This window comes from Liolophura sinensis, chromosome 3 (genome assembly GCF_032854445.1).
Source record: "Liolophura sinensis isolate JHLJ2023 chromosome 3, CUHK_Ljap_v2, whole genome shotgun sequence".
In the NCBI taxonomy this organism is placed as follows: Eukaryota; Metazoa; Mollusca; class Polyplacophora; order Chitonida; family Chitonidae; genus Liolophura; species Liolophura sinensis.
Genome location: NC_088297.1, coordinates 23,751,130 through 23,895,308, shown reverse-complemented (window position 1 = coordinate 23,895,308; position 144,179 = coordinate 23,751,130). Strand labels below are relative to the sequence as shown.

At 40.4% G+C, this 144,179-nt stretch overlaps 3 protein-coding genes across 6 annotated transcripts; 2 read left to right on the top strand and 1 right to left on the bottom strand.

The window, feature by feature from the left end:
- Nucleotides 1-83,151: 83,151 nt before the first annotated feature.
- Nucleotides 83,152-92,001, bottom strand: LOC135463760 (protein FAM8A1-like). Of its 2 annotated transcripts, none has more exons than XM_064741185.1 (5): nucleotides 91,520-92,001; nucleotides 90,124-90,244; nucleotides 87,749-87,893; nucleotides 87,019-87,170; nucleotides 83,152-85,856 (listed from the first exon to the last, which is right to left on the bottom strand). In XM_064741185.1, the coding sequence occupies exons 1-5, from the start codon at nucleotides 91,863-91,865 to the stop codon at nucleotides 85,703-85,705; spliced, it is 918 nt and encodes a 305-aa protein (XP_064597255.1). In that variant the 5' UTR covers nucleotides 91,866-92,001; the 3' UTR covers nucleotides 83,152-85,702. The 2 variants fall into 2 exon arrangements, with proteins under 2 accessions (XP_064597255.1, XP_064597256.1); XM_064741186.1 differs by having other exon boundaries at nucleotides 91,559-92,001.
- Nucleotides 92,002-92,317: 316 nt separating this feature from the next.
- Nucleotides 92,318-133,203, top strand: LOC135463606 (uncharacterized). Of its 3 annotated transcripts, none has more exons than XM_064740938.1 (9): nucleotides 92,318-92,590; nucleotides 118,975-119,071; nucleotides 119,692-119,880; nucleotides 120,047-120,122; nucleotides 121,232-121,344; nucleotides 122,439-123,382; nucleotides 125,583-125,749; nucleotides 128,034-128,145; nucleotides 129,438-133,203. In XM_064740938.1, exons 3-9 carry the CDS (start codon nucleotides 119,714-119,716, stop codon nucleotides 130,097-130,099), a joined length of 2,241 nt encoding a protein of 746 aa, XP_064597008.1. In that variant the 5' UTR covers nucleotides 92,318-92,590; nucleotides 118,975-119,071; nucleotides 119,692-119,713; the 3' UTR covers nucleotides 130,100-133,203. The 3 variants fall into 3 exon arrangements, with proteins under 3 accessions (XP_064597008.1, XP_064597006.1, XP_064597007.1); XM_064740936.1 differs by having other exon boundaries at nucleotides 120,044-120,122; XM_064740937.1 differs by lacking the exon at nucleotides 92,318-92,590 and adding an exon at nucleotides 107,692-107,713 and having other exon boundaries at nucleotides 120,044-120,122.
- On the top strand, nucleotides 113,483-115,746 carry LOC135463485 (mucin-2-like). The gene is made up of 7 exons (XM_064740743.1): nucleotides 113,483-113,507; nucleotides 113,738-113,893; nucleotides 114,074-114,154; nucleotides 114,410-114,507; nucleotides 114,631-115,281; nucleotides 115,404-115,613; nucleotides 115,741-115,746. Exons 1-7 carry the CDS (start codon nucleotides 113,483-113,485, stop codon nucleotides 115,744-115,746), a joined length of 1,227 nt encoding a protein of 408 aa, XP_064596813.1.
- Nucleotides 133,204-144,179: the final 10,976 nt, after the last annotated feature.

The window sequence follows — 144,179 nt, the reverse complement described above, 5'->3', positions numbered from 1 at the left end:
AATACAGCTTCTTCTCAGTTTACCTCCGTTTGGGCTTTAGTTAAACTGTTTATATAAATGAAATAGAAAATTATAAGACAGGTCTACTTTCAAAATAGTATATTTAACACCGACATTGTGGGGGTAACGTATCACCTTCAACAGAGTAAATGTTTTTATCTAACAAACAAGCTATATATACACAATAGTACCTACTTTATTGGTTCCTGTCTGAATAAGTTTTTATGCATACAGCGTGACACCAATTCAGTAAGACAATATAAGGCTAACATAGAGATTTGTGGAACAACTCACGGCCAAAAAAACTTAATTTAAAATGAAATAGAACACACAAAGCTTGTCAGGAGGTTGGGCTTAGTTGTACAAGGAACACTCTTTGTGCGTTAGAGGAGACATTTGTGCGAGACCATTTTAAAGGACAAGACAGCAACTTGCTAAAACATATTTCAATCGAAAGCAGGACGCCCGAGCTTTCTAAAAAGTATCATACTTTATTACTTTAATGGGATTTCACCGAATAACATGTAGAACAAAATCGCAATACTGTATAAATGGCTTGTGTGAGTTGAGGCAGCCGTCTTGAGAATTTTATCCAATCAAACACGTTGCTATCAGATTGTTCGGCCTAGACTGTGACGTAGCCTTTACCCATTCACTCCATGAAGTGGCATCAATATGATAACTCAGAACTACTGCATAAGAGATCATTTTGAGATCGTTTGCAACGATTTAATTGCATGTAAGCAAAGGGCCGTTTCCCAAATTGTTGTGGGACAAGTCTGTAGCATCCGCACCACAGACGTAAAATCAGTTGATTTACAAGCCGTGTAATATTCAACGACGGTATCACAAATTATGCCAGACAGGTGCATACCGTCCCGGCACAAACCGCATTCATGTCCCCAGATACATTTTTTGTCGTTTTTTCGTCTGTTGTCAGCAGTTTCTAAATAACAAACATGAGTTAGTGCAAAATTCATCAGTGAGACCGAATGTTTAGGAGAAGACGACATTTAACCGCACAACGTTTAAAATTAACTAAATCTTATGATCTTATGAATATAGTACAGTTGAGGATTTAAGTTTTTCTCCTTTGTCTTTCTCACATACTACGGATGTCTTTTAAACTGTTTTTCTTTCATAAAATACAGTAAAATCATTAAAACGCCGGGTTCAAGTCGAAGTGCTTTCGCTGACGTCCGCGATAACTAGGTCAGCACGGCTTTCAGTTTAGAAGCCAGCACTACAAAACTGAAGCATGAAATCCTGCGACAGTCGAATGCCTTGATCAGTCTCAGTAGTTCTTTATTTTATTTTCATTTGTTTCAGAATTGAGCATAGTTGTACAACAATCCTGTTGTAATTTTACAAACATTTAAAAGCGGTCACAATAACCAGCACAACTGCTCCGGAGGCTACGAAATGAATCAGGAATACCATTGCTCGCCATCTGTGGCAAGCCTTTTTAACATGAAACTCGATGGAGGTGCTTGTAAATGATATAGTAGACGTACTGTATCAGTTGTTTAAGCAGTGGAAGAAATATTCTTCCAATTTCTGAGAAAACCATATTAATCACTTGCACCTTCATCGCCGAAGTCCACAACTTTTATCTGCCATAGGCAACTGCTTAAACTCTTATACGGAAAATACCGTCGTCGTTAGAGAGCTAGCGTAAACGTGACGTCAACCTGCTCTCGATAATGGAGACGTGTTGAAGTTGTATCAACACGAAGTTTCACTAAACTTTTACCGGGTTAAAACAATTTTTAAAAAAATATTTTATGCCGGTTTAAGATACTTTAAATGGTAGCCTTTCAGTGGACATAAACTTTAGTAAGGTGCTGTCTTCCGCTTTAACTGAAGGGAAATGGAGGAAAGTCGACAAGGCGGTGCTGCCGAAAATAGACATGTATATGTCAATATCTTACCCGCTTGAGTGTTCTAACAGACAAAAATGGTTCCATGTATACTCTGGAATGTTCAAACAAACAGAAATCGTCACGTATGTAAACAATTCTGTGTTATAAGAGACAGAAATAGTCAAATATGTATACACCTGTGTGCTTTAGCAAACAGAAATCATCACTTGTATACACACACGTTTGCTTTAGAAAAGAGAAATCTTTGCTTTAGCAAACAGAAATTGTCATATATGTAAACACATGTGTGCTTTAGCAAACAGAAATCGTCACATATGTAAATACATGTGTGCTTTAGCAAACAGAAATCGTCACATCTGTAATTTCTTGTGTCCTTTAACAAACAGAAATCGTGACATACGCACACATTTGTGTGCTTTAGCAAACAGAAGTCGCCCCATATGCAAACACCTGTGTCCTTTAGCAAACAGAATTCGTCACATATCTAAACATCTGTGTGCTTTAGCAAGCAGAAATCGTCCCATATGTAGACATTTGTGCCCTTTAGCAAACAGAAATCGTCAAATATGCACACAACTGTGTGCTTTAGCAAGCAGAAATCGTCACATATGCACACACCAGTGTGCTTTAGCAAACAGGAATCGGCACATATGTACATATATGTGCTTTAGCAGACAGAAATCGTCACATCTGTAATTTTTTGTGTGCTTTAGCAAACAGAAATCGTCACATATGTACACACATGTTTACTTTGGCAAAAGATATCGTCACACAAGTATGAATTTAGATATGTAAAAAATTGTGTGGTATAACAGACAGAAGTTTGCTGACATGTACACACTTGTGTGCTTTAACAGAGAAATATTGTTACAGATGTACACACTGATATCTTCTAACAGACGGAAGTCTTTTCATATGTGCACATTGATGTGTTCTAACAGACGGAAGTATTTTATGTACACATTGGTGTGTTTCAACAAACAGAGCTCTTTTCATACATACACTGAGGTGTTCTAATAGAGACATATGATTACATCTGCCCCATGATACATGCACTGTGTGTATGTTACAGTTTGTACGGCTGTCGTTATTCAGGTGATCTCTGTATTAAATAGCGTTGTACAGCGCGTTTTTCAGTCGTACTGAATTAGACTGCCCTTGATCCCAAAGTATCCTCGACATTCTCATATTCACCAGTACGCCTTAACTCAGAGGTATCCCCCATCTCCTCGTAGACACCATTCTGCTCGGCACCTGTAGGGTTTACCTGAGAAAATCAAAAGTATTACTAGAGCTAATGCTTACACAGTGTAGTTTTTACATTTAAACAACGGATTACTTTCATAAGAAAACAGATACATCTGTGAGGCTCATATGTTTTAATGAGATAAAGCAAAATGCATTTCACTTAAACCTACATCCAGTAGGGCAAATGTAATATAATGACTTCGTCTCGTTCTGCCCTCTGCTTCATGCTGAGTGACTGGCTAAAGTAAAACAAGGTAGGCCCATGTTAGAAGATATATAATGTGACCTAGTAATATTTGACTGACAGACAGACAGACAGACCGAAAGACAGACAGGCAGAAAGACCGACACACAGACAGACAGACCGACAGACAGACAGACCGACAGACAGACAGACCGACAGACAGACAGGCCTACAGATAGACAGACAGACAGAAAGAGCGTCTTATATAGCTACTTAGTAGCAGTGACAGTAGTGTAATTGACAGGATATTGCAGAGTACAGGATGAATACCATAAATACGAGTGAGAGATGAGAATGCCAGTCCACGTGACGCTTAACGTCGAATTATCACTTTTATCAGTGAACGAAATCCTGACATCCTGACAAGTGTTCCGAGGTAAGCCTGACCAAGGTTTCTTTTCGGTGACACTGATAAAACTTTTTTTGCATTCAGCATAATGAAGACAATTTTGCTTAAAATTAACCCTAACCGATAACCAAACAAGTGCAGCTGAAAAATCAACTAAAACTATCTCCTGACTGATCACGTGTGTAAAAAGAAATATATGTTAGATTATGATAATGCTGTTCTCACAGTTTTTACCACGTCCTTCTGACAGTGCAAACTGGTGAATTACTGGTTGATTTTGGAACGGGGAAAATCTGCGTGGTTAGACGCTTGCCTGTTGTAATCCATTTTTGCAGCAGTTCATTTCCAAGATGTTCCGTTGGTCCCCGAGATTTTGGTGGCAAGAACCGATTGACAGTGCTCCCAGTGTGATCTTACATATCAGACCGCACATCTTCCACTGTTGGTCTGATATATGTATCAGAATGTACAGGCTTTCTTTACAGCAATGCACCAACAAAAACCTGACGTTGCAGAAGGACGTACAGTTCAAAGGGGTACAAGGAAACTAACAGTAAATTGTACAGGCCACGAATATATATAAAAGTTTTGCTAATTGCGTCCAGTCGATTATACACAATGTCTGTGTAAGAGAGTACACCTCTACTCGCCAAAGCAGCCATATGAAGTGATGTCCACCAGGTGTAAAAGAAATTAGCTAGGCCTAGTCCGAATATGAATGCACAGTAAAATATCTGTGTGGAATAACTCTGAAAAAGTACTGACTGCTTTTAGCGATCATGAAAAGAAAATAACAAAGAAACAAATAATAAAATTTGCAACAACAACAACAAAAAAAATAACCTTGTATGTGACGTATCGAGCTTGTATCTCTTCTCTGAGTCGACTGCGAAGCCTTTTCCATTTCAGGGTAGACACTATGGAGTACACCAGGAAAATCACACAGAGAATTGACAGGACAATGACAGCGGCCAGAAGTCCCGCTGAGCCACCGGAGGAGACAGGTAATCCAACCCCTGAAAATGCGAGCATTCGAAAAAGATAATGAAATAGTGCAGTGCACAGATCCGGAAATTGCAATCAGAGCCATATCTAGAACCATTTTAGTTCCGGAAAAGGTTGGGGAGCCCAAACTAATCAAGATGTATTGGAACTAACAAGAAAATTGAACAGAAATACGGTGGTCTACGTATAGATAGTTAAGTTTTTATAAGATTTCTTTCATTCACATTTATTCAAAATTTTTTAAAAAGCATCATTTTGAGCTGCGTTGTCACAATGTAACGTTTAAAATTTGGGATCAGAGCTTTTAATTTGGCTACTAGATTTGACCCTGGCAAAGAAGTAGACAAACGGTTTAAATCATGGACGTCTTATGTTTCGTTCAAAATACTCTATGATTGACATGGGAAAGAAATTCCATTCCCTTTACACACTGTGTTGTCTCGTGATACATAGAAATCCTGTAACGATCTATCAAACGTTCTGCATACAACAACAACATAAACATGACATCTCTGAACTTTGACTGGTTCGCATTTCAAATGGCTGGTGTTTGTGTGTATTGTCTGCTTTCGGGTGTAGACAAAATATCGCGTGGAAAAAATCTATCCACTCTGATTCACTTATGTCATTCATTTAAGCCAATTGTCTTTGGAGTATTCGACAGTTCCGTCACCTGACTCTCCCCTAGACGTTAGCTAAAGCTTTTGTTGTATCCTAAATTCGTACCCAATATGATGTTTTATTGTATCATGAGACTGATTTTCATTTGCCTTACAGAGTTATGGCCCCTGAGCTAAATAGCCGCTAGAGGTACACGATAGCTGAAGTTACATCATACGATAACTGCAGTCTTTTAAACTCAATGTCATCTGGTTGCCATTTGTCAATATCTCGTCTATCTCCAATACAGCTGCCATCTTACTGCCTTTGTTGAGATGGCGACTCTAACATGTCACGTGACTATCTGTTTTATTTTTCTTAATAGTAAAACACCATAATCACTGTAATCGTGATTTTGAGTCGTGATATTATGTAATTCCTTGATAACGTCTTGACGTAAGGACAGATTACCCAATGAAATGAGCAATACAGCTGTGCAGGCAAGTTCAAACTTTCCACCAGATCTCTGCAACATTAGGAATGCTTTGACACGCACCAGAAAGGCGCAAAAAGTGGCACACTTGACAATTATTCAACGTTAAAAACAAGTTTTTATAAAAGTAATTATTTGCCCTAAATCACGTACAATTATATTGCAAGCACATCTACATTACATTCACTCTAAGGATTCCCTCGTCGTCATATGATTGACAAAATGTTAAGTACGACGTTAAATCCCAAGCACCATACATATAGGAATGTCATATGACTGACAAATTGTTAAGTACGACGTTAAACCGCAAGCACTGACTCACTCAGTATGTTAGATAGACAGCAAGTATTTTTAATTAATGTTGAAGAGGTTGTACTGCAGACAACGTTGATGAATACTCTGTCAGACAACAAGACAATCAAGCAGTGTCTTCCTGTTGACAATGAAGTTATACGAGAATATAGTACATACACACATCAGCTTTGACTTGAGTCAACCGGAAATTTTAAGACATTTGAAATTAAAAACATAAAGAACATACATCTGTCACACCTGTCATTCAGAGAAATTCAAAATACAATTTCTCTCCACTGGTAAAATCCCGTGAGTCTCGTGACATTTCTGTGGAGCTTCGATCTATCCTCCTTATAATATAAACTCTGTCAAAAAAGAAACTCAACCCCCGTATTTTAGAGATTTTAATATTTAGTTTTAGGACGGCACAACTTTTTTCTTATTGAAGACAGAAGTCAGAAATTTGGCAGAATAATAATCAAGATGGTCATGTTTAAAACTGTCTTTTCAAAAGTCATCTCACAGACACCAGCTGCTCACCAGGGGGCGTCTTCCTCAGTATCTCGCATGACCACCACGAGCTGCAATCACTGCACGGCATCTCCTAGGACAAGAACGGATAAGACGCCGGATTCTCTCCTGGGGAATGGCCCTCCACTCCTCCTGTAACGCAACGGCGAGCTGTTGAAGCGTCTGTGGCGGTGGCTTACGTTGACGCACGTGTCGATCCAGAGTATCCCACAGGTGTTCAATAGGGTTGAGGTCTGGTGATTTAAAGGGCCACGGCAAGACATTGACGTTGGAATCCTGCAGAACGTTCATTGTTGCACGTGCAGTATGAGGCCTGGCGTTGTCTTGTTGAAAAAGCTGTGTCTGTCGGTCAATAGTCGGGAGAAGGTGAGGCTGTAACACGTGGTTGATGTAACGTTGGACTGTCAGGTTCCCTGGAACGATCACCAAGTTTGATTTCTGGTTGTACGAGATGGCTCCCCAAACCATAACACTGCTTCCGCCAAATCTGTCCACCTGCCGGACACAGATGGGCGCAAAGCGTTCATGACGTCTCCTATACACACGCTGTCTTCCGTCGTGACGTGTCAAAAGAAAACGGGATTCATCAGAAAACCAGATGCGCCTCCAGTTTTGTAAAGTCCATATCCTTACGTTGTTGCACCATCTGAGTCGTAGGCGTCGATGTAAGGGGCGTAGTACAGGTCCAACAACTGGTCTACAGGCACGTAAACCCGCTTCTTTCAGACGGTTACTAATCGTTTGAGCCGACACTCTCCTCAAACCTGGTATTTGTGTGGCAGTCACGGTTGGTAGGGCATGCCGATTACGCAGGTGAAGGACCCGGATGTACCGATCTTGAAATGGGGTCGTGATTCTTGGTCTTTCAATAAAGTTGTTGTAACGGCTCCAAAGTCGGGAAATCGTTGTTTTGTGAACATTTAGGTGTCGTGCAATAGTACCAAAACTTTCTCCGACTTGAAGACGTACAATGGCGATATTTCGGTCGGCAGCACTCAGTCGCAGCATTTCATCGACTGCCTTTCGTCGACGAATGAATGAATAAAATACGAAAACAAATGGGCTTTTAGACACCCCCACACTATAACTGCCATTGACATGATTTGCATGTGAATGGTTCTGTGTGCGACGTCAACAGGGTCAGTCCATGCGTTGTGACGTCATAAGCAATAAAATACACTTAGGAGAGAAAAGGCAGTTGTTTGGATGGTAATCTTCATTAAAAACGTGTATAATTTCATTACATTTGGCTAAAATTAAGTTTGGAAGCAATAACTTCATTCGAACGAATTTTTGATATCCGAGGACAGGGGTTGCGTTTCCTTTTTGTTTCCAAATTAATGCTTACTTCAATTCTAATGTTACTTTCACTTTAAATTTAAATCTCTTGGGGTTTTTTGTGGAATATAAATGCTGTATATAACTGGTGAAATACAGCCTTTTGACATTTTATCTTTAATTTGTATGACTCTCCATGGAAAAGTTAAAGAAGCATAAATAACTAGGAATAAGATGTAATTTAGTGGCGAAATTTTATTGTGGGGTTTAAAAGTCAGTCTGATAATATTGGACACTGAAATTAAGAGCTTACTTGCTTTGCGCCGTGTGTATTACACCGTGTTCCACGAGATTTAAATTGGCCCCGCTCAAAGAAAAAAAAAATCATTTCCCACTATCGTTTTTATTTTGATGAATATCTTTTGTCTTTAAACGATGAAACTACTTTGAATTTGAGGAAGAATTCACTTTCGGAGCAATTTGACAGTAAATCAAGTATTCACCCACACGACATATAGAGGTTACCGATGACATTGCTGTTCTTCTTTGGCCAGCAAGACTACGCCTCTATGGTGCAGTGTTATGGTAATCTTCATTAAAAACGTGTATAATTTCATTACATTTGGCTAAAATTTAGTTTGGAAGCAATAACTTTATTCGAACGAATTTTTGATATCCAAGGACAGGGGTTGCGTTTCTTTTTTGACAGAGTTTCTTATACCTATCACAGACATCCTCCTTGTATCATGTGATACCCGTCATAAATAGCGCACTGGTCATAAATGTAAAACTTCGGTTAAGTACTGGTAGTGCTGAGTAAATGGTAGATTATTATATGTTCGTAAGAGATTGAACAGTGATTTGTCTAATCATAATGACTGATGACATAGACGGTTAACGGCGATGTTCAGAATACATGTTTTACGTGATTCAGACTAAGATGAGCGATTGGTACAGTATATGTGCATAGCATTGTTTTGCCTCAATAGCCTTGACGCAAAATCTTGTTTGACCCATTGGTTGCGCAGTGAACATCATTCTTTGTATTTAATTACTGCATTAATGTTATTGTTCGAACCGAAACTTCTCTTTCTCTCTTCGTTGTATTTATTCTTTTGTGAGTTACATATAAAACAATTTCTCTGCACACAACTGTAGGCAAAACATGAAAGCGCGTTGTATTCTATTGTTAGCACGTACACCTGATACAGAATATTATGTTATGCACCTAACAAGGTTATAACAACTGGTAATGCCATAGACAACAAACTAAAGTTACTTGTCCATTAGGAAATACCATATTTACGTTATTAGAAACTGGCAGTAATTTTTTATTTGTGTCATGTCGCATAAATCTGTGAACACGCATATCTGTATGAGTCAAGTGTATAACAGTGTTGTTCTTATTAAGACAATTAGTTATTCAGACTATTCAGATATTTTCAGCAGAAAATGCGAACACCAGATCCTTGACGTGTCTTTATTTTTTACACTTCCAGAGTATGGACCATGGCACGGTCGTAATGACATCAGTCAGAGAGATAAATAAATACTAAGGTATTTCTTAGTGTCTCAAACTACCCAGGCCAAACAGGACCATAAATGTGTCTCTTTTTTATTGTGACGTTCGTTGTTATATGATGTCATGTTGAATGTCACAGAACACAATTATATTCAGACATTACAAGATATTCTCCAGATTGACCTATAAGGCATGATAACGAAATTTTTCCTCTCAAAAACATACATCAGATGTCATAAAATGAGGCACCAGTAAATCAAAGTTATTTTTTTTTACCTCTTGTTAGCTGACGGTCCTGTCCAGTATAACCGCAGTTACACTGTCCTGTACATGCCCCAGTCGTCTTGTCACAGATGGCTGACCGTCTGTTCTGACAGTTACATGTGTTCTGACATGTAGATCCGTATCTCCCAACAGGACACTCTCCAGGTTGACAGTCAGGTCCTGTATAGCCGGGTATACACTGTCCTGTACACTCCCCAGTCGTTTTGACACAGGTAGCTGATTGTCTGTTCGGACAGTCACAGGTGCTCTGACACGTGGGTCCGTATTTACCATCCGGACACGGTCCTGGGAGATCATTAAAATTAAAAACTGCATCTCACATTTCACAACTAGGGAACTTCCATACTTTAAATTTTTGCACTAAGCGTGAACTCACAATCTAATCTTTTAGTGTGAAATAAGTTCTCTCTTTCCTCCTATCATCACAGCCAAACAGGCTAATATTTAACAGGTCCAACAGGTTTTCTTTTCCCACCCGTCATCACAACCAAACAACTTTACATTTAGGTGTCAAACAGGTTCTTTCTTCCCACCCGTCATCACAGCTTCCCAATCTTATCTTTACGTGTCTTATATATTTTCGTCCTCCACAGGTCATCACAGCTACTCAAATTGCCAGTAAATCTTACCTCTAAGTGTGTGACAGATTTTCCCCTCTCATCCGTAATCACAGATTCCCAATCTTACTTGTAGGCATCAGACAAGGTCTCGTCTCCCATCCCTCATCACAGATTCCCAATCTTACGTTTATATGTCTGACAGGTTCTCGTCTTTCATCCGTCATCACGTCTTTCCAACCTCACCTGTAGGTGTTTGACAGGTTCTCGCCTTCCATCCGTCATAACATCTTTCCAACCTCACCTGTAGGTGTCTGACAAGTTCTTCCCTCCCAAACGCTATCAGAGTTTGCAATCTTAGGTGTAGGTGTCCATCAGGCTCTGCACTCCCACCCGTCATCACAGTTTCTCATCCTTACTTAAAGGTGTCTGACATGTTCTTCCCTGTATCCCGTCATCACAGATTCCCAATCTCACCTATAAGTGTCTGAAAGGTCCTCTCCCCGCATTCGTCATCAGTGCTTTCCAATCTTACCTGATGTCTGACAGGTTCTCTTCTCCCACCCGCCATCCCAGATTCCCAATCTTACCTGTAGGTATCTGACAGGTTTTCTCCTTCCATCCGACATAACAGCCTCCCATCTTACCTGTAGGTGTCTAAAAGATTCTCGCCTCCCAGCCGTCATCACAGCTTCCCAATCTTACCTGTACGTCTCTGACGGGTTCTCGTCTGCCATTCGTCATCACACTTTCCCAATTTTACCTATAGGTATTTGACAGGTTATCCCCTCCCATCCCTCAGCACAGCACTCTAATCATAGGTGTAGGTATGTGGCAAGTTCTTTTCTCCAACCCGGCATCACAACTTTCCAGTCTTACCTGTAGGTGTCTGGCAGGTTCTCTCCTGCCATCAATCATTACACTTTCTCGTTCTTACTTAAAGGTGTCTGACAGGTTCTCCCATCCATCCCATCATTACACCTGCCCAATCTCACCTGTTGGTGTCTTAAAGATTCTCTTCTCTATCCGTCATCACAGCTTCCCAAACTTACCTGATGTCTAACAGATTCCCATTCCCACATATAGGTGTCTGACAAGCTCTCCTCTCCCACGCGTAATCACAACTTTTCTATCTTATCTGTATTGTCGGACGGTTTCTCTCCCCTACCACCCGTCCTCACAGCTTTCCAATCTTACCTGTAGGTATCGGCCAGGTCGTCTTCTTCTATCCGTCATCACAGCTCCCCAATCATACCTGTAGGAGTATGACAAGCTCTCTGCTCACAGCGGTCATCACATCTTACTTGAAGGTGTCTAATATGGTTTTCCCTCACACCTGTCATCAAGGTTTCCCAATCCTACATGTAGGTATCTGACAGGTTCTCCCCACCCATCTGTCATCACCCTCCATGGCTCAGTCGTTTAGCGCGCTAGCGCAGCGTAGTGACTCAGAAACCTCTCACCATTGCGCTTGCTGTGAGTTCAAGACCAGCTTATGCTGGCTTCCTCTCCGGCCGTACGTGGGAAGGTCTTCCAGCAACCTGTGGATGGTCGTGGGTTTCCCTCCCGGGCTCTGCCCGGTTTCCTACAGCCATAATGCTGGCTGCCGTCGTATAAGTGAAATATTCTTGAGTACGGCGTAAAACACAAATCAAAAAAAAAAATAATAATAAATCAATAAAATCTGTCATCACATTCTCACAATATTACTTGTAGGTGACAGACAGATTCGCCGATAGCACGCGTCATCCAAACTTCCCAATCTTACCACTGTGTATCTGACAGGTTCTCCCCACCTAACCCTTATCACAGTATCACAATCTGACATTAAATGCCAGACGCGCTCTCCCCTCCCTTTTTGACACAGGGCTGATTTTTATTTACATGACTTAATGAAGGATATTTTACACAGTACAATGTGATCGTCCATGTATATGACTTACACATTATTTGATCTTACGATTGGTTCAACTCTACCATGTGATTGGTCCGCCCACAGTGACAGCAGTCTTGTGCAGGATGTTCAGCCTATATATTGCAATTAAGTTTAAAACATGTGACGTATCTCAGCCGAATGTTACAACTCCATAAAACTAAGATAAAAATCTGATTTTAGAAATCCTAAAATGTGTTACAGTAACTTGGCACACACCTACATATACAGGTACTGGCGCCATGTCGAGACTTTTTTGATAAGTAGCCACACACACACACAAAATAAAATAATCTTTAATTAGCTAGCGTACCATATCGATATGCTAGTAGTGTAACGCCGAACGGTCATTTCCATCACAATCCGCCGATTCCTCCACGCATGCGCTCGCCATTGCTTACACTTGAGGTCAAACGTTTGCGTGGGCAGACCATTCGTTGTGGGCATGGTCATAGGCTCGATTGGGACACCTTTGGTTCCTTCAATCACGATAAAATTACTACTCTAACAGACAGAATGTCTATCGCTCAGCCAATTTTGAGGAGTTTCAAGTTCCAGGATACATTGGCCCAGAAAGCAAGGAATCACTTTAAATTTGGATCACAGATGTGCCTTTCAGTGTTTTCTTCGAGTCTAACAGACTCTATCATGACGCCATGACCGTGTGCAGTGGGTTTCAGCAGAGAGATGATACGATGCTGCCTTACCGTAGAGGCACAAGTGATTCGGGCTGTGGATTGCCAGATGGGACAACAATGTCAGTAAAGAAAGAACAACCCACAGACCGATTGTTCGGGATATGTAACAGTATTGTTCAGAGTAGAACAATGATTATATTTTGAACGCCGACATAAACAATACTATATTACACCAAAAGCACATCGAACAGTGTTGTGGATATCAATGTCATTTGCTATCAAATGAATCCGACGTCACTAAAAAGTGTACAGGAAATTTGACATCTTCAATATCCGTAGCTGTTGATCAACACATTAGGCGTGATCAACTGAAAACAGTTCGCAAGAGCTAAAGTTCCATCAACAATCGCAGCAAATTGTTTATAAGGAGACGGACGTAAACTGACAATGCCTTTTATTTACCTTTTGTTTGACAATCTTGGGCCAGTATAGCCGGATTACACTGTCCTGTGCATGTCCCAGTTGCCTTCTCACAAATGGCTGATTGTCTGTTCGCACAGCTACAGGTGTTCTGACATCTGTCTCCGTATTTACCACCCGTACACGGTCCTGTAACAGCTAAAAAAAAACCTACATATAAAAGCAATACATACTGAATTCTACAAATGTAAATTTTCCATGACCGAAATTATAGCATTCAGTATGAACGGTAGTATTAATTCTTGCATGTCTTTTTCATTCAAAGTCAATGAAATCAGAAGACTAAACCTAATTATCATTTTTTTTTTAATCACGAGACTCAAGAGAACGAAACCACGTGTGAGCCGAGCGTTACTCCAGAATGAGACGGGAACATACTGACGCTGCTCCTTTTTAGGTTTACCAATAATATTTTTTTAGAATTTAATCTGGCCTTAATTAGAATACTTTGTTAGCATATTGATAACAATGGGTAACGACTTCAAGGCGTGGGTCAACAAAAAGAAAAACTGTACCCTGGAAATGTCACTTGAGCCAAAACAACGTAAGCTGGAGTTCATCAACTTAATTAATATCTAATTAATAGTTTTTTGCAAAATACAAATTAGGTATGTAGAGGTCAATGTGGGGAACCATAATCATCCAGGATAGTGATAACAAAGGTATCTGAGGCAGATTAAAAAAAAAAACCCTCTTCCTCACTGAAGTAAGCAATCTATAATTTTGTAAAAATCAATGTTAACAGCTTTGACTGTCAAAGAAATGTGTCAACATAAAGTATGTGAGTCGCGAACACCTTTGTATCTAGTTTCCAAAGGTTACAGTCAAATGATCTCTTTCCTCTATTCTTTCTTTCAATGCTTACTTCAATTCCAATGGTGCTTTCACTTTAAATTATTTTTTTCCTGAATCCAAATGTTGTATCATTAAGTAATAAGGAGAATTAAGCCAAGAGTTACTCCAGACTGAGACGGGAACATACTGACGCTGCTCCTTTTTAGGTTTACCAATAATATTTTTTTAGGAATTTAATCTGGCCTTCATTAGAATACTTTGTTAGCATAATGATAACAGTGGGTGAGGAATTCAAGATGTGCGGTCAATCAAAAAGAACAGTTATACCCTGGAAATGTCACCAGAGCCAAAACTACCTAAGCTGGATTTCATCTACTTAATTAATATTTTACACAAAATACAAATTAGGTATGTAAGGGTCAACGTGGAGAACCATATCACCCACGATAATTGATACAAAGGTATCTGACAAAATCTTTTTCTCACTGAAGTAAGCAATCTATAAATTTTGTACAGATCAATATTAACAGCTTTGACTCTCACAGAAATGTATCAACATGGAGTTTGTTACACGCGAATACTTTTAACTTCTACTCCCCGAAAATTGCAGTCAAATGATCTCTCTATTTTTTTCTGTTTATGCTTACTTCAATTCTTTTGTTCCTTTCACTTAAAATTTAAGTCTGTTGGCTTTTTTTTTACTCAATTCAAATGTTGTATATAACTGGTGAAGTACAACTTTTTGACATTTTATCTTCAGTCTGTATGATTTTCCCTAACAAAGTTAAAGAAAATATAAAGAATAAATCAGCGTAATTTTATTTATATATATTTTTAATTTCTTATACTGAATAAAATGCACTTTAGTGGAAAAATGTTCCGGTGGGGTTTAAAGATCATTTTCATAATGATGCTGTTGTGCTCTGCTGCTACAACCCCTGGCCGAGAAAAAATATGTCTCTGTCTTTTTTACAACTCTGGCTGAGTAAGACTACATATACGCCCTCCTGCTGTAGGAAGTCTGGCCGATTAAAACCACACCCTTGACTAAAGTGACGCTGTTGTTACTAGTCTGGCCTTAGTACGACTGCACCTTTTCTGAAATGTTTGAACACTGGTCAAAACAAAACTACGTAGCCCTTGTTTCGACTCAGTAAGACTATGCCTCTCTCTGCTACGACGGTGTTATGACGAACATGGTGGCAGTCACAAGGTGGCGAGAACACGCATAGGACGGGGCAAATTTAAAACTTAACCATTACTTAGACTGCATAAATGCTGTTACCTGTAGGTTTCTGACAAGTTCTCCCCTTCCCACCCAGGAGCACAGCCGCTCGCCAAACAGAGATCAAAGCCACAAGACATAGTATTATTACAATGACAATCTTCTCCACATTTTGTAGGACTCGATACTTCACACTCTGAAACATAAAGATACGAGACTGTAACTGTGGTAATGGGTCATAGGAAAACATACCATAAAGCTATACAATACTTACAGCATAAAATATGCATTTATGAAGAGTGCAATGTTTTCAGTTTTTGGTTTATTCTTTTTGTTTTTTCTCTCTTTTCTCTCTCTCACTCTCTTTTAATTTTTTTTTTTTTTTTGATTTTCAATTTTTTTCTGGATATTTATCATCAACGGACGTACTCTATTATCTGATAAACCACCTGAGGCAAAGCCTAGATGAAACCACGGAACACGGAACATAAATTTTTATGTGCCATACCTCCTGACACACAATTTAGAGGAAAATAAGAGGATCATCCATTGCCCATGTCTGACAAATACCTCATACAAACCTTAATATAACCAAGGGGCGACACTATCTTAAATCCCCCGATTTAAAGGTAAGATCAGTTAAATTCCAAATATTTAATTCAAGATATTGTAGTCTGTATTCGGCGACATTAGATCCATCACCAGGAAAAAAAAGTGCTGGTTTATGGGTGGGGCAAAACGGAATGTAAGGAGTAAAGTGTTATCTCGTATCTATACGTTATTAGAGCTTTACTAGGCCTTTTGTTTGATATTTCACGTCTGTTTTTTAATCATATCACTCAATAACACTAATGAAAATATATTGCATGTACTGCAACTAATATTAGTCAGATTTAGTCAGTTTTATGGGGTTTTTCTTTTAATTGGTCAGTAATGTAGTCTGTACTTTGGCGATTTTAGATCCATCATCAGGAATAAACGTGCAGGTTTATGGGTGGAGCAAAACGGAGTTTAAGAAGTAAACCATTCACCTTCGCCAGGTACACCTGCCAAGAACTATTGACTTAACATCGCGGTGGAAATGGCGAGAGTTGCATTCAATCACACCACTTCATTGGTCAAGCGCTGCGGGCCCGCGGATCATGGCTAATGATTCGGATGCAAGCTTGTATCCTTTGTAGGGCTGTACAAGCCAACAGATTCTGGTAACACTGGAATATCACTGGAATAACACTACATATTAAATATTGTATGAGTATGAAGACAAATGTTTTCTATATCAGAAAGATCTGAGTGGTGAAGATAATGGCTCTATCCTCTAACTGAATCTATAAAGAATATTCACATATATGTGTCTTTACTGAAACGCATTAAAAACGCACCAAAGGTAAAGTGCAAATGGCGCTAAACCAATTCTTATTTGGTGTTGGCTGTGTATTACATTCACACTCAGATAAGTCAGTTACGCATTAGCAATGACAAGTGTCACTGGAAAGTACACAATTTTAATGTAGAGGAAATGGAACACACAAGAGGTCCAAAGACAAAATCAGTACCGGGTATGACCATCCAAGTTTAAAATGCATGCCATACAACGCCTTCTGATGAAAACTGCCAGGCCCCGGATAACAGCTTGTCGTATCTTACGCCACTCACATTGCAAGACTAGGGCAAGATCTCTAACGTTGGTGATTTCGGGTGTTGACGTGCAATGTGCCGTCCCAGGTAATCCGGCAAGGTGCTCGATGGGGCGATCGGGAAATAAGGTAGGCCATGGCATAACAGGTACATTTGTCTGTGTCAGCAAACCCATAGAAGCACGTCCTCTGGCGTTGTCCTGTTGGAAAAGTATACATCTCTTGGTGTGGACGGAAACAGGGGACAACGCAACGCCTTAAAATGGCGTCCCTGCATTAATACGACAAGTGCATTCATAGAGATGTTTTCTGTGTGGAAAAGTGATACTGCCGCAAAACATGACATTTCCCGCCACCACATCGATTAGTCTGCACAACACAATCATCAAGATAACGTTCCTCATCGCGTATACGTTCGTCGGTGTTCACTGAGGTGAAATTCGTCAGGAAAGAGAAAGCCATGCCAGCGTCGAAGTAGCCATTGTCTGTTCAGGCTTGTGTTGGTATTGTGGTGACATCCAAACCTTGCTGCTATGGCCCCTTTAGTCAGCCAAATCAATGGCGTGCTCCCGTTCCTCCAGTGTCAATCGCGACACTGCCTCTTCAGTGCTATTTCGCCGTAACAGCGATCGTGCGGAGAGCCATTGAATGCCTGCCCTTCTAACCCCATTTCTGCACCCAAAATTAAAGACTCTTGATTTTTTTCTGTGCTTTTCAGGTGTAAAACCGAGTTTTTCTGTCCTGTATCTTGGTGCGTTTTGGTGACGACCCATACAAAGGCTATCAAACCCGGCATCATCTTTCAATCTTCTTACTCCCAACCATGGATATTTCCGTTGTTATTCTCAGACTATCACCATATTTTCATGGACCCACATTCTTATTTCAATGAGAAAATGTCATTTTGATCGATAATACCTTTTTGTTGGGTGATGCAATTATTTCTTCTATGGCCATAAAAAATTTGTTAATTTATTAATTTATTTCGTTACATTAATGATTCTTTGATTATTTTTCTGCTTTTCAGGTGTAAAAAGGTATTTTTCTGCCCCTGTACCTTGTTGCGTTTTGGTGAGGACCCACACAAGGGCTATCAGACCTAACATCATCTTTGGAGATTACTTACTCCCAACCATGGATATTTCGATTGTTATTCTCAAACTATCACCATATTTTGACGGATTCATGTTGGTGCGTTTTTAAAGACCCACGTTCTTATTTCAATCAGAAAATATAATTTTGATCGATAATGCCTTTTTATGGGTGATTAATATGCAATCATTTTTTCTATGGCCATAAAAATTTTGTCATTGCTGCCAGCGAAATATATACCTCGGATATGTAAATGAGCTGTGCTCGGATCTGAACTTTGCTTTTTCTTATCGCACTGCTTTGAACCCAACCTCTTTATCAATAGGGGGCCCCGTGGCTCAGTCGGTTTAAAGCGCTAGCGCAGCGTAATGACCCAGGAGTCTCTCACCAATGCGGTGGCTGTGAGTTCAAGTCCAGCTCATGCTGGCTTCCTCTCCGGCCGTACGTGAGAAGGTCTGTCAGCAACCTGCGGATGGTCGTGGGTTTTCCCCCGGGCTGTGCCCGGTTTCCACCCACCATAATGCTGGCCGCCGTCGTATACGTGAAATATTCTTGAGTACCGCGTAAAACACCAATCAAAAAAAAAAAAAAATCTTTATCAATAATCTGATATATCAACATAACTTTCTTTTCCAAGAAGAGGTCACCAACCAGTTGTATGCCAAATCTCCTGACGTAAAGCCCGCGGAAGCATGTACAAGACTTCCCCACTTACCTGGAACAATCTCCTCACAGCAAATGCCACATGGCCATTGTAAACACTGGTTAGAGAACGTCGGCAGAACAGCGAGAGTTAAGTCATCAGTAAATAAAGGCATGTGTACATGCATGAACAGGTGGGTGTGTAGTGTAACTATACAGGACTTTGCTATGGAAGAGTACTCTGATTTGTCAAAAGATATCAACGTGTTCTGAAAGTAAAACAAAATAATTGTTACAGTTCTGTGACTGTTAAAATCAATATCTGAACTTACCTTCCTGACAGTCACTTCTTGTCCATCCGTCCTGACAGCCTCCCACACATAACCCTCCTCCACACCTCGTCCTGTCCACACAGTGACACTCATCTCCACATTTAGTGAGTGATGTCGAGATACAGACTAAAACATAAGTGAGTCCACAACTTAAGCGACCTTTTCTGTGAGAAGTTTTAGCACCTGCAGATGGTCGTGGGTTTCCAATGGCCTCTGCACGGTTTCCTCTCATCACTGTGCCGGGCGTCGTAGTATAAGTGAAATATTCTTGAGTATGGCGTAAAGTACCAATAAAACAAATAAAGAATGTACTTTTCGAGCATGGTTAACTTGCGTGAGGAAATATATATAATATGAAAAAAAGTTTCCTTCCATCAACTCTAACAACATCAACCCTGTGCAACATCAACTCTGTGCAACATCAACTTGATGTTGGGTCTGACAAAAAAGCTCGTTTCCAGGCTGCAAATCACACTGATCATTCTTGCTCCAAACCACAGTGCATACCATAGTGCAATCTACACGTCGTTCAGTGGCCCGATGGGGTAGACTCTACAAGCTGTATATTTTTCTTTCAGTGTGTCATGAAAGACGTCAATATTTATAAGGCAAAGCTACCACTAAGACGTTCCGGCTAAGAAGTGTGGCATTCGGGTCATTTATATACTTGTTGTGGTGAGCATTGTATACATAGTAAGACCTTTGACTGGCTACAGGGACAGCATACAATGTACTCTACACGCACTATTACAAACTGGCTACAGGGACAGCATACAATGTATTCTACACGCATTATTACAAATTGGACAGGGACAGCATACAATGTATTCTACACACATTATTACAAACAGGCTACAGGGACAGCATGCAATGTATTCTACACGTATTATTACAAACTGGCTACAAGGACAGCATACAATGTACTCTACACGCACTATTACAAACTGGCTACAGGGACAGCATACAATGTATTCTACACGTATTATTACAAACTGGCCACAGGGACAGCATACAATGTATTCTACACGCATTATTAAAAACTGGCTACAGGGACAGCATACAATGTATTCTACATTATTACAAACAGACAAAAGATGCTTACGAATGAGCATGTACAAGTTCCCTAAACTTACATCGTTATAAACTCAAAGGAATAACAGAGGAAAACCTTTTACGCAAGCAGTGCTTCAAATGAATGAACAAACTTACAAGAATGTAGGAAAGGCATGTAGTTTTATGTATCAATAAACGTATTGTACAGTGTATACATTTATGATGCCTTGGCATATTGGCCTTTGGAAACTCGTACATGTGCTGCGACATTGGCCTGTGGAAATTCGTACATGTACTGCCACATTGGCCTGTGGAAATTCGCACATGTACTGCCACACTGGCCTGTGGAAATTCGTACATGTACTGCCACATTGGCCAGAAGGAAATGCGCACATGTAATGTAACAATGGCCTGGAGTGTTGGACCAATCAGGTTCGGCATACACGAGGGGTCTTTTCCGCTAACTAATGTGTTCAGCCTGAATTTTGATTATACTTATATTATCATTATGTTCACAAATATTATCACAATTCAGATTAAAAGCTGATGTTTGAATATAAACAACAAAGCTACATTCAAAGAATATATGAGACCGTCCAGTAGAAGACATTAATTCTCAATAGAGGCCATATATCGGTGTTATGTAAACGGCGTGTTAATTGTTGAACTTTCAGTTTACTGTACAGCATTTGTCTGAGGATTTCAGACATGTATAACTGAATAAAGGTACAACTTAGGATACACTAAAACCTACTTGTACTGAGTTCTACTTGCAATCAACAAATACACTCTTAATATACTCTAAATTCTTCGGCTTTAAATTTTAGACGATAATTCTCAGAAAATGGCTGATGTGAAACGGCTACCAATGTAACATATGGTACAGATTACGACGCTTAATACATAATCTGTCATCTTGATTTGACATGAAGAATTTCGGAGATGCAATATATTATTACTATGACTGTGATGGACTAACATTGTCGTCGCTGCTCTGGTTTAACTCTCTATGCTGTACGTCTATAACAATGCCGTCGCTGATCTGGTTTTACTCTCTATGCTGTACGTCTATCACAACTGTCGTCGCTGCTCTGGTTTTACTCTCTATGCTGCACGTCTATCACACTGTCGTCGCTGTTCTGGTATTACTCTCTATGCTCTACGTCTATCACATTGTCGTCGCTGCTCTGGTTTTACTGTCTATGCTGTACGTCTATCACACTGTCATCCCTGCTCTGGTTTTACTCTCCATGCTGTACGTCTATCACACTGTCGTCACTGCTCTGGTTTTACTCTCTATGCTCTACGTCTATCACATTGTCATTGCTGCTATAGTTTTACTCTCTATGCTCTATGTCTATCACATTGTCGTCGCTGCTCTGGTTTACTCTCTATGCTCTACGTCTATCACATTGTCGTTGCTGCTCTGGTTTTACTCTCTATGCTGTACGCCTATCACAATGTCGTCGCTGCTCTGGTTTTACTCTCTATGCTGCACGTCCATCATTGTCGCTGCTCTGGTTTTACTCTCTATGCTGTACGTCATTGATTATGTCCATACACAACACCATACAATAAAGCTTATCAAACTATATTCTATTTGTTTTAGAGAGTCGCCTATATTAAGTTGTCTGTAAAATCAGTCACACTCACTACCAAAATTTGCCTTTAGTAAGTGACATTTAACAACCCAAGCTCTACACATTGACATGTTGAACGTCCATATTATTACAAGGAAAATGCTGATAGAATATTTTTTGTAATTCATAATGTGTTTAATAAGTTTCGGCACTAAGATCGCATTGCCTCGGGTGACGTCATAATTATTTAAAAGCACGTTGCATGCTGGACAGTTGGCGTGGACAATTTTTTCCACATATGTAAGACACATTGTAAACAGTGTGAAGGCGTTCTAGAATACAGTATATTGTGACGTCATTTTAGACTTTATGTTTATCTAAATTTTCTTTCTATAATCGCTTTAAAGGTTCTAATTGTATTGTGATGTGATAATGTGGTTACGCAGAACAGTGGTCTTCGATATTTTCTTTGATTTTTCTTTTAAAATGAAAAACACACATGGAAATAGTTTTTCTACGGTGAGTATTTGGGACCACCACTTGGTATATATTGTCTTTGTGTAATAATGTTATCAATGACAATGTAACACATATTTAATAAACATACTTTAGAATTTGGCCTTTTCAGTTAACAAATGTGTTCTGCCTGGATTTTGATCATATTTATATTTTTAATGTATCCATAAATATTATAATAATTCAGATTAAATGCATGTTTTTGGATACGAACGACAAATTTACATCTAAATAAATTTATTAAACATGTATCACACGTACCAAATAGTGGTTCCAAATACCCACAATACAAAAATATTTGCAAATAAGATTTCAGGATCTTTCATCTGATTTTGGCGTCATTTTTATGTTTCTGCTCCTTTAAATAAATAAATATGAATGCCCACATATAACAAATAGGAAGTTTATTCACTGTTGGCCGCTACATTATCGGGATTATAACGTGATAAGTGATGGGGTGATGGGGTGATGGGAGCACAATCAGCACCCACGCATCCGATTCATTGAGGAGTCTGTATATACCTATCACTGCCTGTAGCTAGGTATGCACATGGTGGACAGGTGGGACTAGACTGACACTAGCAGCTATATATCTTACAATGAAAGTCCCTTGAAAGTATCTTGGAAGTCTTAAAATCTTCCCAGAGACTTTAAAATGGTACTTGCTGCTGCCTCGCTTAGAGCTCAGTACTGAGAGGCTACAGCAAACAAACACACAGCAAACAAGTTGACCCAGTAACAGTGTGATGTGAATGAGTACGTGCACGAGTGAAAAATTACAACGTAAAAGGCCAAACTTACATGCATTTAAAACATATATACAGTCTTTCAATTTAAACACAGGGTGCAACAACACAAGGTAATCCTATAAAGAAGCTCCTATAAAAAGTATAATCGGTATACTGTCTGTACCCTCATTGCCACGGTCAGCACCATGCGTACCACAGTCAGCACCACCTGTGCCACGTTCAGCTACATCCGCGCCACAGCCTGTACCATAAAATTTTCTTAGCCAGTAAGGCTTAATTTTAAAATTATTTTTTTCTGTTAAAAGTACTGCGTCGATTAAATCTGTATGTTGCTGTGTGTTACATTACTTATAATGTATATATATGGTAAGGGCTCTGTCGAAAAGACGGCCTCTACGGCAGACGAAATTCAGGGTCAGGGGGAATACAGTCACAAGTTGGTTGTACTTACCTTGCCCGTGGCGGACCGGAATTGACGTCAGAACTACCAGGGTCAGCAGGAGTGACGCGAGAGTGGTCATCGTGTTCGGAAAGTCCTGCGGTACCGTCGTTTGACACATGCAGGAAGTGAACACCGAGCGAGCTGCGCAGTCTTCAGCGTGATCATACCTTCCCAAAAGTTATTTGAGCAGAAAGTAAAAATATATTCTTCACAAATATTGGTCTTTTGATGAGATAGCCGCCCAGGCGCATGCTGTGCTGCTTTTTGTTCCGCATAAAGAGAGATGTAGACCTGTATGGGCTCTATTCACGGGAAAACACGATGGTGGTACAAAAGATTTATGCACATGACGGTCAAGTACTAAACAGGCGTTCATGCGTGCAGGTGTATACACTATGTTGCTCACGTGTTTTTTTTTTTATTTATTTTTTTAATTTTTTATAAAACCTCAACATAAGATTGTGGCACGGCTTTATACACACGGGAGAATAAGTCTGATTTACCTTAGAGTCAATCTCACAGAGGGCTGTTTACATAGTGCTCTTGTATTGAGTTACATAAGCAAAACCATGTATGGAAGGCACAAATGTATATTGCCGTCTTGAATACCGATGGCTATATGGAGGAGGTATTTGTGTTCCTAATGTGTTCAAACTTCAGCAAATATAATGAGACATTTGATTGCCCTTTAAAGTATGTCAAGGGTAAAAGACACAATATTTATGTGTCACTACCATACATTTTCGTACAGCGCTATAATTTAGCCTGGGCCGATTAAAATCTATATACTGCGACACTTTTATAGATATCTTTGAGGGAGAGAGGGCGGGGGGGGGGGGAGCTCTTGGTTGATGAGGGTGTGTGTCTCTTGGGTGATGGGGGCTAAAGGGGGTGGGGGTGGGGGTGGTTGTAGCTGTGTAAAGCGCACAGTAAAAGTGCCACATTTACCGCTTCAAATCCAGCTCTTTGTATCAACCCTAATTATAGTTCATAATTACATCACTGTTTTTACAAACAACGCCGCTTGATATCTGCTTTGCATTGTATCTCTGGTTTTCTAGCGCTGCTTGTGTTTGGCTATGAACATGCTACATGTTAACTGGTGTGTACCGGCACTGGAAATATCAGTCTCCACAATGTCCAAGAAGATTCTGTATGTTTTGAGGGGGGGGGGGAGGGGGGTTCAATCCTTCAAGAACAGATATTAGCTGTAAGACTGAGTGCTGAAAATACAATGATTTAATAATCACAGGTAACAGTAAGATTGCATATGCATATTGTTTCATTTTGTTGATTTATTTTCGTGCAATGTTTTGGCAATATGACCATAAGGTTTGGAAGTAAATAAACATTCAGACATCCGCCTCAATCATTTAGTATACATTAGTTATCAGTACAAAGATTGGCGGAAAAGAAACTTATATGTGAATTTTCACATGATCAATCTGCTTTTCATGAAAGCTGACAGTTTAAACCATGTTTCACAGTTAGAATGTCAGAACGTCTTATTCTTGAAATAGATCACACGTGGTACAGCAACCTGCGCATGGTCGTGGGTTTCCCAGGGGTTCTGATTGATTTCCTCCCACCAGAATGCTGCATGGCCGCCGTCGCATAAGAGAAATATTCTTCAGTGCGGCAGAAAGCTCCAATCAAATAAATATATGAATTTGAAGAGTGTGGTTTTATAGAAAATGACTGAGGAATATGCCAGATAACTAGAATTTTTTTGTTTAGGCTTATATTATATTTCTGAATAATCCTCGGAAATGACGTCATTTGAAGTTATCACAGGTATCACCGTTGACTTCACCACAGCGGGCTACTTAATTTCAGGACCGACTGCTGGGGCCTGAGAAAAACTGTAGACTACAGTCAGAAAAACATGAGATGTTTTGTATTTTTACATGTCAGGCCACATCATGTATTACATATTAAGAAATAAAAACCAAGCGTTTAATGTATCCTGAAACCCTTAACGTTGGTGGACAGGCCTGATAATGGTCAACCACAAAGTGGAGTCACATGTCGGCCTCATTTCAGTGAGGCAGCATGTCGTACCTAGGAGACATCGTCTTTTGTAATAAGGAACGTTTCCGGCCTAAAGTCATTCGGGTCCAAGCCGTGTATTCTGAAGCTCATTCACGTTCATTCATTACAAGAGGACAATGTCTACTCCAGCTTGGACCTGAGTTGCCATTACGTGGGAACACGCATCCCATTGGTGACCAGAAGAAGGTTGAAGGCGATGACATCGCAAGAAACAAGGAAACAAAGATGTCATTGATCGCTTCGGTACTTGTTGGTGCCTCGATTGACCTCAATTGATGCTGAGCACTGAACACTGGTTGACCCTGTGTCAGTATAATGTGACTGGGTGGGGAGTCTTCATACTACTGAAAAATTGTTAATTATGACGATAAACCCAAAGCGTTTAACTCACTCACTCACTCACTCACTCATTTATAAACTCAACAATAAGGCCATCTTTTTATATTACTTCAGGAGTTTAAACAAACAGATCCCCAGATCCCGGGTTACTTTTGTGATAACACAGTTTGTCTTCTCCCGCTAATTGGCTGGGGCCTCCGTGGCTCAGTTGGTTACCGCGTGACCCAGGAGCCTCTCACCAATGCGGTCGCTGAATCTTCAAGGCCAGCTCAAACTGTCTTCCTCTCCGAACGTACGTGGGAAGGTTTTTCCAGCAACCTGCGGATGGCCGTGGGTTTCCCCTGGGCGCTGCCCGGTTTCCAACCACCATAATGCTGGCCGCTGTCGTATAAGTGAAATATTCTTGAGATCGGCTTAAAAAAGCAATCAAATACTAGTAAACAAATAAATCTAATTACCTTACTGTACCTAATGTACATATCCAGTTGTATTAATCTCGACCAGGAAATGTCTGACCTAACTCCCAAACTGGTTAACCCCTGTTTTGAACAGGTTAGCACATTTTTCTCTGCACACACACGGATCTGTTCCAATGCAACAAGCTTTCGCCGTAAGTCTTGACAATGGACCGTTTTTCAAGTTTTCTTTAACACATAAATATAAAGATTTTAAGTAAGAGGGCCATTGACCTAAGACACCATTTCAAATTAGACCATGGTAAATATGTAGTGATGAATGAACTTGTGTGGGTTTAGGTACACTTTCAACAGTTAAGTCACATGTTGACAACGTGATTGGGTATTGGGCTTCTACAAAAACTGCTTCACTGAGACACCTTACCGAAGGCAAGTAAGACACACACACACCTCCCCGCCCGAGCCGTTATACTGATACGAGTCAACTATTGCTGAACATCGAGTTAGAACTTACTCTTTTGAAATCGTAGGTGTGACCCGACCCATGACTGACCCCGGATCTACCTCCTCCATGCGGACGCTCTAGTAACTGAGCCTTCGGGGCCAGTCAAACTATTACTTTTTTTCAGGAAATAGGGTATTTAAAAATATTTTTGTATGGTGGATACATTGGACCACCTTTTGATATTTATCGTCGTTTTATAATAATTTCCTAAAAAGATGTAACGTATCTCTAATAATTATATCTGAAAGTAATTTTGTTGTTCTATCCAAAGACTGGTATTTAATCTGAATTATAAAATTATTAATGAATATATTAAAAATATCAATATGATCAAAATCCAGGTTTAACATATTTGTTAGGTGAAGAGATCAAATTCTAGTGCAAATGTATCATTGGTCATATGTCAAATCATCATTTATGACATTATTACACAAAGACTATATGTACCAAAGACTATATGTACCAAAGACTATATGTACCAAATACCCACCATGGTGGTCGCAAATACCCACCATACCAAAACTATTGTCACGTGTCTTTAGAGACATACACAGAGACATACACAGGGCCACACACACATAGAGACGGAAATACACACAGACGGACATATACACAGACATACATACACACGGACAGGCAGACACACAGACAGACACATAGACAGACAGACAGACAGACATTTCTGGTTCTGTATACTCAGGTGATATTTGTTTTGAAGCTATGCTCAAGAATTTCTCATTCATGCCACCGCTAGCTGATCTGTGTGGAGAAAATCAGTGCCTGATTAAAACTATCGATCCACGGCACGATACCGACGAGCTTTCCACGTGTACACATACGTGTTATGTCAACAAAATCGTTAAAATAATCATAAGGCTGAGGGCGCGAAGCAAAAAAGACTGTCGCCATTGGTACCAGAGGGCTTCTAGAGCGAAGTATAGCAGAGGGCTGCAATCGGTGTCAGGAGGCTGCTAGTTTGGTAGTTTCGTTTGGGAGGACAGATTTTTATGCCGGCACCGTTTGTGTACCACAGTAGTACTGATGTCTGGTTTATGTGAATTTCTGCGGAAGTCACGTTTATTGGTGTTCGGATCTTTATTATGATTATACAGTGTTGACTGTGTAATTTGTTAAAGTGGATTGTACCTCCATGCCTGGATTTACCCTGTGTTGTGCTCTGCGGGTGTGACGTCATTCAAAGGCTTGACTGTTCCAGTTCTGTGTAACCTGTGTACTGTGTTCGTGTTCGCTAACCTGGCGAAGTACCTGTCTAGGACAATTTGTGACTTGTGTGAATTGTGTGTTTATCCCATGGTCTTTACGTTGGATCTCCTGGAACACGTTCCTTGGGATGCAAAGGTGAACTGGAAACTTTTAAAGACCGGTAATACTGATGTGTATGTTGTTGTTGTTGTTGAACTGTCTGTAAAACTGTACGTCTCATTTTATATATAAAGCATTGTTTACATTGTAATATTGAGTCACTGAGTCTGTTTTCTGTTGCTGCTTTCAATACCGTAACAGAAGCAAAACAGGCCGTTACCATTGGTGTCAGAAGATTGCTACAGGGAAATAAGAAAGACGATTATCATTGGTATCAGGAGGCAACAAGGTTTTTTGCTTTCTTGACCAGGCGATCACAGTCCAGAGATTATTGCATGAGTTGGAAAATGCCTGTATAGTGAGTTCCTAAATTTAAAAAAAAACATGAAATATTGGTGGGAATGACATGGCAAAGCACACTGCAGACCTGAACTGATTCGCAAGTGACACCTGCAGGAAAGGTTGGTGACGACAGGGCAAAGCACACTGCAGGCCTGAACTGATTCGTATGTGACACCTGCAGAGAAGGTTGGTGATGACATGGCAAAGCACTCTACATACCTGCACTGATTCGCAAGTGACACCTGCTGGAAAGGTTGGTGATGGCATAGCAAAGCACTCTGCAGGCCTGAAATGATTCGCAAGTGACACCTGCAGAGAAGGTTGTTGGTGACATGGCAAAGCACTCTGCATGCCTAAACTGATTCGTATGTGACACCTGCAGAAAAGGTTGGCGATGACATTGCAAAGCGTGTAGGCCTGCACTGATCCGGGTTTGATCCCTGGTCTCCCGACTTTGAAGCGGATGCTCTAACGACGTTATATAAACACAAATTTACTAAATGAATAACAAAATAAATAAGGAATGGCACTGAAAAACGGAAAAGAAAAAAACAAAGATCCAGAAATATATAACATATGGTGACGAAAAACTTATGGATAACCTTTAATTCACATCAAATTGACTGGTGTTACCAGAAAGTAATCTGGTTGTTTCAAGTTCCATTGGAAGCGTAATTGTGATTACTTGACTGGACTGAGTATTTCACATGAAATAGATGACTTGTATAAGAGAAGATCATTGGGCCAACGGCAACACGAAAATGGCGAAAAGGTTTGGAGTTGTTAAAAATCCACAGGCAGTTGACACCTGATTTTTTTGTTATGGCACAACAATACTTATTCCAAAATGACTTTACTTCTTGTAACGCTCTCGTAAGTGGATGGACAAGAGTTTGGTGGTACAACTTCTTGAATCCGCAATAAATCGAGCCTTGTATGTGGATTTATGCATTTTAGGAATCCAGTTAAGTTGTATTATTTCTGTATGACGAGTGGGTATATTTATGCGCCTTTCTTTGAGAATGGTTTTATGTTTATTTAATAGTTCCTCCAGAGTACATGTAATAACAGAATACGTGGATGTTTTTGTAGATGTACATAGCTCTTGAACAAGAATTTTATAATAATAATTCTTGCAAATAAAGATGACATTATTAGGAGCCTTGTCTGCTACAGAGATGACAAAGTTAGCCCTGTCAACAAGCCGCCAGAGTTATTCCCCCTGAAACTCTCTCCCGCACATGGTACTGCTGATTCTGAAGAAACATTTGATGATTTGAATGTATATATCTTCGGATCTTCTATTATGCTGCTTTTGCTGATTCCCTGAAATAAGTTGTAAGACTTGAGTTTTCCTCCAAGAGTTAAACTGGAGCAATACAGACGGGGAGTGTATTTGGTGTATGAAACAGAGTAACAACACTGAATTAATGATTGGAGTACGGAGAGAAAATCCACACTTCTGTAATGATGTCTCCAAATACTCGGGGTAAATATCGGTCCCATACGCTACCAAAAATATAAGACTTTTTACCTCGGAGTCAATAAAGATTCACTGGTGATAAACAGAGAGCAGACAAAAGCCTGTATTCTTAAACAATGAAGGTCATTAGCCTGGGATTTTAAAGAAACATCCGGTACAATATAGATCGGACCTGTGATAGTTCGTCTCATTACCGTCGCTGAGAAGAGTTTGAAATGGTCAGCTTCTTTACTAACCGTTAACAGACATGAAATTGACCTCATTTTAACTGAACAGCGGAAATGTATATTGATCTGCCCGTGGGAAAGCCTGGTGGGAGAGGCGTGAAAAAACGATAAAGATGTGACGAGAGTTGTGTTTTCAAAAAAAAATGTAGCTGAATTGGTAAGTTAAGTGAAGGTAAATCATGACAATGGTGGTGGTTGCGGGTGGCGGCAGGGGGAGAATAAAAGTCTGTAAAACTCTCAAAGCTTTTTCCTGTGGGGGCTGGTTTATGACAATATCGCACAGCAGTTATCATCGCAGCGGCATTAAGATAGTGTATTCAGTTTTTCTAATAATAACGGCTATTACAGTTCACAAAAACAGTTATATGTCCTTATGATGTGGATGAATCAATCAGAATGAAGAAAAACCCATGATGAAATGCACACATTGTCTCAATGTGTAGGATCAATGTAAGTTGATTCTAGGCTGCTTTCTGTGATCCAGTCTGGCAATCATACAAGATGGCACGACTAAGGAGGCCTTAGCGTGTAGACCACCATACTGAACTGTTGAAACAAAAAGTTGGGGATATTCTATTTCCTGCTGAAATTTCTAGCAAATATATTTGTAAAATTGAAAAGAAAACACGCTTGGTCTGGGCAACGTGTCAGGACACGTTGACAATTGTCATGATGCGTTGACAATTGTCATGACACGTTGACGATTGTCATGACATCATCACTGGGTCAGTGCGTTGCCTTAGTACACCAACTACTAGGCCATGGAGGCCCTTGATCGACATGGAAGGAAAAATTTTAGATTATTGATCCAAGGACGCCCATAATTATTTGTGATTTTATGTCTCTAATTTAAACGCCAGATGAAAAATATTGATTATGACTTCCCTTCGTTATGGTAAGAATAGCTCTTTACAGGTCGATAGGACAACCTTTAAATCTGGACAAAATTAACTTTTTGGGGTATTTGTTTTTGGATTGTTTATTTCAAAAGTTGCCTTAAACTTGGTTTATTTATACGTTTACAATAGTAATATGCACATAAAAGGTTAAAATAAGATTTAGAACAAAACAAAAACAATTTTTCACTGGACGCATAAATTATTTTGAAAATCTATCTGAACAGAATAAAAGGAAATAAATTATTTGAGCTCTCCTCTGAACTGTATGGATCATGTTGTCGTGTTAGTCACGGATGACGTCATTAGACGATATTCTATTTTGCTCTAAACTGTGTATTATAAACATCAAATTATGCATAATTGCAAATTACAACAATGCAAATTACAATAGCTGTGTGTGACAGCTGCTGACACGCCCGAAAGAGCACTTCTTTTTTCATTTCTGTTTTACTCTTCTGTTCCTGTTGTATAAGAAAGAGGCATGCGAGTTATGCAACTCCAAACACACACTAAAGTGCTGTATAGGTCATGAAATCGAAAAGTGGTAGCCTGCTACAGTCACACTGAAATATTTTTTTCCATTTGACACTTTAGAGTGGGGAAAATCGTTGCACCACAAGTGTAACGTGTAAAATTCTTGATCACGTAATGATGCACTGGTCAATCAAATAAATATGTAACAAATGTAATGTTCAGCCTTATGATTCGCTATTGTAACCAAATGATACGCTTACCTCAACTTGACATTTATCCATTCTAATATATGATAACACTTATTTAATGCAAGGCGGCCGATATCCTTACTCACACAAAAGTATGTTTCCAAAGACGAGAAAGAACCATAAAAAATTCGAACTCTTCCTCGAGGTGCTACATATTTTCCCTAGTGAAGTCTTCAGTTGACTGTACTATGAAGGATGCCTGGCAGACTATGGCAAAAATGCGGATTTTAAACTTCTCAAAAAACTGGCATTTTGTGTGCCAGTTATTACATTTGTTAAGCAACCATCTTTTCCATAACAAACTAATTTCTGAAGGCTTCGACCAAGTTTTGTACCTCTGATTGGGGAATTCACATAATTGCACCGGAATGTTTAAATTTGCACTTTCTTATCTTATTGGCCTCTCTGGACCCGATTATCCGACTTACCGTACCAGGTCCTTGCAAAATTTAATGTGGTTGTCTCACATGTTTGATAACCACAAACAGTAATTGTTTTGTTTTTTTTTTTAATGTAAACACACTGTCTGTCATGTTATGTTTGCATTTGCGTATATTTTAAGAGACGGTAATATAATGACCCTTTGGTCTAACAGGTGTCGACAAAAAACCACAACCGAACGATTCTTATAGATTTTCTCTCTCCAGATGTGTATAAAATATCAAGATTGGAGCAATATTTACCTTGATATCACAATCACAGGGTGCAGTGGACAAACGTTTTTGAGTTTGATACATATTACCGCTTTGCTGGAACATCCAGGTAAGATTTCAGACTGGTCCACTCTCACACTTTGTCAGGTATTTCGTTTTTTTTTCAGCTAGCTTTGGAACCTCTTCCACGTCTTCTGCGTTTGTTGAAAGTCGCCTGACATTGACCCTGGTAATCAAATATAGTGGCCACAAATATAGTTTATATGTGGCCATTTAATTTTATGATTTTCAGGGCATCATAACAGCAGCGATATTGAATGACATTTCTGCTCATGATTGCAGATTTGGTATACCACGTGGTCACTTCTCAACGTCCCGACCATGTTATCCATGTTCTGGGTGCTACTCCTGCTCTGTAATTGGACGGATCCTGGATCAGCCAGAACGATGTCCAAGCGGCAGTGTAAGACATTTAGAAACTTAAAGTAATAGGCCTCTAGAAATCGAGTTAGGCATCACTAAATACAGCACTTAAAGCTGTGCATAGTTACGTTTTCGTTTATTTATTTATTTTTTTTTTTAGATTTTTGTGAAAAGAGTTAAAGGCGTTCAAATATTTGACTTCTAAGTTGGGCTTTATGGACCATGCTATCATTGTTTAGGAATTTTGACGTCACAGAAAGTGTTTTCAACTCTAGTCACGACACTGAGTGTTGGAATGTTTTTACCCATAAATAAAAGATTACTGCAATAATGTTCCCCCAAATTCCTTCCTTCTGGTGAACATCAGGAAAAAAAAAAGCGATGTGACGCCAGATTTCCTAGATACTCTCAGCATGGCTCTTAAAGCCCACCACAGTGTTCAAATATTTGAATGCCTTTCAACACACTTCAAAAAAATATTAAAAAATGAAAATATTTTTACACATAGTTTTCAGTTCTCTGTATGATTAACCTTAAAGCATATTTTGGCTTTCTTTTAGTGTAATACACGCCTAGTACTGTATCAAACCGCCAGTAAGTTTACAAATTCTATGGCAAGCAATATGTCGAGGCAGCAATTAAGTCTTATTGACCTGCCCTTACAGTCAATTTCTATCAACATGTCGCCTATTTTCAACTCTCTGTAAAATCACTCTGACTCACTACCGAAATTGTTTTTAGCCAGTGACACTTAACACCACAAATTCTACACACTGATATACTGGACGTCCATATTATTGCATAAGAAATGTAGTTAAAATAATTTTTGCTAATTGATAATGTTAAACTACATGGTATGTGTCTTTAGTCGAATCAGATGGTCAATAATCACTTGTCTTTTAATGCATAACACACCATCCTGACATCAAGTTCAACTTCCAAGTATTAGACTTCCCAGCAGGCCCGACACATCACAATACGCATGAGCAAGTTGATATTACATGCACATATAAACTCGTACCTTGCCCGCTCATTCATATGACATTAAAGCTTATATTAGAGGCAAAAGAGCTTATTTTCTTCATTACCTCCTTTGATGTTATCGTGAAGTTGTGTGATTACGAATATGGCTTACACGTATGCCTTAGTTTACAGATAGGCGAATATAGCTGACACGTTGAAAGAAACAGATGGCACTATGCTGTATCCAACCGTCAGTAAATTTTGCTAATCTATGCTTAGCATTGTATCCAATCGCCACACCAAAATACAATGCCCACCTGTCGCTAAGGTTTGTAATTTGACACCTAAAACAAAAGCCAAGCGTAAAAGAAAGCGTTGTAACTCTTCGCCTCATACAATGCCCACTTGCCAGTTACGTGTATAAGGCCTCGCCTACTTCTGTAGTCAAGTCTAAAAGTTTTACGCCTAGAACTGTATCCAAGCGCCAGTAAGGTTTGTTATTCTACCTAAAATACACTAGTCTGGGAGCTGGGCGAGGTTTAATTAACATGGAAGGTACAAAAGGTTTGAGGTGAAGATAGTGTAGTACAACCCAGCCAGAACACAGAACAGTCATTCTTACGTTCGGTAGCCGGTGGGTGTGATAGGGGGTTCCACCCGAAAAACCCCCAAATTGGATTTAATTAACATGAAAGGTACAAATTTCATTTCTATACCAAATGATTATGGGCACCACACTTAATCCAAATCTGCAGGGTAAGAATGGAATTTCAGGTGGAAAGATCACTTAAGAACGACGTTAATTATCACCACTTCAGGTTTTAATTAAAATGAAAGTTACAAGTGTGGAACTAAATCAGGAATGTATAGGGTGGTTGCCTGGTTGAGAATCACTTAAGTAAGAATGACAATTGTGGTGAAAAGGTCATGTAAGAACAGGTCAAAGGTCACTAATTAAGATAGGAACTACTTAAAAGTGGCATATCTCTTGAACTAAATTATACACCAAGTTGAAATCGGTCTCTAAATGAAGAAGGACCACTGGGATGTCAAAACTTTTAAGAATGTTACTCCTAACTGGGTCAAATTTAGGAAAAAACACCTAAAAATGTACCTACCTGACCCGCAGGGTAATTACCATGTTGATTAACATGAAAGGTACAAGTACGAAACCACTGTGGATTTGTAGATGGTGGTCATCTGAATATAAATCACCAACTTAAGAACGGAAATTGATGGGGGAAGAACACTTAAGAATAGGTCAAAGGTAAAAAGACGTCTGTATGGGGAAAGAGATAACTCAACTATTCTATAAAATTCCCTCGTTAGAGTAGGCCTCTATTCCGGGCCCCAACTAGATATTATGTGGCATGCCCTGTAGCATGAGCACTTGTTGCATGAGGAGCCAGCTGGGTGCCATAATCCATACTATGCCAGGAGACAGAGTCGACATAGTTTTTGACGCGTACCCTATTCCGTCTATCAAGGAGAGTGAACGGGCTAGAAGATGTCTTGGTGAGATGGAGAAGCGGGAGTATGTTATATCTGGTGCCGAGCAAAAGTGCCCAAAGAACATTGGTGACTGCCTAAAGTCCAGATCATTGAAGGACTAGGTCAACATCCAAGCCCTTTTAAATCTTTCGTGCTAAAACATTTGTGATCATTTCTTCCTGGTTTAAGGTTCTTCAAGAGGTAGCACTTGAGTCAGTTTATTGGGCTATTGTGCAATGGTTAACATTAACAACAGATACGATATATCCAAGCCCTTTTAAATCTTTAGTGCTAAAACATTTGTGACACTATTGGCAACAATATCCATGTTGTTTTAAACGTGTACCTTCCATGTTAATTAAAATGTTAAGTAGAGGTCATTGGGCGTGGTATGACCTTTGACCTATTCTTAAGTGACGTTCCAGGGGCCTCCGTGGCTTAGTCGGTTAGCGCGCTAGCGCAGCGTAATGACCCAGGAGCCTCTCACCAATGCGGTCGCTGTGAGTTCAAGTCCAGCTCATGCTGGCTTCCTCTCCGGCCGTAAGTGGGAAGGTCTGCAAGCAACCTGCGGATGGTCGTGGGTTTCCCCCGGGCTCTGCCCGGTTTCCACCCACCATAATGCTGGCCGCTGTAGTATAAGTGAAATATTCTTGAGTACGGCGTAAAACACCAATGAAATAAATAAATAAATAAATTAAGTGACGTTCCCACCTCAACTTCCGTTCTTCAATTGGTGATTTATATTCAGATGACCACCATCTACAAATCCACAGTGGTTTCGTACTTGTACCTTTCATGTTAATTAACATGGTAATTACCCTGCGGGTCAGGTAGGTACATTTTTAGGTGTTTTTTCCTAAATTTGACCCAATTGGGAGTAACATTCTTAAAAGTTTTGACATCCCAGTGGTGCTTCTTTACTCCTTCTTCATTTAGAGACCGATTTCAACTTGGTGTATAATTTAGTTCAAGAGATATGCCACTTTTAAGTAGTTCCTGGCTTAACTATTGACCTTTGACCTATTCTTACGTTACTTTTCCAACACAATTGTCATTCTTACTTTAGTGATTCTCAACCAGGCAACCACCCTGTACATTCCTGATTTAGCTCCACACTTGTAACTTTCATTTTAATTAAAACCTGAAGTAGTGATAATTAACGTCGTTCTTAAGTGATCTTTCCACCTGAAATTCCATTCTTACCTTGCAGATTTGGATTAAGTGTGGTGCCCATAATCATTTGTATAGAAATGAAATTTGTACCTTTCATGTTAATTAAATCCAATTTGGGGGTTTTCGGGTGACGTCCCCTATCACACCCACCCGCTACCGAACGTAAGAATGACTGTTCTGTGTTAAGGCTGGGTAGTAGTACACCCCCTTCACCTTAACCTTTTGTACCTTCCATGTTAATTAAACCTCGTCCAGCTCCCAGACTGCAAAGCCCGCTGGCCAGTAATATTCGCCAGTATTTACGAGCTTCTCTTTCACTATCGTCAAGACTTGACTGAAACTTTGCCTACTTCACATGAAACCATAGTCATCCATTTGTTTTTATCCAGCGTCATTATTTCACACGGCTGTAAACGTTGGCGCCGTAAAATCCTCCAGCGTCACGGAGGCGTCCGGACTGGCGGCCAGCAGGCGCCACCCTGGCATCCTCTACACTCACAACGATTCCGGCGGCCAGTCCCGCCTCTTCGCCATTGACGCTAACACCGGCAAGAGGATTGCCACGCTGACCATACGACAGGCGGACAATGAGGACTGGGAGGATATTGCCGTGGGACCGTGCGGCAACTACGCGTCCTGTATCTACATCGGGGACATTGGGGACCACGGAGGGCGTGGAGCAGAAAACAAAGTTTACAGATTGAAAGAACCGCTTATTATGGAGGACGCAAGTCTTGACGTAGACTCCACGCTTCTCTTCAGGTATATATAAAACACATTTTCTCTGCAAGGAAAAAGTACAAAACTTTAATACATGCGAACGTCTGGACAGCGACAAGCTGAATTAGGAAACTATGTATCATTTCAATGATTGATGTGTAATCAAAGAGTGTTTTAAAGTGATTGAATGAAAACTAATTAATTACCTGAACACGATGTTTTGTTTTATGATGCAGCTGGGACGAGCCGGATGCCGAAACCGTCATGGTGGACCCGGCTGGTGAGGTATACATTATTTCTAAGGTGCGTGGTAGCCGGGGTAAAGTAGCCCAGCTACCTTCGTCTGCATGGGGGTCGGGGTCAAGGGTGGCTGTCACCCCCTTTGTCACACTCCCACTCACCTCCGACTACCGCGACCCGGTAGGGGGCGACATATCCCCTGACGGCAGAGAAGTCCTGATCAAAGGCAGACAACGCGTGTATTACTGGCAACTCGGACAGAACGAATCGTATGCCACAGCCTTAGCCCGTCAGCCCACAGACGTGCCCTACACATCCGAGCCACAGGGAGAGACAGTGAGCTGGTCAGCGACTGGCAGCAGTTACTACACCCTTGGCGAGGGAGAAGATCAACCGCTTTACAACTATGTCCGTAAATACATATAAAAATCTCATCTCGCGCGGTTTAATGGTTTCCAATTAACACTGCAGCTTAAAGCAAACAATGGAGTTCTTAGTTTTGTAATAATTAGTTCGCAATAAAATACGCAAAGCTAGATTAGCAGTCCAGATTGGCAGTTTTAAGGAAAACAGTCTGACCTTTGACCTTAAGTAAAATTATGACTTAATAACATGTGATGATGATCACGCATCACGGGTCATCTTTAATTAATAAGACTATGGACTCGTATTTATAACAATTCTTTAAAATTTCTTAACGCTAACAAATTCTTGGTTGTTGTTTTTTTTTATTCTTTGCTGTGGAACAACTCTCAGCTGCAAAGAAATAATTCCCTTCTTTCCTAGAGATCTCCACCGACAAGTTCATATTCCAAGAAAACCTTTTCAACTTGTCGCTTATAATGAAGTCTGTGTAAAATCAGTCATACTCGGTACCAAAATAGCAATTCGCCAGTGACACCTAACACCACGATCTGGGTCTAGATTAATTGCATAAGAAAAATAGACGGAGAATTTTTTTAGGAAATAACATAATAATCTACAATAGGCAGATGTCCTGTACAAATGATCGATTGATCGGTTGATTTACTGACAACAGATGTATTCCTGCGTGAAGCCGTAGATGAAAAGAATTGGCTTCCTCTAATTTACAGTAGTCGTATTCATATGAAAAAGTGGGAAGAATTAAGCCTTCGATGGCATTTCCTTGAGAAGTTTATCAAACACTTGTGATGTAAACTGAATTCATCACATACAAGGAATGTGGCCGGCGCGATTTTTTCTTCCAAAGAATAGGGTGCGGCTTGTAAGTGACTATAAGTGTCTTGGAGGAGCTTGTGAAGATCAGCGGTTTTCTCCAACCACCATGGGTTTTCTCCAACCACCAGTGGTTTTCTCCAAACCCCCAGCGGCTTTCTTCAACCACCAGCAGTTTTCTCCAACAACCAGGGCCAACCACCAGTATACAGAGCCTTCCATATATATCTCACAGACAAGTAAACAAACTGGCATCTTAAAAAGTTCCAACCATATTTAAAATTTGATTAACATTCACCGTCCCTTATGACAACCGGAAGTTAGGTTCCCTAACTGAATTCCTCAGAATCATGTAGTAGACAGTACCCAATGATTGAAAAGGCGTGCAATGCGAGGATATCTTAGGTTACCGTATATTGTTCATCTGGATCCGGTTGTTCAATGCTAAGATATTACGTTACCATATATTGTTCATCTGGATCTGGTTGTTCAATGCTAGGATATTACGTTACCGTATATTGTTCATCTGGGTCCGGTTGTTCAAAAGTGTAATAAAAGTTAAGCCAGACTTAAGTCTTAACACCAGTCCTGGCAAAACTAATGGAACTTTAGTCCAAACTAAATTTAATGCCGGATTTATATGTGTATACATTTTTGAACACCTGGGCACTGCATCCGTGCTAGTCCGATGTAAATGACTCAGGAGCCTCTCACCAATATGGTTGCTTTGCGTTCAAGTAAAATACAAAACGAATAACCTACATTAATACAAAAATACAAACAGTGTACGTTTTTATTTATTTACTTAATTTGTATTTTGCGCCGTATTCAAGAAAATGCCATTTACACACGGTGACCAGCATCATACTGATATCAATGTCTTTCCATATAATATCAGTGTCATTCCTTGTGATATCAATGTCATTCCATATGATATCAGAGCCATTCCCTATGATATCAATGTCATTCCATGTGATATCAGTGCCATTCCATGTGATATCAGTGCCATTCCATGTGATATCAATGCCAATCCATGTGATATCTGTGCCATTCTATATCCCTAGCGTAGCATCATGGTGGGATAAAACCGAGCAAAACAACAGTGTGTATTTACAGTTGGGGTTCAACGTCGTGGCGGCATGAACTCGCTCTGCCACAGGAAGACATAGTATATATACAAATACCCAATCAACGCTTGATTTGAGATAGATAAGAAAAAGGTTGTGTCTACAGTCCACCATATGAATACTAAAGCTCATGCAAACAATTCCTGAAGGAGTCTGAAAAGTACTTGATGACCTTCAGAGAAAATGCGTTATTGTTCATGTGGTAAAAGCTCCTAATAATGTCACATTCGTCTACAAGAGTTATTACTATCGCGTCCCTGTGGAGGAGCATAATATCACTACAACAACTGCCGCAACATGAACGTGTTCTAGATAGACCAATACCCTGAAGGAACTATTGAAAACATCTGTGCTTCCTCACACAGAGGAGTATATCATTACCTTCCCATAACACCGACAATCAACAACTTTGGTGGATTCCAAAACATGCTCAAATCCCCATATAAAGCTCATTTCATTGCCGGATCGAGGAACTCCACCGACAAACTTGTATCTACTCTCTTAACGAAGGCTCTACTAGACGTACAGTCATTTTGGTATGCAGTGTTGTGCAACTGCAAAATATTCAGGCGTCAACTATATGTGGATTCATAAAAACTCCAAACAACTCATTGAAGAACTAGACGATTAAATACACTTACCGTATACGACATACATAATTGGAATTTCTTTACTCTCTATCCTACCATTAATTAGAATAAGATAGATAGAATTCCATCACTAACTTCATCGGTATTTAATAAAAATGATCATTGCTAAATTAAGGTCAAAGCCTGTATTTGTACAAAGACCAAAACGGTTTCCTGCCTCGCAGATTTTACGACCAGAGGGATAGTTTCAATTTTGACAATGCACATTATCCTTACTTGGACAGCAATATATCGATAGGTCCTGTATACGGCGTGTAAGTATCTCACCTTGTGACATTTGTTAGTTATCATTGCCAAAACCAGTCTGTCAAAGAGGTTCCATCAAAGGGCTTCACTCAAAGTTTCTTGCGTTTTTCAGTGGCTATATTTTACTTGTAAGTAGATATAGAGAAACCGTCCAGAATCTCTCGAACTCTGCTTCACAATTCTATTTACTACCGCTTAACCCTGGCTTAGGGGCTGTAAATAGCCATTGTTGACCCCAAGCGTCCATTTTGGTTGACAGCTGGTATACGAATGTCTGTTTCGACGCCTGTATTTAGTATCTCTAAATCTATGACAGTTGGAGAAATCCCACTCTGTTGTAACAATGCTGAACAAATGGCTTTGCGATTTTTGACAGGTCACGTGTTTTCGCGGCCAACTCGATTTTTATAGAAAAAAATGGTCTGCTCAAAGTCAATCGACAGTTATTACATGGGTAGGCACACTGGCATCGTAGAAAATTTTAAAAGCCGTAAGTCAGTTTGGCTTTTCGTCATAAGACTCATTTTTCCTCCCGTTTTCACGTTAATTTTATCCACAATTAATTAATTTCATTTTACGTGATGTCAATTCGTCCACTAAATTAAAATGTGACAATAACATTTACCGGACGCTTCAAGATTTTACCGGAAGTGAGAAAAAAAATAAAAATTTCCGAAATCTTTTTTTCAAAAATTCACCGACAGTATACCCTTTTAACAGTAATTTGCATGCAAACATCATATGTCTACAAATTGCACCGTTTTTAATTTATTTCGAAACAACGGCCCCTTTGAACAAATCAGACAGCATATCCCATGACAAGTAGAAAGCTCGATCGATGTGATCTGCACCAAAATGTAATCGCTGGTCTGGTCTTCATAGGTATGTAAATAGATTTCAACTACGATCTTTTGTATAGATTTTTAATGATGGAACATTCAAGGTGGAAATTAATAATCTTATTTTTACGCCGAAATTGTATTTCCTCACGCCCCACCCCTTCCGATCCCCGCCTCGTACCAACATAACCAACCAAGCTGTAATATACCACATCCCCACCTTTTGGTGATCTAAGGCTTAGGGCATGCGCCTTGAAGTCGGAAGACGTCGGATCAACCCTGCTCGGGTCAAATCAAAGACTTTAAAAATGGTATTTGTCTTCTGCCTCTCTGGGCGCTCAGCGCTTAAAAGTTGTAGCAAGGAAACGGGACAGGGTCGAGCGATTTCAATATAATGTGACTGGGTGCGCTGCACTGCCCTGATGTTTTTGGCGGCATGGACTCGCGCGCCATCAGGAGACACAGTTTAAGTACACGTGCCTTATAACTTTAATCGATGTCACCGGAATGTATTTTCTCCGAAGTTTAATTTTACAGTTATATGTATTCAATTTATTTGAGTATGTTTATGTTTTATTGATTGATCTTTTGTCAGATCAATCAGTGTCTGAGATTTCATAGGACATTGTATTAAAAACACTTAATGTCCGTCGGTGATGAATTCTGAAGGAGGCACTTACATGAAGTGGTTCTTGCTGAATATGTAATAAAAAAAAACGAAACACTGGTGTGTAGTGATTCTCTCTAAATGTGTTAAAAAAACGACACAAATAGAGCGCAGCGAGTCTTCCTAAATGTGTTAAAAAACGACACACTAGCGCCAGCAAGGCTTCCTAAATGTGTTAAAAAACGACACACTAGCGCCAGCGAGGCTTCCTAAATGTGTTATGAAATGAAACACTGGCATGTAGTGATTCTTCCGAAATGTGTTACAGAAAAACACACTTGCGTGTGGCGATTCTTCCCAAATGTGCTACAAAAACGAAACACTTGTAAGCAGTAATTCTCCCCAAATGTGCTAAAAAACGAAGTGGTTTTCCAAAATGTGTTAAAAACGACACACCAGTGTGTAGTGCTTCTTTCCAAATGTGTTAAAAACGACCAACTAGCGTGTAGTGATTCTCACCAAATGTGTTAAGAAACGAAACACCAGTATGTAGTAAATTTTCCAGATGATCTCTATATTCAGACAATTACTGACAGTGGTGCAACGTTCATTTTTTGTCATACATGTATCTCGCTTACATAATTATTTTTACATGTCATATTTTAGCGATAATTCCATAGTCACAGATGTCACTACAGTCATTGCTTAATAACCGAATGTTTCCACAGGGTAATGTCACCACGCATGCGGACTAGCTCGCTGGTTTTCACACAGATGTTTACTAGTTTTGTAATTTACACACAGCTCTGAGCCAACAACATGTACATGGAAGGATCGATAGCCTTGTAGCATTTCACAGACGGATAACTGATTGGACGAGAAAAGTTGATGCAATAGCATCATCCAATAGAAGGCATAATGGCAAATGTATCAAGAGACGAACCTCGAAGGAAGATATATCTATTGATCAGTGGAAATATGTATTGTTTTTTTCCTCTTTTCAACTCTTGGGTAGGGAATTTCTAGACTCGCCGCTCTCATTGTCTGTGGGGCCTTCATGACAACAACAGTCAAATATATAAAAGTATGTAGATTAGCCTTTTTAATATATATTTTATCATGGTTTCTATTCATTCATATTCATATTCACGTGAGTTTAAGAGTTCAAATCCAATTATTGATGACACACTAGTATTTTTCGTTCTGCGATGTGGGGTTTTTATGTGTCTGATTCGGCAAATGCTTCTGCTGGAGAACGAAAAACGAAAAAACACATCTTATTTCAGTTAGACGTTTACAGTGGTGGATGCTAGAGCGTGCCGTGACACTTCAGTAGAGATGGGTGATCAGTTTCATGACTGAAACCGGGCTGCCCGGGCTGCCCGGGCTACACCACTGAAAAGAACTGGCACGGTAAGGCGGAGAATCGCCCCCACACAGATAGGCTAAAAGGTGCAAATTTCAAATTCCCAGAACAATTCTATTGATTTGGAAACTTTGATTTGGCACTTTACACTTTCCTTCGATCAATAACACATTATGTGAGGCATTTGAGCAGTCATGCATTTTGTTTCCTTTCTATTGCGCAGCAAACGTTTGAGAAATGGCCGACGCACGGTGGAAAAAATTGACAGTTATGACATTAAACCCCAGCATACATATAGATACACTCTCAAATGATATGAAGGATTTGTGTTAAGATTATGTACTAAGACGTTCTGAAATAATTTGAATATGCATATGTCCATTGTCTAAGTAACACCCCAATGCATTTATTTCTTTATCTGATTGGTGTTTTACGCAGTACCAGTACTCAAGAATATTTCACTTGTACGCGGGGGCCAGGGTTATGATGGGAGGAAACCGGATAGACCCCAGGGGAAACCCACGGCCATCTGCAGGTTGTTGGCAGACCTTCTCACGTACAGCAAAAGAGGAACCCAGCATGAGCGACCGCATTAGTTAGAGGCTCTTGGGTCATTGCGCCGCGGTGGAACGCTAATTACCTCGGCCACGGGGGCCCCAGATGGCTTTCAAACCCAAGGGTACTAGTCCACTGAGACAATAGTGGCCAGTGTTATGGGTGAAGGAAACCGGGCTGCCCGGGTTATACCACTTAAATTTGTCAAGCCACACTGATATTTTCAACATATGAAATGCAGATGTGCACATCATATCCGGGGGAGACACATGGTTTTCAATGAATGTTGTTGGACTGCATACATGGTCACGTGGGCATCGTTGACCGCGTATGACTCTCATATCCGATGTCCCACCCCTTCTCGTGACAACGTTACTTTTCATTCCATTCCCGGTGAAAGCAATTGTGACGTAATGACGTCCCAGAAAGACTGAACATTTGTAACCACCAATGTGTGGCACATCCGGTATTTGTAACAAATACCGCTTAGTTGATTAGTCAATTGCATGTTCTTGATTGACAGTTCCGAAAGGTCTATTATCACCAAAGGCCCATGATTGTCATCAAAGTCGTGATTGAACGACAAGCGTCTAAACTATAAGGTCACCACCCTCCACCTAATTTTAAAGAGGATAAAGGATGTCTTAAGAGAGCTTCAGAGGCATTATCATTTTTGCATTGCTTACAGAGAATATTTATCTTAATTTTACGGATCTATAATGTTTGTTTCGTTCGGTGTTTACTGGTACCGCGAATAAATAATAACACCAATTACCACACCTGTGCTTTATACGACTGGGTACCTATGCTTTATACAGTTGTGTATCTGTGCTTTATAATGTTGTGTACCTGTGCTTTATACGGTTGTGTACCTGTTTATTTTACGGTTGTGTACCTGTGCTTTATACGTTTGTGTACCTGTGCTTTATACAGTTGTGCACCTGTGTTTTATACAGTAATTTTTGTTTATTTATTTATTTATTTGGTGTTTTACGCCGTACTCAAGAATATTTCACTTGTACGAGGGCGGCCAGAATTATGGAGGGAGGAAACCGGGCAGAGCTCGGGGGAAACCCACGACCATCCACAGGTTGCTGACAGACCTTCCCACATACGGCCGGAGAGAGATTCAGCATGAGCTGGACTTGAACTCACAGCGAATGCAATGTTGAGAGACTCCTGGGTCATTACGCTGCGCTAGCGCGCTAACCAACTGAGCCACGGAGGCCCCCTATGCAGTTGTGTACCTGTGCTTTATACAGTTGTGTACATGTGCTTTATACAGTCGTGCACCTGTGCTGTATACGGTTGTGCATCTGTGCTTTATACAGTTGTGTACCTGTGCTTTATACCGTTGTGCACCTCCGCTTTATACAGTTGTGTACCTTTGATTTATACAGTTGTGCACCTGTTCTTCTTACGGTTGTGTACCTGTGCTTTATACAGCTGTGTATCTGGGCTTTATACAGTAGTGCACCTCAGCTTTATACAGTTGTGTACCTGTGCTTTGTACAGTTGTGAATCTGTGCTTTATACAGTAGTGCACCTCAGCTTTATACAGTTGTGTACCTGTGCTTTATACAGTTGTGTACCTGTGTTTTATACAGTTGTGTACCTGTGCTTTATACAGTTGTGTACCTGAGCTTTATACAGTTGTGTACCTGTGCTTTATACAGTTGTGTACCTGTGTTTTATACAGTTGTGTACCTGTGCTTTATACAGTTGTGTACCTGTGCTTTATACAGCTGTGTACCTGTGCTTTATACATTTGTGTACCTGTGCTTTATACAGTTGTGTACCTGTGCTTTATACAGTTGTGTACCTGAGCTTTATACATTTGTGTACCTGTGCTTTATACAGTTGTGTACCTGTGCTTTATACAGTTGTGTACCTGTGCTTTATACAGTTGTGTACCTGAGCTTTATACAGTTGTGTACCTGAGCTTTATACAGTTGTGTACCTGAGCTTTATACATTTGTGTACCTGTGCTTTATACAGTTGTGTACCTGTGCTTTATACAGTTGTGTACCTGTGCTTTATACAGTTGTGTATCTGTGCTTTATACAGTTGTGTACCTGTGCTTTATACAGTTGTGTACCTGTGCTTTATACAGTTGTGTACCTGAGCTTTATACAGTTGTGTACCTGAGCTTTATACAGTTGTGTACCTGAGCTTTATACAGTTGTGTACCTGAGCTTTATACATTTGTGTACCTGTGCTTTATACAGTTGTGTACCTGTGCTTTATACAGTTGTGTACCTGTGCTTTATACAGTTGTGTACCTGTGCTTTATACAGTTGTGTACCTGTGCTTTATACAGTTGTGTACCTGAGCTTTATACATTTGTGTACCTGTGCTTTATACAGTTGTGTACCTGTGCTTTATACAGTTGTGTACCTGTGCTTTATACAGTTGTGTACCTGTGCTTTATACAGTTGTGTACCTGTGTTTTATACAGTTGTGTACCTGTGCTTTATACAGCTGTGTACCTGAGCTTTATACAGTTGTGTACCTGAGCTTTATACAGTTGTGTACCTGTGCTTTATACAGTTGTGTACCTGAGCTTTATACAGTTGTGTACCTGAGCTTTATACAGTTGTGTACCTGAGCTTTATACAGTTGTGTACCTGAGCTTTATACAGTTGTGTACCTGTGCATGGTAGAGAAGTATAAGCTGAGCATTACCGTGTTGTCTGGGGAACTCTGATAAACCCATGCAAAACACCAAGAGCTAATGTTCCAATCACAAAGGGAAAAAAGCGCTGGGACATCAGGGTAGGAGAGGTTGAGTATTCCAGCACAAAGGACAACCTCTAGGGACATCAAGTAAGGACATATTATCTCTACACGAAAGGCAAAAGTTGAGAAACTTTTATGGAAATGTGGGTGGTGTATCCCAGGAAAAAAAAGGCAAACGTCCAGAGAAATCTAGGGGAAAAGGCCTGGAGTATACGCACAAAATTTCCAAGGATATTTAGGTATTAAGATTATCACAGCACAAAGGTAAAAATTCGCCTAAATCTAGACAGGTAGGGGACACATTATCAAGCGCAAAATTGAAAAAAATCTACGGGCATCAATGATGTAAAGGGTCGAGTATCCCATCACTGATGCTAAAAGTCCGCGTACATCTAGTATCATAGCACAAAAACCATAGGTCAAATGGCAATGGGGGACGAGGGGTCGAGTATGCCCGCACAAAATGCAAAAATCCAGTTTTATTTAGAAATAAGTGGGGTAAAAACATAGTGGAGTATAGCAGAACAAAAGGCAAAAGTCAGTTGCCATCTGTGAAGAAAGGACTGGAATATCCCAAAGCAAAAGGCAAAAGCCCATTGTCATCTGTGGGGAAAGGAATCGAATATCCCAAAACAAAAGACAAAAGTCAATTGCCGTCTGTGGGGAAAGGACTAGAATATCCCAAACCAAAAGGCAAAAGCCCATTGTCATCTGTGGGGAAAGGAGTCGAATATCCCAAAACAAAAGACAAAAGTCAATTGCCATCTGTGGAGAAAGGACTAGAATATCCCAAAGCAAAAGGCAAAAGCCCATTGTCATTTGTGGAGAAAGGAGTCGAATATCCCAAAACAAAAGACAAAAGTCAATTGCCATCTGTGGAGAAAGGACTAGAATATCCCAAAGCAAAAGGCAAAAGCCCATTGTCATCTGTGGGGAAAGGACTGGAATATCCCAAAGCAAAAGACAAAAGCCCATTGTCATCTGTTGAGAAAGGAGTCGAATATCCCAAAACAAAAGACAAAAGTCAATTGCCATCTGTGGAGAAAGGACTGGAACATCCCAAAACAAAAGACAAAAGTCAATTGTCATCTGTTGAGAAAGGAGTCGAATATCCCAAAACAAAAGACAAAAGTCAATTGCCATCTGTGGAGAAAGGGCTAGAATATCCCAAAGCAAAAGACAAAAGCCCATTGTCATCTGTTGAGAAAGGAGTCGAATATCCCAAAACAAAAGACAAAAGTCAATTGCCATCTGTGGAGAAAGGACTGGAATATCCCAAGGCAAAAGACAAAAGCCCATTGTCATCTGTTGAGAAAGCAGTCGAATATCTCAAAACAAAAGACAAAAGCCCACTGTCATCTGTGGAGAAAGGACTGGAATATCCCAAAGCAAAAGGCAAAAGCCCATTGTCATCTGTTGAGAAAGGAGTCGAATATCTCAAAACAAAAGACAAAAGTCAATTGCCATCTGTGGAGAAAGGACTAGAATATCCCAAAGCAAAAGACAAAAGCCCATTGTCATCTGTTGAGAAAGGAGTCGAATATCTCAAAACAAAAGACAAAAGCCCACTGTCATCTGTGGAGAAAGGACTGGAATATCCCAAAGCAAAAGGCAAAAGCCCTTTGTCATCTGTTGAGAAAGGAGTCGAATATCCCAAAACAAAAGACAAAAGCCCACTGTCATCTGTGGAGAAAGGTCTGGAATATCCCAACCAAAAGGCAAAAGCCCATTGTCATCTGTGGAGAAAGGAGTCGAATATCTCAAAACAAAAGACAAAAGTCCATTGTCATCTGTGGAGAAAGGAGTCGAATATCTCAAACAAAAGACAAAAGCCCACTGTCATCTGTGGAGAAAGGAGTCGAATAATCCAGGCAAAGTTCATTGTCATGTGTGGAAAAAGGAGTCGAATATCTGAGTACAAAAGACAAAAGTCCATTGTCATCTGTGGAGAAAAGAGTCGAATATCTCAAAACAAAAGACCAAAGTTCATTATCGTCTGTGGAGAAAGGAGTCTAATAATCCAGTGCAAGAGGCAAAATTCATTGTCATCTGTGGAGAAAGGAGTCGAATATTACAGTGCAAAACATAAGCTTCATGTCTTACATTCGCATAAAGACATAAGTCCAGAGACAACAACGAAAGAGGAGGTAGAGAATCCGAGTACTAAAAGCGAAGAGTCCAGGCTCATTAAGGGGGGATGGGGTCAAGTATCAGAGCACAAAATGAAAAAGTCCAGGAACGTCAAGGTGGGAGTATCTCATCACAATGGAGAAGGGCTATTTATTGGAGGAAGGGGTCGAATTAGATTGCCACGTTGAATATATGAACAGTTGCAATCAAAGCGCAACTGAGATACATATTTTGTTATCGACAGCTGATACTGATAATATTGTACACGATTTGAATACTGATTTCACGCAGTCGCCTAGAGCATACTCTACGTCTTTCCGACAAAACTGAAAACTGTTGACTGCTTCTCTTTGCACGATTCCGTCAATTTGTTGTACTTTATATACTTTCTTAAAGACGTACAGCATAGAAAGTAAAACCAGAGCAGCGACGACAGTGTAATAGCTGGCAAATGGTCACACGTAACCGATGAAATACCGCTACAGAATAGAGAGTAAAACCAGAACAGTGACGACAGTGTGGTAAGTGGCAAATACTCACACGTAAAAATGGGAAAACGGTCAAGATCTCCAAAACCGCCATGCAGCTGGAGAAGGCTGTTTCTGACTGAGCGCTAAGCAGCGTGTTTTTTTTTTATTCATTCCACTCTGAGCTTCCTGCTGCTGGACCTCGAAACAATTGCCCAGCCTTGTGAGCTCTGATGTTTTCCTTCGTTTTGTTTTCGCTTTTCTCCACGATAGGATGGTTTCCATGAGTATACATGGATTCCTCCGTCCGTTAACCGAACGCTTCCAGATTTTTTAAATCACATTTATAAAGAATCTGGTCCAGATTGTCTTTGTGACGTGGTGCTTATAGTAGGTGAACTCCTTAAATTCACATGTTAATCAAATTAGGAGAGAAAAAAATTAAAACGAAATAGCCCCTGAGTTAATGCCGCTCACCTTACACTGTCCCCTACCCGTGGTACTCATACTTATCATCCACAGCCTGTAGGACTGCGCGTTACACTTGTGCTCAGCTCAGTATACCTTATATAGCCGTGAGTCTACGTCGTGAGAATCTCAAAACATGGCCTTGTCAAAGTTACTTCGCTCATTTCTGTTCGGACCGCTTCTCTACTTCGTGTTGGTAACCTCTGGTAGGGGAATGTTTCTTAGTTTACCAGTTACTTAATAATACATATAAACACCCCGAATTAATCAGAAATAGGCCTAACATATTAAAAATTTTTAAAAAGATTGAAAACTCCAGTAGCTTTAGAAAAAAGCTGAGAGTCTATAGTGGTCCATGTAGAAATGTATGCATGATCTTATTTAATCTGTTTTTCACATCATACTTACAGGGATAGACTATCAGAAAAATAGAGAAATATATTTTATGTCTTGCAGTGTGAGAAACAGGCCGGCAAATCCTATTTTACTGTCTTTTTTTATTTGAGTATCGCTTAACGCCATACTCAAAACTTTTTCGCTTTTACAACAGCGATCAGTTTTATGGGCGAGAAATTTTCCGTTACCGTCCGAAAAGCTAAGGACGTCAACGGCTATATGGCCGATCATGATGTACCGCAGAATGGTTTCAAAGGTTTAATCTTTCTCTGATGTCATGACCTCGCAATTGCTTTCACCGGGAATGGAATGAAAAGTGACGTTGTCGCGAGAAGAAGAGATGGACGGATGTGTTGGATTCATCCGTAAGCGGACGACAACGACAGTATTGTCGTCATGTGGTGTTACACGTGACTTACATCACATGCCAAAAGTTCGTCAGTCATGCGAAAGGTCTGTGGTTTAATAAATAGAGTGTAAAATAAGTTAGATTGTTGATTACGGCGTTATAAACCCAGTCGTTGGATAAATCTTATTTGTTTTTCCTCTTCTTCTAGATCCGAGTTTCAATAATATCATCAACAAGGGAGTGGTAAACCATAATATAGTAGAAGAGGCGTCAGGGTTAGCCGCCAGCCGCAGACACCCACATATTCTGTACACACATAACGACAAAGGCGGGCAAAACCGGCCAAAACCGAATATTCGCCCTGAACGCTACAAATGCTCACATCCAGGTCACATTCACCATATTCGAAGCCACCAATAAAAGATTGAGAGGGTGTTGCCGTGGGCACGTGCGGCCAGGAAACATGTTAATACATCGGTGACACTGGTGATGGCGGCCCTGAACCTCACATGATTTAAGGAAAACCGCAGCCCCGTGCTGAATCCGTCGGCTGGCCTCGTGACGCGGATAGATATTTTACCTTGTCTGCAGGTGAAGGGGCCGACCAATCCCTTTACTCCTACCAAAGGCAGATAACTAGCTACTAAACAGTCAAATATCGGACATTTATGTCTGTGTATAAAACAAACTCTTCACCTTTTTCATATTGCGGAAAGTCAGGGAAAGTGTCAAGGTTACAGTGGATTGAGTGTCCAGCTATATCGTGTACAAGTAGGATCTCATTTCCAAAATTCAAACCAAGGTTGAAAATGTTTTGAGATTTTTGTGTATTACTGCATGTGCTAGTTTTGTAAGCGGCGTGGTGGGACCGAGAACTTAGGGCTCACAGTCACACAGGGTCTATGATCCACGCGAGTTGTGGGTTCTTCACCATGCGGCTATAGGCAGGGTACCCCTAAGACTCATCCAGCATCATCGCATATGGGCACATCTCCGTCACATCGCCTCTGTGTGCATTGTGTTTTTCTTGTATGAAGTTGGCCGCATGAAGATCACATGATATATGGCCTATATATATATATATATATATATATATATATATATATATATATATATATATATATATATATATATATATATCGCCGTACGGACAATGCCTGTGCGTCAAAAGTCTCCAGGGGCAACATGTTTCCACTAGTGGTCTCACAGGTTTCCCTGGTGGTCACACATGTTTCCTCTACTGGTCTCACAGGTTTCCCTGGTGGTCCCACATGTTTCCTCTACCTGTCTTGCAGTTCCCCCTAGTGGTCCCAAATGTTTTCCCCTAGTGGTCCCACATGTTTTCCCTAGTGGTCTCACGGGTTTCTCCTAGTGGTCTCACATGTTTCCCCTGGTGGTTCCACATGTTTCCCCTAGTGGTTTCACAGGTTTCTCCTAGTGGTCTCGCATGTTTCCCCTGGTCTAGTAGTTCCCCTTGTGGTCCCACATGCTTAACCTAGTGGTCCCACATGTTTCCCCTAGTGGTCTCGCATGATTCCCGAAGTGGTCCCACTAGTGGTCTCATTGGTGATATATTCTCGGGTACAGTACTATACATTAATCCAACAAATAAAGAAATAAACAGATACATTGTAAGTTGTAGAAAAGTTAATATCATGATATAATTAATACCGTCTTCCCCCATACGTCTCGTATTTACATTCAGTCTTTCTATTGTTTATTAGGATGTCCTTTCTGTGTAAGAACAGTTCTCAACTGAAAAGACAACAATTAATATAAACTTAGTTGTTTCGGAAAAATGGACATAATCAGACGTGAACGGCCACAGCCTTTTTTGACTCACTTGGTAGCTGTGTAAATCAACAATTAATCTGTAATTAGTGATTCCAGGCCATGATATACGTCATGCGACGGATGTTGCTTACTTCGGACATCTTAGTCATGTCATATCACAACTATTAAATGATTTTTTTTAAACTTTAAATTTTTTTTAGGATTCTTAAACTTTTTATGTGGGATGCTTTATTGATACATGTATACGTCTGATCAAGGTTTGTCTTGTGTTTTAAACATTTGTGGTGTTTTAGTTTGATCACATATTTAGTCGATATTTCCGCATGTCGTGTGTAGGATAAAACAATCCACACTGGGTACCATTTCCATGCAGCAGTAAAGTTAATTAGAAATATTCAGAATTATCGACAAGTACACTGTGTGATAAAATGCAAGTGTAACTTGCTTATTTTCGCGTACTGGTGTATGTGAATAAATAAAATGGAATATTATGTTAAGCTTAGATTACAAAGTGCGTTGGGTTAATGCTCACAATTACCATAAGGTGCCGCTTTGAAAGAAGTTAGGAAACAATGAATGAATGAATGAATGGTTATTGCTTAACGCCACATCGGCAATATTTCAGCCATATCGTGGCGAGAACAAGGAGAAAACACGAGTCGGTTCAGGTTGTCGATATGCCAGTGATAGCATCAAAAACAAAACCAAAAACAAATCACATACAGATTTGACTGTGTAGAATGTATGCCGAACATGGGAGTTAGGAAAGAAGTCCGAAAATTGATGAAATGACTGTGGTTTAAAAGAGATATGTGGGACTATTAAACGAATAAAATATGTGGCCATATCGCGTTGCCGATGAGAATACTCTTGTACTACAGTTTATTTGTGAAAATAACTTGCATTACAAATACATCAAATCAATGTTAAATAAGTGTTTTAAAAATGCCTGCAAGGTTTTTCTGTGATGAAGACGGTCTTATTTTGTCTATATATCCATATGAATGGTGTTTTGCGCCTGTTTTTCAGCGAACCTTACATAGTACAAATGGCCATATCGTGTTTTTTTTTTGTTGTTGTTGTTTTGTTTTTTTTGACATTCACAAAGCTTAGCAAACCAATTCCGGGCCAGTTTCACAAAAGTCTAAAGGCTTTTAGAGTTTTTAGTGTAACTGAGTTAGCTGATAAACATTTCTGTCTAGACCATTTCACAAAGCAATTATCCGGTTATCGACTATAGCTTTTTGTCTTAGATTTTCAAAGATAGCCGAAAATCCTTAGTCACGTCTGAGGGTGGCTTGGAGGCTTTTAAAATGTTATCAATCTGATTTTTTAAAGTTTATTTATGATTGGGGAAATGTAGGAATAATTGGGGAAAATAAAGAAAGAAATCAGTTTCTTTCAGCAAATGAAGGTCTTGTAAAGCTTAAAAACCACCAAAACGCATCCGTTGTTGTTCTTTCGCTTATACTACCTGTTTTGAGAGTTATTGAGTGACCCACCCTTATCAGAATATTTTAAACGGGTTGTAATTGATCCTGCTCAACATTCATGGTTTTTGCCGGTGCAAGTAGTAGATTTTTACTTAACTACAACTCTTAACGCGTACATTAAAGGTCTGAAATTTTTATTTTCCTTACTAACAAATTTAGTAACACCTTATGTAGACAAAAAGAATAAATCTTATTTAGCCAGAATAACAATTTAAGATATATAAAGCAAACAATATAATATTTAGGCTATTTTTAAAAAATGCTGAAATACCACGTCTATAATGTAACAAATGGTGCAGGAATGGTGGTCCACCTGGTCTACACAACTACGGATTAACAGGTAGCTTCATAATTACAATGGCAGCCAAAGCGATAGGATACATAGACTATAACTTAAAGAGACTATACCGGAGATTTTTGGCGAAAAAAATCGACCACCGCAAATCTCAATCGAATGTTTGCCATTATTTTAGAATACCCCAAATAATTACCGTTCACAACATTTCTGCCTCGTCTGTGCGCATGTTACCGTACAAAATAGGTCGGTTTATACCTTTATCCAACTGCGGAATCATTATAACACTATAAAATGTACAGGTACGAATCTTACAGAAAACAATAAAAACTGACTTAATTAGCAAATATGCATTTTTACATAAAATAAATCCCCGGAAAAGCTTCTTTGAAACAATATAAGAGGTAATGCTATTTTAAAGTAGATCTCCAGTACTGGGCCTGGCAACCTGCACATATATAGTTTGATGTCCTCTGAATCAATTCCGACCGTCTAAAACGTCGATAACGAAAGAAAAACAGTAGAATTTGGTGACCAAACCTCCGAAAATCTACTCCCCTGTGATCGACCCACCGCTGACCTTGTGACTTGGGGCTAGCGGACGAATATTTATCGTGTTAAATTATCGTGTTTTATATTTGAACAGCTGCAATCAAAGAGCAACTGAGATACATATTTTGATATCGACAACTGATATTTTAGCATGGTACACCACTTGAATACTGATTTTACTTGATCGTCTAGAACATACCTTGCGTCTTTCTAACATCACTGAGAACTGTTTACTGCTTCTCTTTGCATAATTCCGTCCCATTTTCTCAGTTCTTTGGGGGTGTATGTGATACTTTGTTTTGAGAAGGTTTTGCGATTATTTACCTGGGACGTCCTTTTTAGTTGATGCTGGTATGCGAATGTCTGTTTCGACGCATGGACTCGCAATGTGTACAACACAGACCACAGGCCATACTTTTACAACTAATTTCGACGGTAATTCCATGCCCAGATGTGACTAGCAACTGCAGTAACACAACGCAGGGTACTGCATAGTTACATGCATGGCCTAAAATACCACAGACTGGGAAAATAAGGACCAGATCCCATTAAAAACACCCTAATGAATTATAGATTAGATTAAAGCTTTTCAATACATATTCCTGGTAGTTCTTCCTGACATGACGTCACCCGGCCAATGCTCCGCCGCCGACAATATAGACAGACCGTCCAACTTTAATGGAGTTGTTTGTTTTTTTAACGGAACTAGTTAACGTAATACATTTTAAATTCTTTTTACAGACCAGCATAGCATAAATATTGTTTCTAGGTAACATCTGGTGTGGAAATAAAGCCGTTAGGGATCTGCTTTCAGTACTTCTACCGTTTCAGAGCTTGACAGTACATGTATCATGTCATCCACAGATCATTGTCTTGCACAATAAAGATAATATTAGTGTCTTCTTTGAATATCGGCTGCAGGCTGGAATTGGTCGTGATTAGATTTACGAAATCTCTGCGCGCTCAGCTAAACACTATGGGTTGTGTATCCCTCGGTTTGGATATCACGGTGGGCATGCCTGAGGAATGTTTCCAGTACATGTTTAATCGTTATCTACAAACGTTCAGAATGCTGGCAACACATATTTTAAGAGAAAGAGGATCATTCCTAACCTTTCATAGAGAAGTCGCATCGATTCATTTCTTTGTCAGTGTGAACTGTAACACAGTGTTACCTGCCAGCTTAGCACAACGACGCAGGTTCCTCTCACTATGCGATGCTGTGAGTTCATGTCCAGCTCACGCTGGCTTCCTCTCCAGAGCACAAAACAGTGTCCTGCAGAGATCGACTCCTTCGATTTCAGGAACTGGCCAGTTTCAATGACCAGAGCCTGCAACTTAAAAACCTGTTTTACACAGCCATTTGAGGCTAAGCACAAAGGTTTAATGTTCTTTTTAAAAAAGTATAAAGTTATTTCACGGCACAGAATCAGTGGTCAACATTTTATCGAAATGATGCATATTCAAGAGTGTATTTTGAATTCCAATTTTAGGCTAAAGCACGACATTGCTTTGTAAAACGGGTCCCAAATCTAGGCGCTCTGTGATTTGCTACCAAGACGAAATAAAGGATGGTCTGCAGCAAAGGGATACACATTCTGGATACACAACCAGTGTGTTATAATTCTTAACACAAGGGAACCCTCTTTATCCGCATCAAAGCATGCTGTATCGCTCGTCCGGCGAATGGGCCGTTCCAGGTCATCCGGCGTATCGCACTATTAGCCTCTAGCTCAGGGCTCGTCACAAACGGCCCGTTTAAATTACCTGCTGTGCAGTCCGTGTCGAACCAGAATCCAGAAGCCGTTCGCTGTGGGCATCCCGTTCCTAAGCTGTCGTGATCGAACGTTGCGAAGGGTTTGCCTTCGATGTTTTGGCCGTTCGGCATGCGGAACGCGTCTGTCAGTGTGTCGCCGGTCGGCGTGGTGAAATTGGACAGGGTTATGGCGTAATCTGACGCCAGACCAGCCACGGAAAACGGACAGTAGAAACCTTGACCCCAGTCGTCGTAGACGTCAACGTTGACCTCAAGCGAGTGGATATCTACCGCGGTAAGACGATGAATGTTGTCCAGACCGAGCCAGTGGTTACAGTTCTGGTCTCCAAACCCGGTCCGATACTCTTGCCAGGTCCTGTTGAAGTTCGGTTGAGCACACCAACTTTGCCGGTGGAGGATGAAGGTGAAGCCATAGTCAAAGTCGCATAACACCTGGAATGCTGGACCGGAAGTCGTAGGTCTAACCCAGGAAACCACCTTGCCTGAGCCAATACGTAGCTCCCAGCCTTCTGTACAATCTGACAACACATAATCAAATAAACGAAAGATGCAGTAGTTAGCACTTTGCAAAACATGTATCACCAGTTTAACTCTTCCACCAGAATTGGACGAATACGCAAGAGGGACAAAAGCTTGGGAATTATGTCGCAAACGCCACGTAATTATGTCGAGGCTGGACATAATTATGTCGCAAACGCCACGTAATTATGTCGAACCTGGACATAATTATGTCGCAAACGCCACATAATTATGTCGAGGCTGGACATAAATCCCTAGATTATTTTATTTTATGTGGAGATGTGATGGGGAAGCGGTCAGAAAAAACTTATGTTGCTGTTTCACACAATATACAGACCAACGGAAAAGCTGCTTGCATCTTGTTAGAGGCGAATATGGCTAAATAGGAAAATCTAACGGGTCTAGTATTGAACCTAACGTTCACCAGTTCTCACTGACTGGATTGATAGCTAGCAGTTTACCTCGTATAACATGTTCACATTCGTTGCCATGGTAACCTTGTGGACACCAACAGTTCTCATTGGCGTCCAAATATCCGCCATTTTGACAAATTTTCTGTGGAAAGAAACGTAAAAGACATTTCAAGTAGAACCAATTCTGACATAATCATGTTTCGCTGAAACACCAAGTTGAAGGCAATATATTTATGCATTTATTTATTTAATTGGTGTTTTACGCCGTGCTTACAGCGGCTAGCATTGTGGTGGGGAAAAGCGGGCAGAACCCGTGGGAAACCCACGACCATCCATAGGCTGCTGCAAGACCTTCCCACGAATGGCCGGAGTGGAAGCCAGCATGAGTTGGACATGAACTCATAGCGACCGCATTGGCGAGAGGCTCCTGGGCCATGAAGGCAATGCAGGGATATGCTCACACAGTCCCAGTGTAAGGACACTGGACTCACTAGTTCAGGTACTTAGTTGTACCTCTAGTTGTAGTTCTAATTCTCATCACATGTTTGGTAGTATTCAAGATGCCGAATTTAAGTTATTTTTATGACTTGATTCGGCATTGAACCCCGGATCTATCGCATGCGAGGCAGACACTTTACTTATCACGCCACAGTAGCTAATTCAATTAATGTGAAAGAAGATCATTTCAATCAGACAGTAATCATAAATAACCAGTTTTACTCCGGTTTCGAACTCCGATCGATATACTTCATTGATACTATGAAAGATTCTCTCGGATAAGTCAATACTATGCGAGACATGAAGATTGTTTGCTGAATTTTGTATATTATTTCGGTTATATCAGAACAATGTCTCCAGTGACCCAGAATTGGTCGATTTAATACACGGACCAATGCTAATCGACTAGGACTAGATAAGGTGGTAGCTAGCGACCATCATGACTGCGACAATAGCAACCCAGCGGAACAGGCGGAACCTTCGTGTTCCCACAAACACCCGGAACACGCGGTACTCCTCTCCCGCAACCTTCGTGTTCCCACAAAGACGCGGAAGCACTAAGGGTGCGCATCCGCCTCCCGAGATCTCCGCAATGGAGCGAAGGTCGCCGAAGGCACACATTTTAATTAGATAGGGACCTTCGTGACCACTTAGGAAGCAAATCGTCGCGTCTTCCGCGCCCTCAAGTTTTCTGGGAGTGGGTGGGGAGTGGTGTCTGGTGTCGATATAATGTGACTGGGCGAGTTGTCGTGTCTGGTGTCAGTATAATATGACTGAGAGGAACTTGGTGTCTAGTGTGGGTCTAATTTGACTGGGCGGGACGTTGTGTCTGGTGTAGGTATACTGTGATTGCATGGGATGTGGTGTCTAATGTAAGCATACTGTGATTGGGTGGGACGTGGTGTATGGTGTCGATATAATATGACTGAACTGGACGTCGTGTCTGGTGTCGGCCTAATGTGACTTGGCCGGACGTCGTGTCTGGTGTCGGCCTAATGTAACTGCGGCGGGGCGTCGTATCTGGTGTCTTTGACAGCTGTGAGGCAGAACCGCTCATTGTTATTAAGGCCGAACGCACAGTAAAAAATTCCCGCTCTAGGTACGGTTTGAACCCGCAAGTCATGTAACGAAGCCAATGAAAGCCTACTCTACGAAGGCCCGCTCCTCACCTTGTGAAAGGAAGATTTCTGACTGGAATGACAAGCCCAGTGTTTAAATCAGCCTTTCGCCCTCAGCATTTTGATCAGCTCTGGGCAGCATTGTGCACAACGCTAGACTGATCGTCAATAATATATCGACTACAAACCTCACTGCTGTATTCGCAAACAGATCCCTTTCATTAGCCTTAATTGCTTTGCCAATCAATCACGGTTGACATGCTCTGTATCGTAAACATTTGAAAAGTGCAACTCAAAAAATCGACGTCGACTTTTTTAATATCTTGAATCCGAATTTATGGTAGGTCGAAGTTTAGTGATCGATACAAGTGATTTATGATGGCACAAACAGAACACTATAGATTCCTGACGTGATAATGATTACCATTGTGAATACAGGGACAAAAGATCGGCTTTTGTCTGCAGTGCCATCTTACATATACGTCACAATCAAAAGATTAGAGAAACCTCTTGTTTCGTAGACATTTGGGAGCTAGTTCATATTAAAACTTTACTTTAGTAAAATTGACAGTTATACAACCCAAACCTTGATACGCATGTCGCCGTGATCTTACCACACGATCGCACACCACTGGGAAAACTTACCAACTTGCTCACCCGACGGAAAGAAATACCGCAGAAAAAAGCCTTTACACCGCGGAGGAAAAACATTTTACCTCACAGAAGGAACGGTTTTTTGAGCAGGCGAGGTTGGAGAACTTTCCACCCCGTTGAAAAGACTTTTACACAGTAGAGGAAAGGTTTTCACCATGGAGAAAATATGTATACGGCGAAGTACACTGTTATAAAGCGGGACAAAAGTTTACCCCTTGGGGAAAACCATTTTTTATGTTTATAACTGAGCTGAGTAACTTTATCTAATTACTTTCTGCGTCATTCACCCTTGTGTACGTCTTTGGTTTTAATCATAAATTTCCAATGAAAATGCATGTAAATCGCTAAAGAACACGAGGAAATGAAGAAAAAAAATCAAATAGCACTAATGGATCAACGTAGTGTTGTCATACCTGTACATATGTGATACATTTGTGACTGGGGCCATCAATACCATAGCAATTCATTGATTCCGCTTGTCATTTGATAATAGAGATGGGAAACAAACGAGTGCGTGTATATTGTTCTGTCCCATTTTTGATCGATATTGTTTTTTATTGGTAGCTCAGTATTATTTCCACTTCTTCAGTTCACCTTGGTTTAGCTCACGGATAAAGACAGCCCACATTCATTCCAGAATTCCTGCACCCTCAGTTTAACAGCGCCCGTCCTTCGGCGTCCGCTCCCTCGATGTAAAGCTGAGGTCAATCCGCGGGCCGGCTAAACTTGGTACGGTGCAATAAGGATCTTGTGCCCGAGTTGCTATTCAATCTATGAAAGCTCGGTTCATCAAATCTAGGACGCTTTACTAAAGGACAAACATTTCATTGACAGTTTAAGTTAAGCCTTCAATAGAACACAAAACAATCACTCACAGATTCCTCCGTCCGAAGGTTAATAAGGGGCAATACAACTTTATCCTTCACGAGACGAGCATTCATCTCGGTTGTTATCATACAAGTCATGTACAATAGAATTTGGTACAAACAGGGAAGTGTTTCCATATGAACTGTCGCCTCCGCAATTTTCGACAAGGTGGAGATGGCATGCACAGACTGGATAGCCTCCCCTTCCGCGTCTTGCAATATGGATATGCACCGGGTAAATATATTAGATTTACCGCTGTTTGCCTTTGTGATACGTTTTAATATTCTATCCGTTGTACTTCAGTAGAACAATGACGAATACTGCATTCACTAGAAATGCCTGCTAGCCAATTTATTAAGCTCTGTTTGTTTCGACGAGTTGTCATGGTAAATTCTTGTGGAATAGAAATCTTTCCCGGATACGCAAAATGGGTATTGCCAGAGTTAAGACGAGTAAGTGCTTCACAAACAAAGCACATAAGTCAAACTAGATCCATCTTTTCCTTGTTAAAAATAATGGAATGATTCGGCAGGTATAGATCTATGCGTCGAGATTTAGCACAAGAATTGCGAATACGCTAAACTTTATCATTGATATCGGGTAGAATACTGAACTCTTTAGGCTCAACTTTCTCTCTTACGTGTATTTTCTGCTAAAAAGGTCATGGAACTTACAAAAGCTGCACCAAGCTTTTTTAAAAAACATGAAATGTCAACGTTATTGTGTCCCGTACTTTCAGCGCAACAAGAACCGGTTGGTAACAATGAGTGGGACTAAACACGAGCTAAACACGCAGAAATGACATCAGCATCCAGGACGTTAAGCCAATTAAAAGCTTTTTCCAGACTCGCTTTACCAGCACGAATGCCTCGAGAGGTAGCACCCTTCATATAGAATCCCACATCAGTCAACAATACACGTTCGATACTTTGCTCGTAATATCGCTCTCCGACGAGTTGTCAATTCTTCATAATTAGTCCTATACCAATTACAGCACGTCATTAGACAGTGTCCCACACAACGCTATCTCATCGACTTTTGGGGAAACACCGTATTTCATAACTCATCCACATGCAGACACTCAATAGAGTATACACGGGCAAAAACATTTACATGCATCGTGCACTCGTACAATCCACCCATTGTTATGTTTCGGCTAAATGTAGAATTTGTGAATTTTATGTGTTTCTTTTATCTTTTCTTTTTTTTTATTTATTTATTTATTTGTGTGTGTGTGGGGGGGGGTCTGTTTTCGTTCTTGTTTTGATTTTTTGACGTCTGGGAGAGACCAGGGTTTTGGAAATTCAGAATGTCCAGCACAGATTTGTACGCCACATCGATGGTATAAACGAATGGAAAGCTGAGCAAACAACGCCACGAGCGATTCCAGTCGCTTATTTGTGTCAAGGCTATTAACACAACAGCAAAGAGAAACCACACGTAAAATTTCCATAAATGTGCTGAACGAAACGGAACTGAAGTTAGCAGAACGGGAAAGAACTTGTTCGAGTTGAGATAAACCGAAGTGAAATGAGAAGATATGAACTGAACTGTAGTGAGGTGAGCTGAACAGTGCTTGGCTGCTTTGAGCAAAGCTAAACAGAAGTGATAACAGAACTGAAGTCAGCAGAATTGAACTGAAGTGGACAGAACTGAACAAAATTGAAGTGAAGATAACAGAACTGACGGGCACAAAACAGAACCCAGCTAAACTGGGCTGAAGTGGGCTGAACTGTGCTAAACTGATCTGAAATCAACAGAACTGAAGTGAAGTGAGCAGAGTTGAGGTGAAGTCAGGACAGCTGAAATGAAATCAGCAGACTTTAACTGAAGTGAACAGACTTGGGGTGAGTTAACCTGGACTGAAGTGCACAGAACTGGGCTGAAGTGAACAGAACTGAAGTGAAGTGAGCAGAACGCAACTGAACTGAAGTGTGCATAACTGAACTGGAGTGAGCATAACTGAACTTAGCTAAACTGGGATGAAATGGGCTAAACTGAGCTAAAATGAACTGGAATGAAGTAAAGAGAACTGAACTGAGCTGAACTGAAGTCAGGAGAACAATACTGAAGTCAGCAGAATTTAAATGAAGCGAACAGAACTGAACTGAGTTAACCTGAGCTGAAATGCACAAAACTGAGCTGAAGTGAGCAAAACTGAGCTGAAAGAACTCAACTGAACTGAAGTGAGCAGAAATCAACTGAGCTGAATTGAGCAGAACTCAGGTGAAGTGAAGAGCTGAAATGGGAAGAAACAAGCTTAAGTGAAGTGGAGTGAGTAGACCTCCAATGGCATGAACAGTACAGAGGTGAATTGAATTGCGTCTCACTACTAGAGAGATGTACTAAGTCGTAGGCGTCTGGACTGGGTGGGATGTAATATCTGGTGTTTTGACGTGGTTTTACAGGGAGGACGCACATATGCCGTAATTGAATATATTTAATTTTTTGATTGATATTTTACACCGTAATTAAGATTATCCCGCGTCAAACAAAATACTCCGCTTCTCGTTGGACAACAACGGCCAAACGAGGGAGGTTTATATTCCCACATCAAATGCGTCTGCTGAGTAGATTATCTCCCCTTGTGCGGTTGTCAAAACAATGGTCACATCGCTGAAGCGACTCACCTGAAGACTGGTCTTTTGTGCTGAACTGACTTGTCTTTTGGAGGTTAAATCCGTTTCATGGTTACTCAGCGACAGGATACGGAAATATATGGTGTCAGTAACCTGGCGCCTCGACCAATATGAAAATTACTGACACCATATATTTGTGTATCCTGTCACTGAGTAACAATGAAACTAATAATATTTCACTTGTTCGATGGCGGCCATCATTACTGTGGAGGAAACCAGGCGGAGCCCGGGGGAAACCCACGACCATCCGCAGGTTGCTTGAAGTCCGCTATTGGAAAACAAGACTCTCCGGCGTATACTAACGAAGTCTGGAAAGTTACCGACGAACTTTTATACATATGACTTACACATACGCACGCTCCGCAAAATTCGTGAAAGACAAGTGTTTTTCAACGAACGTTAGACTGTGCCAACGGCCACACCTTACTGTTCTAGGCCGGATTGGAACTTGCACCTCGTGTGTCATAGCGATTGAACATTAAGCTATTCTAACCACCTAACCCCGGCTCCCTCCTTAATGTCGTTCATTTCTTTAACTCATTGGTGCAATGAACGATTCACGCAAAACAAAAACTTACCTTCTTCACGTGGCAGACACATCCTGTCAGGTTTGCCGCGGTTGCGTGGAATGTGCATAGCTTGGAGTGAGGACAGTAGAGGAATCTCCAGCAGTAGCTCCGTTCACACCACATAGCACAAGCCGACAAACTGACCGAAATCTCCCAATTTACCTCCCTCGGGCCTTGGCGGCACTGCCCAGCGGGACTAGGCTCATACAAAGACCCGCGGTAAGTTTCCTCCAAGGCACCAAGCACTGGTACCGGTATCAACTCGCTGAGAAGATAGCAGCAAAATATACACAGCAGTGGAGTACTCATGTTCCTTGGACCGCTTTCTTTGGAGATCTTGTCTTTTTTAAGGTTTTTTTTTCTCTCTATAATCTCAATATAAGCGTTTAGGCGCTGAGCAGAAGGAAGGATGGATCCAGGATCCAGGTTCACCAGCCACTGTACAGCCCAAATGCTTTACCACAGCCGGTGTATAACTCACGAAGGTACTTACTGTACGTGATCCTCAGCTCCCCAAGCTTATATTGAGCTACTGAGCTGAACAAAGCCGATATCATTGGAAGCGTCAATATCTCTCTTGAGACTGTGTCTCTACAGTTAGCATTGTCTCTTCCCAAACAGCTTCTGTTGCTGAACACAGACCTTTTTGGTCATTACCGCTGTCCATATTATATTGTTGTCTTGTAAATCCATCATCTTTTTTTTGTCTCTCTTATTTGTAATGACCTCATTTAATATGATGTTTACAGAATCTTCTATAAAAGTTCATTTTGATTACTGTGTATATGTTTGCACCTTTTTATTTCACTACTGTTGTTATATTATTGTGTATATTCAAATTGGGACCTTAAAGTATGTATGCCTCTCATCAGCCGTATCATTGAAATCTGTCTTGCAATAGTATGGCTGATAATAACAACGATGAGGGCACATCGACTCTTGAACAGTTACCTTTTTATGATTGCATAGATTTTACTGACTCCACTGTGCATAACAATCCTGTAAACCCAGTGATAAAATCGACCTCTGCAGTTTTAGACCTTGACAATCTTTGTTTTAACCCAATACCTATAAATGTAATCGATGGCACCTACTATATAACTGACGATTCCTCCGAGGAACAAGATTACTGGAGAGAGATCCACGATCACCAGGCTAATTATTTTCTTGAAGAGTCTTTTAAGACTTTGTCAAGACCTTTCTTAGATAGCAAAAACAAACCATTTTCTGTGTTACACTTAAATGCAAGAAGTTTAAAAAAAACACTACTCTGAGATTTTGCCCTACATCATAAGTCTAGATTATCCTTTTTCAGTCATAGGAATGTCTGAGAGCTGGCTCAACCCAGGAACAGAACACCTTTATGATATCCCTAATTATAAATCGTTCTTCTCATCTCGCCCTAAAAGAAAAGGAGGAGGCCTAGTTCTTTTTGTCCATACCAGCCTGGGTGAATGTTTTATTAGAGAAGATCTCAGTCTTGTTGATGATCATGGCGAATATGAGAGTTTGTTCATAGAAACTACTCAAAAACAAAATAAACAAATCATAGGTATCTTTTATAGGCCACCGGGTAAAAGTGTTGATTGTTTCAACGATCAACTGTCCTCAATTTTGGAGACCATCAAGCCTGAAAACAAACTCTGTACAATATTTGGTGATTTCAACATTGATTTATTCAAAGCAGACACACACCTACCGTCAAAGTATTTCTTAGAAAACCTTAAATCGTTCCATTTTTTCCCCAAAATTACAAAGCCCATAAGAATAACCGATAGGACTGCAACTTTGATCGACAACATATTTACGAATCATCACCAAACATTGACTTCCGGCATTCTCTTGACTGATATAACCGATCATTTTCCCATTTTCCATTTTAGCAGTCAGCCATTATATGATATGAACGAAAGCAAACCTATCCCAATCTATAAACGTCTTTTTTCTGAAAATAATAAGCTTAACTTTAAAGCATGTTTGAATAATTATAAATGGAATCACGTGTTTAATGAAAGCGATACCAATGTCGCATATGACTCTTTTCTAGAGCAATTTAAATCCATTTATGATCAGTGCTTTCCACTTCGTAAATTTAAACATAGCAATAAAAAAACAAAACCTTGGATAAGCTCAGCCATTTTAAATTTATGCAAAAAAAAGAATAAATTGTATAAACTACACCTGAAGCATAATGACAGCACGATAAGTAAGCAATACAGAACATATAGAAATAAATTAAATCACACACTTCGTATTTCCAGAAAATCTTATTATGACAATCAATTTAATCTGGTCAACAATAACATAAAGGGCACATGGAAAATAATAAATGAACTTATACAGGCGAAACGTAATAATGTACTACCTAAATCTTTTTATATAAATGATATTGAAGACAGTGATCCTCAGAGCATAGCAGACAATTTTAATGGTTACTTTAACACAGCCCCAAGTGTTATTGCTGGGGAGATACCGCAGATGGGGAAAAATTTTGAAACTTTTCTCAAAACACCATCAGTACCAAATTTCAGTCTCGATCCCTGTACCTCAGCAGAAGTTGTAGATGTTATCATGGGACTGAAGAATAGCTCTCCTGGCCTAGATGAGATTCGTGTTTCAGTTGTAAAGTATTGTGCCACAGCAATAGCGAAACCGCTGACCCATATAATAAACTTATCGTTTCAAACTGGAATATTCCCTGATAAAACGAAAAGTGCTAAACTCACGCCAGTGTATAAATCGGGTGAAATGAAGGAGTTTAAAAATTACCGACCAATATCTGTCTTACCGTGTTTCAGCAAAATCATCGAAAAACTGGTGGTTAACTGTCTGACGACGTTCCTCGAAATGAACGATGTTATATACAGTCAACAGTTCGGTTTCAGATCGCATCACTCTACTACACATGCAATAATTGCTCTATATGATAAACTAGTAACTGCTAAAGAAACAAATAAGTACAGCATCACTCTTTTTCTAGACCTTGCAAAGGCTTTTGATACTGTAGACCACAATATATTGTTGAAAAAACTCGACCATTATGGTGTCAAAGGTCTTAGTAATATATGGTTTAATGATTTTCTGAAAAACAGATCACATTGCCTTTTATACAACGATTGCCGATCAACTACTAAATACATGAATATTGGTGTTCCTCAGGGCTCAATCCTAGGACCCCTTCTCTTTTTAATATACATTAATGACATTAAATATGTTTCATCTCTACTTGATATCATACTGTTTGCTGATGATACTAGTGCTGTCCTTTGCAATGATGATCCAGCACACCTTCTGGAAACTTTTAATCGTGAAACTGAAAAAATTTACGATTGGCTATGTTGCAATAAACTGTCTCTTAATATTAAGAAAACCAAATTTATGTACATCGCTCCCAATCGCAGAATAAATAATCATGCTACTCCTTTCCTGGCTATAGCAGGCGTAAATATCGAAAAAATCAAGACCTTCAATTTCTTAGGTATAACTTTCAATGAAAGATTAACGTGGACAAACCACATAAATAATATCTACAAAAAAATATCCCGTAATTTAGGGGTGATAAATCATATTAAATATGCCCTAAAGAAAAATACTCTGTTCATCCTGTACTATGCACTTATTAACCCATATATTACGGACTGCAATGCTGTGTGGGGAAATACTTATGAAACACATCTTTTTCCCCTGATCCGTCTTCAAAAACGAGCATTACGCATTATTACCTCCTCTCATAAATACGAACACACCGCGCCTATTTTTACTGAGTATAATATCTTACCTGTTACCGCGGTTAACACCTTTCACACACTCCAGTTAGTTTACAAATACTTCTACAATCCTAGCATTACTCCACTATACACCCGTACTTACTTTACAAAACAGTTTGATATTCACTGCTATCCAACTAGAACATCATATTTTAACTTACACCGACCATTTCATAGAAGCAATCTATCCCTACACACTTGTAAAATAAAAGGACCGATCGAATGGAATAAACTGCCCTCCAATTTAAAAGAAATCACCTCTTTATCATTATTTAAATCGTCTTTGAAAACTTTACTCCTGAGAAAAATATACAGCTGATGAAGCATATAACTATAATCATTACTACACCAAGTCATCCACAATTGTACATACGTTTTGAATTAACTCAGTTGCGACACGTAGTTGCTTGCTTAACGTTTTCTCTTGATAGTATATTGTTGTCGCCTTGATTGATATGAATATTAATACATAAGTGCACATGTGTGCGTGTGCATATTTGTACACATATTTACGCATGTAAATTCTCTTTACTGTCTGTATATCCTTACATTTAGGAGTGGGTGCTACAGTAGTAACTACTATGTGTATGCATAATTAGGTACACGTGTACGTATGTGCGAGTGCTTCATTCCAACATGTGAGTATTAACCAGTTAGCATCTCTTGTTAATTAAATTTAAACATGGTATGGGATACAATAAGCCCTTTGGGTTTTCTGCTCTCGCCAGAGTGCGATAAGTTGTATTATGTTGACAAACTGATGTATCCGTACATATGTAATTATGTGTGTGTGTATATACCTGTTTGTATTAACCTTGATTAAGAAAAACCATTATTATATAGGCCTACTTATACTGTGCACATTACGATAATATTTAAGATGTATTTGTATGAATATACGTACATGTACATACATATGCGTGTGCCTGTGTGTTTGCGGGTGTGTATGTATATGTATGTATATGTATGTGTGTGTATATATATTTATATATAACCATGCGGATACAAGAGGTTTAGGTACAGAGAGGTATTGAGATGTTCTTCCTTTTCTACTTTCTTTCTGGTGAATAAATCAAATCAAATCAAATTGAGACCCCCACCCCCACCCACCCCGTTCCCATGTCCTACCCCATTCCACTTCTCCCTACGCAGCCAGAAAGACGATTTTCTCAGCTTATCTCACAGGAGCTGAATATATTTTATCGAAGTGAAAACATTTTTATTAGTTAATGCTGAAATACTTCCTACAGGCATGCTACCGTTTTTCCAGTTGGTCTTTTGTTTCTGCTTATGGCGTAGTTCATCACTTCTAGGGTATAACAAGGTAACTGCATGTTAATGTTGACCAACTTCCGCATTCACGTGTAGATTCTTCGATAAAACAGTATTTATGTAAGCAGGGGAATGCTGTTGCAAGTTTCCGGTACACTTCGGTTGGCTTATATGTCGTAAAACTGGTGTGCAATGGCTTCGTCTACATTACTGCCGCCTTTTATTTGGTGATAATCGTGAGTGTTTATTGTCGGTGAATGATTACCAGGAAAACGTAGGTTCAGTATCTAGTTCATTTATGTCAAAGACCATGGTTTGTCACGATTCCAAGCTGATAGCTGAAACCCTATTGCTTTCACGCATACAATTAAACAATTCTTATCGGACGGTGCTTTTTTGTCGTTTCTCAAGAAAACTTAAAATACCAGTTGTTTGCAAATTTGACAGCAAAATTATAGCAGATATTATTTCTAAGAGACTTGAAGGCTGTTTTTCTATGTCACTTAGTGTGGCGGCAACATTGAATTTCCAGTACACAAAACCTTTTTTAAACATCATCTTGTCGAGATTGAAGTAGGGATCCTTCTAAAATCTGATATGCATGTAGAGCAATACTAGTTATATAACTCAGGAGCTCTCTATTGGTCGAATATATGACGTCATAAAAGGGTTTGAATTTTGATATGAGGTACATATTCCGTTGTGTTTCGGGGCGCTGTTTCCTGCGGATTTTTTTATCTACATGTATGTCTGAAATTTTTTGACATATGGCCAAAAAGCTGACTTTACGGTTTTAAAGTTATGCAGTTTCAGTGTATTGTGATTAAAAACTCCAAATTTATAAATGCACCAATTTGTATCCAAAGGCAGGCACATTCTGTGGTATCAGAAAATACTTCATTTTTAGCTTTTTTAGCAATGAATTACATGTATGTATTCAGAGTTATACACCAAAGAAAATGGTGGAGAGCAAACATATAGATGATGCTTTCGCGTTTATCCTCCTCAGGATTGTACAAGAATTTTCCTAACAAAACAAGTACTTCGTATTTTCACCAGTAGTAAGTCTACCCCATCTGTCATCCGTAATCGCAACATCAATTACGTTTAACATAGCCACCAATGAACTAATACATTATATAAAGTAAGAAATTAAGAAATTGTTGATTTCTTTATTATGGCTCAAAATGAAGCTAACGGTTTTCGATTTGATACGCCTTGTGTAACACTGTAAAGCGGATCAGTGGAAATACAGATTTCAGTATTGAAAAGAATTTGATGACCGGTGGTTTGTTGTTTTTGTGTGGATTACTTTTTTTTCTTCTTTTTTGTTCCTATTTTTTCTTTTCAGTAGTATACGTCTTCATATAAAAATTCTCATTTCTATATATAAGAGTAATTTTAGCAGCAACGTAAACATCTTACGTTTTGCCCACGATACACACAAAAAAACCCTTGTGCTGATATCTAACACAAAAACTTGTGTAATTTCATTCAACACAGAAGTGTGTTACACAAACATGTGTTAAATAAATGTGAAGTACACATATTTGTGTTACAAAATAATGAAACACGGACACGGCCTTGTGTTACTTTAACGTAAGACAGAATTGTTGAAATATGACACAAGACTTTTGATGGAAAGAACACAAGTTTGTGTTCATACAAGACAAGTGTTTTTTGTGTGTATTTGGGCCTACATGTATATATAGGCAAATGTTATCAAGTTTCGTCAGTAAGTACATTTTCCAATTAAAATGTCATAAATTATGGCAAACGACAGTTTGTATATTTGTCATCGGCTTAAATGGACCAAATAGAATTTCTCGTTTTGAAATGTAGACGATTCAGGCTTTCTCAGAGAAAGCCACTGGACTCTAAACTCTGATAGTCGTTACGCACGCCTTTGGAATTTGCGGCTTTTATTGTCAACATTTGTTTAGACACTGTGCGAAAAAAATACGCCGAAGACATTCAAAAGAAGACTGAAAACTGGAAATGTTGGCCATCCTACCGATGCGCTACATTACTTTTGTTTTAGACTGTCACATTAGGCTCCAATGTTCATATAACTGAATTGTTTGTAACTGTGGATGAAGTGGTCGTCAGTGCCTTCTAGTGAAGGTGGTTGTTGTCTTACGATGGGGAGTGTTGTCTTTAGCCAATTTTATATGTCCACCTAACTTCCGGTAAAAGATCGAAATCTTGCGCGCCATTGTTTGTGAAACTGTTTGATCAGGTATTTTATGTGGTGGTCGGAATCTCACCGAGTACAGCACAAAGAGAGTCTGAGAAAGTAGGACTTCTACTTCCTTAGATACGTTTTGTTTTGGTTAGACCATCCATTCAAGCATTAGGCAATTCGATCTCTATAGCAGTACCATCGAAAGTCACACAGCACGGAGAGTACATACAACATAGGCTTACAATAAAAATATCATATCAGTTCTGCTTTCAATACAAAGCGTACCACACGCAACAGAAATTAAGACGTATTACCGCCATAATAATGGTTATATAATACAGCCTCTTGTTGGTTTTGTATGCCGACATTGGATTCATTTCGGCTTTACTTTAGCGGCCAAAGCACATATCGTCCTGACTGCAATTTCTTGTACAGACACAGCTTAAAATCCCCTGTATTCATGCATCATGAACAGGACTAGTTAATCCACCCAAGGCTTACTTTGATCATTGAACTTGGGACTTCAAACTGTAAAACTGTTCAAATGTCCTCTGATGACCCACATGTAAAGCATACAGATTCATAAAGTACGCTGACAGTAGAACAGTTCGATGACTATGTAAACGGGGTGATTTAAAAACGTGCTTTGATAGTTCACAAGATACTCCGGCAGTTCACGCGGTACACTGACAGTTCACACGGTGCATTGACAGTTCACAACATACTCCGGCAGTTCAGAAGGTACTGTGACAGTTCACAAGGTCCTGTGGCAGTTCACAAGGTCCTGTGACATTTCACAAGTTACTGTAACAGTTCACAAGGTACTGTGGTAGTTCACAAAGTACCGTGACAGCTCACAAGATACAGTTCACAAGATACTCTGACAGTTCACAAGACTCTCTGACAGTTCACAAAATACTCGGATAGTTCACAACATACTTTAGCAGTTCACAAGGTACAGTGACAGTTCACAATGTACTCTAGCAGTTCACAAGATACTTTGACAGTTCACAAGGTACACTGACAGTTCATAAGGAACGCTGACAGTTCACAAGGTACACTGACAGTTCACAAGATATTTTGGCATTTCAAAAGATACTCTGACAATTCACAAGGTACACTGACAGTTCACAAGACACTCTGACACTTTACAAAATATTGTGGCAGTTCACAAGGTACTCTGACAGTTCACAAGATACACTGACAGTTCTCAAGTTGCTCTGGCAGTTCACAAAATACTCTGACAGCTCACAAGTTACGCTGACAGATCACAAGGTACTCTGATAGTTCACCAAATATGCTGACAGTTCAAAAGGTACTCTGACAGTTCACAAGATACTCTGACAGTTCACAATGATACTTGGACAGTTCACGAGATACTTTAGCAGTTCACAAGGTAAACTCACAGTTCACAAGGTAAACTCACAGTTCACAAGATAGACTGACAGTTCTCAAGGTACACTGACAATTCACAAGATACTCTAACAGTTCACAATGATACTCTGACAGTTCACAAGATACTTTAGCAGTTCACAAGATAGACTGACAGTTCTCAAGGTACACTGACAATTCACAAGATACTCTGACAGTTCACAATGATACTCTGACAGTTCACAAGGTACACTGAGAGTTCACAAGATACTCTGACAGTTCACAAGGTACACTGAGAGTTCACAAGATACTTTAGCAGTTCACAAGGTAAACTCACAGTTCACAAGATAGACTGACAGTTCTCAAGGTAGACTGACAGTTCACAAGATACTCTGACAGTCAACAAGATACTCTGACAGTTCACAAGGTACACTGAGAGTTCACAAGATACTCTGACAGTTCACAAGGTACACTGAGAGTTCACAAGATACTTTTAAAGTTCACAAGACACACTGAGAGTTCACAAGATACTTTTAAAGTTCACAAGACACACTGACAGTTCACAAGATACTTTAGCAGTTCACAAAACACTCTGACAGTTTACAAGGTACACTGACAGTTCACAAGGTACTCTGACAGTTCACAAGATACTCTGACAGTTCACAAGGTACTTTATCTGTTTACGAGGTACACTGACAGTTCAGGCTGTACTCTGACAGTTCACAAGGTACCCTGACAGTTCACAAGATACTCTAACAGTCCACAATATACTATGGCTGTTCACAAATTACACTGGCAGATCAAAAGAAAGTTCACAATGTACTCTGACAGTTCACAAGATACTTTAACAGTTCACAAGATACTTTAACAGTTCACAAGGTACACTGACAGATCACAAGGTACACTGACAGATCACAAGGTACACTGACAGATCACAAGGTACACTGACAGATCACAAGGTACGCTGATAGTTCAAACTGTACTGTGACAGTTCAAACTGTACTGTGACAGTTCACAAGACACTCGGGCGGATTACAAGGTACCCTGACAGCTCACAACGTATACTGACACCTCACACGGTACACTGCCACCTCATGAGATATTCCAAATGGCTTAACTGTTACTGTACCGCGTGCCCGGAAATGACGAAATAGTGAGTCATTTAAGTAATTTCCTTCTTTCGTTTTCTTCACTATTTCCTTGTTAAAGCATCGTTAACGGTCGAAATAAAATATAGGAGAAGACTATGATATATCACTGTGAATATTCCTATTCACCAGTCAAATTTTGTAACAGGCCCCGATGGCTCAGTTGGTAGAGCGTCCGCTTCTGTGTCGGATCACAACTAAGACCTTAAAAGAGGAAGGTGCTTGGCCTTCAGCATTAAGGGGAAGTACAACGTCTGGTTGACCCGCATCAGTGTAGCAGCACTAGATAAAAGAGTCCTGCATCAAGGAGGCACATTACGTACACTCTAAGCACTCCTTCCTCGTCATATGACTAAAAAAAATTGTTAATTACGAAGCAAAATTTTGCTTGTTTGTTTCTTTTGTTTTTTGTTGTTTTTTTGTATTATTTTTTTATTTTTTTTTTGTTTTCTTTTTTTGTTTGTTTGTTTGTTTTTGGTGTTTTTTTTATTTGTTTTTTGTTGTTGTTGTTTTTTTTTGTTTGTTTTTTTGGCCTTTTTGTTTGTTTCATTGGTCCTTAATGTCATGAATCCACACCATAGGCATTGATGGATTAAATTTCGTCAAATCGACGAAAATACAATTCCTCATCATTCAAGGAACGGATCTTGTAGAAGAATTTTCTTGAGGGCAAGCTTCCAGTGTGTATTGATGGGTTTTCAGAGGAATGGTTTTCGATGGATTAGCCTGCCGATTACGGGTCACGCATTTTCACGAGCTTTCTTTAGGACTAAGTGCAGCCTAACCTGTAGTCGTAAAGGTTGATGAACATCACAACATGGAGAGTGAAAACAGGGGACCATATTATCTAACGTCTTAAGACTTAAATCCAAAATGTATACATAGCTACAAATAAAGTGTTTGCTCAGGACAGTTTAAAATGTGAATATATGTTTTATGTACAGTTAGTTTTATGTACAGCTAGTTTTATGTACAGCTAGTTTTATGTACAGCTAGTTTTACGTACAGCTCGTAATTTCCCCAGGTTCAGATTGAAAAAGCTATGTTCACAAACTTTCTCCTGGAATAAAGACTTACTTGTGCTTTGTTGCGGATCCATTTGGATACAACATATCAAAATCTCAGTATAGGTTGACCACCTTAATATGAATTACAACTGATGGAAATGAGGTCATGGCGTCTAATCACCATGTTCTTGGGTTAATTGGCGGGGTTTGTGAGTGACCAGACCACCTTTTCTTTTCACACGAGCAAAACTCACGTGTGTTGCAAATGAGTTCACGAGCTGACATTATCATATTTGTGTGTCTTGTAGAACTCCACATGCCTAGTTAGTGGTATTATCATTCAATGTATGCCCCTTCAGTTTTCGACTCCAACATTTGACTGGTTTTGACATTGCGGGTTGTCATTGCTCGGAATGCAATGTACCGAAAGGTCCTGCACGTGGCGTGTACGTCTCGCCTTGTAACATTTGTTAGGCCCTGCGTGTTGTGTGACGATTTCACCCAACGTGACAAGTTAATGCAAAAACTTGCATGTCAAGGTTATGCCATCAAACGCCTTCATTCCAAGTTTCACAATGAGCATAATACTCGTGTAAAAAATAAATATGGACAGGCCGTGCAGAATTTCTGACGCTTTGCTTCATGACTGTGTCTAATTCCGCTTAACCCAGGGCCATGGGCAGTATATTCATTGTGTTGAATTTGATCGCCTAGTTGTATATGAACAGTTCTAATCAAAGCACAGCTGAGATGCATGTTTTGTTATCGACAACTGATATTCTAGCATGGTACATACAACCGGCCTGGATAGCACAGTTGGTAGAGCGTCCGCTTCGGGACCGGTAGATCCAGGATCAATCCTTGGTCGAGTCACACCTAAGACTTTAAAAGAGGAAGTTGTAACTTCCTCGCTTGGCGTTCAGCATGAAGGGGATAGTGCAACGACTGGTTGACCCGTATCAGTATAATGGATCGGGCGGGGCGGCTTACTTGCCTTCGGTAAGTCGTCTCAGTGATGCAGCACTAAATAAAAGAGCGGTGGAAATCCGTCCTGCAACAAGGAGGCACATTACACGTGCATGCACCCTAATGATTCCTTCGCCGTCATATGACTGAAAAATTGTTGAGTACGACGTTAAACCCCAAGCACTCACTCACTCACTCTAGCATGGTACACAATTTGAGCACTGATTTCACTCTGTCGCCTGGAGCATACCTTGCGTCTTTCCAACATAACTGAAAACCGATAACTGCTTTGCACGATTCCGTCTTATCTTCCTACTTCATATACTTTCTTAGTTCTTTAGTGGTATGTGTTATTCGTCGTTTTGGCGAATTGGCCTTGAGCTTATTGACCTTCAATGTTCACACTGGTTGACGACTGGTATACGGATGTCTGTTTTGACGCACAGATCCAACTGGTTGAATTGCGCATGTGTAACCTATAGTACGTGCTGTCCCGTGTTGCCAAACACTCAGTGCACACAGAACCGATCTGTCAGGAAACAACCCAAAACAACACAAAACAGTAAGCCTTAGGTAAGTGTACTTTACAACTACAACATACTTTGTCAGATTAGTTAAGGTGTTTGTTAGCCAAGTGAGCTTCATGACACTGGGCCCTGATCACATCTACATGTACGCCCAGAAACCACCAAGATATGTACAAAAAACGTTAAATGAGGTCTTTTTGCTGCGGTAATTTGTTAGAGCCCCACCTTGTATCGGCTAAATCTGCGTGAACGCCCGAGACCCTGGAATGCCGATTTGTGTAATTTGCTACTATTTATGCATTTGCTTTGGTCAAGATGGTGGCAATCGGCGACGAAGCTTACGTGACTGATTGTACAGTTTAATGTAAATACTTGTATATATCTGTATGTCACATGGGACAAAGTTTGTCAGTAACTTGCCAAACACCCATGATTCCTCCACCCATAAAACTATTACACCTATAGATCACTCAACAAAAGTATCACAAACCAGTTTCTGAGCAAGGAAAGTGAACTGTGCATATTAACAGGAAGTCAAGCGTCGCACACCACTCCCATTCGAATTGACTTCGATTTCACGCCTATTTCGTAGCGTTCCCTTGAGCACATTTACCATGGTGACATGTGCGTCTTACCTACGTTGTCTTGGTTCGTTGTACAAAGCTATTGTAGCGTTCTCTTAAGAACATTTAGCATAATGACGTCCACGTACTTCTTACCTATGTTGTCTTAGTTCATTTTACAAAGCTGTCGTAGCGTTCTCCTAAGCACGTTTACCATGGCAACGTCCATGTACATATTACTGACGTGGTCTTAGTCCGTTGTACAAAACTGTCGTCAAGTTCCCTTGGACACTTTTACCATGGCAACGTCCATGTACGTCTTACCGACGTTGTCTTAGTCCGTTGTACAAAGCTGTCGTAGGTTTCCTCATGCACATTTACCATTGTGACGTCCATGTACGTCTTACCTATGTTGTCTTAGTCCGTTCCACAAAACTGTCGTAGTATTCCCTAAAACACGTTTACCGTGGCGCCGTCCATGTACGTCTTACCGACGTTGTCTTAATCCGTTGTACAAAGCTGTCGTAGCGTTCTCTCAAGCATGTTTACCATGGTGACGTCCACGCACGTCTTACCTGCAGACGTTGTCTAAGTCCGTTGTACAAAGCTGTCGTAGCGCTCCCTCAAGCATGTTTACCATTGTAGCGTCCACGTACGTCTTGAAAACTGATGACCGCTTCTCTCTTGTGTGTTACCGGCTTTATTTCTTATTTGTATAATTTCTTACATACCTTTGTCTTCGGGAGTTAGTGTTAAATGTTGTTGTGGAAATGGATCTTGCGATTATCGACTTGGAACGCCCTTTACGGACTACGAATGGTATAGGAATGTCGGACTTGACGCTTATATTTATAACCTGTGCATGCCCCGATTCTGCTGGTGGTTTTTGACCCCGAGGCGAGGCCTCTGCACAATTATACCAATAACTATGAACTACAAAAATACTGACTAACGCTGGGAATAGTGGTGCATGTTCCCAGGGCGAGTCAATAAATGAATCGTTTGCACTAAGACCCATTTCCATCCAAATACCGGATATATTTGTGAGCATTAAACATGGTATTTCCACCAAACCGTGTTCTATCCAACCGAACGATTGTTTGACATTGAATTCCCAAAGCAAACATTTAACTATTTCCAAATGTGGACATACCAATTGTCTTACATGTCCATCATTTGATACATCTGCCACTTTTATTTCCTCACTGACTGGTAAATGTTATTCTGTTAATTCCTACGTTAACTTAAGTTGTATTGCGTCCAATTGTATTTACTTGGTAACATGCAAGAAGTGTGGTCAGCAGTATGTTGGGAAGACCACCCAGAAACTACATTTACGGGTGAACGGGCACCGTAAGTCCGTGCGCAAGAAACAATTGCTAATAGGCAAGCATTTCTCTGCCTCCAACCATGACTGGGACCATTTCAGCATTCAAATAATAGAATCGGTTTATCCATCAACAAATGAGACTGATGTCGAATTTGAAATGTAAAATCCGTGACCGTGAGCTTTTCTGGATGCTAGAGATTGGTTCAGTCTTCCCATATGGGTTAAATGATAACGTTATGGGAATCGGCAATGTAACATCTAGCCAACCATATGACTCCATGGTAACAAATTTATTCAAATACCATAAACGTAGACCTCGCAGTCATGGTAGGAGGGAGTTCAACAGAAACATGATTCACAAACACGTTACAGTTAGCTATTTAGTAGGATTGTCGTATGACACCAATAGCATGCATGCCCTACGTACAGTATTATATGCACTGCCATCGAACTTGCTAAAACAGGTAGTTCAAGACGTATCCAATAACATACACAATTTTAATGTTCCACCTCACCTTGTACGTCTGTGTCAAGACATATCGTATTTTGGATTGTATCGCCCTGTAACTACAATTGAAACTCAACACAATCGACTCTTTCTGAAGATAAAGTATTTAGACAGTGGCCTTGATTTAATTAACCTACCACGCATCTTTAATGAACCTGTTGTTCGTAGTTTTTAATATCCAAGAGCCACCTTGCATATCCTATGAGTATACAAAGCCTATCGCTTCCAAAATTTTCAATTATTCCCAGGCCATCAAGGAGTTCGATTAGGCGACGCATACTTCTGGTGGCTATAACTGTGATTGTGAATCCTCAGTTTTCACCTACGACAAGTGTAAACATGTCCTGACTGGTGACCTTAATATTATTAAGAATCATGATTTAAAGAATCTCTTTGTGAGGGGTCTTAAGTATAGACAAAAGAGAAATGTCAACATTCGATCAAACAAAAAAATATCATCTCGGCACTTGAGGAGTATGTTAAAAATATGGTCAAAACGGGAGAAAGTGGATTCTTCGGTACTTAACGATTGGCTTGAGATTGTCAAAAAGAAAGTTAGTTTAACTATACACCGTCTAGACATTGATGCTCTACCTAAAGTTAAACAGGTTCTGAAGGATCCCACTGTGCAAGAAACACTCGCTGACCTTCATAGTAAATTTGTCATCACTGTAGCAGACAAGGCTCCTAATAATGTCATGTTTATTTGCAAGAATTATTATTATCAAATTCTTGTTCAGGAGCTATGTGCATCTACAACGACATCCATGTATTCTGCTACTACATGTACTCTAGAAGAACTATTTAACAAACACAAAACCTTTCTTAAAGAAAGGCGCATAAATATACCTAACCGTCACACAGAAATACCACAACTTTACTGGATCCCTAAAATGCATAAATCCCCATACAAGACTCGATTTATTGCAGGTTCAAGAAGCTGTACCACCAAACTCTTGTCAACCCTACTTACGAGAGCGTTACAAGAAGTAAAGTCATTTTGGAATAAGTATTGTTGTGCCATAACAAAAAAATTCAGGTGTCAACTGCATGTGGATTCTTAACAACTCCAAACGTCTTACAGAAGAACTCGATGCTCATATGCATATACCGTACAAAGACGTATCCACATGGGATTTCTCTACTCTCTATACTACGATTCCTCACAAAGATCTTATTGAAAGAATATCGTCGTTAATTGTCTCGGTATTTACTAAAACAGGTCACCGTTACATTAACGTCAGAAGCAATAAGGCTTTCTTTAGTTCTACCCTTTATAAAGGTTACCACTCATGGGATGTTACATTATTTATGGAATTACTTGAATTTCTCATTAATAACATCTATGTGAAATTCGGAGATACCATTTACCAACAGTGCATAGGTATTCCAATGGGTACCAATTGTGCGCCTCTTTTGACAGACCTATACCTGTTTTCATATGAATACGACTATATGCAGAAATTACTTAAAAGTAATATCATTAAAGCTCGATCCTTTTCATTTACCAAGCGGTATATTGATGATCTATTGGCGTTAAATAATCCCCATATTGCTGAAGCGGTGAAGGAAATCTATCCTTCTTCATTGGATTTAAAGGAGACAACAGATAGTCCTGATGGTACATCTTATTTGGATCTATATCTGTACAAAAACGGACAAGGTCTCCTTTCACGCCGCCTTTACGACAAAAGGGATAATTTCAATGTTGATATTGTAAATTATCCTTATTTAGATAGCAATATACCAAAGGGTCCTGCATATGGCGTATACATATCTCGCATTGTAGCATTTGTCAGATTTTGCGTTAATTGTGATGACTTTAATCTGCGTCACAAGTTGCTACTTCAAAAAAAGTTTGTCAAGGATACTCCATCAAACGCCCTCATTCTTACAATGAGTATAACACTCTCGTTGGCAGGTATGGACAGAGCGTTCAGAATCTCTGGCGATCTGCATTGTGATCAACCACATAGACGGCGCTGTTATCCCTATGTACATATCTATCACGTACATGGTATTTAACAACATAGATGGCGCTGGTTGCCCAGTGTAACCGTCTATCTTGTATGTCATGTGTAACATCATTGATGTCGCCTCTTGCAGCATGAGATCTTTACATATTAACGGGAAAGACGTAATCGTCCGTTACTTTTGAATCATACTCTAATCGGTTAGGGTCTGTAACGCTCGTCATTTTCAAACTGTATCTAATACCGCTTAACCTGGGGCTAGGGGCCGTAAAGGTAGCCATGCTAATTACATCAGCCTGATGCCTTTATGAACAGTTGCAATGAAAGCGCGACTGAGATACGTGCTTAGCTGTTATTTGACATGGAACTCGTTCACGGACTACGAATTTGAACTTTGATATGGAATTCGTGCCTGGAATATTCATTGTCTGCCCGGCATCATTGAAAACTGATGACCGCTTCTCTATTGTGTGTTACCGGCTTTATTTCTTATTTGTATAATTTCTTACATACCTTTGTCGTCGGGAGTTAGTGTTAAACGTTGTTGTGGAAATGGATCTTGCGATTATCGACTTGGAACGCCCTTTACGGACTACGAATGGTATAGGAATGTCGGACTTGACGCTTAAATTTACCTACATTATCTTAATCCGTTGAACAAACAGTCGTAACGTTCCCTCAACCATGTTTAGCATGGTGACGTCCACGTACGTCTTACCTGTAGACGTTGTCTTAGTACGTTGTACAAAGCTGTCGTAGCGTTCCCTCAAGCATGGTGACGTCTATGTGCGTCTTACCTACGTTGTCTTAGTGCGTTGTACAAAGCTGTCGTGGCGTTCCCTCAAGCATGTTTCCCATGGTTACGTCCACGTACGCCTTGCCCGTAAACGTTGTGTTAGTTCGTTGTTCAAAGCTGTCGTTGCGTTTCCTCAAGCACGTTTACCATGGTGACGTCCACGTACGTTTTACCTGTAGACGTTGTGTTAGTACGTTGAACAAAGCTGTCGTGGCGTTCCCTCAAGCATGTTTACCATGGTAACGTACATGTACTTCTTACCTGTAGACGTTATCTTAATCCGTTGAACAACCTGTCGTGGCGTTCCCTCAAGCATGTTTACCATGGTGACGTACATGTACGTCTTACCTGTTGATGTTGTCTTAGTCCGTTGTACAGAGCAGTCGTAGCGTTCTCTCAAGCACGTTTACCATGGTGACGTCCACGTACGTCTTACCGATGTTGTCTTAGTCCGTTGTACAAAGCTTTCGTGACGTTCCCTCAAGCATGTTTACCATGATGACATCCATGTACGTCTTACCTGTAGACGTTCTTAGTCCTTTGTTCAAAGCTGTCGTAGAGTTCCCTCAAGCATGTTTACCATGGTGACGTACATGTACGTCTTACCTGTTGATGTTGTCTTAGTCCGTTGTACAAAGCAGTCGTAGCGTTCTCTCAAGCACGTTTACCATGGTGACGTCCACGTACGTCTTACCTGTAGACGTTCTTAGTCCTTTGTTCAAAGCTGTCGTAGAGTTCCCTCAAGCATGTTTACCATGGTGACGTCCATGCACGACTTACCTGAAGACGTTCTTAGTCCTTTGTTCAAAGCTGTCGTAGCGTTCCCTTAAGCATGTTTATCATGGTGACGTCCACGTACGTCTTACCTGTAGGCGTTGTCTTAGTACGTTGTACAAAGCTGTCGTAGCGTTCCCTCAAGCATGGTGACGCCCATGTACGTCTTACCGACCTTGTCTTAGTCCGTTGTACAAAGCTGTCGTGGCGTTCTCTCAAGCATGCTTAACATGGTGACGTCCATGTACGTCTTGCCTGCGTTATCTTAATCCGCTGTACAAAGCTGTCGTAACATTCCCTCAAGCATTGTGGCGTACATGTACGTCTCACCGACGTTGTCTTAGTCCGTTGTACAAAGCTGTCGTAGCGTTCCCTCAAGCATGGTGACGTCCATGTACGTCTTACCCACGTTGTCTTAGTCCGTTGTACAAAGCTGTCGTAGAGTTCCCTCGAGCATGTTTATCATGGTGACGTCCACGTACGTCTTACCTACGATATTTTAATCCGTTGAACAAAGCTGTCATAGCGTTCCCTCAAGCATGTTTACCATGGTGACGTCCACGTACGTCTTACCTGTAGACGTTGTCTTAGTCCGTTGTTCAAAGCTGTCGCAGCGTTCCCTCAAGCACTTTTACCGTGGTGACGTCCATGTACGTCTTACCCACTTTGTCTTACTCCGTTGTACAAAGCTGTTGGAGCATTCCCTCAAGCACGTTTACCATAGTGATGTCCATGTAGGTCTTACCTACGTTGGCTTAGCCCGTTGTACAAAACTTTGGAAGCTTTACGTCAAGTAAGATTACCTTGGTGACTTCTTTCTCAGCTACAACTTTTCGTGGACCTTACACAAGGCGCATAACAAAGTCTTTTCATCTTTTCTCTCTCTCTCCAAATGAAAAGTACATTCACACAATGCGATTTTCATGAAATACTAGCAGGCGAATTCACACTTTTCATTTTTGTAAAATTCTGTCAGTAGCTACGACACTACGCGCCATGTGAACAGGGTTTTGCCGAAACACAAACACAAACCAATGTGTCCGGCATTTATTTGTTTATTTATCACGCATCACACAAAATACTCCGCTTTTCATTGGACAATGGCCACGTTGGGTACTCATATTTCAGCGATGTGACCATCGTTAGACCCTAACAAAGTGAGATAACCTACTAAACAGACGCACTTGACGTCGTCTGCGGGATTCGAGAGTTTATCTGGTTGGTGTTTTAGGCCGTGCTAAACAATATATCACTTATACGACGGGCCTGCCGGGGGAAATCCGCCACCCTATACAGGATGCTGACAGATATTCCCACGTACTGTATGTCCGGAAAGAAAACCAGCATGAACTCACAGCGACCGCATTGATGAATGATGGCGCCACGCTGAACACCACAGTCAAACCTTCCCAAACACAAACCAATGTTTTCTGAACAGATTATTCAACAATATTTATTAAATTGTTTATTCAATACATTATACGAACTTAGCTGGTTGGGTAACATTGTCTATGCCTTGGAAATGGCGAAACAAAACACTCGTTTCAACTCATCCTTCTGCATTTTGTAAATATAATGTGCTTGTACCCAGGAAAATCCAACGAGCGAAACACCAGACCGGTGCCAACACTCTAACAAAATGAAAATAATATCACACAATGCTGGTTTAACCAGGGTAACGCTCGGCCTGGGAGGGTGACTATACTCTTAGAGAAAAAGGTGGGAACTAACGTAACGTGACAGTCTTCTTGTGTTTAACCGGTCCCGGAAAGTAACCATAGTTCATTTATTTCCTATAAATTTCGTTTTGATACGTCCCATACACCACATATTGAAAAACAATGAGCAGCAGCCAGAAAATACAGTGTAAGACTCAGATCAAGCTTGTATTGTGGATAGTCAGAAAACACAGTGCAAGACTCTGATCTAGCTTGTACAGTGGATACAGAGTCAGAAAAAACAGTGCAAGACTCTGATCTAGCTTATAGTGTGGATACAGAGTCAGAAATTCAGAGTAAAAAAAATATAAAATATATTACACATATATTAATTAAGTAATCATCAGTTCTGATGACGACTTAATTAATGCTGAAATATTGAGATCGTCACAATGAATTTATTCAGTGTTGAACACTTTGCATATTTACTATGCAAAGCTATTCAGTGGATTAACCAGAAAGATCTTTAATTTATTAAGCTTTATTTACCTTATAATGACTTGACTGTCATTTACACGTAAATCTGTACTGGGATACAAGAGCAGCCAACTTGTTGGATATCAGAAACTGGATTTATCAGAATATCTACCCAAGCTTGGTACTCCAAACCCAAACTCATTCAGATAAGAGCCGATTCACACTCCATTTAGAAATATTGTAAAATTACTCACTATAGGTACTACAAAAGACGGAAGGGTTAAACCAGTTTGCATGGTTGGGGGTGGGGTGAATAGGGAGGTATATTCATGGAGAGTATTAAATAAGGGTCACATCTTACACTGTGCTCATGAAAAATGGATAGAAGAGGGCAGGCGAGTGACAGCCCAGGCGTTACTCTCTACCTTTTGCTTCACATCGCTGCCACCGATAGCAAATTTTGCACAGAAATCTTGAACAACGCCGAGATCCCGTTGATGAGACAGGAAGTGATGTCAGAAAATGCAAACAATATGGCTCAATTTTTCTCTCTAATAATACTTCATACAGATGCATTCTCTTTGTCTAGAGGATGTACAACATGATTCTTGCAAAACCAAAAACAGTTTTATTGATGAATGCTGATTAAATAGTTCCACAGTAGGACACATTGATGAGGCTCAGGCTAAACAAGCCTATGTGTCTGTCACAGGCTCCAAAGGTCAAGCTTGTCTATTGATGGCAGAGATGTAAAGCAAAAGGTATGGCTGAAGAAAAATGTATCTTATATTACCATCAGTGTGGGATATTACAAGGAGGAGGATGGGGGTGAGAATCTAGCGCACATATGAGGCACTCAAATGGCCATACAAATAATGAAAAGTCCTAAGGTGACAGACTGAGTGAGCGATGTATTGACTATGTAAAACTACAGTACAGAGTTTGTGTACAGTGCCAAGGTCTTGAAATAATTAGAACACTGACCTTAGACAAATGTTTTGCATCAGGGAGTTTATACAAACTTAATAGGTTATGTGACCGATGACTAACAACCTCAAAACTCGAGGTTACTGACTGATGCCACCCCAACAATGAATCTTTCATGACCACCTGTATGAAACCAACTTAGCATTACAAGCAGGCGACAACTACGGCAAGTAGCAATGTCTGGACTGTAGGCACCACCATGGCCCATTATGGCAGCCATGAACTTGTTACATCATGACGGCTTCATGCAGGTGTATCTACATGTACGTGCAGTTTTCAAGCTTCAAAGACCTTCTGTATTATTAAGAAAAAACGTGCACATGTCTCTTCTTGTCTTATTATTCTTGAGTAACAGGGGTCTATTTCATACTGGAGTAAATGCTGTGTTAATATACTCACATATTGAAATCATAAATCAACACACGGGTGAGTATCTAATATTCACAGGTTTCATTAATATGTAAAACAAGCTCATACAAAACAATTCAGTTCCTCAGCTGAACAGAACAAGGGAGGCAACTTTGTGGGATTTTTTTAGATTTCCAAATGCTTCCACAGACTAAAATCTCTCTTGTCTGACACATAAAGGACTAGTACACAAAATATTAACAGACATCTTTACTCATTAAACATGTTTCCTTCAGTGACTTTTGTCTCATTGTCTTGTGGTTAAAACACAGAACCCTCACACCTGGCTATCGATGTTCTTGGTTTTCCACATTTTGCACAACAATTGTTCCCGCGATGACATCATATGCCGCACGGTTATGATGAAAGAAGAATATGGTGAGACATGCTGGGAAGAAAAATGCCAGTGTGAAGTTCTTGATGACTGATCGGACGAGGGCTCTGAAATTACAGAAAGACACATGTCCCATTACAAAGTAAATGTTAGAATACAATAGCGAGCATTAATCTGCATGCCAGTTTAGCATACTTGCCCTAAAATCCACACAAAAAAACAAAAAAAAACCACATTGTTAGTGGCAAATAAAATCATAAAATATTTCTTTTGATGATAAAACTCCAATAAGGTCTCACCATACTTTCCAAACAAAACCATACAACATGACTGAAAGATGAAAATAGGTGTCGCTTTCAGAATCAGCCAGAAGCACTAGTGATATTTTAGGTTATATACAGAGAGCATAAACTTGTGTTAAAGATAGTTACATGGAGATTTATGAGTATTAAGGAAACTGAATGAAGCTCAGAAAACTACAGCACTCTGGCTATGTACCACAGAAGTTTTCTGCCACAAAGAGAAGACGCATTATGATACGTTCAAACACCTGATGAGATTACAAAGCTGTCAGTGTTTCTAGGTCTCTCGCCAAAGTGCTACACAGTGCCTGAGTGAAAAATGTCACATATGACAAACACACTTGAAATGAATTTAATCACATATATTTATAACTGGAAGGTTAGAAACTATGAATGTTTCCTGTTCTGCATGGTGGTGGTGTGTGTGTGTGAGGCCATTACCCTTACATATACCAGTACCTGATAACACTCCTGAAAAAACACTGTCCAACCAGCCAGTTCAGCATAAAGGAGATAGTGCAATGACTGGTTGACCCGTATCAGTATAATGGCTCAGGCGGGGCAGCTTACTTGCCTTCGGTAAGTCGTCTCAGTGAAGCAACACTAGATAAAACAGCGGTGGAAATCCGTCCTGCGACAAGGGGGCACATTACGTACACCCTAAGGATTCGTTTGCCGTCATATGACTGAAAAATTGTTCAGTACTACGTTAAACCCCATGCACTCACTCACTCACTCACTCCAACCAGCCAGAGTTGGCTTTGGGGCCACAATGATAACTACATTTCAGCTGACAGAAGCATCTCTATCGCTGTCTAAGCAGCACAGGCACATAAGATGAAATCTTACCTCATGTTGCGTTCTCATTATGAAATCTTAAGACCTAAGTTTTCTGCACGACTAACTCGTACAGCCGAGTATTAGATGGAATCTTTCTTAATGTTGCTTTCTGAATATAAAATCTCACCTCTTAAGACCAATGTTCTCTGCAGGCCTTACACGAACCTTTCCATTCCCCAGATCCACAACGTCTTGACATGACACCACACACAATCCCAGAATCCTCTTGCCTGGTGTTGAACCTCCGACAACCCCGATGCCTCGACGCAAACATAACGTCTGTGAAATTAACAATATTATTACTCCCTCATTTCCTAGGATATGTCTTACTGCTAAACATTTTTCATGCTAATAACATCAAGAAGAGCTTTCACCTCAGTGTTTATTACTGTGAACATATGGATAGATGCCATAATTTTTCCCCTCAAATTGTCGTATTTAAAAGTGGTGGGTTAATTATTTATTTATTTGAATGTTTTTTTTCTTATGCTGCACTCAAGAATATTTCACTTATACACCGGAGGTCAGCATTATGGTGGGAGGAAACCGGACAGAGCCCAGGGGAAGCACACACCCATCCACAGGTTGCCGACAGACAGGATCATTAGTTTATAGTAGATAGCTAGAACAGAATTCAGACTAATCTGTCAATGCAGAGCGATTTAAATGTATATAGCCCATCCACAACTTCCAGACAAAAAGCACATGGTCTGAGGATGGGAGTATTGTGAATAAAACTGGACAAAAAATAGTTTTGTGCAACAAGTATATTCTTAAAAACTGGATATGTATTGGTATTCTTTATGTTTTTGACAGGTCTCAGTTTGAATTCACAAATACCTATATGTGCTTATTACCTCCACGATTGTGATACAGATTCTGTTAACAACTTCCAGGGCTATGATCTCTGAGGTGAGAGCAAAGACCTTGTCCAGATCCACATCATCAGGGGAGAGAATCATGCTCTGGTAGAAAGCCTCCAGCTCCACATGGTCTGTCTCACTGGAAAGACAAAAAATACCTGTTGACTCGCGTGTTGTCTAACAGCATCAAGTTGTTTTCACCTGTAAAATGGATGCCAATTTCATCATGTTTATGGGTGGAGGAAACCTGAGCACCAAGTGTAAGAAACGAATGGCCTTTCTCAGGTCCTTGGAGAAACTTTCTCAGGTGTCTTAGTGGTGAGAGGCACCCTATCTCCAGTGAACTTCCTGTAAAATCCTGTAAACAGTGCAGTCATCATTTACATAATAAGTCAAGGTGGTCGTGAGGAGGTTAACAATTACTTCAAATCAGAGGTCAACTACTCAGACAAGACATATCTTTGTCACAGATATATAGTTTCTACCATACTTATTTCCACCATACTTTTTGTACATACTGAGTTTACACCCCGGTTAAATCTGACATTTTGAGAACAAATTACACATGTGAAAGAGACTAACTATAATCAAAAGCCAGGTCTGCCTCTCGACCATTCATGATAGCCAGAGCTATTCCATTTCCCTCCCTCCATAGAATATGCAAAAGAATATTACGACATATTTCAATGGGCAAAAATCAGCTTTCTCACTGTTTCTCCGATAACTGCATGTTCTAGTCTTAAGTACATAATATGTGCCTATTGGGTTATTCACAAATTTCCAACTTTTTCCTGGATTGTTTGTGTTACCCTAATTACCTGTACAATACGCATATAAGAGACAAAATAGGAGTAACAAAAACACTACGCAAAATTAAGATATGCATGAGTTTCTTAACACGCATGAACATGTTATTTCGTGTTGATAGGCAGAATCCCTTGAAAATAAGAGATACCTTTTTATCCCACATCAGACAAAATACTCCGCTTTTCATTGGACAACAACGATCAAGGAGGTTACAGGTATATTCTAGAATCCTGCAGAAGACGTCAAATGTATCTGCTAAGTAGGTTATCTTTGTTGTGTTGTGAATACAATGGTCACATCGCTGAAGGGATTGACAGCTATAGGCCTACATCGGTCTTCTGCACTAACATCTCACTCAACATGAAGATTATTGACACCATACTGTATATTTGAGTATCCTATCCCTCAGTATTATAAACCATGTAAGTAATAGCATGGGTAAAACTGTGCAAAGTCACAAAACTTCCCACTTGACTCATACACTGTCTGGAAACTTGCACTGATTATAAATGACTGGCAAAGTACGAGTCGCACAAATTGTCAAGTGAAAGGATGCCAAACTTTTGAGACCTTTGATGAGATTTTCCAGGAAGATGTGGTACCCAAAAGCAGCAACAAACAAACAATGACAGGCTGGACCTGTATGGAAAATCCAGATCTCTGTAAACCTTCACGAATTCCTCCAAAGAGCATGTTGTTGTTGAACACTGCTATATGTGGTCACTTGCATACAAACCATCCCTAAGCTTTTCAGGTGCACTGCTTATTTATTTATTTTCATAAATATGAGACTGTTTTCCTGAAACAGTGCCAACTGCAACAAGTGCATCATAGTAATTTGAGCCCATCAAAAATTATAAATTTTCTTTCATTAGTAGATGAAAAAAAATCCAGTGAACATTGTCAGGTCACATGAAGCATGTGACCTGAAATAGTTTTGGTCTAGCTAGTAGTAATCTGAACATTTATTCAGCACTGGTACCAGTAACTGTACTCTACAGTTGCAAGCAGGATATTCATGTTTTTGTCTAGATATGGCCCTGACAGGTCACAATTTACCTACTTAATACTCTAAGAGCATCTCTTCGGTGAAGAAGATTTCCTCTTCATAGTTTGAAACATTACATATATTCAAATGTTTATAAACATGTAACACAAGTTTAAATTTGTCCAAAGGAGAAAAGCAAAAAAAAGAAAAATTAAATTTTCTTAGGGCCCACTCAAAATGGCCTGTCACTCCACTGAATACCTTTACCTGACATCACTTATAATGTAGTTATGCCAATTTTAGAATACTGAGGATCAAAATCATGAGGACAAAGCTGATAACAAAGAACAGACTGAATGGTTTTCTATGATTAAGCAGTACTCCTAAGATATAAGCCAGTGCTCCTAAGATACATGTATAAGCCAGTACTCCTAAGATACAAGCCAGTGCTCCTAAGATATAAGCCAGTACCTCTGCTCAAATTTGGAGGAGTACTGTACTGCCACAAAAATATATTTATCTGGAGCAGTGGGCTTTTACTGAGCACTGAGATAAAGCAGCAATGTTTACTTACAGAATTCCCATTTGCCGCATGATTCCAATCGAAACTATCAGCTTGATGTAAAATAAGATGAAAAAATCTATCACTTCAGCAGCTAATCTCTTCCACACCGAGGGTAATGTGTATTCTGTACCTACAATAATAAAAAAAAAACTTAATATAATCGCTATAAAGGTGTTTATTTCCTTAGATCAGCAATTTAAACCACATTCAAGAATATATCATTCATATGACAGAGGACAGTATTCCATGTATGAGTGGTGTAATGATAACAGGCTATCGAAAACTATAGAATGCTGCAGCTAATCCAAACAGGCAGGTTTATTTGTGATCTATGAATTTGCCTTTGTATCCCTGGACAAATTTTTTACATAGGCCTAAATATACATATATGTACATATACACACAGATCCATGTATGTGAATATACAGCTTATGATACAGGTAGAACATGTCACGCTTAAAGCTTTAATATAGAGTCATGACATTTTACATGCCCACAAAGGACAAAGCCATGAAGGAAACCAAGCAGTGCCCCAAGGAAACTGATAAGAGCCCACCATCTCTCAATAGGTACCTGAAAAATCTGACTACTCATGTCTTGGAGTAGGTTGTTTCAAGGCTCAGCCAGCAATGGCCACTACTTGATTTTCGCCTAACTTATTGATAAATGACACAGAAACAGGTGTTTTAAAATCCTTTGAGTGGTTTACAAGTGCTCCACGAATCACGACAGATACCTGTGTCAACTTAAGGTACAGTGTGACATCAACATGTTTTAACATGATGCTGACATGATTAATATGCCAGCTCCTTTTATTTATAACACTCAGTCTGATTTTGGAGAATCACTCTCCTGCCTGTCGTGTGCAACCTCAAATAAATTATGCTTTATTTCCTTCTTGGGCAGTATGATGATTGAAAACTATCTTGAAAGCAATAGTTGATCTAATATTTTTAATGTAAGGATATGCGCCACCAATTATAATGTCAGAAAATTTTGATGATGCAGTGTGTCTAGTCAAGTCAGATAAAGTGTCATGGTACTTGCCACAGAGCAAACATGAAAACCAATATCGAAACTTATCCCAATAAGCCGAGTCGGCATTTCAGGAGCCCTGCAAGATCACAAAGAAATGAACGAGACTCAGTTGGGGCTCTCGCAAACTAATGCAGCTAAAAGGCCAGATTTTACTGTAATTGCTACATTGAACACACATCTTGCATAGACGGGCCTGTCAGCCTAACGAAGCCTTAGCCGTTTTAGATCACAAGAGCCCTCATCTTGTCTCATCTCATCCTGCATGAACTCGCGAGATTTCTAAAATGCCGACCCTGAAGAGGCTGGACTTTAGTAAACCATTTAACTTAAGCAAAGTACAGTGGGCTGTATGAAACCCAGAATTAACCTGTATGCTGGTCAGTCAGATTTGATGCCTGCTGCGCACCGTGTCGTGTGCCTTGCGTCGGTCCATTCACTGTGCTTTGTGGACTGACAACGCCTGGGGGTAATGCACCTGCCATGTACAACGGCATCATTGAATAAAAACTGCTGGCAGACGCCATGCAATGATAGTTCCACAACCAATGTTGTAATGTCCTCGAATACTCTTGCACACTATTGTATCGTCTTTGCTCAGCACTCTTCATATTTGCCATGTTGCTAGCAGACGAAATGTCAAAACGTTCACTGGTACGTTGTTGTTGTTGTTGTTGATCGCCTGTTTTCATCTCTGCTTTGTCGTTAGACGCCATGTTGATTGAGACAATAAACTAGTAGCACACGTAGCAAGAAAAACTGCACAAAACGTCTAAATAAGATCGAAGGTAAATATCACGAAAGTTGCACAGAACATTCGTCTACTCGGACATATTCCGCATTTGTCAGCGAAGAAACCCACACGGTAAGAGCCTCAAGTGCTGACCCCTAGTGGTAGGACGCGTGGAATTTTTCAAGGGAAGCTATTCGTCATGAACTGACCCGAAATAGTACACTTCTTCATGCAGAACTTGATTTTGTGCATTAAAATTTCGCACAGAAAACTTGGCAGCCCAGCTCTGCTCATTCAGTTCTCTCCACACGCCCCTTCCTTGTCGACAACCACGAGAATAATCAGTTTTTCGGGATTACTTCCCAGGTCGTCATTTTTATGGCTCGCATTTTAATTTAATGGGGCTGCTATGTTAGGCTAATCGGTGGCCATCTTTCTTGCCGAGAGAGGCGGAAAAGACAGATTTTTCGGTTGTTGCCATACATTTTGGAAGGATTCACCTCTTTTCTCTGACACTGACACGGCTGGGGAGAGATGTTGATAGTAGGTTACGCGCCCAGATGATAAAGCGATCTCTGCCGGTGCGAAAGAGTCATTTTTGTATACGAAATGTAAATGACAAGACTAAGAACAACAACAACGTACGCGGGGATCCTACTGAAAGTGAAAACGATGGCCTGGATGCCAGCCCCATCTCCATGGTTATAGGTATGCTTTTTCTGTTTGGAATTGTCAGTTGTTTTACTGTTGTAAAATTTTGAAACGTATGGTTCTTTTGAATTTATGATTGATCTTTGTATTCCGAACGTTGAACTCTTTTAATTATTTTATTTGGTAGGCATAAATAGTAATAGCCTAATAGTAGACTGCTTTTTGGGGCTACTCATCTACAAGTTTCACATCTGACTTTCGATTGTCACTGGGCATGTATTTTCAAACTGAATTTCTTGCCATTTTACTTTTGTTTCGTTCTACTGTACTAAAATTATCACTAGATGAATATACGGCATATTTTTTGCAAGGGTCCATGTTGTGGAGATACAGGAGTTATATATAAACTTATACTTTTTCAGTTGTAACTGATGATTATGGAAATGCATGGTTGAAACTATCAGTATCCCATGGCCCAGGCATATAAATCTGAATTTCTTTACTTGTATATATGTACGTGTGAATGTATCACTGTACACAGAGTTTGTAGTGCAGCAGTTAAGCGTATAAAAGTACAACGTTAAACCCCAAGCACTCACTCACTCACTCATATGACTGAAAAATTGTTGAGTACGATGTTAAACCCCAAGCACTCACTCACTTAAGCGTATGACTTTTTTGATGCAGTCACGTGAATGTTGTATTAAGTGTGTTAAATGTTAAAACTTCATATTACATATATACAGACAGCCCTCAGGTCCTTGGCAAAAAACTTCCTTATCACTACATCTACTAGTACTACCATGGGAACTTTCTGTCTTCACTTTTGGTTGCCAGGGTATTAACTTGCATGTAACTACACGAGTGTTCAATGAATCAAAAAAAAAAGAAACACTTACTTCTAAATTGCAGAAGTCGTGGTACACTGTATAAATCAGAGGACCCAGAGTTCGCTAAAATAAACAGTTAACAAGTAGATGTAAACAATTTTAGCTCGTGTGAAAGAAGATTTTTGAACATCGTCTGACAAGGTATACTGTGTATCACAGTCATTCCGTGGGCAATAAAATCATTTCAATAATTTATTGAACTTGACCTAATGAAGGACTCCTTTCAAAATCACTCTTTGTTGCTTCCTTGTTAGCCGAACAACTGGCTTTTATATTGTTGTTTGTTTACTGACATTACTCACCCTCTGGCTATCTATAAGTTGGGGATCACTTGTGAGTCCTGAAACTGACACAAGTCAGGGCTAGAATTTAAGCAGAAAGTCTAACTGGCCAGCAGGACTAGTATTCTCAGAGTTCTCCTGGTCTGACCATAAGTTTATTGGTCAAGACAGAATGAACAGGACATGCTTGATACTGCCATAACAAGCACTTTACTAAAACAGGTCATTCTTTGGAAACGAATCATTGGGTCTTGCTTAAAACAAAATAATTCCTAAGTTTACATTTACAAATTACATGAGCTCATAAGTACTGTAGTTCATCTTAAGTCTCATCTTTGGTATATACAATGGAGAAACCTTAAAGTGACTCTTTTGATGATAATCAAACTTTACACAAAAATTCTTAAACTGGCCATAAAAGGTGTGTAAATGAATCACAACCAGGCAAAATGTGTCACTTGAAAAATTCTTGAAAGATCCAGTAATACATGTTGTTGATTTTTCCTGATCAGCAAAGCAATTGTTTTGCTTTGATTAATTAAAACAATGAGAAATCCATAACAAGCGCTAATGTATTAGCAGTAACTGTAAGCGCAATACTTCAGTTATGACAGCAGACAGTGAGCTGCTGGTCATTCAGGTTTAATTGGATAACCTTATGGTGACTGGTCAGTCACTAAATGTCAGTTAATGGATGCCTTTATTTTCACCCTAAATATGCACAGTCACAACACACAACATTTGTGCTACATTAGTCTACTTAATTGATCGTCAGTTAATCTTGCTTTCTTTTAAGGAGGCTCCGTCTAAGTATCGCCACGTTGCGACGTTGTAGTCGATTTATTGCTGCGGTTAGAGACAAACAGATCGATAATTTATACAGGGCGTGTGTACATGATACAATATACGTGCTATGAGAGAGGCTGTTTCTTATAGACTGTGCTCACCTTCCGATCAGATCACCTCTCCGACACGCCCAATACATCGCTCGTAGGTTTCAGCATTTCAAACTTCCTTTTCATAATGATGTCGACCGGAACTCTTCTTAGACTATTCGGGTGTTTCCGTGTACCAAACTGCAATCAGTGTGGAACAGAAACCCGTAATCATCTGACAAGGCGACTGCTGTTTTTCAGCAAACCGCACTCCATGTATGAGCGACATTTATGCCGCCGATGTATGGAAAAAAACTTTCACGTCCCGATTTCTAAATAAGACAAAGGCTTATCCCTGGAAGTGGTTGTATTTTCTACTGGCCCGTCGGACCAGTGTTTCGCAAACTCAACTGGTCCAACAGAAAATCCACTGGCCTCGGACTACCGGACCAGCGCTAATTTCGAGCCCAGCAGGTCAGGAGCAATTTTGATAGCATCATATGATATGAAGGTGATTTAAATATGCGAGTCTTGTATTTTGTGATTTGCCAGTTTGTAAGGTGGACTTTATAAAATGAAAATAATTAACAGCGAGGAGAAAAATTTGATATGGTACACATTTATGTATATACCTATGAACATTGTACATGTACATCCATCAACAAGCCTGGAAATAAGCAGGGCAACTAGGACAGTGTCTTGTGTCATGTAGTGTTTTGACAGGGGCCAAATGTTTCATATCTTGGACAAAAACTTTTTGATGATTAAATGTGAGTACTACATTATAAACCTGGAAGATTTGCCATTATGTTCAGCACCAACTTAGACATTATTTCTAGGTCTGATGTAAGAACATCACAAAGTGTTTATATGGATCTTGATGTGGGAAGTTATCTGGGACTGTCGGTTTAAGTTAACTCGAGTACAGTGATACAGCTGTTGTATTGTTACCATACTAATGACAGCTCCATCCCCAACCAGATACATGTACGTGTAATTCTTCAAGATTTTCGCTTGTTTCCAATTTGTTCATTCAAGCATTTTCTGAAGACATTATTTTATGTAGATTGATAAAATTATACTTTTTGGGAAGGCCTAAAATTATCCATTCCAACCAATGTAGTTTTACCTCAAAAATCTAATTATAAATTGTGCCAAAAGTTAATTATTCATATGCAGGAAGGTGTAGGAATTAGGGTATGTATATGTGTACATGTGTATGTGTGAACATGTATATAGGAATCATATATCAGTGACCCAGTGACACTCTCGTTATTGTAATAGGATACCTGGTTTGAATGCCCTGACAGGATGCTCAGGCTGAATACATTCCCTACATTTTTTACAATGAAAATGAAATGAAGAAAATGTTGATGGTTGCAGTTGAATCATCTCAATTCAGCAGGTGAACTAAACACAGGTATTATTGAAGTCACTATTAATCAACATTCATGACAATGTTCTCTACAATGTTCGGTTATGCTAACCCATGTGCAGGTTACCACTTCCTGGTAGTTGGGAACCCATTTACAGAAAAAGGTTACCACGCGTTGTCGTCCGTGCAGCCAAATAGGAAAGCAAAAGTTTATTGCCAGTCTCTGATCACAATCACAAACCTGTTCGTGATATTTTGTATTCCTTATTGTAATTCACCACTGCTGTTTACATTCAAACCTGTGCTCCCTGTCCAGATGTGAAATCCCACAAAATTTTGAAACAACTTCTCCCTTTGTGCAATGTTTCTTTTTTTTTATTTTGTGGACATACATGACTTGATTATTTACTTCAACTTTCACTGACAATGCAAAAAAACTCTTATAAAAAAATATGCTGTTTGTTTTTTTCTCATTGTTAGATAAGTTGGCCTATTCTTTGTCCAAAACAAAGTAAAAGTGTTCATTTGTTCATAATAATATGTGTTCACGATTAAACTTAAGTGTTATTTTTACGGAAGTGTTTCTGTCGGCATTGTTGTATAATTATAGTATCTTAATTTACTAACCTCACCTGTGAAACTAATTAACTTGTTTCTTGGTGGTCACAGTGACTGCTGGAACTGTGATAGTACCGAGAACCTCGCCATCTACAGCCATTTTGAAGTGTCGCGTGACCTACTTCTGGGTTTGAAATGCAAATAAGCTTTGACATTGAAATCATGGAGAGAAGTATTATATTTTGATTGCCATCTGCAAAAACAACTTCAACCTTCGTAATTCAATCCTGAACGGCATAAAAAAGAAGTTATGTTTTTACTGCTGGAGGCTTTCAGGCCATTGTTGCAGACTTCACTGAAATCTGTCTCAGATCGAGTTGAATTTCGGAGATCTGTGCGCGGCGATTAGTTTGAGAGGCGTCAAAGGACTGTATCATGAAATACGATAAATGTTAGAGTTTTAAATTACCACTCTGAGCCCATCTAGATGGACTAGTGGTGACCCTGATTTGATGTGCCTCAATACTTTACCATGTAATTCCAAGCCTGGCTTCTGGGCAGATGTTGGCGATATGTTCTGAGAATTATTCTTCTTATTCAAGTCATAAATAACGTCACCATGGAAATTCCACGATTTGAGTGTTTTCATTGTGACCATTTCGCCATGTGTTGACATCGTTGGTATTATGTGTTAATGACATATTCGAATCATTAAACAGTCTTTGTCTCGCTGATTTTTGCCATCTTGACAAGTAAATCGTGAATGTTGCCCTGATAACACGGGGAACTCTTCTGTCTTTGGAGGTTGTTTCAGTCAATGCCAGTGATACAAGAATGCGCGAAATTCATGGTTGCCATCTTGTAGCAGATTTTTAAAATATATTTATTTATTTTTATGGATAATTGTTCTTCACATTTAGTATGTCGGCAACCGATGCGTAACCTGTACGAGCTTATTTTAACCTCTGTATAGCATATATATATAGTGTATGTGCTCTGTGTATTGTGGTCAGAGTGTAAAGTAGTACTCCACTGTCCATGCCTGACATGACCATGTACATACTGTTTGTGTGCGGTGTGTACTTTGTATAATGTATATTGTGGTCAGAGTGTAAAGTAGTACTGTACTGTGCATGCCTGACATGACCATGTACATACTGTTTGTTTGGGGTGTGTACTTCATGTACTGTATATTGTGGTCAGAGTGTAAAGTAGTACTCTACTGTCCATGCCTAACATGACCATGTATATACTGTTTGTGTGCGGTGTGTACTTTATATACTGTATATTGTGGTCAGAGTGTAAAGTAGTACTCTACTGTCCATGCCTGACATGACCTTGTACGTATTGTTTGTGTGCGGTGTGTACTTTATATACTGTATATTGTGGTCAGAGTGTAAAGTAGTACTGTACTGTCCATGCCTGACATGACCTTGTACATACTGTTTGTGTGCGGTGTGTACATCATGTACTGTATTTTGTGGTCAGAGTGTAAAGTAGTACTGTACTGTCCATGCCTGACATGACCTTGTACGTACTGTTTGTGTGCGGTGTGTACTTTATATACTGTATATTGTGGTCAGAGTGTAAAGTAGTACTGTACTGTCCATGCCTGACATGACCTTGTACGTACTGTTTGTGTGCGGTGTGTACTTTATATACTGTATATTGTGGTCAGAGTGTAAAGTAGTACTGTACTGTCCATGCCTGACATGACCTTGTACATACTGTTTGTGTGCGGTGTGTACTTTATATACTGTGTATTGTGGTCAGAGTGTAAAGTAGTACTGTACTGTCCATGCCTGACATGACCTTGTACATACTGTTTGTGTGCGGTGTGTACTTCATGTACTGTATTTTGTGGTCAGAGTGTAAAGTAGTACTGTACTGTCCATGCCTGACATGACCATGTACATACTGTTTGTGTGTGGTGTGTTCTTCATGTACGGTAATTCTTCAACCTTTTGGCATGTTTGAGAGGTGTTTGTTCCAGCATATTCTCTTGGCATTATTCTTTGTTGACTGATAATATGACATTTTTTGTGAAGCCCTGACACTAGCCAGTCCAACCAATGTAGTTTATTAAGTTCCAAGTATTATACTACTCTTCTTTACTTATTTAATTTGATTGTTCTTTTTTTAAGAAGTTCATTTGATAATTTTCAATCTAACACAGAGAGCAGCTTGTTTAAAATCAAGTTTTCAAGATGAAATCCTTAAACCAATAAACAGTTAAACCACATGGATGAGTCACTGCTTTCTATTATAAAATATATATTGTACATGATAGCGCAGAAACTTCCTGGTTAATTGAAACAGGAGCACATCATGCTGTTAACACTACCACTAGACTAGAACCTGACAAGAGCACATCATGCTGGTAACAACACCGCTAGACTAGGACCTGACAATGGGCTGGTTTGTATGCTTTGTTGATGTCGTGTTTAGTTTGTCATGGCTTGCTATTTATATAGTGTAAAGTGTAAACGCATAATTTGGAGTCGTATTAGGATCATTTTGGTTTGTTGTTAAATAGAGTATTAGTTCCTATGTCAGGAGAAAGTGTCAGGAGAATATTGGAGAAATTTTGAGTTGTGTTGACCTGTAGAAGTCCCACAATGTATGTTCTGTTTGAGTTGTGTTGACCTGTAAAAGTCCCCCAATGTATATTCTGTTTGAGTTGTGTTCACCTGTAAAAGTCCTGCAATGTATATTCTGTCTAAGGTGTGTTCACCTGTAAAAGTCCCGCATTGTATATTCTGTTTGAGGTGTGTTGACCTGTAAAAGTCCCCCAATGTATATTCTGTTTGAGGTGTGTTGACCTGTAAAAGTCCCCCAATGTATATTCTGTTTGAGGTGTGTTGACCTGTTAAAGTCCCGCATTGTATATTCTGTTTGAGTTGTGTTGACCTGTAAAAGTCCCCCAATGTATATTCTGTTTGAAGCGTGTTTACCTGTAAAAGTCCCCCAATGTATATTTTGTTTGAGGCGTGTTGACCTGTAAAAGTCCCGCAATGTATATTCTGTTTGAGGTGTTGACCTGTAAAAGTCCCCCAATGTATATTCTGTTTGACATGTGTTGACCTGTTGAAGTCTCGCAATGTATATTCTGTTTGAGTTGTGTTGACCTGTAAAAGTCCCCCAATGTATATTCTGTTTCAGTTGTGTTCACCTGTAAAAGTCCCCCAATGTATATTCTGTTTGAGGTGTGTTGACCTGTAAAAGTCCCCCAATGTATATTCTGTTTGAGGTGTGTTGACCTGTAAAAGCCCCCAATGTATATTCTGTTTGAGGTGTGTTGACCTGTAAAAGTCCCCCAATGTATATTCTGTTTGAGGTGTGTTGACCTGTAAAAGTCCCCCAATGTATATTCTGTTTGAGGTGTTGACCTGTAAAAGTCCCCCAATGTATATTCTGTTTGAGGCATGTTGACCTGTAAAAGTCCCCCAATGTATATTCTGCGTATCAGCCACAGCCGTTCTTGATTTTTGGGTAGGAAAAAGTGTCCAAACCCTCTAACTAACATGTAGTATCATGAACATGTACTGGATTTTGGTATTCGGTAAGGGTTTTTGGGTGGGATAGTTATCTAAAGCTACCTGGGGCCCCTGTGGCTGAGGGAGTTAACACGCTAGCACAGCGCAATGATCTGGGAACTTCCCACCAATGCAGTTGCTTTGGGTTCATGTCCATCTCATTCTGGCCTCCTTTCCAACCTCCTTACATTCAGAGCTCTGCTCGGTTTTCTCCCACCATAATGCTGGCCACTGTCATATGAGTGAAATATTCTTGAGTGGCGTAAAGCGGCAATCAAATAAATCCAATCTAACACCGCCTGGTACCTGGCAAGTTTCTGACAAACTTCCTCATTTGTGACGAACAGATCTGCTCACCATAGTGGTGGAAGACATGCGTGGTCAAGTGCTTATTGTCATTTCATGTAAGGCATTTTTTGTGTCCTAGAAGGTGTAGTAAAAAACCAAAACAGATGCTGGATTTGAACCTGTGACCTCATTAATCACAAGTTACAGTTCCTGCTACTTTGGCTAAAGCTTTAAGTTATTCTAGCCAATGTAGAATTTATTAGATACGATAATATGTATGATGTAAATCTTTAATATGGCATAAAATACGATCTAAATAAATAACGTGCAAGTACCCTAATTTCTCAACATTTCGCATGTGAAAGAACAATTTATGCACAATTTTGATTTGATTTTGGACACAAATATCCATTGATTGAATTTTCCAATTTCACGGCTTCACAAAAAGTGTAATTATATCACTCAACACAGAATATTACCTTCAAGTGAAAAAACACCTTGCAAACATGCGAAAAGGTTGAACAATTACAGTATGTACGGGACGAGTGAGAGGACATTAATACACTAGATGTCTGGTTGTATTCTGTGGACCAAGCACCTGTCTTTAGGTCAGTCTGACTAGGCATAAGATTCCAGGCATAATTACATGTATGGCTTAGTACCACACAGGGAGGGAGGTAATGACCAACCCAGCTTGAGGGGTAATGGTGGTCCGACACCCAAAGCCAATTTCCATGTATCACTCCACAGACAGCCAGCAGTCAGGGCTTATTTAGTTTCCACTTGGAGTCTCCTCCAATTAGTGTCTGCCCTGAAAGCTTTTGCCCAGGAGTGTTACTGAACCAGTGTTGTCAAGAGACGGAAGGAAAATCAATTTGAGCTTTTAGCTTGAGTACATGTTCTTCTGTGACAGACTGTACATGCAGACATAAACAGTAGTAAACTCTCACCATGCAGCCCTGTGCTCTTCAAGCATGTCACGGAATAAGACACAGATTTTACAAGTCTGGGGGTCACAAGCTTATTGCATTATACCCTCCCTCGGCCAAAATCAGCATAGCAGGGTGAAATTGGTGGGGGTGTTGATGGGACAAAATCCGTTTTACATATTCTCTCTTGTTGAATCTTCTCTGGTGTCTGTCTTCAGGACTGGAGTGTGCCTGGGAAAATTTGCAACATAAATGGACATGTATATATACATGTAATTACCATGTGTAGATGTATAGTAATCTTGCATATGTACTCATGCATATATATATGTATTCTCTACAAAATGTGTGATCTCCGTACATTTTTGTCCCCTGAATGTACAATTTAATTGTCTGAATAGGGACATGGAAAATGTTGCTGTCTTTCTCTCTATCCTTAGGTGATCCTTTAATATGCTTTCTGTCATCCAATATGGCGACTGTCGGCCATCTGATATTATTAATTTCTCATTCATCTGCCTATGACTTACCCATTCTCAGGACTACGAACATGTGCATACATAGTTTGAAATGAATTGATTTGAAACTTGGTCAGTGCCTTGTCGTTGTTGAGGGCATGATTAGGTTTACATTGTGTTTCTCTGCAGTATCCAGCATGGTTGTCATCGCCCATCTACATATATTCTAACTCCTTTTCATCTTTTAAAGCTCTTCCATATGTACCATACATTCATATTGAAACAAGATCAGAGGGATTGTTTTCACATGTAAGAGGTGCCTTATCATTTTTGTGATGATGTTTGTGTATCAGTTTTTGTTTTTCCCCGTCATCCTGGATGGTTGTTGTCGTCCATCTAATGGGGAACTCGTGAAAACTCCTCTGCTCCTGTATCAAGACTGTCAAAAGCTGTGAGCTCATTTGTTCTTTCCTTTATTGCGTCACAATTACCAGTGTACATGACTGGCCTCGATGGCATAGTTGGTAGAGCATCCGGTTCGAGAAGCAGCAGATCCAGGTTCAATCCTTGGTGGAGTCACACCTAAGAAATTAAAAGTGGAAGTTGCAACTTTGTCGTTTTCAGCATTCAGCATGCAGGGGATAGTGCAACAACTGGTTGGCCCATATCATTGTAATGGCTCAGGCGGGGCGGCTTACTTGCCTTCAGTGAAGCAGTTAAGGCTTCTCAGTGAAGCAGCACTAGATAAAAGAGAGGTGGAAATCCGTCCTGCAACAAAGAGCCACATTACATGCACTCTAAGGACTCCTTGGTCGTCAAATGACTGAAAAATTGTTAAGTACAACGTTAAACGCCAAGCACTCACTCACTCGGTGTATGTGTGCCCATAAAACACATATGATGTAGACACACACTTCTACCTCACAGAAGAAACCGATACATTCTACTGTCATTTGGACATTGTGTGTAACTCGTCCTCGAGTCTCCCATTGTTCATGTTGTGGTAACGCATGTAGCTAGATGTACAACTTGGGGGGCTTGGAGGGAGGAAACCGTCTTGTTGGAATGTTGTGATCAAAAAGACATCATGTACATTGTTATACATGTATTTCCTGTACTTCTCTGTAAGGGACCCTTCAGACTCTAGTCCCCTAAGCACAGCCAGATGCGACAGTACATGCACAAAGCGCAGGCAGGTGGGACAGTACATGCATAAAGCGCAGCCAGGTGTGACAGTACATGCAGAAAGCACAGGCAGGTGGGACAGTACATGCATAATGTGCAGCCAGGTGTAACAGTGCATGTATGTGTATGTATAGCTATTGCTTAGGCTTTAAAGTACATGAGCCAGCAATCTGTGGATGGTCGTGGTTTTCCCGCCATAATGCTGGCTGCCGTCATATAAGTGAAATATTCTTGAGTATGGCGTAAAACACAAATCAAATTTATTTGTTTGTTTGTTTGTTTATTTATTTGTTTGTTTATTTATTTGTTTGTTTGTTTATTTATTTATTTATTTATTTATTTATTTATTTATTTATTTGATTGGTGTTTTACGCCGTTCTCAAGAATATTTCACTTATACGACGGCGGCCAGCATTATGGTAGGTGGAAACCGGGCACAGCCCGGGGGAAACCCACGGCCATCCGCAGGGTGCTGGCAGACCTTCCCACTTACGCCCGGAGAGGAAGCCAGCAACCAATCAAATAAATATATAAATAAAAGTACACGAATGTGTGGATGGTCAAGTGTTTCCCCTCCGGTTTTGCTCGATTTCTTCCCACCATAATGCTGGCTACCATAAAGTGAAATATTTTTAACTTTAGCTTAAAAGAAATATCAAATAGATAAATTTAAATCACGTGGTTTTGTGTGCTGTGATAATACACTGTTACCTGTTATGATCCCAAACTTTATGACAGTAGTGCCTTTGTGACCATTGAAAGAGAAAATTTACAAATCCACCTCAAAATGATGCTTTCTGAAAGCTGTAAATTAAGTCTGCATGAAAGAAGTTTGTGTGAAATCTTAACTTTTCATTCGTAGTTGGGTTAGTTTTAATACATCATAAATGGTTTGTGCAGCTAACAGTTCGGGAGCCCAAATGTTTTCCGGAGCTAAATTGGCCCTAGATATAGCTCTAGTTACATTTACATGCATTTGAGATGTACAGTAATTTTATTTCTTGCGTTCAGACAATGGAGGTGTTTTAATATTTAGTGTCTTGAGACGCTTTATCATGGTGGGTTTACTGGAATGACAGATATACCGCCTGCATGTACATACTGCACAGGATTTACTGGAATGGTAGATATACTGCCTACATGTACATACTGCAGAGGGCTCACTGGAATGGTAGATATACTGCCTACATGTACATACTGCACAGGGTTTACTGGAATGGTAGATATACTTCCTGCATGTACATACTGCACAGGGTTCACTGGAATGGTAGATATACTGCCTACATGTACATACTGCACAGGGCTCACTGGAATGGTAGATATACTGCCTACATGTACATACTGCACAGGGCTCACTGGAATGGTGGATGTACTGCCTACATGTACATACTGCACAGGGTTTACTGGAATGGTAGATATACTGCCTGCATGTACATACTGCACAGGGCTCACTGCACAGGGCTCACTGGAATGGTAGATATACTTCCTACATGTACATACTGCACAGGGCTCACTGGAATGGTAGATATACTGCCTACATGTACCTACTGCAGAGGGCTCACTGGAATGGTAGATATACTGCCTACATGTACATACTGCACAGGGTTTACTGGAATGGTAGATATACTTCCTGCATGTACATACTGCACAGGGTTCACTGGAATGGTAGATATACTGCCTACATGTACATACTGCACATGGCTCACTGGAATGGTAGATATACTGCCTACATGTACATACTGCAGAGGGCTCACTGGAATGGTGGATGTACTGCCTACATGTACATACTGCACAGGGTTTACTGGAATGGTAGATATACTGCCTACATGTACATACTGCAGAGGGCTCACTGGAATGGTAGATATACTGCCTACATGTACATACTGCACATGGCTCACTGGAATGGTAGATATACTGCCTACATGTACATACTGCACAGGGTTTACTGGAATGGTAGATATACTGCCTACATGTACATACTGCAGAGGGCTCACTGGAATGGTAGATATACTGCCTGCATGTACATACTGCACAGGGCTCACTGGAATGGTGGATGTACTGCCTACATGTGCATACTGCACAGGGCTCACTGGAATGGTAGATATACTGCCTACATGTACATACTACACAGGGCTCACTGGAATGGTAGATATACTGCCTACATGTACATGCTGCACTGGGCTCACTGGTAGATATACTGCCTGCATGTACCTACTGCAGAGGGCTCACTGGAATGGTAGATATACTGCCTACATGTACCTACTGCAGAGGGCTCACTGGAATGGTAGATATACTGCCTACATGTACATACTTCACAGGGCTCACTGGAATGGCAGACATCACCTACATGTACATACTGCACAGGGCTTACTGGAATGGTAGATATACTGCCTACATGTACATACTTCACAGGGCTCACTGGAATGGCAGACATCACCTACATGTACATACTGCACAGGGCTCACTGGAATGGCAGACATCACCTACATGTACATACTGCACAGGGCTCACTGGAATGGCAAACATCACCTACATGTACATACTGCACAGGGCTCACTGGAATGGCAGACATCACCTACATGTACATACTGCACAGGGCTTACTGGAATGGTAGATATACTGCCTACATGTACATACTGCACAGGGCTCACTGGAATGGCAGACATCACCTACATGTACATACTGCACAGGGCTCACTGGAATGGCAGACATCACCTACATGTACATACTGCACAGGGCTCACTGGAATGGCAGACATCACCTACATGTACATACTGCACAGGGCTTACTGGAATGGCAGACATCACCTACATGTACATGTGCCTGCAGCCTGCTCCATTTGTTAAACCTTAAGCAGCTACATGTAGCCACCTACGTCAACCAAACTGCTAGTTCACATCATTTAATTCTCTGTTAAATAGCTGGCTAATTTTTCAGGGTAATCTTATGGTCCAAAGGATAATGAATGCCCTGATATTGTATAGGAAAAATTAATACATGTACCTTTTTTTTTTATTTGGGTATAAAAATGCTATGATATATACCAGCCCTGGTCATGGTGTTACATTTACAGTGTATATGCATGGCTAAAATGGTCTTAGGCTTACATATGCGGTAGGTTTTCCTTCTACAAGCTGTACCTCCAGTCTGAGCCGATACATGTATTTTATAGGCTACAGCCCATACATGTATTTTATAGGCTACAGCCCATACATGTATTTTATAGGCTACAGCCGATACATGTATTTTATGGGCTACAGCCGATACATGTATTTTATAGGCTATAGCCGATACATGTATTTTATAGGCTACAGCCGATACATGTATTTTATGCACAACAGCGGGCACTGCAGAAGAGAAAACGTGCATGATTATTCAGTTCCTCAAGATCTCTGCTCTGTGTTTTGACTGACAGTTGAAATTCATAGGCATAGGTGTGCAGAAACTGCTAATAATGAGCACACTTCCATGAATAGACAAAGTCTGAGGACAGTAGGTGTGCAGAAACTGCTAATAATGAGCACACTTCCATGAATAGACAAAGTCTGAGGACAGTAGGTGTGGAAAAACTGCTAATAATGGGCACACTTCCGTGAATAGACAAAGTTTGAGGACAGTAGGTGTGGAGAAACTGCTAATAATGAGCACACCTCCATGAATAGACAAAATCTGAGCACAGCAGAGTGTGGAGAAACTGCTAATAATGAGCACACTTTGGTGAATAGACAAGGTCTGAGGACAGTAGGTGTGGAGAAACTACTAATAATGAGCACACTTCGGTGAATAGACAAGGTCTGAGGACAGTAGGTGTGGAGAAACTGCTAATAATGGGCACACTTCCGTGAATAGACAAAGTCTGAGGACAGTAGGTGTGGAGAAACTGCTAATAATGAGCACACCTCCATGAATAGACAAAGTCTGGGCACAGCAGAGTGTGGAGAAACTGCTAATAATGGGCACACTTTGGTGAATAGACAAGGTCTGAGGACAGTAGGTGTGGAGAAACTACTAATAATGAGCACACTTCGGTGAATAGACAAGGTCTGAGGACAGTAGGTGTGGAGAAACTGCTAATAATGGGCACACTTCCGTGAGTAGACAAAGTCTGAGGACAGTAGGTGTGGAGAAACTGCTAATAATGAGCACACCTCCATGAATAGACAAAGTCTGAGCACAGCAGAGTGTGGAGAAACTGCTAATAATGAGCACACTTCGGTGAATAGACAAGGTCTGAGGACACTAGGTGTGGAGAAACTATTAATAATGAGCACACTTCCGTGAATAGACAAAGTTTGAGCACAGTAGAGTCTGGAGAAACTGCTAATAATGAGCACACTTCCCTGAATAGACAAAGTTTGAGCACAGTAGGTGTGGAGAAACTACTAATAATGAGCACACTTCCCTGAATAGACAAAGTCTGAGCACAGTAGGTGTGGAGAAACTGCTAATAATGAGCACACTTCCTGGAATCGACAAAGTCTGAGGACAGTAGGTGTGGAGAAACTGCAAATAATGAGCACACTTCCATGAATAGACAAAGTCTGAGCACAGTAGAGTGTTAGTCAACATATACCGTATTACAGAAAAGCCCTGCATGGTAACCTGTCTAATATCCAGGCATCCTAGCCTGTTCTATTTCTTGTTTGTCAAGCACGGTTCACAGTAGGTGTGTAATTGATAGCAGCGGGGGGAAAAAAAAAAGAGGACTAGCCTATCTTTTTGTACTTGAGTGGAGATCTTCAAGTTTCTACAGCTGTGTCTTTATCTCTGTCTTGCCCTGGCAGAGGATTTGCAGGTTTACATATGTGAGTTAACATTGTACAGACATTCTAGAGGTCATAATTCGTATTTTACAAGTAATACTTAGTGGATAATTTGATATGTATAGTTGTATTTTGCATGTACTGTATAATAATGTGTTTTTAAGGCACAGGAAGAAAGAAGCGTGGGTGTTACTTATTTACACAAGAAATTTTCACCTATGTTGATGGCTTTCATTTTAATAATTGGTGAGGAAAACCCAGAATGCCAGGAGTAAATAACCAATTTTTGGTAAGATTCTAACCAAGTTTTCCCTGGGTGTGAAGTACATGTGTAGATTTTCATGCCATATTGCCTGGGTATGTCTGGGCTTTTAAATCAATTCCCATTTGTACTAGGCTTCATACTTGACATGCTTTTAAGATGGCTGTTTGGGGATGAGTGAGCTTTGCAGGCTGACAGAAGGAACGGTTTAATAACCACACCTGTGCCATTCTGGTACATTGTACATTGCTTCCTCCTGCACCAGTTCTGTAGTATACCAGTAAATCGTGCTGTGTGCTGTGTGTAGGAACATTCACTGTCATTAAATCTACTCTAATTCCTCAACCTTCCACGTGTTTGCAAGGTCTTTATTCAACCATATTCAGAAGGCATTATTCTGTGTAGACTGATAAAATGTGCATAAATTGCGCTGAAAGTTGCTCTTTAATATGCAGGTTGTGGGTTTTGCCCAGGCTCTGCCCGGTTTCCTCCCACCAAAATGCTGGCCGCCGTCGTATTGGTGAAATATTCTTGAGTATGGTGTAAAACACCAATCAAATAAATAAATAAATCTTTAATATGCAAAAAAGTTGTGAAATTATAAGTTTCCGATTGAAGAGATCAACAGAGGTGAAAATTTCTTGTGTAAATAACCTGTAAATAACGTGCATAAAATGCGCTGAAAGTTGCTCTTTAATATGCAAAAAGGTTGTGAAATTTTGGGCAAGGCTGGCTCTTCAGTGTAGCTGTACATCAGGAGTTATGCCACATACATGTACTTCTCCTGCATACCTCTGGCATTTGCTCCAATATTTCATGATGGCTGTCATGAAGTATCAGAGCGAAGGTATAATGTGTGTAATATTACTTGTTTATGGACGTACTTTGTTCGCTGAATTTTTGTCTTCATGTGTCTCACAGCAGTGCAAAGTCCAAACTTTCAGGTAGCTTTGCAAACAATTTTTTTTTGTGACCTTGGTTATTTTTTTTCAAGGTCAAGGGAGACAGTTGTACATTCATACATGTGCCTGTATGTAAACCCTAGCCTCATAGAGGAAGGCCGAAGGGTGCATGGAATGGTATTTGATAATCAATGCCGTGCACCTTCAGTACACAATTAGTGTTGATCATGTGTCATATCGGGATTATAGAGGGCCCTAGAGAACGAGCCTGACTTGAGGGATATAAAAGGAGAAATGCTTCATAAGGAAGACTGGATACACAGTCAAAACTTCAAGCAACCTACACTTCCAGCAAAATTCATAACCTTTTCATTGGGTGCCATTCAGCCAATTAGAGATGAGCTGCCAAGGTGAAATCAACACGAGTTGTATATGTACACATAATTCATATCACTAAAAGCGCTGCCAGGGCTATTGAGTTAACAGTGAGGTAACAGTATCTGAACACCTTATGTCCTGTTTGTTACATTGTAGGTCATCAAACAGATTAGATAATTGTCATACTTTGTGTTAAGCAAACTTAGAGTTTATTTAAGTTGTTGCTCTGAAGGGTGTAAATCACCTAAAGTTGTGTTCAAGACAACCGTCCATTGTACATCTTGTCTTCTATTGGTGTTACAAAGTGGGTTTGTTTGAAAGATTGAATGATTTGGGACATGTATATCCTATCTATCCCACTGGGAAAATGTACATTTCAACACCAAATGTAAAATTTCATGATTTTTGTTTACCTGTGAAAGTGCACTTTTGGGGCGAAATTTTAGGTGATTTACCATTGTTGAAGGGGATTTCCCTTAGCTCTCCGTGAATTCCACAATACGAAAACTTTGCCTTACAGCCATTAGATAAAAAAAAAAAAAAAAACCAAAGTAGACTAGTGGAAAGAAAAGCCCAACTAGGGGTAGAAATGTTTTTTTAAAACCACCTGTGGTAGAGACCGGTAGATTTTTGTTGTACCTGTCACCTACAGATATCTACATTTTAGTCTATTCTGAGCTTGCACTACGGATCACCATTGTCGCATTCTGCGAACATATGATTTCAGTTTGGCAAAATTATTTTTCATCAACATTGCCACCTTGGCGCGCAATATCAATCTACTGTGTTACAAGAATATTTGGTTTCAGGAGTATTTCCCTTCTGATTCAATGTTCTATCGTGACCGGGCCGTCGGTACAGTCGATTATTAAACCGAAACTCACTGGTGGGAGTTCAGTGTGTACTTGTGTACGCATTCAAGGGAAACAGCTGAGTCTATATGCATTTATGTGTACATGCTTGTGTTTTGAGTTGCTCCCGTTAACTTGTGCTACACCACGCATAGTCCTCGAGCAAGAAATGTTAGAAATGCGGTCCTAAAACTGTACACTTTTGTGCGATAGGAAGAGGCCCGGACAATAAATATTAACTTGACATTTTATTATTTTTATTTATTTGACTGGTGTTTCACGCTGCACTCAAGAAGATACATGTATATGTGACAGTGGCCAGCAGCTCACACCGACCATGTATGCAGTGTTGAGAGACCTACTGAGTCGTGCGTTTCACTTCAATGTTTGATTGATGCACTGCTCTGCATTGACTATCCTCTAGTTCAGGATGACTGACGCTGTACATTCCGTTATAGCTGTGGACTCTCGCTAAACAGTGTTAAGGAAAGCATTCTTTCAGATCTAATTTGGCATTACTATGAAAACCGAAGCACGTTCTTCAACGTTGAAGGCATGTTTGGTCTTGGAATTGAAAGTGTGAATATGATAGGTTGGTTGACGACGGCTGTGTCCACTATACGAGGTCACAACCGTGTTCAGGCCGAAAATGACGAAGTTCACAAACATGGACATGCATGGATATTGACTTCAACTTGATTGTAATCTTACTGGGCCAACCACCTGTCAGCAACCTGCTGATTGTCGTGGGTTTCCCCCGGGCTCTGCCGGGTTGCCACCCATCATAGGCCGCCCTCGTATAAGTGAAGCATTTTTGAGTACGGCGTAAAACACCAATCAAATAAATAAATAAATTAATGGCCAACCAGCCGCTGTGACAGATGAACCTCTCGCTGATAAAAATTGCCTGTTGCAAGAGATAGACATGCGTTATTTCGACCCATGCCAACAATATTATGAAGTAAGAAAGTCATATTTGTTGAGAAAGTTTCATGACAAATGAAAAGCCTGGTTTGAACAGCTTATACACATGTACAGTACAGCCCACATCAAAACGGAAAGTTATCGGGTTTTCTTTCGCGTATCTATCGGGTGTCTCTCGACTCTCTCTCGGCTTTCTCTCGCGTTGTTATCGCGTTTTTCCCCCCACCCCCGCCAGCCTAATCACCGGGACTGTTTACCGTCATGGGGTGGGGAGGTTAGGGGCGGTCCGAGACGCCAACATAGTCCCGGGAGCACACCGTGTAAGCCTAGCATGCTATCTATCGACAGGTCTATCGCAGGTCTATCGCCGATCTATCGCCGGTGGATTAACGGCCTTTCCGTACCCAATATGTTATATATATATACTGTATATATATATATATATAGGGAATGCGTTTAAAGTTCAGAACTCTTCTAAATAGGAAAATATCCGAACCATCTTTGTGATTACCAAACTAATAATCTGTGCTTTACAGTTTCACGTAATTAATAAATGCAATATTCATCAAAACTTTTGGCATTTTAAGGATCGCCAAAGACAAAGGTGAATAATGGCCGTTAAAGTTAGCCTGATGCATTCCAAACGTTTGTCTCGGTAACTGTTGTACATTTTTAGTAAAGGTTTTGTGGATATGAAATGCTTGTATATATTTTCTGATTTGTAGGTGGTAAGTATATTCTTGAGTTCGAAGACGACATCATGCCGTGTTCCTGTAAACTGGAGGATTACTGGCGATGCTGTGGATTACTGCATGGAGCGGAGGCCTTATTTAGACGGATTATATCTTACTATCAGTACTCAAAACAAGACTTTATTTCAGATTTTTTCTTATTACTACACTGTATACCCATTACTTGTATGTTGGTGAACGCAAAACATGTACATACAAGATTGTTTTAATAACTTTCACAACGTCTTATAAAGAAATTCTCTTTGAACATTTCTGTTGGTTTTCTCATTCCAAAAATCTATACGGTAAATTACTCTTTGATCCGAATTGACGATAAAAATAACATTGAATAACAATTTATAGATATCAGCTATCGCCGGTGGATTAACGGCCTTTCCGTACCCATTCTGTTATATATATATATATATATAGGGGATGCGTTTGAAGTTCAGAACTCTTCCAAATAGGAAAATATCCGAACCATCTTTGTGATTACCAAACTAATAATCTGTGCTTTACAGTTTCACGTAATTAATAAATGCAATATTCATCAAAACTTTTGGCATTTTAAGGATCGCCAAAGACAAAGGTGAATAATGGCCGTTAAAGTTAGCCTGATGCATTCCAAACGTTTGTCTTGGTAACTGTTGTACATTTTTAGTAAAGGTTTTGTGGATATGAAATGTTTGTATATATTTTCTGATTCGTTGGTGGTAAGTATATTCTTGAGTTCGGAGACGACATCATGCCGTGTTCCTGTAAACTGGAGGATTACTGGCGATGCTGTGGATTACTGCATGGAGCGGAGGCCTTATTTAGATGGATTATCCCTTATTATCGGTACTCAAAACACAAGACTATTATTCCAGAATTTTCTCATTACTACATCTTTACGTCATGTTGGTGAATGCAAAACATGTGCATGCAAGATAGATTTAATAGATTTCACAACGGCTTAGGTCTATGTGCATTCTCCGATGTTTTTTCCTTTTGATTTCCAAATATCTGTAGGCCTACAATAAAACTCTCTTTATTTGCACCGAGGTAAAAACGAAAACACCACTCCAGTGTCGTTTCTCCCCCAAATGCCGGATATATTTCGTGTTCATAACTATTTCCATTGAAATGGAAATAGTTAAACGATCTTTTCTGGCAACACGACTTATAGTATATGCTTTGCCATCTTCTGGAATCAATTTGTCCGCATTAGGCAAACCTTTACACCTGTTATCTGTAGTTTAAACTAGCCTTCTGTTTCATAAACGTGTAAGTCTTCCAAAGCTGCGGTATACATATTCACCAAATTTCTGTGTATAGTGCAATATGTTTGTCAGCGATTTAATGATTTGCCTTTAAAATACAAGTACTTCATTTGTGGTGGGTGAGATGGGGGAGGGTGAGATGGGGGAGGGTGCAACAATTTGATAACAACGATTCCGTTTACAAAAGCTAAGTCAAATGATCAAGCGTGGCTAATTATCCGGGCTAATTGAGCACAGTTGGATGTACACCAAGTCACTGTGGGACTCCTGGATCTTAAAGCAAAACAACAGCGTCTTTCAAGAGGAATAATATAAAAAGTGCAGTCCAAAGAAGAAGACATCATAATTTCTCTTGCTCTTGCCTTGACTCATACCCTGCCTTACACCACTACGTTTTGCGGATTTAGCTACATACCGAGGACAGTTTTTTGACATCGTGCACTTTGACGAAATCCCCTTTACCCTCTAGTTCGTCTTAGCAGTATCCATCCAGGACTGAAAATGTCTCGCCGTAACGAACTTAAAGGTAAGCATATGTGTTTTGGCTTTAAAAGGCATGTTCCGACGTTAACATCGTTTATTGAAATAATGTAAGCACATCTGTTCTAGTTATTTATTCACTCGCACAAGAACTGCATGTGTTTATCCATTAATCCATAATTTTACTGCATATATTGATATTTGTCACTTTCTTAGTTTTGCTTTCCATTGTGATGACCATGTATCCTTTACACGTACGTAAACCTTTCTTTCCAGTTCCTAAGTACGCTTTTATAAAGTTTGCTTGTGACGGCAAGACTTTGCAGACCAAGACGAAAGACCTGGTATCAGAATACCCATTAGCAGTGAATTTGGAAGTGAAAGCGCCTTGGGAAAATAAACTTCTGTTGGCAACAATACTGGGATTATCTGGTGGGTATTTGTCTCCGGAGACCTTAAATATTGTTCACGTATATTAACCGAAATTCTGAAAATGTATTTTTTGGAATGTTTTCTCTATTTTTGTAACGAAGTATTCCCGTCGGGAGTAAAAAACGAATACTACATTGCGATATACCACCAATGACTTAATACCCAATTTATTTTACACAGACGACCCAACAATTCTTACGGATATTGAGAGGAAGTATATGAAATCCTTGAAAACGAAAACCGCTTCAAAACAAACAGAGGGTAAGTTATTTAGTTCAAACTTTATATTAAATTGTAGAATTCCATAAATATATCAACAAAGTACTTGTGTGTAGTGTCTTGAAACTTGCCAGATATACACTGTATACAGCCACGCCTGCTAGTTCGACATTAACTCTCATGTTCAAGTTTTTGTATGCAAACGATTTTTTTTGTGTCAGGTATGGGATGACAGGCGTCTCCTATCTTATGTTCAACCTTTGTGTACGTGAACATTTCTCTTTTACCGCTCTTCAGGTACATGTACTCGTCTACCAGCTGCTCGCCCGCTGAAAAGAAACATTGCCAGGAAAACAATTACTATTAAAGACCGGTTGAAAAGAAAAGCAACACAGGTTAGTATGTTTGTGCAAGTTTCTCCTTTTAAATAGTGATTTTACGTCTTACATCTAACCTTCACTACCACACCGGCATGTTTTACTGAACATTGGCTTAATTTTTTTTTTTCTTGTATACAGGAAATTGTCTTCCATCCTAACAAACTGAACAGGCCATCTCCATCAGTGCCATCCAAGACCAAGCCGCATGCCTTTGACTTTAGCCGTTTAACAGGAGATATGGTGGACAAAGTCCAGCGTCTGGTGGAGAAAACCCGGTCAGGTTGCTATACTAACCTATCGCCAAGCACAACTCTCTCATCTCCACCCTCTACTGACCCTCCTGCACAAACTTTCACCTCTCCTATTGACTCCGCTCCTTCTACTCTAACGCGGCTGACTTCCCCTTCTGTCACACCTTCCTCCACTATCTTACCCACTCCTACTCCTGCCTCTTCGTCCCCACCTGTGTTTCCTGTTCTCTCCCCCACCTCGGATCTCCCTTCAGATAACCAACCGTCACCCTTTCTATCACTGTTAACATCCTCAGACTTTTCCGTCAACTTACCCACCTCTGACCGCCCTACTCTCTTTAACATGGATACGTGTGAACTAACCACCGGCTCACCCACTGATCCTCTTCCCTTCTCTGTAACTCCTCCTCCCTCCTCCGTAACTCCTCCGACCAGCGACCATGCAATTCTCCCCAACAATGGACCTTCCCATGGCCTAGATATATTCTTAGCCAAGTTTGACGAACTGCTCGACCACGTTCGAAGACTTGAATCAAAGGTATTCATTTAGTATATTCATTGATTTATAATACGTGTTAACGAAAAAGATTCATTTGAGACTTTCTGTTCAGTTTTTCGAACTTCCTTTACAATAGAAAACATATATTTTTCCTATGTCAGGTGGACGGTCTTAAATGCAAGCATGCTTGTGAAAGTTACCCCAACAATCGCCCCCTAGTCGAAACCAGGTCGTTTGGGACTCAGACAGATGCAGAACCTCGGTTGAGACCCGAACCAGAGCCTGTACAGAGCCTGTCTACCGTCGATGACCCAACAGACAAGGATGCCAGCCCGTCGCCGGTGGACTTACCTGTACCGGAATTCACTGACGTCAGGTTCTGGCAACTGAGGCCTTGTCAGCTCGACGGTGACAAAGTCACACCTCGACGCCTCGCAACGCTGATTGACGACATTATAGACGGATCACCTGAGCCTGGTATTGCCACTGACGGGCCAGAGCTAGGAAAGATTTTGAAAGTTTCACATGGGCCTGCCCATCTTGCCAAGAATTTGTTGTTTGCCGGTTTCAGTTTGGGGGAACTGTACGGCAGGAATGCTTCCGGCATAAACTTTGGTGGCCGACACAAAGAACCCCTAAACGAAGTGAAGATGAAGAGAATCGTCGATGTTGTGCGGCTGCACTACAAAGAAGAAAACATAGAGAAAAAAGTAGCCACGTCCTTAAACTCTGCTATACGCTACCTATGGAATCAGCGCCTGCGTCACGCGTGGCTTCCACTCGATAGATTGTTTACCAGATTATAGTGTTTTCAGTGAATTTATATGTTTATATTTGTAATAATTTTTGTTATATGAATTAATATAATATTGTTAATATGACAACAATAAAACAAATTTGTTCATAAATATTCTTGCTTTATTCTTTGAAATACGTATATGGTAGTCGTATATGCACTTGAAAACATCAGATTATCAATAGCCTGTGGCTGCCCCATCAAAAGCAATCACAGCGGGTACAACCTTATAAATGTGGTTAATATACCTTTCGCATGTTTCGGCACTCAGGTTATTCCAAAATTGCTCAATCCCTTCTGTAAGCTGATCTTTGGTGGTTGGTCTTACATTCTTTCGAATGTGGTACTTCATCGAAGCCCACATCATTTCTATGGGATTCAGGTCCGGAGATTCAGGGGGAGCCGGCATCACATTAATGTTGTTCTCATTTAACCATGCTTTCGTTGATTTACTGGTGTGTTTCGGATCATTATCCTGGTAGAGTCTGTAGCCGTCGGGGTACACCTCTCTGACGAATGGCTGTAACAATTTAAATCATTTTCAATAAAGTCGTAAACAAAATGGTAACTAAAATTGCAAGATCTTAAATTAGTGATAATCACTTTTACGTAAATGTGACGGCTTACCAATAAGTACTTTTCCAAAATTGTTTGGTACCCGTCACTCTTCAACTTTCCCGTAAAGATGGCGATCTGTGTGGCTCCTCTCCGTGATATGCCCGCCCAGACATGGACCTGCAAAAATTGGATTGTCAAATCAGGAATATAGTCTGTGCTTCTAACTTGAAACTCTATTTAGAATACGACTACTTTGAGGTACAGAAGCAAGTTGATGGGTAGTATTAAGCACAAATAATAAGAAATAACTTACTTGATACGGGTGTTTGGGTATCCCTTTCAGTCGGCGTAGCTTTCCTTGGCGCCGGAATGACAATCTGACGTGCGACTGCATTTTTACAGTACTCTCGTCTGTGAATATCACATCGTCAAATTGTTCCTTATTGGCCATCACGTCTAGACAGAACAGCTTACGTTTTTCTTTGTTCACATCCCGTACAATCTGACAATAGCGCGAGCTTGCACTTGTCCATCCAAGTTGCTGACGGGCTCTCTTGACTGTAGAACGAGACACTTCAACGCCGAACTGCTGATTCAGTTTACGCTGAAGCTCCGGTGCTGTTACTTCATCGTTGGCTTCAATGCATCTGTCAATGAAGGCCAGATGCTCAGGGTTCAACTTTCGCTTCTCTGGCCGTGGTTTAACTGCTGACAGCCGTTTTCCAGTAGATATTTCCTGTTCTCTTCTCGCTATATATAACTTTATAGCCTGTGTGCTAATGCTCACGTTGTTTTCAGCCAGGAGACGTTTTCGGATCAGCAGAGGTGATACATTCTCTGCGTACAGGTCGTCAATTCTCGCACGATAAAACTCGGAAATTCGTTTTATCTTATGGGGCTCCATGTTTGATTGTGTGAATTAAACTTTTTCACTCTTTATATAAAGGAATCAGGCTCACTACACTGACAGTATTCCATTACTCAGTGTCAGTGGATTAAAATACCATAGGATTAGTATTAACGATACAAAGGTTTCATGAGTGACACTTGAGCCGTGTTGCCCAAAATGCGGACTGAAGCCATTCTCAAAACTCTAAACAATGAAGGCATGTATTTGAACACGGTAGGTTTCAAAAAGATGACTTTAAGTATATTTATTCTATAACACTCTTTTACTTCGTAGGTTGCCTCTGTATGAATTTACAACTAGAAAACATTATTAACACATATAATCGTGATTCACATGCAAGATCCGAGATGAAGTATTGCTATACAAATACACACAGGCCTACATGTATGCGCTCTCCTTAAAATTTAATTCAATACATTTATGAAGCGCATATTGGGTAGCGTTTATATTAAATTCAGTCGACATCTTACAATATTTTTAAAGATTTGCAAATCGTATGCGGTCCATTCTGCTTTATTTGTTGAAGTAGATTAGGCCTTTTTCGAGCGATATAATATGGACGTATAAATACGAGTTGCCGAAATAGGTTTTATTTTAAATTTTCATTCATTTGAAACAGAACCGGTGGTTTATTGACAAGATTTAAAAATTGACGTAAATATGTTCATACACTACTGTATTTGTAGATTTAAACCCGAAAACTTGGCTCTTTAAAAATTCAAGGACTTTTGCAAGGTCATCCTTACTGCGGTAAGCAGATTACTCGTTTACGTCTGCCGTGTTCAATATCCTTTGGTCCTTTCCTTACATCCTTTTTAATTTTACTGTATATGAGTGAAAGCGAGACTGAAGAATATCTAGCAATGACCGATGACAGACATACCGGTAGGCCGTATGCCATGTTAACCCGACTTGTGGATTCATCGTGCGCCGTCGGACCACATGTGGAGCGTTGCAGTCTGTAAGCACAGGCTACGCACAGCCGGACTACATTTTCACCGATTGATGTACTCGTGAGCCCGCCGAATGGGGGGGATATCCCCTTTTCTCTGCACGAGATATCGCGTTGTTACCGCGTGTCTATCGACTATCTATCCTCTATCTACCGCGGGTCTAACGCGTTAGATTTCCGTTTTGATGTGGGCTGTACTGTATGGATGTATGTAGGTATGTAACACTTTATCATCTCATATGTATATTGGACTTTTGTAAAGAGCTCTCAGTAGCTGAGCTAGATGTTGTGTAGATCAGTTGATAAGAAGCATTTAATATTTAGGTTCAAGTGTTCAGATTGAGCTCGGGCAGGTTTGCCATAAGGTTTACCTGAAAAGGTTTAGTTGTTCATCCTGTACGGTTAACGTACAGATCTGTGTCAGGTGTTACTCCTTTACCGAGTATCCGGAGTACAAGTTCAGTTCTTAGTTACAGTGAAATGAATATGAAAATACAAGGATTTTATTCATTTCAGAGGAGCAGACAGGGCTGGCAAAGACCTTAACCTTCCAGAACTTTGGCTAATGGCAGTGTAGCGTTGTTGCAGGTATATATCTGCACTGCATATGTAGGTGAGTCACATTAAGACCTCTTTCTCTAAATTATACTATCACCTATAAAGCTGGCTTGCATTTGAAATACCTAAATGCTTATTAATGTTGCGAGACATATGGGTGATCTCTCAGCCCTGACCTGTTTGTTTCTGACCTCTCACCCCTTACCTGTGCGTTTCTGACCCCTCACCCCTGACTTTTGTGTTTATGTTCCTCTCACCTCTGATCCCTTACCTGTGTGTTCCTGACCCCTGACCTGTGTGTTTCTGACCCCTGATCTGTTTTTTTTCTGACCTCTCACCCCTGACCTGTGTTTCTCTTTCCTCTCACCCCTGTGTTTCTGTTCCTCTCATCTGTGATCCTGACCTGTGTGTTTCTGACCTCTCAGCCCTGACATCTGTGTTTCTTTTCTCACCCCTGAACACTGACTAGTGTGTTCCTTGTCCTCTTGCCTCTGACCCCTTGACTTGTGTGTTTCTGTTCCTCTCATTTTTGATCCCTAACCTGTGTGTTTCTGACCGCTGACCTGTGTGTTTCTGACCTTTTACCCCTGACCTGTGTGTTTCTTTTCCTCTCGTACCTAACCCATTCTGTTCCTGACGGTGATGACCTCTGTGTTTCTGTTCCTTTCTGCACAGGTAGCTATCTGTAAGCTGTATCATGGATGCAGAGGTTCATGGGCGCCTGGGCAGGGCCCTGCTCAGCATCACTGATAACCTGCCCATGTCACACGAGCTGTCATTACAAGGCTCCGCCCTCATTGTCACTGGGGTGGCCATGGTTATTGTCATCATCGCTGTCGTGGCTATGTGCGTCTGTAACCAGAAGTAAGTTGTCGTGATGTTCTTTGGATTCATATCTGCTTGAATTTTACAATGTTGACCAGAGCATTTTGTGGATACAAGTCTTTACTAGTATACCAGACTGTTTATACTACATGTACATAGTCCACTAAACATTAATGGCTGTAAAATTTGCTTGCTCTCACAGCAGTAGTCCACAGCTAACAACCATCAGCCCCAGGAAACCAACTATAGACGGCCTAGCTAACCATGCGGCTCCCGCTCAGGTATGATCACCAATCCCAGCACAAAGTTTGACTTGTGCTCTATAACTTGTTAGTAATCTGTTATTGTGAGTGCTGTTGTTCTCTTCTGAGAATGACAACGTATTGTTTAAAAGAATTTGTGTTTCCTCTCACTGAACTGTATACTTTCCACAGAAACTTTAAGTCGTGCAGTTTTTAGGTTTATGTGGAAAACAGCCGTGGTTTTGCCGTCCGGTTTCCTCCTCTCCTAAAGCTGACCACTGCTGTATGTTAAAATGAAATGTTCTAAACTAAGGTATTAAAGGGACATACATTGTACCGCCGAAAGAAGTTAAGAATTTTTGCTTTGGTTCGGCTAAATACAAAAATGAACTGCATTGGACTCCTTACTAAACCTCCTTGGCCCAGTTTTTTGGAAAAGTGTCAATTAAGAGAATTATAAGTGGAAATCCCTCACTGGCCTAAACTTTCTACCCAACAATATAACATGCAAATGAGGCAGCACATAGGTTCCCACAAGGCAACTTTTGCTCATGGTACACATGTAAACAGTACGATAGATTAAAAGCATGTTATAAGTCTAGAAAAGCAAGTACGATCTGCTTGTAGAAAAATATGTATATACTGTTTGCTGATTGTTGTTGCCACACAGGTACATTGTTGTGGTCCTGTATCTTCACATCCTGCTGATTGTTGTTGCCACATGTGTTTACAATCTGCTGATTGGTACATTGTTGTTGCCCTGTATCTTCACAGCCTGCTGATTGTTGTTGCCACATTGGTTGATTGTTATTGTCATGTATGTTTACAGTCTGCTGATTGTTGTTGCCACATTTGTTGATTGTTATTGTCATGTATGTTTACAGCCTGCTGATTGTTATTGCCATTTTTGTTGCCGTGTATATTTGAAGACTGTTGTTGCCATTTATATTTACATCCTGGTCATTGTTGAAGTTGCCTGTGTGTTTATGGCCTGCCAAATATTGTTGCCTTGTATGTCTATAGACTGATCATTGTTTCCCTGTATGTTTACAGGCTGTTGATCATTGTTGCCCTGTGTGTTTATGGCCTGCTCATTGTTGCACTGTATGCTACAGCCTGCTGATTATTGTTGCCCTGTATGTTTACAGCCTGTTGGTAACCACATTTCTGTCAGTATCCCTGGGGATTGGCCCACAGAGACTGGGGTGCGCACTTCTCTCACCTCTCCATCCCCTGAGGCCCAGGGAGAGGTGAACAAGAGGTCTGTGAAACTTTAAAAGTAACTGATGTAGTGTATATCTGCACATACTTTCATAGTAGATTTGTACAGTCAGATGTAAAGAAGGTCCTGCCTGGTAAAGCAGAGTAAATCTCCAAAACACAAGCACATGTAGTGTGGGAACTCAGTGCACACGACAGCAGAGTAACATTTCCTCCCACTGTAATGCTGGCTACCGGCAAATAAGTGAAATATTTGTGAGCATGGCATAGAACACCAAGCAGTTAAAATAAATAAACAATTTCTTGAATGATCTTGGGCCATTTATTGACAAGTGTATTAACAGTAAAGCCAGAATAGGTGAGTTTCGAGTTCAGACTCTTTCATCGACGAAAGTAGAAAAAGTTCAGCTGTATCATGTGACCTGTCAAAAATGCTAGGCACCTATTTGCTATGCAACATTGACTATAACATGGGCATCTACATAAAGTGTCATATAAAGTAATTTAGAGCAGAGGAATGATGGAGAAAAATAGGCGGCATTTGTGCCTCTGGGAAAGGGTGAGACAGGGGATGGTTAAAGCAGTTTCAACAAAGGTTGCCTAACATTTTTCACCATTCACATGAGTCAGTAGGACTATTTTTACCTATGACAACTGAAGAGTCCAACTCCAAACTTTTCCATTAAATACAGAGATAGCTCAAGAACCAAGACTTGGGCCTCTGTAGTGCAATGCCCGAGGAGCCTTTCACCAACGAAGCCGCTGGAGCTCATGCTGGCTTCCTCTCTTTCTATGTGAGAACGTCTGTCTTCAACCTGCAGATGGTTGTGAGACCCCCCCCTCCCAGGCTCTGTCCAGTTTCCTCCCAAAATAAAGCTGGCCGTCATCGTCTAAGTGAAGCATTCCTGAGTACGGCATAAAACATCAATCAAAAAAATAAATAAGTAAGGGCCAAGACTTGCACATCTAATCTGGATGCTGTCTCGGGGAAAAAAACCTAGTGATATAGCCCATTGAGCCATACTCAATATTTTTTCTCATTGGCATTTGTTTGTATGGTGGTCAAAACATCATAAATCAGCCTCAGTTTTGTATGTTGTTATAAAACTAAACAACTCCAAATTGATTTCTCAGAGAGAATGGTCCAAATGGAGCAAGATGTTCTTCCACATTGAGTCGTCAGCTACCAGACCCTCCTGTATCCAAGGAAATGGGCGCTGGGGCATCTGCTGGTGACGTGCAGGGCACGGGGTCCAACGACCAGCGGAATAGTAACACCAGCCACAGTAGCCATGGTGACGCTCCTGTTGATGACTACGATCGACTGCATCAGCCGAAGGCGGTATTTGTTGACGACCCTGGCTATGACCATGTGGAAAGTCAGCGGGTTCTGGCGAGTCAGCGTGCCACTAGCTTACGCAACAGGGAGAACATTTACGCCACTCCCACCGGCGAGTCCTCCGACAGTGGCAGTGGGACAGTTGTCGCAGCAACTGTCACCTCGTTGCCGGTCAGGGAAAATATTTATGCTGTTCCAAATGGCGAACCTTCAGACAGTGGGAGCGGTATGATCGTTGGCATTCGTGAGAACGATTACACGATGCCATCTGGTGAGGAGGATGTGAACTACTCCACGATCCCCAGCAAAGCATCCCGAGCCCCCAGCGAAGTGTACGCCTCCGTTGACTCGGAGTACGATCCTTATGCCAGAATAGACTCTGGCAACAAAGTAGTCCCGCGGCTTGTTGTCGCTGCTAACGAAAGCCGCCTGGAGGGGGATTTTTCAGCAGCGGCCTCGGCCAACGCATCTCCACCAGCGGTCGCTCCGTCCTCCACAGAAAATGCCGAGCGAAGCTCCACCGTGTTCGAGGACGGTCAGATGTATGCAGTAGTGAGCCGCCCCCGCACCTCCCCTCAGCCGGTGAGCACGCCCACAGCCCCTGCTCTGCCTGACCGTGGCTACGAACCTGAGGAAGTGGGCAGTCTGCCGGGTTCAGGTAGTAACCATCAGATCTCTGCCCAGATGTCCGACCCCCAATCCCCGGGCGACAGTAACGTACAGGAAACAACAGTCAACAGTAAGTACGCTCATCTCCGTGATACATCCTACTGATGGCTTCAGATCGTTTCTACACGGAACGAACCCATCTGTCTTTCAAGTCTGAAGGTTTGCTGGCTAGAAGGGCCCAAATTCATAAACAAGTCCTTAAAGTCCTGAGTTTTGTCAGTGGTTACACATGTGTACGTGTAGGCATAGGTTTAGCCATGTGTCTTTGAGACGCCCTATTCTAACAAAATTACCATAGGGGAAGATAGAGAAATTAGGAGAACATTGAAAATGAGAGGGTCAGATCAAATTTCAAGTTGTAGTATCAGTTTGTGAAACAGTCGTGTGCCGTAAGTTTTGAATTTGGACCTGCTGTTCGAATTGCGATGTTCATGGAAACGTGAACCTGGTTCAGAAACTTGAGGTCAGTGGTTTACTGGACTGTTTCATGCACTCGGGTTTCCTCCACCCATAAACCTGGCCATGGCTGTATAAGTGAAACTTTTTGGAGTGTTACATTAAACACCATTTAAATGAATAGATAAGTTTTTCATCTGAGGTCTTACATCCTGTAGGTGTTCCAGGAACCTGGCAAGTTTCTTCATCCGTAAACTTGTCTTCAGATTTGAACATTTTCCTTAGTACAGTGTAAAAGATTTATAAGAGGAATAAATACAACTAGAACTGGAAAGCAGTTTCGGCTGAGGTCCACCTCATTTGTTGTCGTCATTATCACTGTATCACTATCACTGTCAGTTAGGAGACGATCTAGCTACATGTACATATATACCTGATCACACGGTCACTTTAAAACGCTTTGGGAAATCATGGACAGCATAGAAGAAACCAACAGGCCAGCAGAGTACATATCCGTCCACTTGCCATCGGACTCAATGTTAAAGGTGGAGAAAACATAAAACTTACATAATGCTGTGATGGAAGAATGCAAAAAGTTGGTGGTAAATGTGATTTTTTTTTTTTTTTAATTTTTCTTTAAAGGGAAAAAGACACTTAAAAATAATTTTTGTATGGTGGGTATTTGGAGCCGACGTTTGGTATATGTAATCTTTGTGTTATAAATAAGGTGTAACACATGTTTAATATATTTGCACTAGAATTTGATCTCTACAGCTAATAAAAGTGTTTAACATGGATTTTGGTCATATTTATATTGTCATTATATTCATAAATATTATCATAATTCAGATTAAATACATATGTATGGATATAAACAGCAATTTTACATTTAAATAAATGCATCACATCCTTAGTTAAATCATTATTATGCAGTGGAGATAAATACCAAAAGGTGGTCCTAAATACCCACCATACAAAATATTTTCAAATGCACTTTTCTCCTTTAAAAAAAAGGAGAAAAAATATTGAAGATCATATTTGCAAATAAGTTTTCATGCTCTGTCATCTGACTGTCATCTGATTTTTATTTTTTGTTCCCCTGTTAATATAGCAATAGGCTTAAAGATCTATTTCTGAAAAAAAAAAATGGTGGTGTCACTTTAACTCTTTAAGCGAGAAAATTGTTAAGCTCGTGGCTTAAATCAGGTTTCACTGTGCAAAAAGAGCATGTCTTAGACTACAATTTGGTGCAAGTTTCAGATTTCTAGCCTTCATAGATTTCATAGTTACAGGCCATTGAAATTATTTATCTAAATGGTATTTTTTTTAGTATCAAAAAGTTACAAATGTAGACAGAAAACCTAAAATACACCAGAACAGGTCAAAAAAGGGTAAATTTCAAAACTAGTTATGATGTCTCAACTTCGACCAATGGTGAGCTTCCACAGCGGACAGTGGAATAATATTAATGTAATGTTTCTGGTTGTTTCTCACTGGCATTTCACATTTCTTCCGTCATTTCATCTGCATGTACTACCCTAATTTTTTTCATTCTTGGGACACCTAGCCTGCTTTTGTCAGCCAATATACATGACATTGTAGCAGGAATATTTATCTTCTTGTTTTTCACTTGTTTTGTCCATCTAAAGAACAATGTATTCATATCTTTACTTTTCAGAAACACTCATAGAGAATTGTAATTCTCAGCACTACTAATAACTATCCTAAAAGTGAGATGAATTAGGGTAACATGACCAGTTTATACCCAAGGCACATTGCGGCTTGGCGTAAAACACTAACCTCACATTTAGTCCTCTGACACACAGTGAAATGTATACAATGTAACATGTATGTTGCCACTCGCCCTGTTTCAGAGAAGCGACGTCAGCCATCATACACGGAAGTGACAGCGCGGGAAAGTTTAGCCAGCATGCAACAACGACAACAGAACCAGGTGTCGTTAGCATCAGGCGGAGGGGCTGCTGCTGCCGCTCCAGGCTTTGAGACATTCAAAGATCTCCCGGAGAATTATTATGCAAGGGTATGTACCCTGGTAATATATGTATGTAGGCTTTTATTATGAAAGGGTAATATATAGTACCCTGGTAATATATGTATGTAAACTTGGGCTTCTAATTTGATATTAGATTTTCAAACTTATTTTTCAGCTTTAAAAATCAAAATTTTGGCCACATCATCAGTATTATCTTTAGACAGATGTGTCAAAATGTTAACTTTCAGTACCCAAAAATAAGTGTAGTGAAGAAGTTGTAAATTTTGAAGTCAGAAATGGCTTTATGGAATTGGCCCCGTTTTACATACTATAAAGGGTATAACTGTGTAGGAGTTTCCACTTTTGCAGGCTGTATACATGTCCATGCGAAGTCTCACAACTGTGTACAAGTTTCCACTTTTGCTGGCTGTATACATGTACGTGCATGTGTCTCACAACTGTGTAGCAGTTTCTACTTTTGCTGGCTGTATACATGTACGTGCGTGTGTCTCACAACTGTGTAGCAGTTTCTACTTTGGCAGCCTGTATACATGTACGTGCATGTGTCTCACAGCTGTGTACGAGTTTCTACTTTTGCTGGTTGTATACATGTTTGTGCGTGTGTCTCACAACTGTGTACGAGCTCTACTTTGCTGGCTGTATACATGTACGTGCGTGTGTCTCTCAACTGTGTACGAGCTCTACTTTTGCTGGCTGTATACATGTACGTGCGTGTGTACGAGCTCTACTTTTGCTGGCTGTATACATGTACGTGCGTGTGTCTCTCAACTGTGTACGAGCTCTACTTTTGCTGGCTGTATACATGTACGTGGGTGTGTCTCTCAACTGTGTACGAGCTCTACTTTTGCTGGCTGTATACATGTACGTGCGTGTGTCTCTCAACTGTGTACGAGCTCTACTTTTGCTGGCTGTATACATGTATGTGCGTGTGTCTCACAACTGTGTACGAGCTCTACTTTTGCTGGCTGTATACATGTACGTGCGTGTGTCTCACAACTGTGTACCAGTTTCTACTTTTGCTGGCTGTATACATGTACGTGCGTGTGTCTCACAACTGTGTACGAGCTCTACTTTTGCTGGCTGTATACATGTTTGTGCGTTTGTCTCACAACTGTGTACGAGTTTCTACTTTTGCTGGCTGTATACATGTTTGTGCATGTGTCTCACAACTGTGTACGAGTTTCTACTTTTGCTGGCTGTATACATGTTTGTGCGTGTGTCTCTCAACTGTGTACGAGCTCTACTTTTGCTGGCTGTATACATGTCCATGCGAAGTCTCACAACTGTGTACCAGTTTCTACTTTTGCTGGCTGTATACATGTATGTGCGTGTGTCTCACATCTGTGTACCAGTTTCTACTTTTGCTGGCTGTATACATGTACGTGCGTGTGTCTCACAACTGTGTACCAGTTTCTACTTTTGCTGGCTGTATACATGTACGTGTGTGTGTCTCACAACTGTGTACGAGTTTCTACTTTGCTGGCTGTATACATGTACGTGCGTGTGTCTCACAACTGTGTACAAGTTTCCACTTTTGCAGGCTTTATGCATGTACATGTATATTTGATAACATTTGTGTAAGTCTTTTAAAGGTTGCAAACTTTTGACACAGGATTATTGCCTGACTGTTTGAGACTGAGGATTTGTGGCACTGTTTTACAGGCTGAGGATTTGTGGCACTGTTTTACAGGCTGAGGATTTGTGGCACTGTTTTACAGGCTGAGGATTTGTGCCACTGTTTTACAGGCTGAGTATTTGTGCCACTGTTTTACAGGCTGAGGATTTGTGCCACTGTTTTACAGGCTGCGGATTTGTGGCACTGTTTGACATGTTGAGGATTTGTTTCACTGTTTGACGGGCTGAGGATTTGTACACGTATGACTGTTTGTCAGATGGGTTGATGGTTATTTTCTGACTGTCTGACAGGTTAATGGTTGTTTCATGACTGTTTTACAGGCTGATGGTTTTTTGATGGATGTCTTACAGGCTGATAGATCTTTGATGACTATCTTACAGGCAAAATGTTGTTTGGCATCTGTTTACAGGCTGATGATTGTTTGATGACTATTTTACACGCTGATGGTTGTGTGATGACTGTCTTACACGCTGATGGTTGTATGATGACTGTCTTACACGCTGATGGTTGTATGATGATTGTCTTACAGGCTGATGGTTGTGTGATGACTGTCTTACAGGCTGATGGTTGTTTGATGATTGTTTTACAGGCTGATGGTTGTTTGACTATTTTACAGGCTGGTGGTTGTTTCACAACTGTGTTAATGCAGGCTGGTGATTTTTACGACTGTTGCAGGTTGACGGAAGTTCTGGGGATGGTGCTTTCTCAGCGCAGGGAGCAGTAGCTTTGGATGTAGAGGGTGGCACCAACAGGAACAGCGAGATGTATTCAGAGATCAACACCTCAGGTGAGGGCAGGGAGAACTGTGTAGGTTAGCCGCATGTACAGGGTGAGAGCGAGGACATAGGTCAACACATGAGTCAGAATATTTGGAAGTATATCAATTTTTACAGAATGGCCTGTTTGATACTCTTCTCAGACAAATTGTGTGGGTTTTTTGTTTTTAGCCACTTTGCCGCAGGTTTTAGGATAAATAGAAAGCAAACTGGTACTGGTCGGACCTTTGTCAGTATGATGTGACTGGGTGAGGCCTCGTGTCTGGTGTCTTCAGCATGGCACTCCAGTGAGGCAGCACTCAAACCCTCCGCAAGAAGGCTCCATAATGATGCATTCGAAATATTGAAAGCAATGTTAAACCTCAAGCAAGCAACCATGCAGAATAGCCTAAAAAAGTACATTTTAAACTAGAACTGTGAGGACTCAAGTTTTGCATACAGTGTACTTGTATTAGGCATAAAGATAGAAAGGATGAAATTCCATCATTAATGTGCTGTGAGCAAATAATTTCCCCTAATTACAAAATTTAGTTTAGTGGCAATTGGTTAATTATTTTCATAATTACCTCCATTTTAGGATTTTGGGTAATACCCTAATTCTTCTAAATTTGGGACAGATATGAGTAGTGTTGAAAGTAGAATATTACATTTCTTTACCAGCCTTTTGGAAAGTAAAGATATGAGTATGTTGTTCATTTGATGGTCTAACCATGTGAGAAAGAAGAAACTCGATATTCCTGCTAGAATTACATATATATTGGCTAAAATGAGCAGACCAGGTGTCCCAAATTTGAGAAGAAATGAGGTAGTGATTCTATGTATTCTCATTTTGTCAATGTATCTCACCCTCAACTACCCTGCCGATTTTGATGAAACTTAGCATACATCTTGCCTATGATCTGAACTTGTGCGTGCCTGAGTTTAATGGTAACAGGTAGTCCTGTTCATACGTGTAACTACCCCCACTTAGGTAATCAGGTAATCATGTATTGAGCTTGGCATTCATGTGTCCCCTGTAGACAAGCAGTTTGGTAGTATAGCAACCAGATAAGAAACTATAAACATCTACATCTGTAGATAGAACAATATTTAAAACTGCATGTATTTGCTGTGTATTATTCTTGTGATCTGTCGTATCAGGTACATATTTTTTAGGTTTTGTCTAATAACTATCTCAGAGGTTAAGTATAAGTGAAATAATCTTGAGTACGGCGTAAAACACCAATCAAATAAATTAATAAATCAATCAAAATCTCTGTAGGGTGTTGGTTATATGTAATGTAGACCACTTTGTGTATGACAGGAGGGAGTTACCAGATGATTCCTGCCCCGCCCCCTGTGGACAGCCTTCCCCAGTTGCGTCTGCGAGACAACCAGGGTGAAGCCAAGCGAAGGATTGAGGAGTCAGTGGGGCCAGACCATAACGAGGAAGGGTATGCCCTTGTGTTGCAATCTACAAAACGGGCTCGTGGCAAAGACGAAAAACAGCTGTTATCTTTGACAGCATCGTGGTCTGTGGGAGAGAACCTTGGCGTGGGTGAGGCGCGACGGCTGACCACGTCGCAGAGCCGTGTGATGGAGCACCGCCGCTCGGCACCTCTCGCAACTGTAGAGAGTGATCATGATCTCTCCATCGATCCTGGCTACCAAATGGTCAAGGACGTGCCCGAGATTGAAAACGAGTCGGACTTTGATCCTAACTACGAAACTGTGGAGGAAACAAAGAAAAAAGCTCTAAACACTGAAGCCAAAACTGTTCCTCCCCAGGAACTGGGTAATGGTGCGGCCGTGGGGCAGGTGCGCCCAATACGGCTTCATGATTATGAAGAGGTGACTGATGTCAGAAATAGGAACAGCCAGGAGAGCGCTTACGACGTGAAGAAGCGTGTGTTACAAAACCATTGTTACGAGGACATTACTGATGTGAAGGAAGAACAAAAGAGGCAGAAGAAGAGGGAGCTGTGAAACTATGATTGACCGAGACAGAAAAAGGCAGAGCTGTGAAACACTGTGATTGGCTGTTAACGAAACAGGCCGAGCTATGAAAGGTTATGATTGACTGGGGATGTCTGCCTGATGCTGCACATACAGGGTTCCCAATATGTAACACATAGGTGAATTGTCACCTGATAAATCTTCTTCAGTTAAAAGTGCGACATTTACTTTAGTACATATACGTTGTTATATTCAGCCAAGTTACACAGTGAGAAAGTTGGAATCATAAAACGAAGAACAGAACTCAGTCATTGATGAGACCACTTTGCATTTCCTTTTTGGGCGAGTAAAAAATATGCCGATGCTCAGACTACGCAGTACACACCCTGTATAAGTACGTGTAGATACTGTAAACGGAGTTCTGTGCCAGACTGTCGTTTACTGGATATGATACAGAAAGCAAATGTGGTCTAGCATAGTGTTAGTGTTATGGTGTTAGTGTGTATTTATACGTGTTTGCTCTGTGGCAGCCGCAGTAGACTGTGCCATACTTACCTGTACTTACCTGTGTGTTCACAGCAGCTAATGAACATTGCCTCCTGTCAACCTGTAGATTTGTGTGAGACACGGTTGTTACATGATTCTGTTTAATGCGAGGTTGTCAGTACAAGTAAACCGCCTGGGGAGTTTTTATCATGTATGTATATATTGCTATTGAACATGAACATTTTTAACATGCCATTGAATCGGTAAACTTCAGTCGTTATACAGAGTAGACATTTTATGACAAGTCCTGTGGTTTGATGTTTTCATCTGAAGCAACATATTGCTCCCCTTGTCTCTGAAGCTAGTTTCATTTACATATACATTGATGGGTCGTATTAGAAAACAAGAATTGTGACCACCCAGATTTACAAAATGCCTGCATAAGGAAACTCATGGGCACACTGGTTTCATGTACGTGATTTGACTCAATCCTATTCTATGAGAAGAAAATGTGTTTTGATAATGTGATAGAGGATACAACATTCCATTGACAATCCTGCTTGTCACAAAGAACACCTGTAGGAGCGTGACAGTGAAGCATGTTTGTTACAATGAAGTTTACCTGCCTGCATATGGGGAAATGCCCTTTATCATTCTTACAGGGTATGGTTTCATACACTGTACATTATACTGTATTTCACTATACAAATCATCCCACAGAGTGCATTTTGTAGAAACAAAGTAAGTTCCTGAAACATAATTACTTTTCATCCTGCCTTCGAGCAAACCTCAAAACACCCATTAGTAGAGCTCTTGAAAACAGTTAAGATGAGTAACTTAGTCATGAACAGAAATACAGCAGCAGGTATGCCAGAAGCTTTGATATCAACATTAACATACATGTGTAGACCGTTCAAATGAAAAGTACAGCTGACAATAATGTTTATACATGTAGATATTAAACTCTAACATGTTTCCTCTTATATTCAAATAACAAAGAGGCATAAATGGTTTTGGTTGACATTTGGAGTTTTAATGAAATCCTGTCCAGATTTCTTGGACGTGAACACAGTAGGACGGATGGGCCTTGTCATAAAGTGTATATCTGTATACGCACATAAAGTTTACTAGTTACTGTTAATCATTGCCCTTGCTGAATGCTCACTGGCCGTGGACCCAAGCTATAAACCAGTCTCTAAGTGCTCAATCTGTTGTATATGTACTGATGTTTAGTATCTGTCTGTTCAGTGCTTCACGTACATGTGTTGAAGTTTCTGTAAATGAATCTGTGATTATATTTAGAGAGGAGCTGAACCAATGCATATTGACTGACAAGGGAGATAACCTTGGAAGACCCGTGGTTAAATCTGTTTCACAGAACACACTTCTGAGTATACTTATTTATCACACAGTGTCAGTAATTCAGCAGTGGCTCACTTTTGCTGTTTGGCTGAAAAGGGAGACAACTGTGGAAAACCACAGTCAGATCTGTTGCACTGAGCACACTTCTGTGCATACTGATTTATCACACAGTGTCAGTAATTCAGCAGTAGCTACATGTAGCTTCGTGGACATGTGTAGCGGTCAGTTAGCGTGTATTCTGAATTTGCTTTGAAATCAGATTTACTGTATGTTACATATAGCCTCCGTTCTTGTTTTGTTTCATTTTTTTTGGTTGGTCAACTTCAAAGTAAATGTAGCACACATGTATCATGTGTATGACATGTATCTATAATGTTGTACAGACTGTTTAGATATGTAAGAGTAGATATTGTTGTTTGATATATTCCAAGCTAATTCACATACACTGGATACTCCCATGTATGGCCTGCTTTCACAAAGAGGGGTAGAATATTTTTGTATTGGAGCAGATTCTTAAACGCAGCAATTTGTATACAAATTTTTTAATAGACGTGGATTCACTGCAGGACTGTTTATGTAGGATGTGCCACCAATCAGCATTCTGACAATTAAGGATTTTAGCTATAATAATGAATAAGAGAAAGACTAGTTCACCATCTACCTGTGTTTACATTTCCTACACCTATAAACATGATGCTTTATTTTGTAGAAGTGAAAAATTTTCAGAGAATGTACACCAGTCAGATGTTGTTAGCCGATAATCCTGTACGTAGTTACCCAAATAATGTCAGCACATCTGTTATTGCATTGTTTAACATTTGAAAGGAAAAAGGCTTGATCTTTCCAAATGTTTTTGCATTGCCACAGTGCACAATTAATTTTTGCCAACAGCCCCTGTATTTTAATACCACAGTCTATAATTAATTTTTGCCAACTGCCCCTGTATCTTAATACCACAGTCTATAATAGTTTTTGCCAACTGCCCCTGTATTTTAATACCACAGTCTATAATTAGTTTTTGCCAACTGCCCCTGTATTTTAATACCACAGTCTATAATTAGTTTTTGCCAACTGCCCCTGTATTTTAATACTGCAGTCTATAATTAATTTTTGCCAACTGCCCCTGTATTTTAATACTGCAGTCTATAATTAATTTTTGCCAACTGCCCCTGTATTTTAATACCACAGTCTATAATTAATTTTGACCTCCCCATACTCTCTTTATCTAAATCTGCTAGCCCCGAATGCTCCGCATCTGATAATGATAGTCCTCCAATAGTTCACTGCTCAGAATTTCTCATAGGGGCTGAAGATGAAATTGTTTTCAAAATTGACAAACAGCTGATAGGGGTCAAAATCACCCAGCGAGAGGTGGGCGAAGCTTGACTTTTGGTTTCTGTACATCCCCCTATATTTCCTAAAAAACACACAAATTAAGTATAGAATGACACTTTGGAGCCTGTCCGACAAAATGATGCCTCCCAGCCAGCAGAAAAAAATACCAACAAAAGAAGCTTCAATTGTGCACTGTGGCCATGTAAAGCAACATTAGCTCGTAAGATTGAAGACAGTCGCTTGAGAAAGTGTATTTTAACTTTTGACTTGAATTAAAGCCTATCAAATTCAAGCACACCACTGCTTAAAATGACATGATATTTCATTGGTTGTACCCTCCCGCTACCCCCATTTCAGATCCCATGGGCAAGGCGTCCATTTTGTCTAGTTGTTCAAAAGTGTATTTGGATTAAGCTTGGTATAAAGTTAAAAGTCTGGACAGGCCTTGTATTAAGATTTAAGCCGAGCTTAATTTTTAGTACAGTTTTGAACAATTGCCCCCTGGGGAATGCTAGCGTGGCTTAGAGGCATGGCTTTTGGCAACTCAGATGAAAATTAAGCCCATATACAGCTTGTTTACCTATGTGGAAGTAGCAGTCCATCAGTGTTGGCTAACCTGTGTGGGTGTACCAGTCTGTCAGGGTTAGCTTACCTGTGTGGGTGTACCAGTCTATCAGGGTTGGCTTACCTGTGTGGGTGTACCAGTTTATCAGGGTTGGCTTACCTGTGTGGATGTGCCAGTCTGTCAAGGTTGGCTTACCTGTGTGGATGTACCAATCTATCAGGGTTGGCTTACCTGTGTGGGTGTACCAGTCTATCAGGGTTGGCTTACCTGTGTGGGTGTACCAGTCTATCAGGGTTGGCTTACCTGTGTGGGTGTACCAGTCTATCAGGGTTGGCTTACCTGTGTAGGTGTACCAGTCTATCAGGGTTGGCTTACCTGTATGGGTGTACCAGTCTATCAGGGTTGGCTTACCTGTATGGGTGTACCAATCTATCAGGGTTGGCTTACCTGTGTGGGTGTACAAGTCTATCGAGGTTGGCTTACCTGTGTGGGAGTAGCAGTCTATCAGGGTTAGCTTACCTGTGTGGGAGTAACAGCCTATCAGGGTTAGTGTACTACAGGTACCATAGTATGCAAAGGAATGTCGGCTTTGCCATTGTTGTGCCAAATGTATGCTGAAGGTTATAGTAATGCGCGAAACGTGTGTGTGTGTGTGTAAGCAGCATGTTTGTTGTTAGTATTCTTAGCATAGTATACTTCTTCCATTAGGCATAGGCCTGCTAACGTGTATTACACAGACATACTGCTTTGTTTTCCTGATGATACAGGTAGGTAGTTGTTATCAAAGAAGTGCATATACAGCATCCACCCTGTAGTGTACGTTCATCATGTACTTTGTACATCTTTTGCATTGTCATATTGTGTACTGTATCTTACCAGTTCACCTTCTGCAGTATCTGGTATCTACATTATGTATTGTGTCTTATTGTGTACTGTATCTTACCAGTTCACCTTCTGCAGTATCTGGTATCTACATTATGTATCGTGTCTTACCGGTACACCTTCTGCAGTATCTGATATCTACATTATGTACTGTGTCTTACCGGTACACCTTCTGCAGTATCTGGTATCTACATTATGCATTGTGTCTTACCGGTACATCTTCTGCAGCATCTGATATCTACATTATGTATTGTATCTTACCAGTACACCTTCAGCAGTATCTGCTATCTACATTATGTACTGTATCTTACCAGTTCACCTTCTGCAGTATCTGCTATCTACATTATGTACTGTGTCTTACCGGTACACCTTATGCAGTATCTGATATCTACATTATGTATTGTGTCTTACCGGTACACCTTCTGCAGTATCTGATATCTACATTATGTACTGTGTCTTACCGGTACACCTTCTGCAGTATCTGATATCTACATTATGTACTGTGTCTTACCGGTACACCTTCTGCAGTATCTGATATCTACATTATGTACTGTGTCTTACCGGTACACCTTCTGCAGTATCTGATATCTACATTATGTACTGTGTCTTACCGGTACACCTTCTGCAGTATCTGATATCTACATTATGTACTGTGTCTTACCGGTACACCTTCTGCAGTATCTGATATCTACATTATGTACTGTATCTTACCAGTTCACCTTCTGCAGTATCTGCTATCTACATTATGTACTGTGTCTTACCGGTACATCTTCTGCAGCATCTGATATCTACATTATCTACTGTATCTTACCAGTACACCTTCAGCAGTATCTGCTATCTACATTATGTACTGGGTCTTACCGGTACACCTTCGGCTGTGTCAGATATCTACATTATTTACTGCATCTTACTGGTACACCTTCTGCTGTGTCAGATATCTGCATTATGTATCTTACTGGTACATCTTCTGCAGTATCAGATATGTACATTATGTACAGTACCTTACTGGTACCCCTTCCGCAGTATCAAATCTCAACATGATGTACTGTATCTTACTGGTACACCTTCAGCAGTATCTGATATCTACATTATGTTCTGTATCTTACTGGTACACCTTCTGCTTTGTCAGATATCCACATTGTGTACTATATCTTACTGGTACGCCTTCTGCAGTATCAAATCTCAACATGATGTACTGTATCTTACTGGTACGCCTCCAGCAGTATCAAATCTCAACATGATATACTGTATCTTACTGGTACACCTTCTGCTGTGTCAGAATTCCACATTGTGTACTATATCTTACTGGTACATCTTCTGCAGTATCAGATATGTACATTATGTACAGTACCGTACTGGTACCCCTTCTGCAGTATCAGATATGTACATTATGTACTGTACCTTACTGGTACCCCTTCTGCAGTATCAAATCTCAACAGGATGTACTGTATCTTACTGGTACCCCTTCTGCAGTATCAAATCTCAACAGGATGTACTGAACCTTACTGGTATAAGTTTTGCAGTATCAAGTATGAACACTGTGTATTGTATCTGACGTGCATACCTGTTTCATTGTCAGATTTGCAAACAGCTTGTATTCTATCAGGTACTATGTGACCGTGAAGACACTGGACTACTGGTTCAAGTCTTCATGTGGCTGGATGTAACGGGTGAAGACACTGGGCTACTGATTCAAGTCTTCATGTGACTGGATGTTAAGGGCGAAGACAAGGCTTCTGATTCAAGTCTTCATGTGGCTGGATGTTAAGGGTGAAGACTCTAGGCTTCTGATTCAAGTCTTCGTGTGGCTGGATGTAACGGGTGAAGACACTGGGCTACTGATTCAAGTCTTCATGTGGCTGGATGTAACGGGTGAAGACACTAGGCTTCTGATTCAAATCTTCATGCGGCTGGATGTAACGGGTGAAGACACTGGGCTACTGATTCAAGTCATCGTCTGGCTGGATGTTAAGGGTGAAGACACTAGGCTTCTGATTCAAGTCTTCATGCGGCTGGATGTAATGGGTGAAGACACTGGGCTACTGATTCAAGTCATCATCTGGCTGGATGTAAACAATTAATCAGATGTAATTCATGGTGTATTTGGGGAACTGAAATCTGCACATTTTTATTTTATTTGCTGATGTTGTTTAGAAAGTTTTTTTCAGCTATGAATGCTTCTCTGTATGTTGTCATGATAATAATGTTGATCACAAGTCGATGTCTCAGATTTGTATATTATATGTATTATGTGCTTTTTAAGTAATTCCAAAATATTTGTACTTATTTATTTTAATTGTCTCTTGCAAAAAACGATTATGAAGTAGTATATTTTGTACAGTTTATATATACACATGTTTATCTAGGTTGTTTATAACTGCGATGATGTCTGTATGTATTACTGTGTTCTTGCTGATCATTGTTTTGCCTGATTGTTGCCGTATTGATTGAAGGTTTTGTTTATCATTGTGAGCAGACAATTATGTATTTAGGACTATGTATATAGATATATATATATGTGTGTGTCTGTATTATATCCTAAAGCACAACAGCCTTTTCACTTGATATCTGCTAACTTTGTTTGTGGACCACGAAATGAGTTTTCACTCAAGTCAGAATTTAAACATGCCATTCAGATGGTACATGTTCATTATAAGTGCCATCCTCTTTGGATGTTCTCTTTCTAACAGTTTAGTCTTTGCTCAACAGTTTTGAACACAATGTAAGCTGGATCTCCTGTATGATTCACACCTCAGAGGTGAGCTAACCCATAATTAATCAGATCACAGGTTCAAATCCAGCTTGTGATATTAGGTTTCTTCTAAGATGAGCAAGATGAGATTTCACGCCACTAATTTATGTTTAGCATCTACTTTCCACATTAAACACGAAGCAATCTTAGACTAATATCACTATTTCAAGTGACTTTAAAATTGTTATTTTTCACGTAACAGTCATAATGTTGCTTGACAATATAAATTGTCTTTAAATTATTGTGCAAATTTCAGCTAAAATAAGAGCAAAGAACTAACCAATGATTGAATGATTCATGATTTAATGATTGAAATTTGCAATTAAAAATGGAAGACTGCTTCACGAACCCTGGCCCCCAGAAGCACAAATTTAATGATGACGTCATATGCCTGAAGCCACAAGAAAACAAATGGCCTCATTGTGTAAAGCTGTACATGCAGTGATTTTCCACCTGGTTTCCTCACGAATAAACCTGACTGATAGATGTCAGATGTTATGGGTTAGGATGTAAAATCCCCGTCTAAATCCTGTGATCCACCGAAAATTGTGTGTGAATGGTTGTATTGATTTTGTCTTGAGTCAAAGCTGGCTTCGTGTAATCAGCCCCAGAAACCTGTTGGACGTTGAGTTTTGCGTCAGAACAGCTCAACCCGCACATGAAATCACCGGTGTATATTGGTAGAATAAATGTATCAGCATCAACTTTGTCTTTGTCTTATTTCTAGTATTGGGCGGGTAGTTATCGGATATTGCGCCCAAAAACTGTGTAGGGTGCTTTTGCGAATCCAAACTTTTTATTAGCGTCGTACCGATATCGGTGGGGGCTCTACGTTTACCCCCTCATCTGTCCGTCTGTCCGGACTTCTTTTTCAAAACCGTTGAAACTTGGTACAGTGCTTCCACCGATAAAGTTCGAGTTTCAGACTCTTTAGTCCATGGTGGACAAAAATATGGTTTTTTGTTCCAGTTCTGGATTTTGACACTTTTTTTTTTCAAAACGGCTTGTTATTCTTACTAGAGACTTGGTACATGGCTTCACCGAGACAAGTCATAGACCTTTAGAGAGATCTTGTGTTTTCCCATTTTTAACTAATATGTATTGTTTGACATAGCTATTATTCAGGCGGCTCGAACCGGTAGGATGGCACATTGAGAAAACAAGTGGTAAAACAGCCCCACTTTTACCCTGTGGGCTTTTCTACTTGTGGCAATAAGTGCCGTCTTACATGGAGATTGTTGAAGCTCAGTCGCCCTTCCACGAATTACCTGCATACTTTAAATTGAAAACCTGAGTTTTACATGTGGAAAAGGTTGTAGGTGGCTTGTTCAAACTACCTTTGAAACTGTAGGCTTGTGACGTGGCAAGAGTGCTCGCCCTTTAATGGGTACTGGTCTACACGGGAGTCCAGTCAACCGTCCCTGTTCAGGACTAGCTGCCGGAATGGAGTTTTCTTGTTTGTTGTTACTACAGCATTACTTATACAGATACAAATTTGATTCTTAGAACGTTCAAATTTAAACGTGAAAGGAACAAATACGCAGCAAAATAGTTGCTGGTGTAACCCGTGGTGACTCCCCATTTAACCGTAATAGTCAAATACCCTTAAGATCAAGTATTTTATGCTTATATATTTTGTTGTATAATATAATTAATACGTACAACATAGAGAGAAAAACGAGCAGCGACGACAGCGTGATAGCGTGACAGCGTGGTAAATGGTCACTCGTAACCAGTGAAATATGGCCTCTTGTCAGTTTACCTCAGTTAAGGTTTTATTGTAACTATTCATGTAAATGCATAAATAGCCAATTACTCGCCTCCCAGAACTATGGCTGAAGCAGAATTGAGTTACAAAAATTGCGGTGATGTTAATTGTAATTTATTAGACGTCACAGGTGTAGAATTACTCAAATGCTGTGTTGTCATTTCATTTAACATACAGGAACATGGAAACAATACAATGGCACTATAGTCTCATCTTCGATGTTTCAGTTTAAGACCCTTTATCCTAGCCCACTTAAGGCAAACAATATATTTGTATACCTACGGCTTCGTAGGAAATAGGACTATATAAGGTCGGTATATAGAGACAAAATTGAATAGCAGTATTTTGGTTTTCCTTCCTTGTGTATTTGAGATTTAGCGTTGTTCTGAATAATATTTCGGTCATGTCTTGTACTACGTTGTATCTCAGCAGGCCTGTGCTAATGCCGACATATTTAAAGGTGCTGTCTCACTGAAACACGACGCCGAAGACACCGGGCATAACGACCTAACTTGTCACAGTATACCGACATAGGGTCGTTCAGTTATTGCCCTGTCTTCAAATACTGAATCCCAAGCCAGAAAAGTACACAGATTGCCTCTACTGAAGTAGAAAATTTGAAGACGTTCAAAACTTGGGATACACATTAACAAGGCAGCCATCCTCATTGCTTCGTCATTTAAAAAAACTATAAATTGCACATGGAGTCATCGATGGATATTTCGTTTTAAAGTGACGTTCTTGTCGCAGCCGACTGGCTTTTGACTAGCGAGTTCGCAGGTTCGAATCCAACCCTCGAGGATTTCTTTGCCGCTTTTAGTCGATATGTGGCTGGGTATTTTACTCCACATTCCGCCACCCATAATTCTAACCGTCGTGTGAGAAAAATGTAAATTCTTATACGGCCTTCAACATGCACCTGTATCAAATAAATAAATAAATATAATTTTGATTTGCCCTTCAGAACAAATGATTTTTTCAGCTCTAGCCATGGGAGCGAGAAATCGCTGCAGGGTGGATTCCTCAGTAGCTGTCAATACTCATGGGCCTTGGCAGCAATAAGAGTTCGACAGTGCTCATATATACACGTTATTTAGCAATTATAGAATGCCACTTGTCTTCCAATAGTATATGTCGTGGATATCTGTACGTCACACGTGGGAAGTTGGTTAGTAATTAGTTAGTTGGCCCATACTCTGGTTCATTCCATCGCTAAAGAGAAATATTCTTAAGTATACCGTTATTTATTTATTTATTTGATTGGTGTTTCAACGCCGTACTGAAGAATGTTTCACTTACACGACGGCGACCAGCATTATGGTGGGGGGAAATAGGGCTAAATATGGCGGCCAGCATTGTGGTGGGAGGAAGTCGGGCTAAATATGGCGGCCAGCATTGTGGTGGGAGGACATCGGGATAAATATGGCGGCCAGCATTGTGGTTGGAGGAAATCGGGTTAAATATGGCGGCCGGCATTGTGGTGGCCTCGGACCCCCATTAATTTTCCATAAGCGACAATGTTAACGTCTAGCACTGTAGCTCAGTCCCAAACATTCCGTGGCCAATAAGCTTTGGTGCATACCTGGCCCAGCCTGTGAGAAAGAAGCCACAAAAATCTTGACATAGGTTGACCGTCAAAATCTGGACCTTTCCATGCCGGCAGCTGGGAGGCGTGCCTAGCAACGCCAAGGGGACGTCACTCGCAGCCTCATCACTACCTCACACCTTGTGTCCTCTCGCCCAGAGTTTCAAACTTTCATCAATAAAGCTCATACCTCCTCAAAGTTTAGACAGTTTCCAGCATTTTAATACCAAGCATGCACCTGTGCACCAAAAATGGACGCCTGGGAGCAAAAAAAGACTTTATACCCTAAAATTCACAGAACTACAATCGTCCCTACCGAAAAACGGAAGTTGTAATGGGGGTCTGTGTCCTATCACACCAGCCACCTTTTTTCAAAATCAATAATTTTTGCACCACACAATTCCTGACACTTCTGAACCTCACAGGCAAAATTAGGGCTTGATACATGCAGAAACTTTGGAGTTGAATGAATTCAAGTTGGGGTACCCCCATCTTGGACATGTGTCTTTTTTTCAGGGTGAAAAAACTCTGAAGGGTAAACTTTGAAGCTTTGCAGTGCATATACCGTTCAAGATATCTCCATCAGGTTAACTGTTTTGGAAAGACAAGATGTTTATCTGCAAGAAAAGTTAAAAAAATCACATTGACAGAGCACTTTAGACTTTTCAAAAGCAACCATTTAGAGAAATATACATTTTTAAGAAGACTTTTCTACTCAGAGCAGCTTTAAATATGAAAGTTACAAACCAAAAGTGTCAAAGCATACATCAAAATATAGGCAATTTATCTGACAATTAAATGTCAAAATATAAGACATTTACTTCAGCAACTATGTGAAAAAAATTGACTGACAGTGTGGTAGGGGGTATCAAAGCGGATTGTCACGATTTCGGAACAATCATTTGTGACCAAAATCAAAGCAAGAATAATGCCTCAAGGTGATGAAGACCTACTCACAGGCACTTTTTTAGTGGACAGGACTTAAGAAAAGACTAGTATCCCAGTTCCCCACTGAATAGCATGATGAAACCCTTTAAAAGACCACCCAGCCAGGCATCCCCCCCCCCCTCTGCCCTCCTCCCCCATGACTGCTGACCACCTCACCATGCAAAAACCTCCCTGCACCATTGCTGTTGTCTCACAGCAGGTTATTACTCTACACAGTCACATCAAAGGGTGTCACATTGGCATCTACAACATATAAACAGAGAGGAAAAATATGAATTTAACATTTCCAATCAGGCAGCCACCAAGTACACCTATATTGGTCAGTCTGACAGTTAACAAGGCAAACAATCTACCCCAAAACACCATGAAGGGAGACAGAAAGAGGAAACAGTCTAGATTTCAAGCTGGAAAGGCCCAGGATCACTCAAATAACCTGTCAGCAGTTACAGACATGCTGAATCCTCTGCCTGGGTGTTCCTTGATGGACACAGATTTCCAGCCCAATCAGGAGGCTGTAAGAACACACCAGCCTGACACAAAGAGAATACAGCGGCCAAGACGGTGCAAGGTAGATTCCACGGCTGGATCAGACAGAGATATCCATGAGCGGGAATGGGCTGCTGAAGGAATGCGACTCATAGACATACAGAAAATGGTGTGTATATGGAACAAAGTTATGCTTGAGCACAGTGAGACCAAGGACCACTGTCCACTGCCCAGGTTAGAGATAGCTGCAGAGAAAAAGTGGGGTTTGGCCTGGGCGTTCAGTTTTAAGTGCTGTGACTGTGACTATGTATCTGGCTTCCACAAATTCTACAAAGAGGTAGAATGCAACAGACCTGGCCAAAAAGCTGCAGCGGTGAACCGAGCTCTTCAAGTAGGCCTCCAGGACACACCAATTGGGAACACCCGAGCCAGACTCCTATTTGCAGCGATGGACGTGCCGCCTGCCACTCGTAGGAACATGCATCGCACTGCAAACCATGTCGCATCTGCAATCGCAAAGCTGAACAGAGAGGATATGGCAAATAAGGTGGAAGAGGTAAAGGCATACAAAAGGCAAAGAGGAGAGGATGACAGCACAATAGATCTGGCCACAGACACTCGCTACAACAGCATTACCATAACCAGTCCCAAGAAACCGGGCCAGAATGCTTCACAAGCCATTTCCCTGGCAGTGGAGACATCAACAGACAAGCAATACATTGTCTCCGCAGCACTGAAGAATAAATTGTGTTGGACTGGGTCCTGGCTGAGAGGAAAAGGCTTCCAAGTAAAGTGCCCTGGAGGACACGAGGAGTGCACAGCGAACACAAACCCACATGCCCCCTGGTCCGAGTATAATATGGGGAACGAGATTGGCGAGGGATTGGCGAGGCAAGGTGTTTTAGCCAAGCACGTAACCACGGACGGCGACTCCAGGTCAGCCAAGGGAGTGGAGGACGGCATCCGACTGGTCGAGCCACTGTGGGAGGTCGAACGGTTAGCAGACCCCACGCACCTTGGTAGATCCCAGTTCAAGAAATGTAACCAGGCTAAGTTCAGCGATGCCATGTTTGAAGGACAGGGCCGAACGAGGGAAGCCAGGAAGAAAGCACAGAAGGTGTTGAGTCAGGATGTTAAGGCCAGGTGTAGCTTGATATTTTCTCAACTTATGTCTGAGCACATTGGTGACATAAGGAAAATAAAAGCTTACCTACCCAGGGTTGTGGATGCAACGGTCAGGTGTTACGGTGGGGACTGTTCCAAATGCCGCAGGAACAGTGTGGTTTGCTCCGGAGGGGAAACCAGCAGCTGGTGGGAGAGATCCCTGTTTTTATCCGCCAGTAAACTCTGCCCTTTCAACATGGATGACAACGACAGGAAACTATTGACCGAAGTACTGCACATGAGGTTGAGCGAGACAGCCGTCACCAGTCTCCGGATGAACACCAGTACTCAAAAGTGCGAAGCTGTCAACAGATCACTCAGCGTCTCCTTGCCCAAGAATGTAAACTACAGCAGAAATATGGAGGGAAGGGCGGCGTCCACAATCCACAGACTTAACAATGGCCAGGACAAGTCCACGGCTGCCAAACTCCAAGCTGTCGGCGCCAGTATTTCACCTAGGAGCGAGAAAACAGTACAACAGATTGAAAAGGTGAACCAGTACCACAAGGTTTATAAGAAGCGACAGACAGTTAAGGGGAGATCACTCCGCAATACAGCCAGAAAACTCCGAGAGCACATTGAGTACAGGCTTTCAAATCCAGAAGAGAAAACTGACTATGCCAAGGGACAACTGGACAACACCCCAACAGATCACACATACGCTAGATATTTGTAACCGCCAGTTTTGTATAAAATTTGTCACTGCTGTTGTCGCTTGTGAAAGAAATTAAAAAATGATGACAGAAATTGAGCAAAATCTGAAACACATCTGTTATT

What these genes read in the sequence shown, in the direction of transcription:
- LOC135463760 (XM_064741185.1), bottom strand. Translation starts at nt 91,865, where the DNA reads ATGGCGTCTAACGACAAAGCAGAGATGAAAACAGGCGATCAACAACAA. An exon ending in TCTGTATCACAATCGTGGAG is followed by an intron (nt 87,171 to 87,748) that starts GTAATAAGCACA and finishes TTAATTTCACAG; the next exon opens with ACGTTATGTTTGCGTCGAGG. An exon ending in GAGAACATTGGTCTTAAGAG is followed by an intron (nt 85,857 to 87,018) that starts GTGAGATTTTAT and finishes CTGTAATTTCAG; the next exon opens with AGCCCTCGTCCGATCAGTCA.
- LOC135463485 (XM_064740743.1), top strand. Translation starts at nt 113,483, where the DNA reads ATGTCTCGCCGTAACGAACTTAAAG. An exon ending in TCGCCGTAACGAACTTAAAG is followed by an intron (nt 113,508 to 113,737) that starts GTAAGCATATGT and finishes CTTTCTTTCCAG; the next exon opens with TTCCTAAGTACGCTTTTATA. An exon ending in CGCTTCAAAACAAACAGAGG is followed by an intron (nt 114,155 to 114,409) that starts GTAAGTTATTTA and finishes ACCGCTCTTCAG; the next exon opens with GTACATGTACTCGTCTACCA.
- LOC135463606 (XM_064740936.1), top strand. Translation starts at nt 119,714, where the DNA reads ATGGATGCAGAGGTTCATGGGCGCCTGGGCAGGGCCCTGCTCAGCATC. An exon ending in ACAGGAAACAACAGTCAACA is followed by an intron (nt 123,383 to 125,582) that starts GTAAGTACGCTC and finishes GCCCTGTTTCAG; the next exon opens with AGAAGCGACGTCAGCCATCA. An exon ending in CGGAGAATTATTATGCAAGG is followed by an intron (nt 125,750 to 128,033) that starts GTATGTACCCTG and finishes CGACTGTTGCAG; the next exon opens with GTTGACGGAAGTTCTGGGGA.